The sequence below is a fragment of the Metopolophium dirhodum genome, chromosome 5, assembly GCF_019925205.1.
Source record: "Metopolophium dirhodum isolate CAU chromosome 5, ASM1992520v1, whole genome shotgun sequence".
In the NCBI taxonomy this organism is placed as follows: Eukaryota; Metazoa; Arthropoda; class Insecta; order Hemiptera; family Aphididae; genus Metopolophium; species Metopolophium dirhodum.
In genome coordinates, this window is record NC_083564.1 from 24,150,024 (window position 1) to 24,265,614 (window position 115,591).

The 115,591-nt window shown below is 30.3% G+C and overlaps 2 protein-coding genes across 15 annotated transcripts; both read left to right on the forward strand.

Annotated features, from left to right (window-relative positions):
- The first annotated feature begins 4,977 nt into the window (after nucleotides 1-4,977).
- LOC132944289 (synaptic vesicle glycoprotein 2B) lies at nucleotides 4,978-78,014 on the forward strand. 8 transcript variants are annotated; one of them, XM_061013560.1, is made up of 14 exons: nucleotides 4,978-5,050; nucleotides 71,323-71,496; nucleotides 74,006-74,065; nucleotides 74,189-74,293; nucleotides 74,855-75,016; nucleotides 75,093-75,255; nucleotides 75,323-75,444; nucleotides 75,507-75,745; nucleotides 76,376-76,545; nucleotides 76,602-76,698; nucleotides 76,769-76,937; nucleotides 77,004-77,163; nucleotides 77,264-77,391; nucleotides 77,466-78,014. In XM_061013560.1, exons 2-14 carry the CDS (start codon nucleotides 71,463-71,465, stop codon nucleotides 77,519-77,521), a joined length of 1,665 nt encoding a protein of 554 aa, XP_060869543.1. In that variant the 5' UTR covers nucleotides 4,978-5,050; nucleotides 71,323-71,462; the 3' UTR covers nucleotides 77,522-78,014. The 8 variants fall into 8 exon arrangements, with proteins under 8 accessions (XP_060869543.1, XP_060869539.1, XP_060869544.1 ...); XM_061013556.1 differs by lacking the exon at nucleotides 4,978-5,050 and adding an exon at nucleotides 49,299-49,935; XM_061013561.1 differs by lacking the exon at nucleotides 4,978-5,050 and adding an exon at nucleotides 49,299-49,516.
- A 16,978-nt stretch (nucleotides 78,015-94,992) lies between these two features.
- On the forward strand, nucleotides 94,993-111,634 carry LOC132944822 (endophilin-A). Of its 7 annotated transcripts, XM_061014336.1 has the most exons (13): nucleotides 94,993-95,073; nucleotides 95,135-95,224; nucleotides 101,087-101,173; nucleotides 103,673-103,741; nucleotides 103,828-104,178; nucleotides 104,245-104,311; nucleotides 104,392-104,492; nucleotides 104,654-104,757; nucleotides 105,550-105,644; nucleotides 106,005-106,046; nucleotides 107,329-107,433; nucleotides 108,226-108,341; nucleotides 109,729-111,634. In XM_061014336.1, the coding sequence occupies exons 3-13, from the start codon at nucleotides 101,129-101,131 to the stop codon at nucleotides 109,846-109,848; spliced, it is 1,215 nt and encodes a 404-aa protein (XP_060870319.1). In that variant the 5' UTR covers nucleotides 94,993-95,073; nucleotides 95,135-95,224; nucleotides 101,087-101,128; the 3' UTR covers nucleotides 109,849-111,634. The 7 variants fall into 7 exon arrangements, with proteins under 7 accessions (XP_060870319.1, XP_060870318.1, XP_060870323.1 ...); XM_061014335.1 differs by having other exon boundaries at nucleotides 95,008-95,224; XM_061014337.1 differs by lacking the exons at nucleotides 94,993-95,073; nucleotides 95,135-95,224 and adding an exon at nucleotides 100,116-100,781.
- The last annotated feature ends 3,957 nt before the right edge of the window (nucleotides 111,635-115,591 follow it).

Sequence of the window (115,591 nt, forward strand, 5' to 3'; positions counted from 1 at the left end):
AACTAAAAAAATTATAGCTTTAATATCCTTGATAGTATTATTTAGTGGTGTATATAGAGAAAAAAATCAAGGTTTAAGAGTGTGTCTAATTTATCTCCGTATTAAAATCTAATGTATAAAATAAGTGCAGATTTCTTTTATTTATTACATTATTGCTGCATATAAAATAAGTAAAGAATAATCCTTGTGTAAAATGTATTCAATGAAATGCATCGATTCCAATTGACTATTCAAAACCTTGGACAATTTATATGCAATAGCATACACAACATTTTTTAAAATGTAAGAAGGAGTGAAATTTATTTCGCATAAGAATGTATTTTATACATAACGACTACATTCAACATAATAATAATATTTTTATATTATATATAACCAGCTGGTATTTTGCTTCTTGGATTTTAATGCACTAAAAAAATATAAAAATAATAGGTACGTGAACTAATAATGCTAAAAAATACACAATTCTTGTTAAATTCAATACCTACCTTTTATAATTGGTTGACCCATGTTTAACTGATAAAATTGGCATTGGTATGACGATCTGGTCATCACGATAAATCTTTGACTTGTGCTACGATTTATTTTAAAATCAGAATACGTTGTACAGTATATAAAAATGAAATCTAGGTGAAATTTTATTTTTTTTTAATTTCTAGAAATGGGTCAAAAATTAAAAATGTCTGTAAAATATATGTACCTAATACCCTAAAACTTCAAAATCCAAAATATTAAAATTTCCCAAAAAAAAAAAATCAGTAGATATGCTAGCTGTAGCTTGAGAGCCATAAGTAATCACAATAAATATATTGAAATGCCCTCTTGTATGTCTGAATCTTACTAACGTGTAACATACAAAATCTAACGTTTAGAAAAATTCATTTTATCATGTTATTTTAATATTAGTGTGAATTAACCTATTTGGCGACAAGGTGGGCATTTTCCCCTGTGCGATCAGTCCTACTGTTGGTGGAATAACATTACATACTTACCTACTATAATTTATATTTTCCTTATTTTGTGGAAATATAATATTGGTGAGCACTAGAAAATAGTCACGACAGTAATAATTAATATAAGTTTTTCATAGTTTTTTAGTTCGAATATAATATAGAAGCTGATACCTACAAATTACAATAGTCCCAAATAGAGTTTGAGATTTGAGGGAGGGAGGGCTGAAGCCCTGAATAATAATATTGAATAAGCTTATAGAAAATGTAGAAAATGTTTAGGGGGATTAGCCCCTAAAGCCCCTCTATTTGCACTTATGGTACTTGCTATAAAAAATCCTAAAAACAAAATGATCACTTTTAAATTTATCCATGATCTCCGAAAAACCTTTATTATAAAACGTAATTAGTGCTAATTACCTATTTAAACATTTTCGATTTTTCAATCACGTCTTAGAAGTTGTGTTTCATATTGTAATTTATTATTGAATTTGTTCGACACCTCTAGAAAATATAAAATGTTGGCTCTGAGGTGTAGGTACCATAATTATTTAGTTCCTGCACGTCGTTTTTGCTAAAAATAAAACTGATTTTGCCTCAGACTCGTAGGTACAACTTGTTTCAAAATTAAAATAGCCTTAGTTGAATAACATTCGGAGTTCTGACATTAAAATTTGATAATAGGCCACTATCGCAGTATATATTAAAAATCACAGAGTACAATTAATTTTTCTGAACATAAGATTGCCTTGTTATACGCAGTGGCATCATTTAGGGAGGCATTTGCCTCAGTCTAGTATTTACGTGTAGAATTTGAGTGAAAATAATTTTGAAAAGCAGTGAAAAGTTTCATTAGTCTAATAAAAACTGAAATGACGCCACTGGTTATGCGTATTAAAATCAGGGCTTAAAGTGGGAAAAAATTCCAGAGAGGACTAATGTCTCCATATAGTTTTAAGCGTTCCATATATAATTTTTATGTACAATGTCAATGTCAATGTCTAATGTATAAAATCCTAATTTGTAAAAGGGGACACTTTTTAACCGCTGTCAGAGGTAGGGGGACTCGGTCCCCCTCCCCACTTTAACCCCTGTTTATCATAATACTTGAATTTAAAAGAAAATATTGTATATATTAAACAACTATTGTAAAAAGAAAAATTTAACGTTCATTAACCATGCAAAACCAGAGAGTTGAGTTCGTTACAAATTGAACAATATAAGCGATGAACAATATGAGATTGGTGAACAGTGAACACAGGATGCGAACTTGCCATAAACACACAGCGTTGAACACATGTTAAACCGCACAGGATCGACACGCAGTTTTCCATCAAGTCCAATTTATATAGGTCGCCTCGAAGAGTCGGACAGGATCTCATATTTTCGGTCCGATGATGATGGTCATAGGCGCAATTTGGGGGGTCTAGGGGAGCTTAGCCTCATAGTTTTATTTAAGCCCCCCTAAGTTTTTAAAAATATTCGTTCTTAAACCCACCTACCCACCTATTAAAAAAAAATATGCGGGCCTGTATTGATTTTATAAATTTAGCCCCCCCCCCCCAAAAATCAGTTGTCCAAATTGCACCTATGGTTGACTGTCCATTGTAATTAATCAAACTTGACATGTTAATATAATATTTTAATGACAGGAAAAAATCGTAATATCGAATGACAATAATAATATTATGTTTAAATATAACCAATCCTAAATTAATAAATTTAACATGCAATCGAATTTCATGGCAATGAAATATAACAATATACGGGCAACGCATTGTTTTTTTTTTTAAATAGTAACATACCTATTATGAATATAAAACAAAAATAATATTCTTTTAACTTATATAATTTTGCACGCTCATAAAGGTACACCCAACAGTGTTGTAGAAGAAAATAAGAACATATTATACTTATACGCTATGTGGAATAAAATTAACAAACGGCCTCAATCTTGTCAACGAATTGGAGTAAGGTACTGCATACCGTACGGGTTTCGAGTCAACCAGGGCGTATCCTGGACCCGACCCCCCCCCCTGAAATTTTTTCAATATGTCTTATTTTTAACCAAATATCAAAACCTAAATTCAATAAAATTACAATATACATGTTTTGGACCCCCCCCCCCAACAGCCATGAAAAAATTCCCGGATACAGCCTTGGAGTCAACGATAAAAGACTAGGGTTAATTTGGTTGTTTGGAAACCGACGATATAATATATAAATATCGCGTGTAAGCTAACACAACCACTAAAACGACATAACCGTTTTGAGTAAGAAAAAAAATTGTGCATCTGTTTAAAGTAAGATGGAAACAAACGCGAGTACGATGCGACGTCCTATTAAAAAAAAAGGAATGTCGGTATAATTTGGATGAGGTGGTGGTGGGGGGAGTGGAGAAAGCTCGACAAAATAATTTTTATTCGAATCGAGCTTACATAATATTAATAATTTTTACCTGTAAAATATCGGGGTCGATTTTACAATAGACCTTTTGAACAGATATATACCTCGGGCAGAGTTTGCAATCACCCAAATTTGGAAACTGTAAGTGTGCAGATAAAATTATTACCTTTAGGATTTATGAGTATTTTTCCTTAATCCGGCCCCGCGGTGAGGATTGCGGCTGTATGATTTATGTTGCTCCTACTTCAATTCAGAAAATAATATAAATTATACCTAATATGTAGGTACCCACATCAATTAAATTATAATATTATATTAGTATATTACGTAGAGTGCAAATTACAAAACGTACCTATTTGTTTAAAAATGAATATGTAAGTATTTAGATATCGGTATACTTGGTTAAAACAACTCTTTTCATTTACATACTATTTTAACTAATTTTTTTTTAAAATAATAACTTTTAGACTGTAACACTTACTAATTATCAAGGCCGGACAATGGATAATGATTAAATAAAAGTTAAAAATAACTTATTATTAAACCAGTATTTAGGAACTTAGGTACCTATAATAGTATAATAGTACTATATTGCATAATACTAACTTAAAAATACCTACAACCTACCTGGATTTTTAATTTGTACTTACGTAATCCAACGTTAACATGACCATTGGTTGTTTTATTAAATGCAGTGAAAACAGCAAATTATTATAACATTTAAATGCAAGTAGGTACTTGTGAGTTGTGTTTCAATTTTGAATGATAATTAAAAAAAACCATAAATTTGAACAAAATGTAATTCTATATTTTATAAAAACCTACTTGAAATTATTATAACTGAACTCTGAAGTAGGTGGTAAATTCTTAAATCATTCAGTAATTTACTGAGTTTAATTACTTATTTTCAAAGTAGGTATTACCTATAGATAATTATTTTGTTCAATATTAGTTATTGTAACTCTATTTAGAAGTTAGTCGGTGGATATGTATTAGGTACGAGATACCTTATTGTTTAATTTTATTAAAAAACTAAATATCGATTAGTTGAAATAATAGACTATAGGACTATCCCATTACAAACAATTACTATTGCTCATTATTCGTAGTATAACTTTGATCTACAGTCACTAATTTTATCAACTTGGATCTTATATATATATTATAATTTATCTATTTGAAAATGATAATGGACCCCACTGAGAATCACGTTTTATAATTTATACCTTTGTTGAAACTAAAGTAGGTACCTACCTACTATATAGTGGATATGTCCTATATAATATTACTATTGAGGCGTGTATAGCTATTCAAAATAAAAACAGATTATAATTAACAATCATTATCAGTTATCACATTGACTTTTGTACTTGAAACTGAAACATTGTCCTGCTATTCATTTTTATACCGAGTTAGTATTTTCGGAAAACATTGAATGATAACTACGCAATCAAACGAAGAAATATAATATAATATAATTGGACGCGTGTTATAATATAATATAATTTATATATAACGTGCACCTAGAAATGTACATAATATATTAATATATATACATGTGTATTGTACCTATACTAATTATTATTATAATTATTTTACCAGTCATCGTCACTTCAAGTTGACGAGTTCTCGACAGCAATATAATATATACACAAATTGTCGAACACCTGAAAGCACGACCGTATAGGAATTAGGTAAGTCAACTATCTGAACACAATAAGTAAGCATAGAATTATTGCCTACCTATATACCTAATTAGTAATTAGTAATTAGACTATTGTAGACTGTATAATAATTATCGTACACCTTTACTGCAGGAGCAGACATTTTTAATGTAATTTATAGATTTATTTTTATTTTTATCAGTACAGGTGAGTCGTAAGTATATAATATGAATATAGTTATAATATGTTTTTGGTTTAGAACTTAAGGTCCTAGATTGAGATTTATCCTAAATGAATTGAACTATTAAGTGTTTGTAGTAAACCAGCAATTGTGACTATATTATATCCATATACAAGATACAATCATTGACTTCATACTAGCTTTTCAGTTTTCGGATTGACTATTGTTTTCTTATTTATTTTCTGACATTTATTCTCATATCGCATGTGTATCATAATATTATGTGGCATTTTCTAGGTCAATTAGTTTATTTGTGTTTATTTTTAAACGAATAATAACATATGTTCCATTTTACTGTAATTGCAGTATTACACAATACACAAATTGCAATTAATAGTAATATTACAGTTTTAAATCAATCACGATTATTGTTTATAAAACCACACAAGGCACAACACTTAATTTGTTTATTTCTGTTTATGTACTTCAGTTACGGCCATTTTTTGTCTCCGTCTCACAAGTGCGTAACATAGCAAATTTACGCTCAGCATGTTTAGCTCCGTTAGTTTAAAAATTAGAGTGAATTATTATGAAACTTGATGGTAAGAAGATAATCTATGTTTTTATATGGGTTTTTTTTACGATGGTTCAATTTTCTAGCAAGTTATGCGTATTTATAATGCGTAGATTTTAATAATGCTCACAACTCACTTAAAAACTGAACTATCATAAAAAAAAACCCACAGACAAACACATATAATGTTCTTACCATCAAGTTTCATAATAGGTTGATTCACTCTAATTTTTAAACTAACGGAGTTAACGTGATCTGCCATTTGCTATGTTACCAACTTAATGTAAGACGGTGACAACTATGTTATCTGTGTACATCCTAATCACCACGTAACCTGTTTAAAACTGTCGGATGTTTGTTATGGAGAATATCTTGTTATAAATTACAATTACGTTTAATGAGATTTATTAATCATTATTTTAAAAATTATATTCTTATATCACAAAAAAAAAACTGGGAAGTCGCTCTGCTGTAGGTGTTGACTGTCGAGTGTACCTCGTCATTGAGTAGAGTAGGCCGCTATATAATCATGGATGTGTTAAATTTTAATTCTACGATAAATCATTGCATTCAAAAAACGATACTGAGCTGTGACGGTCTATCAGCCAATTAAAGGAATTTTATTATTTTTGACTAAAAAAAAAGTACGCACTAGATCCAATTTTCTACTGGAAACCATCCTCACAGTTGAAATTGAAAGATTTTTACTTCTTCTACCTCATATAATCCTATATTGGTATGACGTTAAACACACACATTGTAAAACCAATAATACTTAAAATTTTAAATAATATACAATTCAATTCAAGGAAAAATTTAAAATATAAATATAGGTAGAATAATATAAATAAATTAAAATGTTAAGTATTATTGTCTAATCTTTATACTTGTTACTGTTCAATTTATTGTTGTCCATGGTCAATATGGTATCCAACACATAACTAGATATTTCAAGTAAAACAACTTTAATGGGGAAAATTGTATGCATTTTTAGTGCCTTGTTAGTTTGTACAGTTAAACAATGTTTAAGTAATTGCTGCCAATATAATTATTCCGGCCAGGTGTTTTGTATTTTTTTATAATTACAAATGAATAAACTCAAGTACAACATACGTATACTTAAGGTACCAAAGGCATATTTACCTACGTAGGGAGACCGAGTCCTCACTCACTATTCGTTGTGTCTTGTGTGTAACTAAATATTTCGTTTTAAAATACATTTAGTAATAATAATTAATAATTATCAATATAAACTAAAATATTTAGATTTCTTGTGGATGTTGCAGGTAATTAATAGTAATAAACTAGTATAGTGCTGCATTTTATTTAATTACCTATGTATATTGTGCAGAACAAATTGTACCGAAATTATGCATGTATTACTAACCCACATATGGCTAAAGATTATGCGTTGATATTTATAATTTATTACTTTATTAGTAATTACCTACTAATTACTAGGTAGTTAAAATTTTTTTTTATCAGATAAACATTACATACTGTCCAAATAATTTTATAACCTTTCGATATAACTACCGAAGTGAGATACTTATAATGGTTAATAATACTATATTAGGATTTAGGATGTTTCTGAAAAGTTCCATGACTATATACACTCTATACTGCCGTACTCTGCAGCTCCATGTCTCTCCGGATCCTGTAGGTCTGCGCCGGAAAGCGGAATTCCGGAATCCTGAGTGAAATTTATTGTTTTTGATTTTTGGTATGATAATAATATGTACGCTCAAAGTTAAGACTGGAAGTCCCGTGTACAAGTTGGACCGGATTATGAATTTTTTTATGGTATAAAAAACAAAATATATGTTATCGATATTAGTCATATATAAATTACACTGGTCCAACAAAATCAAACGTACAGGCTATTAATTATTGAAGGTAGTTAAATATTGCAACAATTGATATAAATCCTGTTTAAAATATAAGATAAGAACGTGTAACTTATATGTAATTTATAACACACATATATATATGATTGTATAAAAAATACAAGCGACTGCAGAGACTAGAACGTTTGATTGTAATGCATTCCTATTTCTAATCGCTTGATATAACACATTGGCCAAAAAGTTTGCCATTCAGAATACTAAATTTTGCTTTATTTTTTGCTAAATTTTCAATATTTAGACGATGCATGGTGCAAATAGAACCGGCGTGTATTTTGGTTTTTAATTCATATTTGAGGGGAAAATGATTACTAATATAATATTTAAGATTGATATTTTGACATAAAAAGTTTAGTTTTCATAAATTCTTTACGAATAGAATTTTAGATTCTGAGCGAAGCGATGAATGTTTTAATTTTACAATAATGTGTGTGTGTGCTTTTTGTTATGTCTAAAGATACTTTTACTATAAAAAAGTAGAAAATAGTAGAAAATATACTTACTCAGTACTCTGATTAGTGAACATTAACTTCGATGGAGATTTCTGGTGGCAAACATTGGATCTAGTTGGCACTTTTGAGAGGTTAAAATTGACAATTCCCAGTATTTACTTTTTACATGTACGTACGTGTAGTTACATGTTTGCAATTTGACAACAAAAAAGCGATTTTGCGCATTTCGCTTTTCCATAAAATTAAAACAAATGCGATCAAGTGGTATTTTGTCTTACTGTATTTTCAATTTTAATAGTATAGTATTATAAATAAACTGAAACACCGTTTAGTATAATATAGTACATTGTACAGTATAGTAATAACTAATAACTAATAATACAGCCATATATATTACTATATTAGATACCTGCACATGGCACTACATAGTACATGCATTTTACTGCAGAACACAACGAAAATCTTCAAGGCTGTTGAAAGCTGGTCGTTTTTTTCGTGGATTTAGACCAATAAGCGAAGAAGGAAAATTCACCCAGTACCAAAAGCCCGATTTTAATTTTGAAAACATATTTGAATTCCTTATTCTCTTTTTTAGGTTATATACTTATATAAAAAATGGATTTTCGATTTAATTTTTTTAGTAACGTTAAAGAAAAAGTGAATAAAAAAAAAAAAATTAATTAATTTGGTATTATACTAATTAAACATATCAAAAAAATTTCCTACATAACCTAGATAGTAGGATAAGGAATTCAAATGTTTTAAAAATTAAAATCGGGCTTTTGGTACTGGGTGAATTTTTCTTCCGCTTTTTGGGACTTCCATGTTGAAACTTTTTTGATCGCAAAAGTATCGTTATTGACGTGTGACTGTGCGTATGTAGCTACATTACTGATTTTAAGAATGTTAGCCGTAGCTTATCTTTAATTACATACCGTCGCACACTAATGATCAGTCACTACACACACAGTCACACATAACTCACGATGCGTATAGAATTTGCCTAAATCCGACCCCTTAAAAATGGTTCACTTTCAACAGCCGACTAACGGTGATGTTTCGCTCTCGCTCGACGACATGCCTATCACATAAATACATAGTACCAAGTAATAAGTATACAATATTATGGTTCATAATATGATATCAAAATACAATACACACATATCAATTCATACACTGTACAGTAGGTAGGTATACCTTGATTAAATAAATAAATATTAGAATGGATGACAATCGAATGTGTTCGGTAAAATTAAAAGCAACAAGTAGATTTTGTGAGTGTCACAGACATTGAGATAACAAAAACTGGATGACGTGTGGATAAATCCTATATTATGTCATTATTATTTTGATTGTGCGATTTTCATCTAAAAACCGCGTGCAAGATTAAATATTTGCGCTCATATACATAATAAATTATTATGTATCGTGTCTTATTACCTAAATAAGTATAGTATTCATATCATTCATACTGGTGGAAATGTTTGGAATACTGGTTTAGATATTGTGTTGCATTCAAAATATTAATTTATATAAAAGTTAATATTAATAAAACATCTCGCGAGGGCTTGTGCGAAATCACTGGTATAATAAGCCCACTCAGACGTCTGAAAATAGGTACTGCTGGTGCTGGGACTTCCTCTCTCGCCTTATAAATATACTCACACCTTAGGGGCGCCTTCCCTTCTCCTATATCTCCTCAAATTCTGATACTCTGAACACCTACCCACGATATAAATACGATTCGCTGAAAAAATTTTTTTAAAAAATAGTGCTCGCACAAGACGACCCGGGAAGAACCCAACCCTCATAACCACTCTCCCCAACACTTATTTGCGTCAACAATAATTTCGTACCTACATCATTTTGCGTATTTGTGAGCACGTGGTGACGTTTTCCCGCGTATAGATCGCATCATGATCTCGTCGCCCATACTGTATTATACCTATATATTTAATGTGCCTCGATCAAAAAGCGGCGCACCGGTGGGTTATTATTATTATTATTATTGATATGTACGTGAAAAAACCTTAACTCAAAGTTCAGCGGAGCCGTTCGCGCGCCGCGAGCACAATGTATAATTGATGTTAATGAACCCTAATTTGTTATTACTCGCCGACTCGGCGGCGAGGCCTCATATCGAGCGAGCGCGGCCCGGGCAGTCTTATATATTATTATTATTTATTGCCATATGATAATAATATATATATATATATTTATAATATGATAATGTGCTCTTATGTGTGCCAGTGTGCATACCTCTACGGATAAGACATAAATCGTTGAGGATCTCAGCTGTATATTTAATATACATATATATATATTCAGTACATACATGTCGGTGATCCCGGTGAGGTATTTTTATTTCGTTGTTTTGTTTTTCATCTCAGCGATGTATTATAATATTATTGCGTGCGTTGTCGTAAATTCTGTGTCAATAGTATATACCTACCTATAATATTCTGTGCGCATGTTAAAGGCGCGGCGCCATCGAACACGAGTCACGTATTATACGCAGGTACACATCACGCGCGTATTTGCGATATATTATTAATTATTAATATTGTGTGCTGTATCGTGCACCTATATATATATATATGTATATATTATGTAGGTATTTCAACCAACCGTTCCAACCTCCCCCCCCCCCTCTACAACGAAAAACATTAGCTAATGGCCATAGTTGCCGGGCTTAAGCTCAATAAAAAAAAAAAAATATTATGTAGGTAAATCGTAAACGTAAATGTAAATACTGAACACATATTATTATACTTATCGCAAACGAAAATGACGGATATTATAATAACAAGTCGCAAGTCGCTCAAATGAACTACAGTCGCATGCAATGATATTTCGTACGTGTAATGTACTTGAACAATGGTAATACTATAATGCACCTTTACACTATAATATATATTATTTAACACCGTGTGCATCATCGCGGGCTCAAATGGTACGCCTACGTGAGTACATTTTAATACATATCCGTAAAGGGTACCGACTAATCACTATATGTCTCTCTGTCTGACTGGTATATATGATATTATAGAGGCGACAGGCGTGACGCACTGAAGTCGCGCTATACGTATAAGCCCTGTTAATCGCGTTGTCCACGCATGGCCGTGGTATATAGCCGGTATAGGGTATAGAATATGACAATATGTATTAAATCTTTTATTTACGTACAGCGTACAGGTATTTGCCTAGGTCAATTGTGTTAGAAATTGAAATGAGTAAACACCATGTACGTCGTACGTGCGCTGAACGAGTTGTGCAGGATACGCACTTGGCGACTCCGGTAAAAGGTCCATTTACCTACACGATCCCCTTAAAGAGCCTTAAATAATATTATGTACTCGAGGAACTCGATTTCGTTTTCAAAAAATGGCCTCGGAAATAGAAATTGAATAATTTATACATATAGGTACAGCAATTGAATTTAAAACATTTATAATATTATAAATGGTAAAACTGGTAAAATGTCAGTAAAAGGCAATTTGAATTTTAGTCAATAAATATTTTAAGATAAGTTACTGACAAATTTTATATTTTAATCACAATAAATTGTGATTTTATTACTGCACTTTTTTATAGAGGCAGTTTTTTCAATGTTTTGTATTGAACATATTATTATACTCTGCCAATGAAGTCTGCGCACGCTTATGGTAAATTGTATTTTATTTAAAATAACTACCTATAGTTAAAATTGTGGTAGATCTTACTATTTTTTTAAGTATTTGAAATGTATGATACAATTTAAAAAAAAACTTTTGTGTGATTAATCTCATTGACACTATAACGCACTACTACGGAGAAGTATCCGTTTTCAGTGAAGTGATGGATGAATTGATGATGATTTGAAGAGAAAACACAGGAGGAATCAGAGAACTTTTCAAGGAATCAGTATATTTTAGTTAAATATAATTTTTTTAAATCTGGAAGCAACCGAAAACGTTAAATCATGCATGTAACCGTAAACGTTTATATATCTTGAATACATTTATTTGGCTCTCTAACGATGTTCATACGTACCTAGTAATTGATTTTAAAACCATGACCATGTTAATGCTGATGAACTTTAGTTGTACCACGGCAATTCTCCTGTCAATCAACAAAACACGTGTTTGCATAATTATTTTCGATACCACGTGGCAACACGGCCACGTGCGCGCACGCTTATAATGACATATTGACATCAGCATGAATCGGTTAAAACGTGTACGAAATTAGAAATTTATTGTGCCACTTGACAAAACGAACCGAATGCCGATCATTGTTTTAATGATTTTTTTTTATCGCGTCGTGTGCATGGTACTACATATTTACATGTTAAAGTGCAAGATGTAAGCACCTACATATTATTATAAAGGTACTCAGTTAAAATTCGCACAAACGTATTCACGGTGAACTGACAACGATGAGGTATTTTAGTTTTAAAAAATGTATGAAAATCATAATTTAATCGTCAGATACACGTGTAGGAATGGCCGACAAACTGCTTTCGAAGTTTATGAGTTATGATTAAAATATATTGAAGGTCGAAATATGTTACGTAACGTAAGCATATTTTTTATTTCAAATATTTTAACTTGCAGTTAGGTACCTACAACAACCAACATAATATTATGAATATTATTCAATTGTATATTATAATAGTTAATAGGATACAAAATCTTTTTTACAGTGTTCTACCGCTATACGTCTAAATGTAAAATTATTAATGAAAACACATTTAAATGTGTTATAATAACTTTATTCTTCATCGAACATTGGGCGAATAACATCATTGATGTATTTTTGTATCGTAGACGTTTTATGAATTGAAGTTATACATAAAAATAGGTACCACAAGGGGGTAATATACCTTCACATAACAAGCTACACCTAATAAATTGCCAATCGGACTAGCGGATTTTTCATGTCTGTTTTGGATCTTGTATAGGCATATAATATAACGTATTATATAAGTTAATAGCAGTATAGGTTTATAGTCTAAACTATGAATACATAATAAATTTATACATACTTTAGGCCTCAAGATTTCACACTTTTCACCGGGTGGCCACAGCATAATATGTACCAATATAATATACACATATAATAATACACAGGTACTCTACGTCCATACGGCATCTGAAGTCTGAGTCATCTGTATTATATAGTCACGCATCACGCGCGCTGCTGCAGTAAATGATATACATAATATATGATTCGAGTCCGATAATCATTTTTGAATACAAACCAAAGGTCATCGTACGACAAGTATAAAGTTTTATTACGGTCGACGTACACAATAAGATATAACATACATAATATAATTGTCAACATTAAAAACCAGATAATTCCGGGCTCCGGCGTTAATATGTGACGTGCAGCGTACGGGACGAGGACGACAGGACATAAGAATGAATCCGTACAATATAATAGATAAATAGTTACTATTAATAAAATCTGTGCGTGCCCCATGCCCCCATACATCAAGCTGTAGCATGAAGTGTGTGCACAACATTCTATACAGCAGCGGTTCTCAACCTTTTTGTATCCACGTACCACCTACAAAGTTTGAAAATGTTCACTTGACCAAATAACCTTTTTTTTTTTATTTTCAAACATATACGTATTGTTACACGTATTGTTATTTTATGCATTTTTTTTTTTTTGTTCACAAGATATTCTCCCCGATCATTCAGAGGCTTATACATTTATACTCTCTCTAGCCCACGCGCAACATAGACAAAATGCATTTGCGCAGAATCGTTTTTTCTATGTTTTTTAAGTAATCTTAGAGTAAAATCACTCATTACAAAAAAGATAGAGAATAATATTTTTGAGGGAATGACATATCGATTTCCCTAAATATTGTTTCAAAACAATTTAAACATAATTTAAATTTACAACATTTGCTTGTTTATTTCGAAAGTCAAATACAAAGTTAAATAACAATAAAATATAAAATCGATATGTCATTCCCTCTAAAATATTATTCTCCGTCTTTTTTGTAATTGGTGGTTTTACTCTGAAATTACTTAAAAACATAGAAAAAACGATTCTGCGCAAATGCGTTTTGTCTATGTTGCGCGTGGATCAGAGAGAGAAAACAAATAGTGCGCTGACATCATCTTAATAAGGTATACTCTGATTTATAATTATCAATATTTTTATTGAATAATAGTGAGTGATCAATTATATATTTACGACTTTACAAAGAGCGTGCGGACATAAAAGTTTGAACTACGTTTAAATAGGCCGATTAAGTTAATAAAAATACCGGATATTTAAATTCCGAGTAATTCCCAACATTACAGAATATTATAGTGTTCTAGAATTATACTGTTATTTATTTTTAAGACCACCTCTTGCACAAATATTATCATCAGTCAAACGAGATACAATATATTCTCAAACCTCGGTTAATTTTCACTACATTATTTGTTTAAAGTACCTAATAAAAATGAAAATAACAATACTGTTTTTAAGTGAATATTTGCTCTATTACAGATGATCAGATGTAAATACTTTATCTATTATATATGGTATACTAAATCTGGGAGTATATTATATCATATTATAATGTTTACAATTAAAGGTTTTATCAGCAAAGATCTTACGCAAAAGAATAATCGTTGAAACAATAAATATGATACAATATAGGTAATTAAAAAAGTAGAGAAATTGTAAGAGTCGATAGAGTCTATATTATGTGATAATTATTATACTTTGGAAGTTGGAATATATATATACTTATAAAAATATATTAATTGTAAGGCACGCATTTATTTGGTAGTTTCGTAGTACAATTTATAAAAAACTGCCCTGTATAGACTCGCTACACTATCTAAACGTCTCTATAGTTACACCCTCTGGGTCCGATTTTGTCCCGAAAATGTATCGTGTCAGTCTGATTGTCTGAAGTATTATATTACTATATTATATTGTATAGTAAACCTATATATAGTGTAGTCAATGGTCATTCATCAAGACTAAGACAAATATAAATTACGATTGGATATCTACTATACGGACACCAAAATCGATTTCATACAGAAATACAAACACGTCGTCGTGAGAATAAAGAGACAAAAAATAAAACAACTGACGTGAACGTCGTGAACCGTCAAATTACAAAAGAAAAATTAAATAAAAACGAAACGGTGGATTACAACTTCGGAAGATATTACATCATACTATTCATACATATTATGTTAGTTTACTATTAGGTATATGTATCTCTATTTTCTGTATGGTCTATCGGCGATCACTTAGTGGATTAGCAATCGAGTATAATCAATCATATTCTACTTGATCGATCAGAATAAAATTTTTTATATTAATTGTTCATGTTGGACAGTTTTACCGCAACGAAGTGGAATTTATTTTTATTCGACAGCATATTATAACATTTATTCAATCTGAGAATTATAGAACAATATTATTTGGGTATTTAAATATTTTAGAAGAGTATCAAAATTGTACATAACCTTATTTAGATTAATGATCATTGATCAGTGATTATCAATCACTATCAAAATCCCTTTAAATCGCTCGAAAATGAATGTATTTATTACGAAAAAAACCTCTTACATTTATCACTTCTGCATCGCAAATATTTGTAATAATCAGCAAATAATGATCATCGTAATTATATTATCGAAAACGATCAATCGCAGCCCGAAGGAGCTCAGAAATTCGCGACTGGTCGATAAAATAAATTGATACTTCAATCAGTCAACCATTATTTTTCGCCGGCGTAATATAGCAGAAGCGTCTCAGCCAAGATTTATTTATACAAGACGAGAATAATACAAGTTACAACCATTTTTTTTGATGACATTAAAATATTATAGTCTAAAATACATAGTCCGCGGTTATGTCGAAACAAATGTATAAATCCATATGTATTTATAATAATATTGGTGAAGAATTAATTTTTCTACTAAATTAAAAAAACATTAGGTAACTGTGCAGGGATAGCAGTAGGTAATACTTAAAAACGCATATTCTCGAATTTCCGACATATAAGCATTGCCATGCCATTATGTGTATTATCAATACACATAATAAATCTAAATTAATGTTTTTTTGCTGTAATTATTCAATTCGATAATGATTTATCGTATAATATATTTTTAAACTACGTACTTTTGAACTATACGTAATTATTTCTATAGGTACGGCGTTTTTTGTACTACAGTATCTATATATCAAAAGATAATTATAATACATTCATGTATCAAAAAACACGTCATAATATTGAAATTACCTAACACAAATTCGTAGTTTATGTATAATTATTAATATTAAACTAGGTTCAATAAAAATTTAAAAGCAATTACATTTTAACAAATTTAATATGTATTGATTACTGCTGCGCAGTTAATTTATACCAATTAAATCAGAAGAAGATTATTTTTCTAACAAATCGGTTAATTAAAAGTAACAAAAACCTTCAAATACGCTGTGACAGCCTTACGTTAAAACAGTGACTGTGAAGAGAGAAACTTCAGAGTACCTATACAAATAAGTCTAAACGGGCGACTAATTTGTATAGGTAATCTTAATTAGGTAATTTTTATTTTAAATTATATCCAAACATAATTCACTGAAAGTATATTTAGTCTGTCCACCGAAATATAAATTGGTGGATAGTATTCAGGCAGTAAACTAATGTGCCAAATATTTTATCGTATTATAATATATAGCAGGACATAGAACAGTGCAAATTAATCAACGTGGTGTAAATATAATTTAAAAAAAAAATTTTAATAAAAAATAGAAGGAAATGTGACATTCGTTAAACTAATATACTAATACGTATAGGTATATATAGTGACAATAGATAGTTGTAAAATAGGTAAATAACAATAATGAACTCACGTGCAGTCTAATTATAATATTGGCATAACTCGTGTATAAAGAAAATTACTTATATAATATTTTAAAATACAATTATAGTATCAAACTGTCAAAAACTGTTCTTCATATTATATTATACACATTACATAACAAGAGTAAATTTTAACAAAATCGTAAGCTAATAATACCCTTCTAAAAAAAAAAAAAAAAAACTCGTCTGAAAGTAATATGTGTATACGTGTTTCTATTTACAGAATACATCACGGCGAGTAGATTTTTCGGTACCTTTATTCGCAGTCTCCGCTGAAGTGCAATGTCCGACAAACAAGTTAATCCTTGTGCGCACCGAACTGTGTATTATATGCAGACATACAGTGTAGCACGTGTAAAATTTCAATTTTATCGTGGGAAAAAGGAAAATCTCGTGCATTATATCATATCAAATTGAACAAATCTGTGTATAATGAGAATAATAATTGTGTTCCTCGAACTCTAATCGTCGTCAACTATTGTCCACAGATCAGACTGCGTATCTAAACGTTAAATGAAATGGAAAAAATTGTATTTTTTTTACGTTTCCCTTAGCCCACGGGTACCCGGAATTTCTCGGTTTGGCTGGCGTCAGAAAGTCTATTGCGCAGTCTATACGTGTGTAGTGTGTGTACACTTGGAATTTTTATGTTAGCACGTTATCGCAAAATATTCGGCACGTTACACTGATGGCGGCAGTGAAGAATGTATGTATTTACTACGTGAGAGTGCGAGACCGAAAAACGCACGTGGGCGAATAATATTATAATATATATTACGATATATGTACAACAGTAGTCAGTATAGATACCTATATTATACTACTATAAAATAGGGAATATTATGAAGATCCGCTGGCTTTGATTTTCCACCAAAAATGTGGGCAAAATGTTCATCTACTTCAGAACAAACTATATACGTCGTATTGTTGCGAATCGTTTAACGGAAAACTTAATATTCAGAAATGTATTCCGAGTCTCCAAACATTTGTTCATTAATTTAAAAATACATTTAATGAGAAACATTTCTAATGCAAAAAAACACACTTAAAGTCAATCTGAAAAATAAAGTTAATTGGTGAACAAAATATATAAAAAAATTGAATGACTGCAAAATATCGATTTTATAAATTGTATTAACTGTATTTTGTAAAATATGTATAAATAGTATATATTATTTGTTTATTATTATTTATTTTAAACAATTTCTGCTATTTGGTATTATCTATGCCACTAGTATCCAACACTGTTTGGCTGTGTCCATGTCACCCCGGTGGAGATCCACTGAGTTAGACCATTATTACTATTATTAACCCATTTTATTAATATTGAGAAATATACGTATACATAGTAGTTTATATTGCTAATAAGTTATTAGTTATTCCTTAGTAGTTAGTACTTACATGCTGTATAGATTGACTAGCAACACAATCGTGTTGTTTAACCATACCTAGGTATTTTAGACTTTTAAGTCTGTGTGAAATGGGAAGAAAATATTTGTAAGTTGAATATACAATAATTTTTAAACTTTTGTTGAAAAAGTTAATTTTAACAAAGTTGTATTATTAAAATGAAAATCCGTCGAATAGTTTACACTTTCTACCTATATAGACTATACCCGAAACTTATTCGGTAGTTGCGTACCAACTTGTAGCAGTGGCGTATCTACTGGGGGGGGAGGGGGGTATGGGCGTCCAATAAAATATGTATAATAAATAAATTAAACGTGTGTTGTCTGATCCATCAAGGGATCCATTGTCTGATCCATCACTTGAACATCGACTAATATTGATTTTTTTTTTAAATTTAGATGTCGGTCCTTCGAAACGATTGACTCGTCACTTTGGACACGGTATAATAGCAATAATCCTGAAAAATTTTTCATGGTCGTATTTATTGGGACGGAGAAGGGGGCTAAATAATATTAATAACTCAGATGCGTTTACCTTTATCAATAATGACGTCTTTTTTCATTTTCCGGACTCCGTAGAATGACGGTAGAAAGATGTAAAACTGTATTCTAGTCTCCACCGAATAAAACTGTATTTCGAGCAGCTGAAGAAAACTATAGTCCAATTGGCGCAGTAAACTAAAAGAGAATTTGACATGTAATCCACGGTATTATATAATCACGAAATAATAACACACGAATTTTAATGGCTTACTAGATTTTGGTGTATTGTGTTAATCATGGTGCGTCGTAATGTCGAACCTCGCATTTTAGTATACTTAACACACATTATAAACAAGCGGGGAAATCGCCGTTCACACTTGTTACCTCATACACACATGTCTGATATTATGTTTCACACTTAAATCGTACTATTGGAGTATATGTACAAAAATAACAATGTAAAAAAATTCTTTAATAAAGTATTATTCCTAAATAATTGCCGTCCATGTTTTTCGTATAAATACAATAATTGCCGACATATTGTTAAACTAATATTTAAAACATCCATTATACAGTGACGTAGGTATTATTACTCAATGATGAACCACACTAGACGCCTACTATATAGCAGACAAAGAGCGACTTAACGGGTTTTCATTTAAATTAAATATAACACGGCTATTATAGTATTATACAACATGATTTAATACTACAACAGCGGCTATCAAACTGCAATATTTTGGGGGTTTAAGTCGATAATCCATTGCCCAAGACGGAAATCAAGCAGTATATTATTATCTAGTATTCTAGTTTATATAGGTAGGTGTTCTAGTTTTATACAAGGGCCAATGGGAACAAATTAACTAACAATTTAAAGAAACCACTATGAACTTAATAACAGATATTAAATACTTTAATGTGCGAACGCTTCACTTCATTTACAGCCTACAGAGTACAGGATACATAAGTATCGTATATTTTAAACGTTGACAATAAAAAATACGCCGGCAGAATGGAATAATAGGCACGACTACTACAGAAGATACTACTCGAAGATTAATAACCTATATATACCATATTACCATAATACCATACGTATAATAATATTATGTAAGCTATAGAGGTTACCTCGTTAGATAATAGCAATATTATACTGTAGGCTTACAGGATACAACCGCCGTATTAATGAACAGTAATATAAATAAAGCCACTGAATATTATATTTATATTATAACAACTCTATTAATTTTAATTTAACCACCTAAAATATATAGTTAATTGTACTTGGTATTTTATTTTATTATTAGTTGAAGCACAATTTCGACTTTATTGAAATCATAGTCCATTAGTATTTTTTATAATATTTACTCACATTTTTCTTTTTATAAATGGCCTTGGTTGTTTTTTTAGATTTTATCCCAATACCGCATCCAAGGTGTTATAGCCGTTATAGGTATTTTGAGTTTTTCCATAGGTACTTACATTTCCGACATTCTGCCAGTACTAGTAGGTATGTGTTTAACTGCAGATATGAATTTATAGGGTCACTGCAGGTTTCGCATATTGGTAAAATAGTCTTTTGGTATTATTAGAAAACCACGCAGTGTCCTTCTGGTACATCTGATTCTTCTTTTAATACCGGATTCTCCATGATTATGTTATATATTTATGTTGGCCTGTTAATTTCATTTAGTTTAGATTTATTGCCAATGTGTTTCCCCTTGGATTTCGTCATGTTTTTTGCGTCTGTATAATATTATTATATAAGTTCTACGTTTTTATCCCTACGAGTTGTGTTAATATTATTTTGTCGATATACTCAACCAATAACTGTTTATTTTTTCCCGACCAATCGCGATTCACGACTATTCCAAACATCGAGTATTAGATTCAAATTTTCGATGTCTACTTGAAAGTCTGCGTTTAAAAAATATTTAGGTACAACTGAAAGGAGAATATAGATAATTATTATATAATGGATATGCCAAAAACATAGCGGGTAGCGTTCCCGAATAAGGAAGAGAGACGGCAGTATATACATTATTATAAAATGTACATTGTATATCTTCCGCATCCTACTCATAAAAAATAATGGTTTATCTTCCATGAATTTTATACTGTAATAGTCATTGTAATTTTGAGTGGGACAATTTGGGAGCGTTCGATAAGGAATATCAAAATATGTCCTATCCATTATATATTAATATATTATCTATGCAAGAGAAGGATACATACTGCACTAGGTAGGTAGGCATTACCAATAAATAATAATCAATATTAATTTTTCAAAGTTTCAGCTATAAAAAAAGCGGGTAAGCGCAGCGGGATGGAGTAGGTCAGTGGTGGTGGAAGTTTGTTCATCGTCCCTTCGGTCCTCGGACAGGACAAGTTCGAATTTTGTTTTATCGACATGAAAACTTCCAATAAGTCATCTACTTAATAATTTACAAGGAAAAAAATGCGATTCACGTGTGAAAAAAACTGAATCTGGCACCGCTACAGGACACTCCTTACACAAATGGTTGGTACTTGGGAAAAAATATTAAAAATAATTCCAAAAATCAAAATTTGAAGAATTTAAGGATTAAAGTGGGCGAGCATGATTGCGGTGAATCATTCTGTATATAATTATATATTGTAGCCTGCAGTAGACATGACGTCAATTATAGTTCTAAGACACGTATTACGACCAATGTAGAGTCCTTTACAAATATCAGTATACTATTAGTTATCCTCTATCTTATTATCCGTTCGACCAGGAAACGATTTGCCGAACATTCGGCCGGTTGACTATAGTATGTTGTTGATGGGCACGCGCCGTGCAAAACCGAACTTGCGGTAACATTTACATTTTCGTCACGCACATTACATTATTATTGTTATTATTATCATCATCGTCATTATTACATATTACTATTATAACCTATATGGCTATATGTAGCATAACTAAATAGACTATTGCGATTTGCGGATCACGTGCGACGTGCCCGACAATTCCGACGGTCGATGGGCAATTATTTTTTGGCGTTACTGCGTGTTGGCGCGTAATTCGACGACGTACCTATTTTATTATTTAAACCCCGTTAAATTGTCGGCTATTAAACGTAAAAACGTATAACACACTAATATCATTATGCTATAGATTTGGCACACAGTGCATGTCACAGTGTTACAGTTTTCGAGTAAAAAACATACTGTTATAATATGGAATCGTATAATATATACGTTTATGTAGTTGTAAAAAATGTATAAATCAACATAAATAATATTATATAAGTCATCAATAAATTATAAAAAAATATCATAGCGAAAAACGAGACGAAATGCGTGTTTGTGTACTAAATAGTCGAGGTCAAAATGGTATTTAGTAAAAATCCAAATACTCATCGGTTCTTTTTTATAATTCGAATATAATATTATAATATGTATTGGGAAAACAGATTAACACTGGGAGCACTGTCGATGCCTGTCGCACTGATGGTTAAGCGGGTTCCCCCTACGTGGAGTCGGGAGATTGTATGTATTTTCCTTTAAGCTAAGTGTATTTGAATGTATTTGATAATATTAGTAGAAATTGTACTTACCAACGTATACAGTTAGCTATAAAAGCGTATAAAGTTGCGATACCAAAATTCATTTATTATAAAAAATAAAATAACCAATATAAAACTATATCTATACACTCCGAATCGGAAGGTACAAATTGTTTTGTACGTTTTGTTAATATGTTTCCCCAATAGTGCGTTATTTATAAAATAATCAGTATCTATAGTTCCGTAATGGTAAGGATGTAGGATGTTTAAGATTCAAAGGGAGTAAAGCTCTTGTCAAAGGTTCTAAATTTTTATCAGCGATATCCAAAGCGTAAAAAATCTTCATGGTAAATTAAGTATATAAATTATTACAAACGTCTTCTCCTAAAGAAATCCATGTTTCGTTTTTTGATATACCTATATTACATTAATTTTTTTTAATTCGTTTTAATTGACGCAAATTGTGCCCAATTTTGCCAGCTGCTCTCAGTCGTATTAATTAATTTGTAATTTTACAAAAATCATGTTTTATTTGTCTACTTATAGCTGATCCCATCACACGGATTAAATTTAATTGACAGACTAGCTACATTTTTACGGAACGACTGTCTCGTTATGTAACAAATATTATGTGTAGTAATAGTACCATGGTTTTTTTGTTATATATTCTATTTAATTAATTAATAATTGATCTGAGATTACCGGTTGAGTACCATTGAACATTGATGACCGATTCTGACTACGATTGATACTACATTCGATTTACATTATTATAATATAATTGAATAAGATTTGAATAAGTAGGTAGTGCATTGATTATTGAATCGATGGATGTCTATGATAGACAATATATTATTGTGATCTGTAATCAATCCGTAAATGTAAATTTTAATATTTGGCTTTTAAAATTGTTGTAATGAATGTAGATTAATGTACGTTATACCATGTACAGTATACATAGTAAAATGTTTATTTCGACTGCAATTGACGAACGGTATTCTCATTACTCCACGTAAATATTTAAAATATTTGTGTTACCTAAATTTGTTTAAACATTTAGTTTTAAAGGGTATCAGAAACGTATGTTAATGCAAATAAAATCATGCAAGAACGAACACGTCATATTATGACCTTTTATACGTGTGTATTTATTGATTATTATAAATATTAAATATTATAACATTTTTCCCGTTTGTAGAATGATCCTATAATAATCTGCCTTTGTTGGATGAATACATTTAATTTTTATAATATATGTATAGACTATATAAGTACACCATAATAGTATTATATTTTCTATTGTTCGTAGGTAAAGTATAAAATATACAATATTGCTTCTGTTGCGGTTGATTAATTTTTGGTTGCTTACATTTTTCATTTTAGTTCATGATTTTTTTAGCCAATATCGGATAGTCAAATAAATACATTAGCTTAAGGTATTAATTTTTTTGTAATTTGTACTCGATTATGTCTCGATACGACAATGCCTATATAATATGGCTATAAATATATAATTATTCACTGTGGATATTTTGTACCTATATAGTGACTTGTATACACAATAAATATAAAATAATATAATATAAAGCAATACTGCTTAATTATATGTGTTATCATTTTATCACAAATTGAAATGGCTTCACATGCAAAACTTCTCATTATTTAAGACATGCACAACATATTTATTGACAAGCACATATTACTCATAAATATACAATTCATTATAATTTTAAATAATTCAAATAGTTGTATAATGATATTAATGTTAATTTTGGATAAAATATTAATAAAAATTATGCCGAACAATTCATCGGTATTTAAATACTTACCGACGGTATTTTAACAAGGACAAAACAATTTATTACAGTAATTTGTCCACATAAGTAATAGATCTACGAAGAAAAATATATGGTTAATATAAAAGATTAAAAAGTATGTGTTTACAACATTTAAACACTGTATTAAAAACCACTTGTACAATCATTTCTATTAAATGTTATTTGAGTTCATTCTCACATTAAGGTAGTGTTGCTTCAATAGAAGGACAATCCAATCTAAATGTTTACTTTAATATGTGTAATAGACGCACACCCACACACATACACGGTCACACACAGTATTATACATATACATAGATGTTACATGATATAAATTACTGATTGCATATTTGCATTAAACAATATTATGGAATTAATAATTAAATATAAACAAAGACATATATTATATATTAAAAAATAGTAATGATTCAATATGTGTATTAATTGTTGTATGCGGTTCTCAGCTAGTACCTAAATGGCTAATTGTGATTAAAAGGGTGTATTATAGGTACCCTGTAGGTAGTTAAAAATCTTGAGGAGAAGTAATGGTAACGCGGTTCCTCCTCTGGCTCTCGATAACACGTAAAAAAAAAGGTAGTTATAAATCACTTAATAATTATTGCTCAATAAGTTTTATTTTTATTTCGCTCGTACATATCAAATCATTTCGAGTAATTGTATCAATCAAATTTGTAGAAAAAAACTATAAACACAAATTATTATATAATATATTTGATAGTTTTATTTTATGTAAAATTAATTATTGTTTAAGTCAAAATAGTATAACTTTTAAAATATTATTTTGTAATAGATTTTTATAATTTATTCGAGTACAAATTTAATTTAACAATGCCTGGGTAGTATTTTTTTATTGTGTCCGCATATATATATATATATATATACCCAAAGTATGTGAAGTAAAAAGTTTACACATTTGTATAGTACTGCATATACTTTTTTAGGGAGTATTTTTATTACAAAATAAATCAACGACGCACGTCGATTTTATACATTAAGTGTTTTTTTTTTTTTTGTTAAATAATTCATTAAGGTCTTTGTTTACAATAATTAATATGCATTATGCACGACTAATAGTTATAATTATAATTATTGTGTAACATATTTTTCCAATGACATCTTTGAAGGAGGCGACAAAGCGATCACCACCTCCGCCCTAGACCTGTATTCCTTAAAGATTAAGTTTTCTTTAGTACGTTACAATTTACTTTACGCGTAAATGATGAAGTTGAATGTTGAAAATTGATAACGTTTTGTACTATAATATATACATAATACATAAAACATATTATATTTTCGCAAACTTATTAATATTTTTATAAATGATATACTATTTGAATATTTGTTGTAATATTTTCAAAATAACAATAACTAAACGGCTGTACATTTGATAGTGAATTTTTCAATCTATACGTATGGAGTCTGGAATTGCGTACAGTGGTCGATCGCGGACTCGAAAGATCGTTTCAAAAATCATTCGGTGTTTTAAATTTTAATATTTGACTATTAATAATTAATATCACCACTCCAGACTTTTCAACACAAACAACGTGTGTAGTTACTGTGTATTGTAAATGCTTGTCTGCCGGCCCTCTAGACAGAAATGCGTATATATATATTGTAGATATATAGTTTCGAGGAATGTGAACGTTTTAAAAGATTTCGCAGGAAATTGCGTAGGTGTACCCGTACCTACCGCCTACGTCAGGAGTATTACGCCCGCACAAAAGGTTTGTTTTGCGCATTCAGACGCGTACTTTTTAGTATCTCTTTTTCGGTGTATTATATACCGCACACGGACGGTTTTATCCCTCGCGCGGGTCGTATATTTTATATCATAATATTATACTCGTAGTAGGTGTACAATATCGTACGTGTCGGCAAATCAACTATATCATTATAATAACAACAACAACAACAACAACAACACGTAGATGTGGGTGGCCGCAGTGGTGTCGTGACGAATGATAATATTTATATATGACATCATATAACTATTATATCATTCGTCGTCGTAAGCCTACTTTACCGGGAATTGTTCGCACTTACAATCACAATATGACGAGTGTTGTAGAGCTCAAAATGTGATGATTGAATGATTCTCATTTCTTCCGGTGCAAAGATCCCGGACTCCGAATGTCCTCCCCCCCCCGCGACGCCAAGGGTTTCTTCCCCGCCGACGACATAATATTATATGCCTACCTACGGTGTGGCCGCACGCGAACCACCGTGGGAACTGGGCCCGCGACGCTTTCCCTTCGCGCGGATCCCGAGATTGTATAACACATATTATACCTAGGTATGTGTTATGATCCTAATACTTCTCACCGTGTGTTTTATACCAGGCACATACCTACGTTATCGATTTTTTGTATTAAAATAATATTGTATCAATGTATCCCACTATTCCCACGTCGTATAACATAATATTATTATACGCAACACAATATTTATTATTATTATATTGTACTACGGTCGCGCATACGGCGTGTTACATTTTACCGCGGCCACAAGAAACAACGCATATACATTGTTGACCATATTAATATTATATTTGTCGCAGTACGAGACAAAGGTATAAAACTTTCCGCGACGACAACCCTTATTATGATATAATGATAATTACATGTCCGATTGGAGGACGCGGAAGAGGAACGCATATTTTTGAAAAACTGTGGATGCGACGATCGTCGAACAAATGGCAATATACCTATATTATATTATTATAGTGTTTTACCGCGAACATTTTCGTTTAATCGTCGAACAAATGGCTATGTTATAATAATATAGTGGTTTTCCACGAGCATTTTCGTTCAACCATCGAACAAATAGGTATTTGCCTCAAGCATTTTCATTTTTCGCTAAGACTTATACGCTGCATATGTATTATGTATATTATAAATTTATAACGAACCCAGCAGACCGCGTCTTTAGTGTGGCGGCGCCATCGCCACCATTTGCCAATATTTATACTTAACTATAAACAAAAAAAAAAACGTTTGTATTTCTAAAATCTACTTTGAAGTTTATAGTGTCTCCTGTCAAATGAATCACCCTGTATGGTCGATAAACCCGTACGTTCGTAACACGAAATTCCAAACGTTCAGCGGTTTTAAATTATTTTTTTTGGTTAAACACACCTACTTACATAAGTGATTCGAAACGGAAAAAATGTGGAAAAAAATTGTATACAAATTTCTATGAATTCATCAATCCCGTTTGTGATGACGTAAAACGTGCCACGTCACATTATATATTATATACCTTTGAACGCATTTCGCAACACTCGTGCTTAAAAATGTAAATAGGGATATCATTATATCAACTCTCGGCTTTAAATACTAAATAACTTTAATAATATGATAAAATAATAAAAATGATAAAATACATTGACTAGAGCATATTATAATAATAATATAATACTCTGCAAATTGGTAAACAAAGTAAATATATATTTTATGTATAGGTTTAATATAATTATTGATCCCAATTCCCAACTTTACTCAAAGATCTAGAAATATAGGACCCTACCAAATTTATCAAGAGTGCAGTCACCTCGAGGATGCGCGGATAGTACCTACGTACAAAAATGAAATACGCAACTATATATTATAGTTTGATTTTAAACTTATTATAAATTATACACAATACCATATTATATTATATATAATATGTTTATGTCTTTAAGCTATGTTAATATATTATACAATTAGGGATAGAACTAATCAAAACGGAGAATAATTTGTGTGGAGAAGTTGCGTACGTACTATCAGTGCGGCATACACAGTGCCGCAGGGGGGGGGGACTAACAGATTGAAGCCCGTCCCCTCAATTTACGGTATTATTATTACTTTTTTAAAAAATATTTATCAAGTTTCAACTGTCGTCAACTATATAGTAAGCAAGGACATGAATTCATATACGTGTTACCGGATTAGCTATAGCCTGCAATAACTAATAATATTATATACCTTGAATTCATATTCGCAAAACCATAGTATTTGCAATTCGCAATTTTCTTAAAATGTTCAGTAATTTTTTGGTAAAAGTATGAACTACTTACTTGTATACTTGTATGAAAGGCCTTGTATTAAATTTTCAAGCATTACCTAGAAGTCTAACTTAGAAGTTGAAGTCGTACTAACATTTTCAGATACCTCACCTAAACGTCTGAAATGATTAGACTGGACAAAATAAAAATAAAATTGTAGTTAATTTTCAAGCCCCTCCTCTCCCACCCTCATTGAAAAATCCTGCGTACACTGCACCGCTGCGTTCTATAAACTCTTCTTCACGAGGGATGTTTTGAGTCTTTACTTCCGTTCTGCGTATAATTGCCTAATATTATTTGCAAATTGGTTGATCTTAAAAATGAGTGAATCGCGGTTAATATCCAACAATTTACATTCTTCGGACAGTAGAAAAAAATCCCTTAGAATTATAATATTGGAGAATAATCTTAATCGGGAGAGGTTTTCAAATTATTTATAATTTTATTCCTGAAGGAGGAGAATTACGCACGAAATAAATAACATTATGTAATAATATATGAAAATATAAGTTATAACTTAATAATAAGGCTTGAAATGAAAAAAAAAACTACTGAAGGGTGTGTGTATCAATGTATCGAGTTAATTTTCAAAAAGTACCCATTGATTTTAGGTAAGCACCTAATGTATATTATACATTATTATGCATCGGTCGTCTGGTACTCCGGTCGTATATAAGAATAACATCACGGTGTCCGGAGAACAAGTGCCGCCACCCCCCACCCGGGCATGGCAGATACCTACGGGTGCCCAATCAAAAATTCTGCAAAACCCAACACATACGTGTTCCTTCCCCTACCGACACTAACAACCCACAAACAAACCACTACAGCTAATGGCCATAGTTGCCGAAGCTTAAGATCGATAAAAAAAAAAAAAAAGAATAAAATGAATTATTTTAAAAAGGTGAATGATTTAAAGAATGATACAATAAGAATGTAAATACCAAATAGTAAGTTATAATATTTTTTAATGGCGATTGGGGATGCGTATCGTACATCAAATTACTATCGTAACATAATTTCCGAAACGGTAAAAATTATAGAATGTATAATAGTCATAAACGTCCATGCAGTACACCTAATTCATTCGGTAATTTATTATTGTTTTTGCAGCTAAATGAAAAAAATACTCACTGCGGTCTTAAACAAAATATACAGTTGTTTTTTTAATATTTATAATGTAATATAAGATACAGCTAAATTATTGTAAGGTCATAATGCCAAGGCACTGTCAGTAGATTATTTTTGTATGCCACAAAAAACCCTTATGAAGTCACTTAATTGTTATTTGCGATTAAATTGTTTATCTAAAACTTTCGACGTGTGATTATTAATATGTACCTACCTAATATATTTTAGTTTAAAATAAACCGGAATTTGTTTAAACTATGCTAATACATGGAATTTTTTAGACAATATTATTTTACGAATTGGCATAAAAAATAATATAAATTGTACAAGTATTAGGCACGTATGTGTTATTGAAAAATGATTTGGAAATATTTTACGGAAAACCGGTTACCACAATAACAATAAAAGTAAACATTAATATACTTCTCCAGTTATCACTATAATAAATCAAACATATTATTAATATTATTATTCAATATTATATTTATCATGTAGGTATTCGTGTCTCTTAACAGTTAACCATATAAAATATGACAACATATCTCTACCTTCATTTTTTTTCTGCTATTAAAATATTTGTAATAAATGATCCATGGTTTATACCCTCCCCCCCGCCACCTCCACAAATGTAATAATTCATCAAACTATCGTAGGTACGTCTAAAATGTATTCAATTTTAAATTATGATGGTTTTAGGTAAATTACGATATTATTTTATTTACAATTACGGTTGAAAACCGCTAGTGAGTCACGAGCATAAGAACTAAGATGTCTGCAGTGTCCTAAGGGCGGTGTAGTGTAAGCGGTGCGCGGTGTAGGACAATAACGGTATCGTTGTTTATAGGTATAGAGACGGCACAAGATCGATAATATTCTTTGCAGATAAAAAATAAGAGCAAACGATTTAGCGGGTCAATGAAACCGAACCGAAGTGATTTATAGCGTCCGCCGTTAAATGCGTACGCCACCATCGTGTGCGTTAATCGGTTTCATCCTATACCGTTTTACCCCAAACGTGGAAAGTCGGTTATAAAAAACAAAAGTTTGTCGAGAGAGTTGTTTTCCCTCCGGGATTACATTTTGCTAACGTTGTATTTAGTCGTCAGAAATCGTATTCGTATTATTTCCACGCGATATGAATAATGTAGGTACCGATGTAAGTATAAATAAAACGCATAAAATCAATTCGCCTGTGGGTATTATAATATACGAGTAAGTGAGTACGAGTGTACGTACACGAAATAATTATATACCTGCTACTTTCTTCAATACGCCGACGGTCACGTGTTTCGTTTTCAGAAAAGTCCTCTGTAATTATAATAAGTAGGTAAACACGACAATTATTACGCTACATATGTTAACATTTAATACAAAATATATACAATAATACAATTATAATAATGATCAAAGTTCTGTATAATACTTTACACCATTATTATAATACCATTGTTGCCGTCGGTTTTAGTGGACTGTATAGGTTTAAGTTTTTTTACGGAATGCTATAATTTTGTTTTTTTTTTTTATAAAAAAAAATAACTATTACTTTATTAAGTTATGCGAATTGCAATCCGGCCCGAAGGACCAATGTTGCCGTCGGTTTTAGTGGACTGTATTGGTTTAAGTTTTTTTAGTAAGATATTAAAATTACACTTTTTTTAGTTTAATAATTTATTTCTTTCGTTGAGACGGACACGGTGATACGCATATGTACATGGGCACATGGTTAAACACACACACACTTAAGCAATATAATAATTGAATGTTGGTCGAACCGATATCGGTGAAAATAAGATAATAATATATAACAATATAGATAAACGTACGAATAATAATAATAACTACATCAATGATATAATACACACGTCAACAACCATTGATTATAAACATTATAATATTTATAGTCAATGATTATACCTTAGACAGTGTTATGCCCTTATTGGTAGTTGGCGCAGTATAAATGTATAATATTATGTTCATCATGAGGACGTTTTAACAAAAATTAATTTTGTGGCGTATGATGAATGTATGATTGTATGAGGACCCGTCCCAAAATGTCATTTTAGGATTTAACATCACTACAACTTTGTATTGCTTATAATTGAATATTTCATATCAATAATAACATTGGCATACTTTTAGATCTGAAGCATTAATTATATGCCAACAAGAATCCATAATATTATGCTGATGCACCATAGTAATAATATTAATATTATATATTATACATCATAGTTTACGATATACGTGATCCAATAACCTATATGTATTTGATCGAAGGATGTTATGCTTTATGCATAAGCATAATTACTATTATATGTCTATACCTAAAATATATTATTCTCAAACTATTTGGGCTTGACTCGTATTTTCAAATAAATAAATAACATGTTTAGTTAATATTATATTCTACGAAAAAAGGACCAAATAGCTTTATATTGAGAAAGTTCTAGACTGTAGAAGTTATTTTTAGACTCGTCGTCTAATATTTAATATAAATTATTAAACTCCAGTCATGGAGAGGAATAGAGGATGTACAATGTACATATGTACATAATAATATAATACATGGTACTAAGTAGAACCTATATAGATCCACTAAATAATAACTGTTCCTCGTGTAAATTCTGTATCAGCACAAAATAATAAATTTATTTTATTTAGATGACGAAACGAAACAGTGACAGTTCACAGTTCAAAAACCCACGTGGGTATTGCAATTTTAAAACCATTTTCAATATTAAACCGGAACACTTAAGATACCTATATTATTGATATTTATGTATAAATCATATATTTTAGACGTATATAGTTATAGTACCTGTAATAGAATCATGACCCATAAGAATTATACAATATGCATTTAAATATTATGAGATTATTTAGTAGGCACAGTGTTTAGTTAGGCACATTATTTGGTGTGCACATAAATATTTTTTAATTTAAATTTAATCTGTTTTAACATATATAGAAACACATATATTATAGAAACACATTTTAGATTCTGAGCGGAGCGATGAATGTATTGATTTTACAATGATGTGTGTTTTTTGTTTTATTATTTTTATTATTTGTGTCAGTGTAAACGATAAGTCAGACCTGCTGCCCAACCCGTGGCCCGTGGAAGTATTCCAACCAGCTCGTGACCATTTTATAAAATTAGAAATTTCTTTAAGTATAAATAAAATTAAAATGTTCCTTAAAAGCTTTTAAGAATTACAAAATATCTTACAATTTTTAAGTATATTAATAGTGTATATTTTATCAAAATAAACCGGTATAATATGCGTCCCGAAGTATAAATATAAATTTCGAATGCGTTCGCAAGTTGAAAAAGGTTGGGCACGCCTACGATAAGTAGAAATGATAGTCTTCAAGATCTTGTTCGATGGGAAAGTGAAACTAATTAATGCATTGGGAAGGTAAAAATTTAAAATTCTCAGTAATTTCAAAAGCTTAGGGAAAGCAAAAAAAATTTAAGGAAAAACGGGAATTTTTACGCAAAATTGGTTTTTGACAAAATCGATTTTGGTATTTGGTGTAACTCTAAGACAAATGACTGCATAACATGCAATTTTCATTGAATGTTTATATTTGCATTTTCTATACACGATAACATTTTCAAAATATTTTGACTTTTTTAAGCTCCAGGTAAATAGGTAAATAAATTACTTTATTCACAATGATATCATCAAATATACTTAGTAATATATTATACTGACTGACCGTCTTCGCTCAGAATCGTTTTTCGTAATAATATTATATCATTGAATTCAAATTATTAACACGCCATCCATAATTGACCCACTTGTAACATACTGTACAGCAGAGTGCCACCAACTTGCTCACCTTTTTTTAAAAAAATGTACTCGTGCCAAAAATTAATTTTATGCAACTATAATATTGTTTAAGTTAGGAATCTGCAAGAATGTATTGATTTTACAGTCTGATATGTTTTCTTATTTAGTGTTTATGTATTTTCTTATTTTTGTTTTCGTAGTACCTACCGACGTACTTTTTCGGATAAAAATAACTCTCCAAAAGTTCCATACGAGTCCCAAACCCCGCCTAATTGAAGGTATAGAATAGATATTGGCCGCCGGTGAAATATATGCAATTAGGAAGCGAATTTAATTTTGAGATGACAATAAATTAATTATATGGTGATATTATTTTTGCATTCATTTTTACAACATATTATAAACAATTATTATTATTTTTTAAACATTTACTCAGCATATTATATGCACTATTACCGGTAAAACTTTATATTTTAAAGCTTACCTAGACATTTTTTTGTGGTTGAGTAACTCTATAAATATATAAAACATAAATACCTAATACATGTATACTCATAACTTATGATTTGTATAGCGGGACGAAAACTCGTGTGGCACAATCCTAATTAATTCTGATTTCATACCGATGTTGGCGGCAACTTTCCGGACGCGTCCGTCTGGCTGCGGATTCCGGCTCGGGTCTAATTTGCCGAGAAGAGCCTAACCACAACCATATTGTATTATTATTTATTGTTGGTAATTAGTATACAGCACTTGCAAGCCGGGTTAAGCCCGTTTCACAGTCACCCACATATCTTACAGCTTACATTATTTAAGACACAATGAGTGAAAAAGTTCATACGCACTACTCCGACAATGGCACCTTTCCCTGGTCGGTGGGACGCGTATGAACTTAACGACATGTAAACTGAAACGCAGGCGTATGATACCCGAGACTGTGTAACGGTCCTAACAAGCCCGGATTAAGGGGGGGGAAGGGAGGGGGTCGTCGGTCATCTGTTTTTTCCGCATTCGTCAGATTTTTGACGAAACGCTGTGGCCGTCCGTGAGGTGTATCAACATATATTATGTACTTAAATTAAAGCAATTATTACAACTCAAAAATGTACCTATATTGGTTTCATCAATTAGTTGGAAAATAATATAACTTATTACAAAAATATTGAAGGTCAACTTACTATAAACTTATTTAATGTTAATGCAAAATTTGAAGAAAAAAAATATTCCGAGGAATTAAGGTAAACTCCCGGCTTTTAAGATAAATATATTGTCTATATTATGTAACACAATAAACTAAAATTCTATACACAATTTATTTAACAACCTTTATATTTGTGCACTTAGTTTTTAATATTAACTGGCATTACTTTACTGTGAACAGAAAACCATTATTAAAATTTAAGGACGTACATTTCACCAGCCCCCCCCCCCCCAGTAAAAAAATCGTTGTTTTTTCTCCAAAATTAATTAGTGCGAATTTGTGCCATAAAGAATTTAGGACAATGGACAAATTCAAAAAACCTTGGGGGGGCTGGTGAAATGTTCGCTGGCCCCCCTAAGTGTAATTAATCGACTTTTCTGGATTTTTTTTACCAAAAATTAGTGCGCGATTAGTGTGAATTTGTATGATAAAAATGGAAATTTTTCGAGCTACCCTTAACCTCTGAAAAAACAACGATTTTGTAACTTGGGGGAGGGGGGCTGGTGAAATGTACGTGATTTAAGGGGATTGGTGGCGATTTTAGCCTAAACATACCAATGTTTTGTCCGTCATACTGATCGACCTACTCGACCTATAGTAATGCGATTATATACTTATAAAACTGATTTGGGTTCGTTATTATATCTGCTTGAAATCCCAATTTCACCCTCCCACCACCATAAATTTGGTTAGTATATTTTAAAATGTAGAAATTTTCAAACGTCTATTATTCGGAATTAAAATCAGACATTTTTAAACGTGGACTGATCGATCTCAAGTAAACATTATAATGAATTCAGATCAGTTTTCTAAAATATCATCGCATTATTAAGTTGATCGGGAGGATCAGAAGATGGACAAAAAGTACATACAAATGAGCATAATTTAATTGTTTGCTGTTCAACTGTTCAGGCACACAACACCGAGACTTGTACGTGCGTGTGCGGAAGTGTTATGCTATTTCTTTTACACACAATCACACACACTAATGATCACTTACTACGATCACATTTTCAAAAGCCGCATGCAATTTAAAATTGCCTATTAAACTCCTTAAAAACTGTTTGCCATCAATCCTCTTAACTCATAGAAATACGAAAAAAAATTTCAAAAATCGATGGGAGTTAACTGCATTTATACTACACAATATAGTAGTTATATACCTCACATTGATTTAAGAAATAACTTTTTTTTTTGGGGGGGGGGGTATGTTGCCCCGGGGCGCAAAATGTTCAAATACGGCCCTGCGTACATATACCGTAGTTTTTTCAAGTCTTCATACAAGTGTATATTGATTTTATATTTATATTACAACGATCATAGACATATACTAATATAATATGGATTGCGCGATCCCATAATATACCCTGCTGCCGTATACTGTATAGCCGGGTTAGCCAAGAGCCTACATTATTAGAAAGAGAGAGTCAATACCTGTGCATATAATATTGGGATACCTAAACTCTAAAGTGAATACTATATTTTTCTAAAAAATTTGTTATATATGATGTTGAACTTATTTATCTCTCTCGCTTATAGATAATAGGTATGTAGAAAATGGTCTTAACTTTTAAAAGTTCACTACTATATTTTTCTAACAATACCGGACCTCTCTCTCTGTTATCAATTATCAGTAAATTTCTTTAATACATACGACGCACATAGGTTACAAATATTATTCACTATTTCCTTTCAGCCTTTAGGAATAATTCTGCATAATATACATGATTACATGAGTTTTTCCTACAGTGTACGACCTACATTTAAAACTCATTTTCATTTAATGTATATGTGTCTATGATGTTTATGATTAACAAATAATATCAGTTAACATTATTTTGATTTAAAGAAAACTATTGACATACCTTCTATAATACACTATGAAAATATGGTATGATTCAGACTTGCGATGATTTTTTACGAACTTGGATTTAGAAAACGAAGACAAAGCAGCAATCAATAATTCATAATTATATTATAATACTCTTGAAAATTCTGGAAACATCAATAATTAATTTCAAATATTGTGCCTAACAAAAATGAATTCAATATTTCCAAATCTTTTTATTGTCATTAAAACACTTCCAGTATCTAATTAATTCTAACAGTCTATACTCTGTTTAGTTCCAATGCATTCGTGCAAAACGAACATTTAACTTAAATTAATTAAAACACAACTTCACTTTTCTACTTCTGAAAATCGTTATTTAGCGAAGATTTGATGAAAATCTTGTGATTTGCGAGTAAAACATAGAAATTATTAATTAACAATGAATATTATTTGCATCTAAAACTCGCACAAGTAAATGGTCACTTAGGTAGTTAGGTATATTTTAAATCTAATAATAAAATATAAATTATTATAGTAGTTAATTATAATATAATTTTAAATAATATTATAATTCAGAAATTAAGTGCATATATAATAAATATATAAAGTATTAAAAAGTAAATAAAAGACTGATATATTTTACTTACTCGTATTTGTATGTTATTTTCAAATGTTGTTAATACAGTTTGTTTTAGTAGGTGACATAAAAAATATGCTAGTTGTACGGTAAGGTAAATTTAAGAAATAGGGTGTCAAAAGTTTATCTCTTTACGACATGGCGGGTTACAATATATCCCACAATGCCGCTAGTAGTTAAGACTAGTTTATTTATGTAGAAATTACAAATAAACGTGTCGGCCGAACGAACAATCTTTCGTTCGGCGATTATGTTAAACGTATTTATTTTTTACATTTTATGTTTTCTTAAAATCAACGACTCCTCGGGCGACCATGAAGATATTACGGGCGGCGTTGACAATGTTTGAGAATTGGGGTGGGACGGGTCGCGGGTCACGGCTTTACGCTGGGAGCAGGCGGGGGTCCTTTTACACGAAACACTTTCGAAAAGACATTTACCAACATAATCGTTAAACAGAAAAATCAATAATCTCAAGAATTTAAAGTTGGTAATAATTATTTACATCGTCAATTTAGCTTTGTTTATGATCTACTCACCTAGCTAGTTATTTAATAGTAAATAGTAATGCCAACAATAATATGCGATAAAACAATTTTGTGGTTAAACTAAACTGATCGAGGGTGACAGTAGTGGCTCCTACAACTAGCAGCAGGCATACTAGTGTCATCCCGCATCCGTGCGTTGGTTGTAGTCCTTAGATAAGTTATTTTTTTTTCCAAGTATAAAATATGTCGTGTAAAAAATGTGGTCGAGACGATCACGTCAGAGCGTCATCGTCAAAGTGTCAAGAAAGACGGTTCGCCGTTAAGAGCGGCGAAGAGGACGTTTCCACATTTACCATACAAGAAAATTTTGTCCAGACGTGAAATTACTTGAACGCATCAAACGAGACGTCGCCGAGGTATCCGCTCTGGCAGTAGAGGCTTCGTTATACACAAATTTGTTACACCGCACTACCGCAGCACACAGTTTCCTCGAGATTTCACGTTCAACCCATGGCCGTATTCAGGGGGGGGGGTTTTCAGGGTTCAAACCCTCCCCGAAATGTCATCAGTCATCAAAAATATTTTTATTGAATTTCCGCGATAATTCTAAAGGCCCAGGCATATAGAACGCGGTCTTGTCGCGACGGTCTGCGTCCTGCGATACAATTGTAATTAAATACAATATACGATATAACAGCCCGTCGCGACAAACCACGTCCTGTGTTAAACATCGCGTAAATTAAAAATAGAATACAATCATAATAAATATATGACGTTATCGTATCGCCAACCGAGGGTTATAGACAGTAGACACAATTAATGAATGTTTCGTTTTCGTGTCAAGAGTAATTTCGTTATCTTTAGTATTCTTTTATTTCGTTTGTGTAACTTATCAGAAGACGTTATTCGTTGATAATTTTTAATTCTAACTTGTAGACGGACATATTATTTCTTCATTTGGATTCCTGGCGGCTGACATCACTGTACAAGGCGAAAATCAGTTAGTGTTTCTACTACTATTATAGTATTATACTATTTTCTATTATCGGAGACCGACTATTTTTATTTTATTTTTGCATTCGAGACAAGCACCGTGTTTAATGCGGTTATTATAATATTAATATCATAATAAATTATATAAATTATCCCCCCTCTTCGGGGCGTAAGATCAATAAGATTATTATTATTATTTGTTTGTGTGTTGATTTGTGGTGATATCGTTAAGTCAAAAATAATTCAAAGAGTTAATGCTGCCGAGTGCTTTTCTGTGTTAGCAGACGAAACTACAGACATTGGAAGAATTGAGCAAATGTCGGTATGCTTGCGTTATCATGATCAAGGCGATAAAAAAATTCGTGAAGACTTTTTAGAATTTACACCTGCTGTTGATCTTACTGGAAAAGGACTTGCAACTTTAATAATGAGTAGTTTGCAAAATAACGGCATTAACTGCCAGTTTCTAGTTGGTCAAGGCTACGACGGTGCCTCGGCAATGAGTGGTTATTTACATGGTGCTCAAGAATACATAAAAAAAGACTTCCCCATGGCTCTTTATGTACACTGCAGTGCTCATTCACTCAATCTTGCGTTGGCAAACGCCAGCTCATTGCCCACAATAAGGAACTGTATTAGCACCATTCAAACTGTCGGAACATTTTTTCGCTCTTCTGCTCAACGTAGTGAAGTATTGAGAATATCTATCATCGAAACTCTTCCACAGGCCAGACATAGCACGTTAGTGGCATTATGTGAAACACGCTGGGTTTACAAGCATGAAAGTGTCTTGCGGTTCAAAGAATTATATCCAGCCATTATTGTTGCATTAGAAAAATTAGAATCTTTAATAAATAAAGAAACAGCTCAAAAGTCTTGTCAGTTATTAAGTTCAATTAAAGACGCTAAATTTGTTATACCTCTCATAATAATTGAAAATATTTTTTCCTGTACGTTAACATTGTGCTAAATCGGTTTGCAAAACAGTCGAGGAGAATGATGATACTTTGAAAAATTCTGGTTTGTACTTTGTTGTAAATTTAATAAAAAAAATGTTGTTAAATACAGTATAAATAAAAATAAAAACTTATGTATTTAGTATTTAGAATAATGAGGTTTATTTATTCTTGTATTATTGGTACCTTAAGCAATGACATGGTTATATTAAATTAAAATTCATAAAAATGATGGTGTAGTTTTATATTATAATGAACCCCCCCCCAAAAATGAATCCTGGATACGGCCATGGTTCAACCATTTGTTGGATTTTTATTACCACTTTCAGGGAAAACGGCAGCGGAAAGAATGAGTTATACGTGATGAAGAATATTTCGGTTTACGGAAAAAACATGGATTGTCTGAGACCGTATATGACGGTTCGTATCGGTCGTATCTCATACAATCCATTATCCATTGCCGTACAACATGAGACCGCTATGAGAAACTGCGTGTGCGTACATTTGTACAGTCGAGTAGTACGGTATTTTTACGAAGCCTACGAATGTAAAACCCCAAATTGGATCTGCAAACTCCGTGTTTACGAAGAATTGTTTTCGCCAGACCACAGTCCACAGCACGGCTCGTAATTTAGAAATCGTTGATTTTCTACGAAAATTCAACTTACCTGAAGACTTTAGGGGATTCCGAAATTCGGAAAAGTGCTGGTGGTCGCTTGTGCCGTTCACACACCGAAAAGTGTTTCCCGTTTTCCACCCCGGAACAAGACACTTGCGGTACAACGCCATGGCTCTTTTTGAAATTTGAACTATTGCGTGTAAGTCTAAAAATCAAAAATGTAACAAAACCCGAATTCATGGAGTTTATACCATTTTACTGGTGGGCGGTGGCGGTATTTCAACCTGAACCACAAGAGATACGGCTCGGTGGATCCGGGGAGCAACGCAAACACACCGTATAAGGGACGCACGACGTTTGCCATGTCGTTCACTACAAATGGTGTGTATTGCTCTATCGCAATGAACCGATATGGTAGGGCTGACGGTATTTTAAAATTATTTTGGTAAACGGTATACCGTAAAAAACTGAACTGTTTCGGTATACCGAAACCGAAATGATGCGGTATACCTAAATACCGATATGGTGCGGTATACCGAAATAATAAATAAAATCTAACTAGTATCGATATTTTTTACTTTTATTGTTTCACATTATTTACTTTATCATATACTATAATATATAATATTGGGGGACGAGGTGGCCGAGTGGTCTAACGCGACGGATTCGGCACAGCCGGTCCGAGTTCGATCCTCGACCACCGGGCGGCATTTTTCTCCGGGCAAGTCACGGTGTCCGGAGAACAAGTGCCGCCATCCCCCACCCGGGCATGGCAGATACCTACGAGTGCCCAATCAAAATTCTGCCAAACCCAACACATACGTGTTCATTCCCCTACCAACACTAACAAACCACTACAGCTAATGGCCATAGTTGCCGAAGCTTAAGATCAATAAAAAAAAAAAAAAATATATAATATTGCCATTGATACTAGAAAACAGCACTAAAACCGTTCATTCGGTTTTTTACGGTATACCGTTTACCAAAATAATTTTAAAATACCGGTATACCGAAAATACCGTCAGCCCTAACCGTACCATATCGGTATTTATGTATACCGAATCAATTCGGTTTCGGTACACCGAAACATTTCGGTTTTTCGATATACCGAAAATTATTTTCAATACTGTCAGCCCTACGATATAGCGACAGCACCTCAACAAAATCGAAAATACCGAATAAGCCGAACAATAAAACTACGGTCGTTGAGACCTCTACAACCCGGACAAACAATCCGGAACAATATTCCTGATTTTCGAGTATAGATCCCGGTGTAGTTAATTTCGTAGGCGCGTGTTCTATGTCCAAAAATGCCGTATCGGAAATAAATGTCGTAGTGAAAACAGCAAGATTTAAACAAACAGCGTGCGCTGAACGGTCGATCCGACGCAGACGAGCGAAACTCGTTGGACACTACGAAAAATGTCTACTCGACGATCGTATATGTTTAACAAAAGCGTGACCATTTCGTCGAATTGTGCATACGATTATGACGAATCGTCACGCTACACTGAGTACCGTTTGAAACATCACGCAAAATCACAAATTGTGTTTTCAAAACAAAAATTTTTGAAACTGCTGTGGTACCGAAAAATCCGAAAACGGAAAGCCGAAGACTCGTTGGTCGGATTGCTGTTAGATTTGAATGCGGACAAGTTGCGGTGCGGAAAGATTTTGGTGTGTTTCGGCGACGGGTCACTACAGGACAATATGAGCTACGAAAATTTAAAATACGAAAAATTTAAAACCGGCAGTATGTTTGTTGCGTCGAACGTTTCATTGTAGATTTGTAGGCGAGATCGATGCGATATGATAAATGTGGACGAGTACATGTCGACGCGGTGCTGTTCACGGTGCGCAGAACCTATGCCTTTGTCTCCAAGACACACACGAGACAAGGACGGACGCCGACGACATAATCACCGATTTCAGTATTGCCAAAAATGCGAAATCCATTGGATCAGAGATGTCAACGCCGCCCGAAACATCACATATAGGTAATTGCCGAACGAGAAATTGTTCGTTCGGCCGACACGTATATTTGTATTTTTTACATAAATAAATGAGTCTTAACTACTAACGGCATGGTGGGCCATATTGTAACCCACCATGCGAGTTATGTAGAGGACAACTGGACACTGTCTAATAATCCAATTTCATAGACATAATTTTAGACTTGGGTGCCACTACGGTAGTATAGTCTATCCATATTAATAATAACTGTTATCAAAACATAATACTATGAATACCGGCGACAATACCATCACCCTTTTTATTCTATAATTAAATACAATAAATTGAGTTCACGACATTTGAGTCCAGTATGTAATAATATAACTATTCTGAGACGTACCACGTACTCATTATAATTGATATTATCCATTTGTCATAATTATTATAGTTTGATAACAATTAGTAGAAATAGATAATAAATCCAGTTATTACCAGTCTTGGTGTTCATTTTATTTTATGTATAGCTTTAATAGTATATCAGTAAACACCAATAATGTTATATATTTTACATTAAGATATTATAATATAATAGACCCGTATATTATCCATAAATATATTATACAGTATACATGAAACAATATTCGTTGAATTCGCCCAATACAAATGAGATATATTTATTATATTTTATACATTTTAATTATTGTTATGGGAATATCAATAATATATACGTAGCCACATAGGTATAGACCTTATTATTAGTATTCAGTTTCCGGTCCCCATTGTGTGCCATAATTATTATTGTTGTATTTTTTAACATTTCAATTTACGATGCTGCATAGGGGCCAGCCTTGTGAAAACAGTTCACCCCCAATGTATAGTAATATACTAATATACCTAATGTGAAATTAAAAGGTTTAGACATAGTAACTATTTATATAGTAATATACTAATAGGTACCTAAACAAATTTTCATAATTTTTCCTACTATTATTATAGTTATTTTTTTTTATAAAAAGAAATACATCCACGGCATCTATGACCATTAGATTTATTAAAACTTTATATTATTTTTATACTCTATACTGAGTACTAACTTGTAATAATAATTTGTGGTTTCTTTTAACATTTCATCGAATTTTAACTGGATTATTTAGCATTAATTTTAATTTTTAAGCTTTGGTTAGACAATGTCTTTTTTTTATATAACTCAACAACCTCAAATTAAAAATAGTACTACAAACATATTTACATACTGCACTAGACACTAGTACAGTAGTACATGTACATTGATAGGTACTCCAATATAGCTTAACTATGATTATATTAAATCTTTGTTAAATCTTTGGTCCGTTTAGAATTGTTTTTTTTAACATGGAAATTTACCATTGATTTCAAATTAATAATAATTATAATAATTAAATAATACATCAGTACATCCCAAGTATCTTGCGCTGAAGTAAACGAATTGTGATTATTATGTTAATATATTATATAACTATAAACTATTCACTTATAATTTATAAGTAGAGTACCTTTTTTATTTTTTTTTCTGAAAAAAAAACCACTAAATGGAGGCAGTACAGACTGGTATTGCCATATGGTATATGGCATTGCTTAGCCCCCATAAGTAGAGTACCTATATATGTATTATGTTTGTAACATATTCCTGATGGAAGTACACTAGTACCTATTATTATACTATTATATAAAATATTATAAGTTAGTATTTTATTTGTTTCAAGTTTAAACTTTTTTCTAGGTCATAAAATATTTCTAGCAAGAATTTCAGATTTTCTTTTTAGTCTGGGTAGAATTCCAAAAAATTGGTGCTACAATAGAACAATTTTTTTTTTTATTAGAACGATAGCATTTACATTCTGATTAGGAATAAAATAAACCATACATATAATTAAAAAATTAATTGGATAATAATATTGGAGTAACCTAATTAATTTAATGCATGTTATAAACTTATTAAGTGGTAATTTTAATTCTTGAATGTTTTTTAGACTAATTTAATTTTTTACGATTTGGAGCCTTGGAGCCTTGGAGGAACATTAGATGTGCAATTGAACAGACAATGAACATAGGTACTATATTATTATATTTAAGGTTTTATAAGAAACAAAAAATGATTTCTTGCTTAAAGAGTAAAAAAATGTCTTAGTGAGTGTATTTTTAGTAATGGGGAATTAAATAATAAATTAGGCGAGTCAATTAATAGATAAAACTTGTATTACTTTTTTAAAATAATTTCTAAAATATAGATTTGTATATTATACAAAAGTAATTACCAATAGACAATTTATAGTAATTATATTATAGTACTCGATTATGAATATTTATAATAATATATTATGATATTTAGTATAACTATTAACTATATATATTTGCGAAGACGCCTGCAGTAGGTACCTCTCCCACATTAAGTCATTATGATAATATAATATGCGTAATGCATTATGCAATACCTGCGGTTTATATCAGGCAAGTCACTAGCACCGCAGTTGTTATAATATAGTATCAAATAATGCATACCTATTACCTATATACCTAATATGGTATAAAATAACTACTATTCAAAATTTGTATGCATTTTATACACCTATTGCTGTACTTGTTTATTTATTTAAATTAGTAGTCGTTTTTAATTGAAACGATTACACGCGGTGTGTTTAGCACGAGTGCATGGGGAGGAGGGGGGAAATTACAATAAATATGACCCAGAAAAAAGTAAAAGAAAAAAATGTTTTAGTTTCGAATCGTTGATAATATGACGTGCTGCATAGGATATGTACACGTTACTAGTTACGCGGCTTATAAAGAGAACAGGATGAATAACCCAAAGAAAAGTCTGATACATAATAGCCAATCATGGACTATTATATGTGTGCGAGCGTACACGCTAGTATAAACGACTCACTCTCCCGGCCGAAGGGTTTTGTTAAATGGAGTGTGCGGGGCCCCTCCACCGTGGCCCCATCCGCGTCCGCAGATGACATCCGTCAACAATCATCTCACGCATTGTCGTCGAAAATGGATGATTACATATTATACGGAATCGCCACCGAACGATCCACGCTGTATACGAAAAACACAAAATTTTAAAGTCGGTCGAAAAATAATATACAATAATATTATAATATTATAATTTATAACTAATAATATATTATGTACGGTATACAGGGCGTTTGTCCCGCCGTGAAACACTTTCAGAACGGCCGCGTATATTATAATATTATAATATATAGGTAACACACTGCGACACGTCGCTCTACAACACTGTAATAATATTATTTAACACTCGCACGGTATAGACGTACATAGTGATAATGCTTTTCGACGGCGACTGCCGATCGTGCAGCAGGAAGGAGGTATACGTAATAGCACGCAGCGTGTGCTGTATATTATAATTTATAATAATATTATATAGGTACCGTAAAGTTCCGTTTAAATAATTTATTTTAACATATTTTTCGAAAATACTGCGGAACTGTGCGGCGAACACGTCGTATTATGAAAATGTCCACGTATGAAAATTATGTTGAAATGATTAAAATGTTGAATAAAAATCGTCTTGGTCGTATCGTTTACAGCATAGAACCGTAGAGGCAAAGATTTGCGATATAATTTTGTCCCACTATTTTGCTCCATATTGCAGTAAGGAGTACACGAGCAGCATTAAGGACTAAGGAAGTGTGGTGAACCGGAGACACCCTCCAGCTATACTCAAAACGACCCCCCACGCGTGTAAATATTGCGGGGCATTGCGCCACGACGAATTTTACCTATACACATGTCGCACTTGTGCAACACGTGTCTACGCTGCAGTTACCGATAACGTCGCGAGATCGACAAACTAATAATTTTCGTCGTAATATTATACTTTTGTCGTTATATTTTCGGCTTTCGCGTCCAGCGGCCGTCCATTCGTGAGTATATTTTCATACGCGGCGATTTACACGGTTTTCCACGAAAAATCGTCTACGCACCTGACCGAATTGGTTCGCACGCGGAGCACGCACGCGGGACTTAAATAGTGACGACAGCGGAGCGGCGGCGACCGGATGAATTGAATTCGTCGCCAAGGTCAAAAAGTGGAGAAATAAAACATTACCCTCCTCCGGCGGACACAACGCCGTACAGGCGGCTTTCCCCGCCCTACCCTCGGGGCGTTTCAATTTTAAATGTCAATAGCCCGCGAAATATAGTTTCGATATACTATACACGGCCCCAACGTCCACCGTATTATTATAATGTTGGATACTCATACTGCATCACGCTACAATACATTTATGTAAATCGCGTTTTACGGATTTCACGTTCGCGCAATACGTCATAAATTATTTGGTATTATATAATATCAGCTGCGAGTGTCATCGTTAACATTACGGGCTTGTGAAATTGAGTATGGTCTTGTAAGTTGTGACTTTCAACTTGTTACATCTGAGCATGCGGTCTTTAACTTTCAATCCGTGGACATTACTAATTTATCGATTAAAAAGTTAATACTTTTCCAAGTAATGAGTGTAAAATGAATCACTCTGTATACATAATTTATTACTGCGGTGGTGTAGTGTACAGGCCCGGATTAAGTCACTTTGGGGCTCTAGGCACTTTCTCCACGTTTTGGAGGAATATGGAGAATAAAATATTTTAAAAATTTTTCTTGAGCCTCAATTTGTTCGTTGGCTTTAAGTACAGTGCGTCAGTGCCTATAATAATATTGCCTTTGCGGTAATACGCCACTGGTAGTCGCAGGTAATCAAATCTATCGTAGCTCATAACTTACCGCTGTGGCGCTGTTTACCAAATCAAATGTAAACAAATCGTTGAAGTACACATCAAGTCCGATTATATTCCTCAGGTTACTACATGGCTTTTGTTATTTTGACAAAATATAACGTAATAGGTACGCCATTGGTTGGCATTTCAATATTTTACGAGGGGCCAAGCATCGAAAATATGACTTAAGAATTTCCAGAAATTCTACAACTGCAGGCCTGAACTGGCATTAATGCATACTTGATTTTTATAAAAACTATCTGAATAACCCTGTTTATTTTAACTATTAATTTATGCCTTTGTGTTAAACTGATAATTATAACAAATTATAATATTAGACAAAGACAGCAAATCGTGGCATGCAACGCCCTTAACTTAATTCCCTATTTTTAAATTATTATAGAAATATTCACTTGAAATCACTAAAAAAAGCATTTAAATATTGGTATAAATAATAATTGATAGAAGGGAAAAAAATACAAAATGTAATTAATGGGATTGAAAGCGGTTATTTAATTGAATGCGTGCAAATGTTGAAGTGTGATACTAGAATTTAGTTGTTTTATCTTTTCAACGTACCGATTGATCTAGTTGAGCGATAAGAATTCTGAAAATTAATTTGAATTTTTCATCAAGTATACTTGAGAGTTGAGATTGACTTTCCAACATGTTTTATAGTATCCACTTAAATCCGCAAGAAGTTATATTTTTATATTTCATTTTTTGGAGAAAACATAAAAATGTGGAAAGTCGATATCAAGTATTCAAGTAAAACTCGTGGCATATTCACTATTGTTTTCAGAATACTTTTTTTAAAAAAATAAAGAATTATATTTTATAATTATTGATTGCCTATGCTATTTTTACGTGATGTAGGTATAAAATACAATTACAACGTTGTTGACCAAAATATAACCAACATCTGTAAAAAATATAATTGCTTATTTCAGTATTTTAATGACATACTTAGAGTTTTGGTGCATAATGCATATTTTGATAGTAAGTTGGAAATAACGTAGGCACTTGGGGAAATATTTTTCGAGAGCAAAAGTAAAAATTATCAGGTTCAATATTGCGAGTTCAAGTCGTTCGAAACCAAATCCTTATGAGTTATGAATTATGATTAATACATGATTTAGATTACGACAGGCTATACAGAGTGTATAGGCTAGAGTGCAATGAGTGCATTACAAATTATATCTACTAATTTTATACAGATATTATTATTAATGATTTATGACTATGGTAATAACTAATAACTACTAGTATTAAGTAATAACTATTAACTAATATTCATGTTAAATGTATGAATTATGGTTGTAAGCAAATTTCTGCAGTGATAGCCGGCGCTTCACCAGTCACGGCTGAATTGTATTGTTTAACTGTCAAACTGATAGCTTTGATATTTTAAATCTATATTTAAATTTTAATTGTACCTATTTAATAAATGTTGTGATGTCATTATAAGTTATATAAGCTACAACTTATGAGTAATTCGATAATTAAAAAAATTAAAATACATCGATTACAAACGTTATTAGTTCATTTGTTTTATTAAATATACGTTTTTATATTACAGTTCACTCCAGTAGTCATTAAATTATTGTTTATTTCATTACAATTGATAAGGACAGTTATTTCTTTGAAGAACAAAATATTATGCCGTTTAAAATAATATAATATATTTACAAGTTTACAACAAATTAAGTGTAATATTGTTATTTATACATCAATTATAAAATATCGTGTATTCGTGTCATTATACATTTTCCAATCCTTGTGTATTAAACAATACATATGATATTATGATAGTATTATATTATTATAATATATTACCGACATTTCTATTTTTGATTTACCAAATAATTTTTTTTTAGAACTAAAATAAACATTTGTCCGCGTTATAGATGAGTAGGCCAATGTCCCATCAGTTTAATACAATGTTCATATTTTGGTGTGCTTTAAAATATTGTAGTGTGAACATAAATCGTTTTCCAACGATAACGCTTATTGAATACCATTATTGTTTATTAACAATGCTTAATAATAACATTATATATTATTTTGTATTATATTAGTATTATATCGCACCATCGCACTAAAATAAATATTATTATATCATTTGCTAGTAGTTCATGTCGAAGAACGCGTACAGTATCAAGACGCACTCGAGCTGTCCCTTTTTGGTCTTTTCTAAGCCCCTCCCTTTCGATTTTGTCGGTATGCGGCGGCAAGTCTGTAATAACAACAGTAACAACAACAACAACAACAACAACAACGACAACGCGAGATCCCGAGGGCCTGCGGCCGACGGGAGAGTGGGGGGATAAGGTCAAGACCGGTCGGCGTGAACAATTGCTGACAAATAAACATTACAAATCGATGGGGCACTGTTTATGTGCCGTTTCGGGAATACCGGGTGGCGGGCAAGAGCCAAGAGACGGAAGAAACGAAAAGAAAAAAAAAATAACGATCTACGCGGAGAAAAGAACCGGAGAAAAAAACGTGTGCACACATAATCGAAATATTTTTAATCGAAAAAATAGTGGGGAACGGTGGGCCGCGGTCGCGATACGCACAGACGTCCACAGTGCGACGTTCTCGGTTGTCCGGACACTTACACGCGCCGCCCGTTCGTGTACATCATATTATTAATGATATTGTTATTATACCGACCGTAAAATAAATCGTAGCGACCACGTTGTTGTAGAATTAATATTCAGCGCCGACATCAGCCCAGCACCGTTTGACGGACACCAACACAATCATTATTTTATTTATTATTATTTTTTTTTTCACGTAGGTACAAAATATTGTTAACATAGGTACCTCCTATATTATCGTTTATTGTAAACCGACATGTCGGTTGGTCGTCGACTAACCTAGCGGTTATCGTCGATTATTACTCCGTTGCGAGTGTTACCGTTTTTGCCAAAAATACCTCGCGAAACATTTTTGCCGCCGCGTCTCCGTCTCGAGTGTGTAGCGAGTGGTGCGCCGCTGTTCCCGTCCGTCTTGCGCGAATTGTAATAATAATATTATTGTTATTTCACTAAGTTTTGTTTATATATTATTTTTATATATTTTGTTTCGTCGACTCTTGCGCGTGCGTGCGTTCGATTGTCGTGTTTGTGTGTGGTGCACGCGAGTGTGCCGCAGCCGCCACCGACGAGGAGGAGGAGGAGGAGGAGAAGGAGAAGGACTTCGACAGTGCACTGGTAAATTTAGGAAGATAAAAAAAAATCGTAAAACATCCGTCGTGTGTTACATAACAAGTGGTCGTCGGGACTCGTCCCGTTCGGTTTTTTTTTATGGGGAAAACACCACCGGTGTGAGCCGTATAATAATATTAAACAAAACACGCCGCCAACGGCACCAACCGTGTACACGATCTGCGTCTTGTTGACGATCATCACGCGGTGTAAAAATCCGACGGCTCCTAACTCGCGTGAGTGTGTGAGTCGTAGTGTGTTTTTGTGAGACGTGTGTGCGCGCGCTCGTGTGTGATATCCAGAGTAGACGACTCGCCGTAGTCGTGGTCCAAGGACAACACATCTTATACCGCGTTCAAGGACACGATTTCCAAGGTCGTGTTTTCTCCCCAACCGAACAACAATCGTCACCACGCCACGATTGTTTATACACAATATAATATTCGTAATAAACTAATAATTAATAATCGTCAACAGCGCCGTCGTCAGCGTGCGCGAAATCACTTTACCGTTTTTTTTTTTTAAATATTTCATACTACGATAATTTTTGTTTTCGTTTTCATTCCGTTCTTATTTGACTCTCGGAACGTACGACTGGCGCACACGCCGCCACGGTTGTCTTTATCTCTGCAGCCGCTCTGACCAGCTAGAGAAATGTAGCGCTCAATAATATTGTTCTGGGTACCTACCATCAAGTAACAGCCTACAACAAGCGTTAACCTAACATTCGTGCATCACACATTATTATCATAACTTACTATTGTAACTACGACGTGCGTTTGAGGTCCACTGTGGTTTTATTTCTTTTTAACGAGACCGGCTGCTGATAAAGAGCGATTAACGATGTTCGCCGAGAATGCAATTGATAACGACGTTCGTTTTTGTGCCAGTAGCCGGTTGCCGCAGCAGTTATTCGTTACGGCCGGTCGCGTTATTTGTACTATGCCCGTGGAATATAGGTTTTACATATTAATTATTCCGCCAGTGTCTTTTTAGAAATGAACAATATTTAAAAACGCAACAGGTGTTATTTTCATATTAAGGTAGTTGTTTCCGAATCGACGAAATAATATTACATCGTGAAAAAAATACCAAGTGGAGTCTCGTTGTTTTCCAGTGTTTGATTCACGAAATATCCTCTTATTGATTATTAATTGATTAACGGACGAGGATAATTACAGTACCTATGTACAATTAATCGTGCACCTTGATACAGGATCGATTCCATTGTCTCGTCGAACGAAATTCACGGTGAGAATCCGAGTGCTAGATTTTAACCGCTAGTAATAATTATTAACACGGGCCGTTCTTACAATGTCCGGTTAAAGTTAATCAACACTTAACCGGCCGAATTCCGCCCGTAATAAAATCTGTTACCAGTCGGTTAGCGTTAACCGACACTTAACCGGACATTGTAAGAACGGCCCTAAGTTTTCTTTTGTTAGTTGTAGATTAGATTTTTTTAAATATTTTCATGATCCTGAAAGGTTAATATTTGGACAATGTTACGAGTTCATCGTGATAATCGATATGTACCTATGTGACTGTGTAATTCAAGATTTACGGTTTGTTGTCAGATGTCAACACGATAACACGTCATGTGTGCTATAACAACGCGTTGAATGAAAAAATTGTTACGCCGTAACGGTTTTATGTTGCACACTTACCACAATTAAGATTTGTTGATTTTTGCTGGCGAAATATAAATTTGTTATTGATGATTTAAACTAAATATGTATAAATTATGCTTAAATGTCCAATATTTATTATAGACTTGAGGAATAGTGGTAAATCGAAATCTTAGCCCTGCATTTTTACTTACCGCATATACTACAAATGTGTTTTAGGTATAGAAAAGATTAGATCGTATTAATTATCCTCCCTCCCCCGATTTATTCGTATATATATCGTGCAGTTTTCCTATCGAAACATAGGATATCGAAGTCCGTACTTATTATACTCGTTTGATATGAATAATGTTGTTTTTATTAATAACATTGTAGAGAGTTTAACGGGAGGTTACAATTGTTTCATTGTGATGTGAAAAAAAAATTGTTTTTTGTCAGGATGCATTACAGTAGGTATCCCTAAAATAATAATTATAAAATCGACATTTTCATTGTAAGATTCATTGCGTAGTAATAATAATATCATTATCGTCTCTTAAAAAACCAAAGCAATCGACCTACAACCCTACTTGCGATAGGTCCTTCCCGTGTCAATCGTGTGATAAAAAATCAAAATTGACATTTTTCAGACTTAAAACTCGGTCGATTTTAAAATAAATCGTACAGAAACACGATTTCTGCCGCGTAAAGTATATCATAGGTAGTGATTGTATAATGTACAATGTACGACGACGTGTGTGTGAGACCCCGGACCCACGCCATTGGAGAAGACGCGAACGAGAAGGAACCGCCGAGACGACTAATAATAATAATAATATTTACGACGCAGTTTATTATTATTTTTGTTATTGTTGTTGTTGTTGTTGTTGTTGTGCGCCGCTACGGTTCAAAATTCTTGTAATCCGACACCCTCTTCTAAACGTAATACGCAGGGACAAGAAGGTCTAAAAGGTGTGTTCACTACGATACGAGCGGAGGTGGTGTGAAACCTGCCTAACGACACTGAAAATTCGTAGCACGAAAATATTACCGATCAACATTTGACATCGACAACCGTTGATGTTACATAACATTGTACCGTTTTTCGACCGCGGTAACCCGTTTTCGTGTTTGGCGTGCACCATATAATAAACGAACCAACAAACAAACAAACAAATCCGTCGGCCCCAAACCAATTGCCGCTCGCACCTAACCTAGTCGTTAAACTCAGATATTATGTACTTATGTTCCGGTATATGATGCTGGTGATTTTTGTTTTTTTTTTTTCTTATTTGTATACCTCTATTCATAATAATTATCATATTATTATAATTTAATTGTCACGGTTAAAAAAAAAAAAAACCCATGTAAAATACAAACAATGATAACATAATATTATAATAACAGTGAATTATACCTAGGTTATCTGATTTTTTTACGTTTTGGTCAACGAGGATGTTCCGTTTTCGTACAGTGTGCACAGATTATCGATGTTTACAGCGTGGTTTTTCGTGTTCGTGCGAGCGCCACACAATACGAATACCATCGTCCTCGTCCTCGTAGGGTAAAGGTGTTTGGGCGCGTCGTCGCCGTCGTTAAATATCTGCGAGATCACGGTCAGCAATAACACTCGGAAGACTTAGGGACGCCACGCCCTCATTGTTTGTGTAAATGAGTTATTTTTAATAGTAAATATTTTCAATTAGCCGAAGCTTACTAAAATAACGTTAATTTGTAAGCCGCGGTGAGTGGTGACTGAATGGTGTTAATGCCGCTTATGTTACTTCGTTGGCAATGGGCAACAATTTATTACGTATGGTTTTCTACGTATGGTTATATTCTACAATATAAGCTAAACAATTAGCGTTATCAGTCTGAAACCGAATAATAAGTTGTATCTCACATAATATACAAAAAATATCAAGCTACATTTTCACTAGCCGCCTGACCACCATCGGATGAATATATTATTTTTAATTTTCTGCTTGCGTTCAAGTGTTTTATTCAGAATCAACGATTATTCGGTACTGCCTAATAGAGTAAAATGCACTAGTTGTTTTTAGTTTTTTTTTTAAATAATCGTGCCGAGTAGAACAAGTTGGGGGTCTGCCATTCTTTCGCTAGTTAATTTTTATATCCACCAGAATTTAAACTCTGGTGACTGACGTATCGTTTCGCGGTCTACAAGCATGAGCAGAACTAACTACACGGTGTCTTTAAATTGAGCAATTTCCATGAGCCAAGTGGGGGGGGGGGAGCTGATACGGAATGCAGTTCTTTTTCTTTTTTTAATTCTTTATTTAAGACTTGTAATTTATTAATAATTAGATCATTTTGAATAATATGAAATTAGTAGAACTAATAAAAATGTTCATAAATACAAGATCAATAAAACTGGGACAAGGCTCAGGTAGCTACCACCCCAAGCCCTGCCTATGTGAATACGTGACTATTAAGTATTTCGTTTCCAAAAGGTTTGTGTTTTTATTTATGTTTCTTGACCGTTATGTTGGTTTAACCTGAATACCAGATGGTGATACGCGTCTTCGGGGCTGGTCGCGTTTGAAATTTGATTAGTGATTAATTAACAGGTTGCGCGCCGCGGATTAACAGGTGTCTAAACTTCGCTCAAACTATATTATAATTATATTACGCGTGTGGCTGTCACTGTAAGTAGGGCCTCATCGGAGAAATACTTGTGGGGAATTATAAATTGTTGTTAACTTGTCTAGTTTTTTGGCTTTTTGTGGAACGGCTAGAAAAATCATATTGTTCCACATCAGTTATTGGATTGTTAAATTGTAGCATCATCTTCTAACAATATTTATCATAATTCATAAACCAAAATAATGTACAGTCGAAACAATATTGAATATGGTAAGCATACGCCATTTACTGTTACCATTTTAAAAATTATATAAATTTTTTACCCATCGTTCGTGGAAACGTATAAATTTGTACTTTGATGGAGGTGCATTCAATGCGAATACCTTCGCACAAGGCCTTGGTAATTTAAACATAATGTTATTTAATAACAAATTCTGCATGTCGGCAGAATCGGCGTAAATACTAAATAGGTATAGGTATCTTTCGTCATGTTTAATATTATATTCTAAAGAATTTCATTTTCAGAACTCTCGGAAATGAAAACGTCTACTATAATAACATTTTAATAATAGCATTATGTATGTTCAGGTATTATGAATATTTATATCAATGAAAGCTTATCGGTTTAAAATAATGTACCAGCTACTAGCTAGTATAAGTCCACCTCAGTCCACAATACATCATATTTTAATATTTTAAACATTCATCGTACATCCGAATTTATAACAAAATGTATCATTATATTAGTGTTGTAATTTCACAAATTCTCATGTCATTAAATATCAATTTCGTTAGGCCCAGAAAATCATTTTTTTTTATAAACTTAATAGCTTATTGTGAGGAAGTTTGGAAGTTGAGGTTGTAAATATCAGTAAATACCTTTTTTGTTTTATTTGTTTTATTCATTTAAAATGATTCATCGATTTTTGCTTCTTTGAAAGATACATTTTTCGTGATTTATTTTATGTTTATATTTGCTTATATATTATAACTAATTTAACCAACTATATGACCCTCCCCTTCTATTAAATTAATAGTTATTGTACTTTTAATATTTGTACTTTTTAGTTTTTATGGAACACGTTTTTGTATAGTTCCATATTGTTTTTTAAGTTTACAATTTAAACTACAGTTAACAGAATCTGTACCAAGAAGAACATTAAATGTGATTACCAGTGGTTACTTATAAAAAATCAACTAAAAGAATAAGAAATAGGTAATTGTTTGTTAAAATTACCAAAATGGGGGATTGACCAATCATTGTCAGAACTCAACACGATCTCGTTAAAAATGTTCATGATCACCCTAATAATTTAGTGATTAACTAGGATATTAACTCAAGTGATTTAATATTCTTTGTACATTTATTAAACAGTGTTTACATTTTCATAAATATATTTTACTTGCAGTATCTGATAAATATTTAATCATCAGTCATCAGATAAATATACATGTAAAACTTAAATTATCAAAGTTTAGTTTTATAATAAGATAACAAATATTATTTATAATGAAAAATACTAAAATTAACGGAGTTTATTAATTTGTATAAGTTTTGAACATGTATAAATTATAAACGTCTCCAAGTAAATATTATTATTCTGTTCACGCGGATTGCACTAAACAGTTAAATTAAATTAAACCAAGATAACAATTAACTAACAAACAATTAATGAGGAATTTTTCTAATTTTTGCATTAACGTCATTCGTCATTTAAATAATGAATATTTAGTCCATTGACTCTAAGAAAAAATTGTGAAATCAAATTATTTTTCCGATTTATTCAGATTTCAAATAGTTAATAGTTTATTTATTAGTACCTACCTATTTTTATACTAATACGTATTCAATTAACAAACTATTTATGTTCCATAATAATATACCTAGTGGTCCTAGAGGTTTATCAAAAAAATCTATTGAAATTACATTTGAATATGTCAGATCTTCGTGATACCATTGATTATAAATTGTATTAATCAATGGTGATACATACGATTGGTTGACAAATTACTATTTATTTAAAAGTTATTTCAATTTTAAATGTTTTAAATAATTCACATTCATATTAATTTTTTAGTGATAATTTATTGATACTTTATGTTTAGTTATATTTAATTATTATCATTATTATTTTCTCGAGTTATGAATTAGACGGTACAACTGGGCCTTGGTATATTACAATTCAATTGATTTGCTTCATCTGGTTTTTTCCCATGGAAGAAATGTATCAGTTTTACAACGGTGTTCTATTTTAAATATTTTATTGTGAATTATTTTGGTGAAAAGGTTTATTTCACTGAATAGGAATTCAGCTTTTAAATATTCCCATACAAATTAACTATGCGTTGTGACTATATATACTGTCTATATAGTGTGTATACATACAATATAAACATAACATAATATAAATATTTTGTACAGGTACTAATGATATACCTATTAAGTAAGGTTATGTAAGATATTATGTAGAACACGTTTTCCTTAGAATATTAAAATTTATATCATGATTAAAATCGTTTTACTTACTTTGAAGTTTTCCAGTGTCATATTGTAGTCCATCTTGAAGTATGTTGATGAATGATGGCTCATTTTAAATACATAATTTATTAAATATTATATTATGATTTATACCAAATAATAATGTTATTTAAGTGCATATTGTATAAAACAGTATACCTATTACATATTATATAATTCATAAACAAACTGAATAATAATGTGGTGTTCCGTAATTGCATAATTATGCAGTCGTTCAATTTTCTGTGACTCGATTGCTTACGATTTGTTGTCGTATTTTCCAAACAACTTTGACAACATTATTGGAAACGTTTATTGGAAATAACATTGAATTTTTTTTTCAAGAATCGGGAAAAAAAGTCACCGACCTTGTATTTTTTTTTGTTTTCCGGAACATTTTCAGAAATCATTAGGTTCTTTTTTTTATTGCCGAAAAAAATCTGTATTGTTTTCGTTTTTGGATATTATACCTTGGGTTTTTTGGGCGGGTCCTTGGATGTGCACGTGGTCCATTCAGTGGTAATGTAATATAATATATTATACGATCGGAAGTAATGTTTTTTTTTTCGTGACAGCCTACGTGGACGGGAAATAGATGAAGGGTAATCTACACAGCCGTTGTTTGTGTTAACTGGAAAAAACGGACGTCCTCATAATACGTACGCAATTAATGTGCATACGCTTTGTTGCTCAATTTGTGTGATTTAACATTTTAATGTGGTTTACATGACGAAACGGCACGTCTCGTTTCCAGAGTGTGATCTACATTTTATTTTATTATTCTGCCTGATCGACGGATTCCGTTCTGTCGTAAAATTTACATTATTAGACCATCGTTGGTCGATACACGGCGATTTCTGGTGGTTATCTATGTGTACCTCGCTAGGGTAGTTATTTATTAACAGTTGATAATAATTTTAAATAATTAATAAGTTTTTACCATTTTCATTGCGAAATGGTTGTATAGATGACGACTATAAATAAATTGTACCAACATTGAACACATTATTATTATGATACCGCAATGGTTTGGACATTGACCGTCAAATCTTTCGGTTTCATTTTTATTTTTGTTATATTTTCTCTAAATACAGTATATTATTATTGTGGAAATAATTATTAATAGGATATAAACTGTTTGAGATAATATTCTGTACAAATAAATAATACATACACACTAAAATGGTGAAATTGTTTTTCTCTTCTTTCTGATTATGCTCATATAAAGTCGCGTATTTGTTATTATCGCCTAGAAAATCAAGGATTTTTTTCAAGTGTTAATGGAAATAAACTATGTATTTTACTAAAGTCACAGTTAAAATTAGCATTCAACACTTAACATCGACACTGAACGTTTTCTTACTATTTTAATTTTCTTATTATCTTATTATTTAATTGTTAAATGAATATCCTAACATTCCTAACCATGTTACAATGTACCATGTTACAATGTATCACCCTCATAATAATATTATGTAGCTATATGGTAGCAATATTTTGTTCTTTCGATAACGATAAGTGTGTAGCTATTTTTAACTTGATAATCACCACGGTCCACTGTTTTTACATTTTGTCATCATAATATATTTACAATTTTTTGTCCGTTATTTTATCTAGACTCTAAATCACTTTTCTTTTAACCGATGGCGGAGACACATCGTACATCATTGGTCATTACTCATTACATTTAGTTTGCAGGTATGATATTATTTATTTTATGTTAAATATAAATAAACTGGTTAGTAATATTTGATTTAGAATATTATTTAGACATAACTATTAACAGTTAAGAGGACCTGAGGATGCCAGCACTCTTTGTTTTCTCCATCTGACCCACTCTCGTTCAACAGAACCAATCTTGTGTGTTGTTAGCTTTAATATTACAGTGAATTGGCGTATTATAAAATATAAAGTCAATAACATTATTATCTGTATTTGTACGATGGTTTTTTTTTAAATAATTCATTTGTGTACAAGTTATACGAGTATGTAAAATATTGCGATTTAAAAATGATCGTACATCGTAAATATTTTAAGTATTATAAAAAATCCAACGTAAAAACACAGATAACGTTTTTAACTTAAAGTTTGATAACAGGTCAATTCCCTCTACAATATTAAAGCTAATATCACAAGATTGGTTCTGCTGAACGCAAATTGGCTATGTTGCGCGTGGCCGCGTGGGTCGGAGACAAAAACAAATATTGTGCTAACATCCTCTTACTATCATGGCACGTGCTTATGCCTTATTGTATTGTTGAGAATAACTTTCCATAAATATATATTACAACCTATGTCCAATATATTGACTAATGCGGATTTTGACGTTTTACTTATACTATTTAAAGTGATGACCGACGAGGTTATGGAATTGGCATTATTATTTAAAACACTAAATTGTTTTGGGACAATGTGCAGTATTTCATAATATTATGCATATTAAAATATTATAATATTATTGTAATCCACTGGGAATTATAATATAAATAACTTCTGCGAATAAAGTTGTACATACTAGGTTATGGATTTTAATGTATTAATTTAAATAAAATATACATTATTTTATTTTATTAGTTTATCGATTAACAATAGGTAACCTATAACATTATGTTAATTATATTTAGTGAATACTCCTTTCATTTTAATAAATTTAACGTGTTTTTTTATACACCGATAATGAACGATAAGTTATAATTCTTTACAGTTACAACTTGCAACACACCTATGTGAAATGTTGTAATATTGTAGTGAGTTATGATTATTTTACTTGTACCTCAAAGTAAATATGATATAGTCACTTAACTTGTATTTGTCGAAGAAAAACGCTTCGCATAATGTGGGCGTTATTTTAATTTCAAAAACAATTATTGGTCTTATAATATTTCTAAATTCTAAATTCTCAAAAACATCGGTTCATATTATTCTCGTTTTATTTTTTTTTTATTCATTTTATAAGAATATCAGGAAAAAAATAGTTTTTGCATTTAGTTAGTAATCAATTTGTGTAATACTCTCGGTTTTATTATATGAATAATTTCCAGACTAATGCTATACTATTATATATTAATAGTTATTATACATATTTTATTGATATCAATCACGTGCAATCAGTGATTTTTTACTGTATAAAAGTCAATTTTCCGTTTTTCTTAGGCATTCGTTTAAGTTTTGTCTTTTTATATCTGTTATATCCTTTAATCTGTAAACTTAAGCAATTATAATAATTATATAATATGAATATAATATGATTAAGTTTTGGAATTAAAGTATTCATTTATCTAGGCTAGATAATATATCACATTTTTAACTTATCGTGCACACTATAATATTACATAATATTATGTTAGTATTTATTATTTTGAATGTTGTATTTGTTGTAGATATTAGTGTAAAATTAAATAATGTAATATTTATCTTAAATATCCGTATTGGATTAATATTTGGGTAGAGTTAAATACCAAGTAGACGATAGACTTTGGTAAGCTTCTCTCACTGCTGTACGACGTATGCCAGTGGTTCTCGACCGGGGTGACATGGACCCAGTTTAGGGGTGACACAAAATCTCCACGGCAAAAGGAAAAAAAGAAGAAAAACTTTTTTTTTTTAAAATCATATTGTTATTTATTGCCGCCACTGTCATGTAAAAATCATACCTCAAAGTTCGTATCTATATTTTTAATTTGATCATACCTTTATTATATGTTAGTCTATTTGATTTAGTATAATACATCCACCTTTATAGTTTTTTTGACGAGGAATGCAAATTAAATAATAATTCAAAAGTATTATTCGCTTATTATACGAATAAAGCATACTGTTATGTTATTACTTGCCAATTAAATCTGTATATTATACTTTTATTTACTAAGGATAAACGCCGTAAGTAAATTTTACTAATATAATAATAATAATCAAATAATAGTCGGAACAAAAGTCACATTTATATTATTTTATCTTAACATATTGACCGTTAACAACATTTAACCAATTTAAAGTTTAAAGTTTATTGAACCCAGCAATTCAAATAAAGCGTGTACTTAAAATTTTTCTGTATTTTAAAAAAAAAAAATTCTAAAGTATACTGTTAAGATTGTTTATTATTTTGATGTTCGTGTGACGTAGTGTTAGGTTCTAGTGGCTAAAGGTGACATGATTCAAAAAAGGTTGAGAACCAATGACGTATGTGGTGTCGTGGTGATGTACAAAACCACTGGTACTGTGCGTGTTTACTATTATATTTATAGGGATGAATTTATCGATTCTTTGAATTAAATGTGATGCATTATATAATAACATATTATGATACTCTTAGTATTATCGTTTCTAAGAAAAAAAAATCATTTTGACTTCAATTATAATAATATATTTTCATATTAAGTTACAATTATTTTTATCGATTCCCAGATTTGTTATCTTTTCTTGTATCGTTCGTCCATTTAATTGTAAATTGAACATGCTATTGAATATTGTCATAATTCTTATTGTCAAATAAAGATAAACCGAATGAAGTTGATTATGTTGTACGTTTATTAGTTTATTATAATAATAATATGAAAACTAAAAAAAACTTGCTTTTGTACAATTTTACATAATACTATATTGACAAACTTGGGGATATTATTGTCTATTGATTACTCTAATATCGTACCGTAGCTGCTGGGATGTTTGTAGGCTTATTCGTTTAACCATCCTCGAACCAAAAAAAAAAGTTGACGATTGTTTTTTTTAGATATAATATTACGTATTTAAGTTTGAGGCAAAGCAATATGAACTTTGTTTCTAAAATGTCCGAAATAATTAATTTCCAGACTGTCCAAGTCTTCTGTATTATAAATGATTACTTATAAGTTGTTATCGCATATTGCATTTTACCGCGTGTCCGTGTATGGATGGACTATAAATTAAACGAATATTGAACTGTATTTGGATATTCCGTGTTTAAAATCCCTTGGTCGCTGCACCGCCGCAACATCGCCCACCAGCCTGCTACCAGCTGATATTCAGATTACGGTAGCCCGGTGTATACGACGTGTCGGTACGGTTAGATTCTAGTGCCTACAATCTGGGCAACAGGAAATCTTGTTTTGTTGTCTTGTAATCAAGAGTTCAAGAGTCCAACTTGAGTTTATTAAAATGGATAAACTCATAATACGATTAAACTGTACTGTACAAAATGCAATAGAATTTAGCATAATATTAATTATGAATATCAGGAACACCAGTCGCATTATTATGTACCTACCTTTAGACTATGGTTGTAGGTGCTTGCTTATTATATTTTTATTTTTAAATAAAATAATAGAAATTTCTTTTCGTCAAATTAGATTGTAGAACAAAAATAACAGCAATTATTATGGGTTCAAACTTCTAAGACGTACAAATTGATTGCAAGCCTCGTAATATTATTATGTATCATACCCTACGGCCTACACTTACATAATATATTTTACTTCTAGTAAAATTGATTTTTTTTATTCCTCAAAGTTCGTTACAAAAATATTTAAATGAAAAAATTATTATGTATGGACATATTGCCTACAAAAAACGTCCGAATAAACACCTATAATCGACTATTATTCTAGTAATTATTTACTTCTTTATTATTGTAGTTTAGGCTTTACGAATATAGACTTGTGAATATTCTATTATAATATACAAGTAGACATTAGCCCGGATTAAGTTTTGAATACATTATCAAAATATGAAAACTGTAGGGTTGATTTTGTTTTAAATAATTTAAATGTAAAATAAAAACCCCTCTCACGTAAAAGGCAGCCACCGAGTCAATACAATCAAAAAAGGTTTACATCAATAAAATTAATGATGTACAGTGTACACATTAAAAAAAAAATTCATTATTGAAATCATAAAGTTGTATATTATTATATACGACTATCTAAGATTCTTACTAATTTTGTTATCAGTTATTACTCTGATAAAAGTTAATTAAAACAAATATTGAGTATTGAATACGAGTAAGTTACACGCATACATATTATAATGAATCTAATTCAATATTATCGCATAATTTAGATTATTCGTATTATAATATTACTAATTAGATCTGTTAACATTATATATTTATATTCATTCATCTGTGTTTTAATTATAATCGTGAAGTTTTTCATCATAATAATTCGACCGTAACAAAACATAACATTTGAACGCTCTACAATTTGATCATATCGCCAGATTATATTGTTCATTCAGGACTTCCCAGTTTTTTGTTTAAGGTAAAAACAATTAACAACCCAATTAATTACATCCGGACAATAGATTTATGTATTGATGTGTTTGTATGTGTGAACGAGTGATAATATTCATCACACAAATGATGAATATTAATGCGACATTGAGGGAACAAAGTCATCCAGCTGCGTCATTATGAAATCCTTGGGTCCGGGATCATAGTACACCTGTGTATTGAGGTTTATTTATTTTGAAATCGTACCTAAAAGTGTTAAATTGATGCTAAAAATTGTGCGCGGAATGTGTTTATTTAATGATTTCTATAGATTACAATGAATGCAAATTTTTTTTTTATTATTAAATATACTTTATAAAATAACAATGAACTATGAAACGATTTAAATGTATTTCCTTATGTCGTAATTTGTACCAAGACGGCAAGACGTACAGACAGCAAGTACAGCCATCTAAAATATGGAAATAATTAACAAAACGTTGGTAAATATAAAAATAAGTCATTATGTTTTCACTACAAGGTCGTAAACACGAGGGATAAAATCATATTTTATCAACATTTATGGACATTTACTCGAAAAGGTATTAAATTCTTTTTTTTATTTTTACAAGAAATATACAATCTATACATTCGAGCACAATAAGTATATGTGAGATTAGAATAAAAAAAAAACATTATGAGGTTGCGTGAATAAGGAGCCACCCATTAGTTTAGCATTTAGTTTAGCTCGGAAGATTAAATTCTAACCGCATATAATACTTTGTATATAGGATTCAGAATATATATATATACGAATACGAGTTTGTAGGTAATAGAAGCTTTAAAAAGAAAACGTTTTTACTACTTAATTGAGGGATTTTGTGTTTTAAGCTTATTTCCCAGTTCATATGAGTTGTCACTGCGCTTGCACGGGCAATTTGAACATCAATGGTCCAGAGCATACCTTATGCATATCTTAAAAAGTGGGTAGTGAAGAAAAGCTAGTTAGTTTAAAAATAGGAAGGATTTACGATTTTAGTTTTTACGATGGTTTAAATGTAGAAACATTCTAAACCTATACATTCTTGTTTTCATGCCTTTAAATTTTTGATAGAAATATTTTGTGTAAATCATAAAAAATAAACCACTTGATAAATGTTTTTACAATAAAAAGTATTCTAAAAACCATATTTAAAAAAAGTGAGTAAGTGGATGTCGCTCTGCTGTACAGTAGGTTAAAAGTGAATCACTGTAATGGATGATGTTAAATTTGAATTCAATGATATAATATCATTGTATAAGAAAAACGATTCTGAGCGAAAACTGTCAGTCAGTCTATGATATTACTAATAATTTGTGCCTAAAAAAAATTGTGTCTATGTATTTTTAATATTTTTCAACTGCTATTGTAACAATATATCAGGAGCCTTGTATTAAATTTTCACGCTTTTTACCAAACAAATAAAATTTTATTAATATTTATGAAGAAAAAAACTAAAAAAATTGAAAACTGACAATGTCCGTAAACAGCCCAAAAAGAGTCAAAATATTTTCAAAATTTTATGGTGTATATAAAATAAAAATATTGATATTTTCATGTATCTACAGTTATTCGTTTTTGAATAACATTAAAATAACCAAACCGCTACATGAGAAATCAAGTGAATATCCAATATTGTAAAAATATGAACTTCAAACGCTCATAAAAATGTAATTTGATTTGCTTGTAGACATTTTTTTTTTGATAAAGGTAGACAAACTTATGAGGAATCATTTATTACATTTTCAAATTTAAGATTTAAAAAGAGAAATTTTTAATGAACTCTCAACTCAAAATAATTTGTTAATTTTCGTGTTTTTCTGTATTTTATCAATATTTGAACTTTAAATGCTTACAAATAAAAACTGTGACTAAGGATTTTTAATATTTTTCAAATGTCATTGTAATCATATAGTAGGAGCCTTGTATTAATTTTTCAAGATTTTTTACCCAACAAATAAAGTTTTGTTGACATTCGTAGAAAAAAAGACTAATAAAATTGAAAATGTTCCTAAACAGTTCAAAACAAATCAAAATATTTTGATAATTTTATCGTGTATAGAAAATTCCCATTATTAACGACCAGTGAAAATTTCATGTTATACGTTCATTTGTTTTAGAGTTACACCAAAAACCAAAATCGTTTTGTGGAAAACTGATTTTGTGTAAAAATTTCCGTTTTTCCTTAATTTTTATGTTGTTTTTCCCGGTGCTTTTGAAAACTATTGGAAATTTAAAATTTCGAACTCCTCAATGCACCAACAATATTCACTTTCCCATCGAACAAGATACTGAAGTTGAAAATTGAATCATTTCGATTTTTGACTACTTATCGTGTATACAGACACGTCATTGTAAAATCAATACATTCATCGCACCGCTCAGAATCTAAAATTGGCTATTTTGAAATTTTCATAAAGAATTTAAATAAGATTAAAATTGATATTTTCAGTATTAAAAAATAATAATAAAAAAATCTTATATTATACGTGTAGCGCACGAGTCAGTTGATGAAAAAAAAAATAAATTCAAAAAAAATTGATCATAAAGTACAAAAGTTATTTTATTTGTCAGGTCTTTCTGTTAAACTTTGTATATAGAACTATTAAAATATCAAAAAGCTGGTTTCATACTTTCATACGCTGTGAACATTCTCATATAAATGATTGATTTCTTACTGATTGTCATGTTAATTTTCTACGTGTGAAACCACCAAATAGATAAGTAGTTATTTTAAATCTATAATTAAAATTTTTTTTATAGACTAATTAATTGTATTGCGATGTTTGTGATTTTTATCTGGGAATAATCCACTACCGCTATTGTAAAATGTATTTATTAGTTTTTAAACTCTTCCTTGAAACATATTATTATCTAAAAGTCTTTGGTCCGTTAAATTTACAACACGTGTAAAAACAACCCAACCCGTATAAAATGCTAATTGTGAAGAATGAAAAAACCATCGCACAATATTCTTCCATGGTTCCATAAATCAATGGTAGTGCATAGATTTTAAAATGTTATTGCAGATAATATTTTAATTATTATAACCACGCCATTGTTTACAACTACCTACAAATTTTAAAGAAAAGGAAAAAACGATTGTATTTGTTTTTGTTTGTTTATGTGCTGTCGGGGAAGTCTTGGACTGTGTTTATTTAATTATTCGACAAAGATAATTGAATTCGCACTAATGCATTTCATTTTGTATGCAATGAGACATATTATTAAATGCATTAATATTTATTAGTTTATTACTGAATAAGGATGGTATTTATGATTGAGTTTTACAGCTGTTAAAAATCAGCTATCGTCGTATAATTTGTTATTAGGTAATATTATTATTTATTACGTTTCAAAAATCAAAAAACTTCTCGAAAACATATCGTAATCAAAATTCAAATATTAAAAGTCGGTTGGGTTGAAGTGTTGAACACAATTTATTATTGTGAGTTGTGACTTGTGACCTATATAATAATAATATGTATGAATAATCTCAGTATCTATCTACTACCTATGTTATCGCACCCTTAAAAATCCGGTAATTTATTCTAAATTAGTATTTGGCTTTTGCTTTAGTTTATATAATGCATATTATTTGCATCCATAACGTTCCAATTTCCATTTAAAGTTTTACCTTTTTCAGTTGCTAGTAATATGTTTAGTAGAACTGAAGAAGTAATATTATGCATATTTAATATTATACAAAATTCATAGTCGTATAGAAGTGAGAAGAACATAGTTTTTGTTTTTCATTTTTAATGCTCAAAAAATTGCTTTTACGACATTATGTTAGTCATTAGTTTATGTACACTAGTTGGTCGCGAATATGTCAGTACCTGGCTCTCCTGTTTATAGAGTTGTAAAAACCATGTCAATTAATTTCATAGTCTTTGACTCCCAAAGAATATAGTAATAATAATATATAATATGTAAGTAAACGTATTATTTTTGGAAAAAATTTCTCAAGAACATGTTTTAATGTTACTAAATGTATTACCTAATAAATAGTGTATGCCTAAACTATTTGATAAATTACAGACTAAATAAACAGTTCAACGATTACCGCAAATAACATTTCATGTTAATTTGATTACAAATTTAACGGATTAAACAGGGAAATCAGCTTTCAGGATAAATTACTAATTACATAATCAAAGCAGCGATGGGAGGGAAGAAACAGACGTTGAAGGAATGTTCTATTTCATGTTCTATTATGAAATTACATTGATAATTATCTGGTACATATTCGTTCTTTGCTCTAATACGAATTTGTTGATAGTAATTATATATTTTATTCTTGTTCCAGACAAATGTCTATATTATGATAATCTTTATCTAAATACGTTCTTATACTATTGTCATACGACTATTAGCCCAGGTATTTGTGTAGATTCCTAAGTTCGGTTTACATTGATTTTGTACGTAAGCTACCTGATAATACATTTTCTAATGTTATTATTTATTGGAATGGGATAATAATATGAAATATTTCAGTTTATTGTTAAAATAATTATGTTTGATAAAAATTTAACTTGACTATTCACAATTATTCACATTATTACACATTAAAATATAGCAACTTTTCATTTTTATTATTTCGTAATCAAGTGTAGGTAATTCAGTTATTGTGTAGACAAAATGGGTTCGTAATAAATTACAATGTATTGGGACAATATAGAATAATATATATCATGATTTATAGCCTTTTGGTAAAATTGTAAAACGCAATACCACCATCAACCTAAAATGTCACACCAAACATGCTAATTTGATGGTATGTATTTATCTATTTTCGATTATGTTCGATAGGATGAATGGTGAATGAATGACTTGACTAGTTAATTACAGGAAATGCACAAATTACTTTTTTTTTAATTTCGTGATTGAACATTTTATAAAAATTTGTTTTGTTACACCTATTTTTTAGACAGGTTAGTTTATCCAAGTGTCTATGAAACACAAATTGCAGGAAATTTAAAACGTGTTCATGAGTAACATTTTTCGCCTATTTGTTTGGGCGTTTGATTTGCATTTGCTATTCAGGGACTATTTCATAATTTTTTTTTTTTTTTTTGAAGGTCAATCGTCTCTTTTTTTCTAACATTCTAATATTAATCGTAAATTATTAGTCTAGACTTATCAACGACTATTATTTTGTATACTTATACTCGACTTTTAGTAATTTTTATTGCAATTCAGTTCAAATTTTGTGTTGACTTTATAACAATAAATACTATGATAGTATATTAGTATAATACGTTGTCAGCTTAGTAAATAAAATGAGTAATTTTTTGTTGTATTTTGTGTAAAATTCAGCATAAATATTGAGAACGGTGCTCGGTAAGCGTCTGACGACTACTGACAAAGTGACAACTCAAACTTTAGTTGCGTAAACTTATTTATTGCTTTATTACGTGTTAATATTCTTAAATATAACCAGCCAATGTTGAATATTATATTATTACGTTCTTACAACAATATTAGAACCAACCAATTCGCAACACTATCTGAATTTATTCTATTTAAAAAAAAAAATTAAATACATTTGTATAAATAAAAAAAACAATAGGCTTAGTTGTTAAGTTTTAGACTACCTCCCAAAGTCTACATTTTTGAACCGAGCGGCAGGGGACCAGACACAAATCAGTGGTCGAATAATCGATCCCAAGAATGTTAGCAATTTAATCTGTCAACAATGTTTTTTACCCAACATTTTAGGTTTTGCGCTTACAAAATATGTATTCTGGTCAGATAGTCCGACTGCAGTTTAATTGTTGTTTAGTTTGACTATCAAATTTTGCTGCATAGATGCTGTATAAATATTTCGAATAAGTTAGTGATTAACTAACTATTCATTAATACCTTACATTCTAACATAATATAAATAACAATAAATTATTAATGTCCGTCAATTGTTCGTTCTGATGTTCTAGTTATTCTTAATACCTTCAATTTAAGTTTATTCTATTTTAAATTAGCTTACATTTTAATTAGAAGTAATTAAATGACAAAACGTTTATGAAATTAGATTTTATTAAATTTATTCTTGAAAATACACCAGTATAATATTATACGGGTTCAAAATCCAATAATATTCTGGGTTTAAAAGTGATGAATTATTTATAAATTATGTTTCTCATAACTATTTTTGTCGCTCTGTATCGTAATAATGTAAAAATACAAAGTTTACCTAGAAAGTAAACATGATATAATAAATTAAGATAAAGGACTATCTACATTTCCATATCAATTGTTCTGATTATTATGGTTAGATAATAAATACATACCATACCATTATATAAAATTTAAATATTTGTTTCATTTATTTCAGTTCCGTATTATAGAACTCAATATTGTTCGTATTAATGATGTAATATTGTGTTCTGCCGGAATTTTATTTATTCCGACGTCGATGCGAGCGCAGAAAATTATAAATTTAAAAAAAAACTATGATATTATTGTTCTTAATTCGGAATTGTATATCGAAAAATGAATAAACTAAGATAAGTATATATTTTATGGAATTATATGCTTTAAAAAAATGTATTAATTTTAAATATTTTAATAGATTATTCAAGCGTTAATAGGTGTTGGTTGTTAATAACCCAATATTTGTATTACATTTAATTATGACTCAGACAGAAGTACTGAACATGATTTCAGATGAAATTGTTCTTATGACGTTTTCATTACGTATCTATTAAATTATGGTTCTACTGACTACTATGAGAAGCTGTAGCTGTATAAGTGACAGTTTTTAAATAAATTATTAATTTTAATTATGGATATCGTCCTAAGACATAAATATATATTCATCCACTGCAAAAATTGTTCAAGCAGTGTAGTCATGCAGTTTTAAATGTTGAATTTTCTTATTATTTTTAACCATACAAAAAACGATAAGCGATAAGTAATGTTATTCGAATAATAACTAAAAAGTGTAATTTTTAACGGGCACCACGTGATGGTGTTGTGAAAACGACAACATCCTTCGTAAACATCGATTCTTCGCGTTTTATTTTTTTTATTTTGGTTCGCAGTTGCTTATTAGTTATGTTCAGCAGCCAATCCGTCGTCTTTGGCAATCGTGCAGTACACACGTACTGTAGTGTTACAATCTCGACGTCCGACGATGGCGCTTAAGTCCGCGGGCCACCGTGCAATTTCAAAATCAAATAACATCAGACCGATCCAAATCGTGTTTGCGCTTAGGAATTCGCCACACGCATAGACGGTACATTACAATATTATACACACTTCATTCGTGTGCACATCAAAATGTTAAAACATGATCGATGGTATTCGTCTGCGCTGCCTATGCAATATCATACCAATGTGCGAAATATCGTTGTTGTCGTTTTAAGTGGGTCCGTTAAAAACGATCCTCCGACCGGCAACGCGATAAATATCCGGTGTAAAACCGCATTAGCGTGTGCCATTATACGAGTAGTTATTCACACACGTGTATAATTGTGCAGTGTGTGTGTGTGTGCGCGCGCGCGTACGTGTGCGTATTTATATAATATATTATATTATATTATATTTATATTGTATGTACGCGCGAGTATGGAGTTCGATTGACAATCTCATTTTCGTACGAGGCCCGAGGCGACTGTCCATTTCAAGGTCTGCACTCTCTGCACACTCCGTCCGCTCACCGCGTTAAAAAAAAAAAATAAAATTAAAAAATAAAAAATAAATCTCGTTCCGCAGCAGCAGCTCTTCGCACAGGCAGCCTTTCATTCCACATTCTAATGAACCCGGCCGGCGGACGCGTGTCGATCCAACGCTCAGCGGCGCGTACTTGCACCTATTATTAATAATATACTACGAGCGCTCGTGTAAATAATAATAATAATAATAATAATACTGTATATAATAACAATATTATCGTGTGTGTGTATAGTATAATATAATATAAGGCGCGCACACGTGTGTGTACCGTCGCAGTCGTCGCGATCGTCGTCGTCGGAGCAGTCATCACTCGTAGTGGTATTATACCAGTTGTAGTAGTAGTAGTGTGGTGTCGGTCAACGGGCATCCAACACGGCCGTCGTGTATATTAATATTATTATTGTTGTCGTACACTCGTTGGTCGGGTCCGTCCGAACGTCGTTTCCGAGTAGGTACCTAACTTACCAACGTTCAAGTCTAAAATTCGCCGTTCCGCCCGCAAACCGTTTTCAGTATTATAAACAAATAATATTATGGCGGACGTACCCCGCCGTACGACGTACGTAATATGTTTTGATATTATAACGATTTGATGATGTTGATAATAATAATATTATGCAAACTCGATTTTGTTTAAAAAAATTATTACCATAATGATATTATGTAAAGCGAGAATTCGGCGTGCCGGCGGTCGGAAGCGCGAGTTTTCGTTCAAATATTATATTTGATCGGCGTTTTGAATTTGTGATGTGTTTTGCAGATGAAATCGACGTCGCATCCGGAATACCTCTCATCTACACGACCGGTCAGAGATAAGTTATGATACCAGTTTTATGATATCCGACAGATACAAGCACGTCCTGAGTCTCGGCCCGGTTTTCGCCGACCAATAACACTAAAATGGTGGTAGATCATAGTGGATCCAACAGTCCAGGTAAAAAAATAATTATTTACTTTTATATTGTAAAATAAATAGACAGTATAGCGAGTTTGAAAACGTTTATATTCCTCTCTTTTTTTCCTCATCAAACGTTGTTATGTACGTGACGAGATAATATAATATAATTTGACGCCGTGTTTTTTGCCCGCTTTCAAAAAATCTCATGACCGGCAACGGAATGTATAGCGTAGTAAGTCATTGGGCCGTGTCTTAACATTACGCTGTAAGTACTTACGTTTTAACGCAAACGCCTTCAAGTTAAAAAAAAAAAAACCGATGGTATACCGTACGCGGTACCTGTAGCTAAATAGTAGTAATAAGTTAGATCTGCGTATTGCGCACAAAATACAACAAGACAACCCCGCGACGATTCGCGTCCGTAAAAGATTAGCAAAATCGTCGTTTGAAATATTACTATGATGGGTACGTTGTACCCATTAATCATCGTGAACTTTGTTCTTCGCGATCCTACCGAAAACCCGATTTATTATTTTGTGATACTTATTTTGCGTGGGTAGCTCTATGTAACACTGGTGCGTTTTTACACGGGGTTCGTCTTAAGTCTGTATAGTAGGGGTACCTGCATAAATTAATTACGCGTGCTGTTTTTATTTTTTGAAATTCGGCCAACAAGAATTTCGCTGAGCGTGTTTTAATAAAATATGTATTAGGAATAACTGTGGTATTGGTATTATATAATATATTTTATACGCATAATATGACATGTGACGATTCAACGGTTGTAATGAACTCATATGTGTCATAATAGAATTTTAATTGGCGGCATAATATAGACGAGTGTAGGCACACGATATACCTTAATGTCGCCGTAAAAACTACAGACTAACCGGGTCTGTGACTATTGTGCCGCGTTTCGTTACAGTTTTCAAAATATAAAAACTAAGCATAGTGAACAAAAACCGTTATTGTTACAACGTTACCTACGCCGTTCGGAAATTATTTCGGTATTATTTCGGTGGTTGCGGGCCACCTCTAAAACCGCGTGTATATAGTCGATGTTCGTTTATTTCTCGGTCTGGACGCATAGTAGTTTCTTTCTCCTTCCTCCAAAACGCGTATTATAGTGGTAGGTACCTAATACAATATTAATATAATACTATACACCCGCCTCCCATGCGTATAATACTATAATATAATAATATAATGTTATGTCGTTTGCCCATTCATGGTTGTATTGTAATAAAGTCTCGGACCACTTGTATGGAGTCACCACCACTGCCGCCGCCGCCTCCACGTGAATCCGTGTGCTCTCGGCTCGGCTCGATCATAATCGAAAAGCGAAAAAAATAATATAATACAAACATAATAATAATATAATATGCGCACGAAAACAATGCCATTGTACGGATTCTTCTCAATCTCTCTCTCTCTCTCTCTCTCTCTATTCTTATCTCATTGCATAGTAATAATATTACTATCGCGTGTTGGCGAGCAATATTGCAGGAGTTGAAGAAAAAAAACAACCGTTTTATTATTATTTCGACGGCGATCTCGGCGGTTCACGATCGTGTCTGTTCGCGATCATCAGATTATCAGCGTACACCGAATTGATTTTTAAATGACATCGAAAATCTGTTCGTTTCTTATCGTCGATTAATAATAAAATACTGCCATGATATTAAAAAAAAAAGCGATACGACTCCGTTGGACAAATTTTAAATCTCCGACTCGCACAACCGTTGTCGTCTTTTCTCCTTATTATTTTTCTTCTTCTCGTCCCACAACAGCGGTGGCGCAACGACGTTCGTTCGAAGTATAATAATAATAATAATTATTATTATTATTGTTATAATATTGAACGGTCCGCTCGAACTTTGGTCCTGTACGCGACGTGTCGTGCAGGCTGCGGCGGCGGTCACACCGAATAAAAATCACTATCATAGACCGTATTAAACCGAATTGTAGTGCACATTATACGCGTATCGTCGTCATTATTATTATTATTATTATTATTATGTGACATACACTTCACACTATAATAATATCGTGTATAGTAGTGAAACCGGCGGCGGCGCGTCGTGGTGTCCCTCGGGCTCAACCAACTGCAGTCGTTGATGAATTCGGCCTTTGACGTGCCACGGTCGTTATTACAACGATATGGACCCTCCCAACGGCGGCGGTAAAAAAATCTACAGTCATATATTATTATGTACACACGCGTATCTATTTTCGTTTTTCTTCGCCGCGTTCTTCACACACACACACACCTGCTGCATCATCTCGAGACGACCCGCAAAACAACTCCCCCTGCAAGTCGAAATCACAGACCCCTGCTCCGAGAGAAAACCATCCGGCGAGTTTTTCCTCTTAGGCGTGTTCCGTCGTGTCTGGTAAAACAAAATATGCGCGCACCTATCGTTGTTTAACTATTTTTCAGTCACCATAACGATAATATTCCACCAAGTCGCCTATCCTATCGTCGACGGCGATTCCCAAGTCTCGACGGTTTAACGTAATACTGTATTTATTATCATTTTTCCAGACACGAAATTCAATAATGGCAGGGTAAAAAACCAAGAAACTATCGATCTCAAAATCAAAAGTAAGTAGCTAGTCCGTATCGAACGTTCGCGTTTTTGCGGCGTGATGTATAATATTGTAATGTCGCATTATTATCGCTGCGGTGTACTTAAATGTCATGTGGCGTTTTTGTCTTTGTTTTCAGGCGGGACGTTAGACAGATACGAAAAAAAATTAGACGCCGTCGAAAATGGTTCGTTTCCCCCCACCAAGGAGGTGGCAGATTTCGAACAAGCTATTGAACTCACTGGTAATTGCAAATTCTGATGTTATGTCATATTATTAATCAAACATTTTACAGGAGATCATCTATAATCTATATTTTATGTTTAGGTACATAATAATTTATATATTATGTACTTATTAGTTACTTTTATAACAGTTATAGCTGATGTGATCCATAATCGAATGTGCATGATTTTAGAACATTCAAATAAAATCACACCATAATAATATACAGTAAAGTAAAGTGATCACTGATCACGGATCAGTGATTAAAAATAAATTACAATTACAATAACTACAACCAGGTCAATCGGTAGAATTTCACCTTTAATCATTAAAAATATTAATTTGTGGTTTCTCTATTTTTTTTTCGATTTAATTTAACATTCAAATGTTGTAAAGATTTTTATAAATATAGTATATTTCTATAGACCTATATGTAGGTTAGGCCAGGTTCAACAAATTTATATAATTGATTATATTATTATATTGTTATTATTATATTTTTTTTTAATAACAATACAATTCTATTCTGTGTTTGTAACACTAATTGTCAGTTTAATTATCAGCATTTTTGTATCTTTAGGTTATGGAAAATTCCATTATTTACTGTTGGTCGTGTGTGGTTTTGTTAGCACCAGTGAGGAAATGGATGTTATATGCATGTCATTCATATTACCATCAGCCCAATGTGATCTTAAGCTAAATACGTCTTCCAAAGGATGGCTAAATTCAATTATATTCATTGGTTAGTGTGATTATATTTTAATGCCAATATTTATCATGCACTTAATGAGTGTATAATATTCAATAATATGTTCTAGGTATGATGGCTGGTGCATACATTTGGGGGTCGTTAGCTGATGCATTGGGTCGTCGTAAAGTATTAATTGTTATCAGTTTTATGAACGCCCTGTGTATTGTAGCATCCACTTTTGCACAGTCTTACGGTGTATTCATGTTCTTTAGATTTTTAAACGGAGCTGCGTAAGTGAATGTGCTGATGTAAATCAATAAATAAAATCTTTTCTAACATACTTTTTAATCATTCTAGATTGGGTGGCAGCGGCCCAGTAATATGGTCATACTTTGCCGAATTCCAGCCTAAGAACAAACGTGGTTCAATGTTGAGTTCGATGGCAGCATTTTGGACACTCGGAAATTTGTTTGTAGCATGTAAGTACATAAATTATTATTGTAATATTAATTTTAAAATTAATATTATGTAATTTATTTAGCGTTGGCATGGATCATCATACCACAAGATATTGGCTACAGGTCTCCTACGTTTTTATACAATTCTTGGAGAATATTTTTGGCCATATGCTCCATTCCTAGCGTACTTGTTGCTGTGTTCCTGTTTTTTTTACCAGAGAGTCCAAAGTTTCTATTGACCCGTAACGATCACAAAAAAGCATTAGAAGTATTCAAGCAAATATATGCTACCAATACAGGAAATGATCCAGAAATGTACCCAGTAAGTTGAATTAATTTATTATAGTGTCAGTGTGGAACCTATACAATTTTTATATCACCAAATAATTTTTATATCCAAATTTAAAAATAATAAAAGTACTAAAATATTAATGTAGCTTAAAATAGTAACGAGATATTAAATATTAAGAAAAATTAAGAGTTAAATGAGTTAAAGAATATTTCAATTTATTTTTTAAAAAAGTAACATCAAAAAAAGTCAGATCCACATCCATATCAATTGTCCTGCAATGTATTGGCTGTGATTTCTAAAACTTGTGGATCTAATTTATTTATAATTATTGAAGAATTAAAACTTAATTAAATTAATATTTGTGTAAAATTAGGTATATAGTAAATTGCGAACTCGCATACACATTTGACATTTAATTGTGGAAAAAAAATTATTTTTTCAGTTCAAATGTATTAAACATTTAGTAGAAATAAAATACTATTGAATCGAGTGTTCAAAATGAACATTTATGTCTGAATGATTTTTTATAACTACACAGCCAAACTAAACCCAACACTTTAATATAACTAAACTTTAAAATTTTACATTAAACATTTAAATCTGAAGTAAAAAAAAAATATGTTTGATGTTTAATGTATGTGTATAATTTTAAAATTATAGGTTAAATCATTGGTAACCAAGTCTAATGCTATTGAACATGACACTAAAAAAACTACTTCTTTTAAAAGTATGACTGAAGAAGTAGCTCATAATACTAAGATGATATTTATGCAGCCAATATTAAAGTACACGTGGATATCTATAGTGATCAACCTCAGTTTTCATATTGGGTATGTTACGTTTATGATTGTTTGAAAATTGAAAAAAAATTTTTTTTTATTTTTAGTTATTATGGTCTCATGATGTGGTTCCCAGAGCTATTTAATAGATTTGATGAATATGCTCGAGCCCATAATGGTAGTGAACAAGCACTCGTGTGTGAAGTATGTAGCATTGACGAGTTACTAATAAATTATTATTATAACTGTTTATTTTTATTTGTTGATTGGATAGGTGACTGAATTTGTAGTTAAAACAGGATCACACTCTCATGTGGACTTATGTTCAGACAAAATCGAAAGCGGCGTTTTCCTTGAATCATTTATTACAGTGGCAGCTGCTATTCCTAGCAATATATTTGCAGTGTTAGGAATGGACACATTGGGCAGAAAATTCTTTTTAGGTAAGTTAAAATTAACTCAATGTCTATAAATATTACATATTATTAAAAAATGTTCTGTTTATTTAGTATTCAGTACAATGGCATCTGGAATATGTGCTGTTGGCTTGTCACTTATCACTAGTAAAAGACAAAATTTAATAGTATCTGCTATTTTTAGTAGTGCTATTAGTTGCGGTAATGCTGCTTTGGATTGTTTAATCACAGAAATTTTTCCTACAAATTTAAGGTAGTATAATAATATATGATTAATGGTTATAATATAATTTGTCATTGAGATAAGAAGTTACAATGGAAAATATTTAATCATCATCTTTTAATATCGATAGAGCTACTGGAATGGCCATATCTATGGTAGCTGCCAGACTGGGAGGTATTATTGGAAATATTGTTATCGCTGCGCTGCTAGATCTCTATTGTCCATTACCTACTTACATTGTAGCTGTGCTCCTGATAGGTATGACACAATTATGCGATATTAATATTCAGAAAAAAGTAAATATTTTAAAACAATTTCTTTTTTCTATTTAGGCGGAGGGCTTTTGTGCCTATTGTTGCCTAACACCACGAGAGAACCATTAACGTGACCTATTTATGGAAAAGATTATATAATAAACAGATTTAAGTCTATCATTATTATTTTATTTTCATTTATTGACATGACATTTTGTTAGTTTTAAAGCCTTTATAGACACATAATTTGCACACTTATCTATATATATGAAAAAAAAAATTCTTTCAATATGATTGTATTAATTTGTTGTTTACTGTATAATATGTATAATATGTGTATGCTAGTACACATATGTTTGTATAGATATTTTCCAGACAAAATTTCTAATATACTATTGTTTATTTTATTTAATTATTATTATTATAATTTTTTTTTTTTACTGTGAATTTCTTGTGAATATACTGTTAACCTTAATATTTTAGATTCCGGTATTTAGTTAAGTTACTTTATAACTATAGTGTTAAAATTACATATATACAAACTAGATGCTATTCTTAATTTTTTTTTATGTTTGTTTAGTCATAATTAAAAGTTTTATGCAAACCAAATAAAAGTATAAACAGTTATTTATCTTTATAACTTTTATAAAAATGAATGTAAGTTGGATAGGGGTAAGTATAACACAAATATAATCCTGAATGGTCAAAGTCACGGTCTTAGAAGATAAGGTCGGACAACTATACATTATTAGCATTCCGCTTAGTGAGGCAAATCCATTTCAAAATTTGGCCGCTGTACTATTGAGCGCTGCCCTGCAGACTTTTTTTGATGTTATGGCATTATAGTATTATACAAGTTTAAAATAACCTTCGACCATATAAACTAGCTAGTTTATTATAAACCAACTAGTTTATATGGTCGGAGAAAATAATATAATAATATAGTCCATAAAAATAACCCCGAATGCCATATAAATATTGTTCTTAACCTCAAATGAGTCTAACCGGCAACTCGGGAAATGTTTTTGCCTCATTAAGAGGGCGCACTAGTAGACAAAATATGGCATAAAAACATTGTTTCGTAATTCCAGGAATACGGCTTATTGAAGCGTTTTACAGTATAAATACCTATTACAAAAATTGTAGAGGAGAATTTTTTCTAGAAACGTAAGAAGCCCGATTTTCGATATTCTTATTAATTAGTAAAATAATTAATTGATAAAAAGTTTAAAAAAACGTGTTAATTTACCATGCGATATTGGACGATTGGAACAAGAAGATATCAAAAATCGGGCTTCTTACGTTTCTAGAAAAAATTCTCCTCTACAATTTTTGTAATAGGTGTTTATACTGTAAAACGCTTCAATAAGCCGTATTCCTGGAATTACAAAACCATGTTTTTCGGTAAAAAAAAACATTTATTTACGCTCGTCATGTGCTGCGCCCATTATAGGCAGCGGCAGCGCTCGGTACTAGGTGTTTATACCACCACCCCGCGCGCGATAACAGCAGTACCGCACCATAGGTCAAAACGGGTTTTCTATCGCAGCCGTGCGCCCGTACATAGTTTATAAATAACCCAGATAAGAAAATGATTATTATATTATATTTCATGACAAATATTATTTAATTTTGTTCGGTTTTATATTTTCTATTCGTATCCGAATTTCGTACCTACTAATAAAAACTATACTTATGTTCTTCAAGTAATACGGCTTATTGAAGCGGTTTACAATAAAACTACCTATTATAAAAATTGTAGAGGAGAACTTTTTTAACAATCGTAAGAAATCCGATTTTTGATATCGTATTCCAATCGTCCAATATCACATGGTAAATTAACACGGTTTTTAACTTTTTATCGATTAATTATTCAACTAATGTATAAAAATATCGAAATTCGGGTTTCTTACGATTGTTAAAAAAGTTCTTCTCTACAATTTTTGTAATAGGTAGTTTTGCTGTAAACCGCTTCAATAAGCCGTATTACTTGAATTATCGAACTATTTGGGTATGATAAAAATACTAATTATTGCGATATCGGAATAATTAATAATTATATAAAAAAATATTAATATTAAATGTCATATAATAATTATATTATAATCGTTTGAATGAATAAATTATTATTACAATAATTAAAATATAAACTATGGTATCGGAGTATTTTGTAAAAAAAATTAATAAACAAAATTAATTCAAATGTTATAACATTTATTGAACGTATTGTACACAAATTACAAATATTTAATTATTACTATTTACTAACGAAATGTCATATTATAATCGTTTAAATTACTAAATAATAACATAATTATTAACTGTACAAATAACTATAAATTATTATATAAATATTAAAATATTAAATAAATTAAATATTAAATACACATAAATCATTTAAATTTCTAAGACTTATATTTAACAAATGCGTGGATACGATAAAATCTGTATTCTTAAAAAATAAAGTATAACTACCTACTATTAGTATGAAAAAATGTATAAGAGATTTAAATTTACATGTATAAATGTAATTATAAATTATAAAGTAAAGTTTAGTGTTTTGGTGGAGCAATGGGCACAGGACAATAGCCTAAATTTATATTTTCTAAAGCTGAAATATTTTTTTTTTTTTTTATACATAATTTTAGACTCGCGTATAATATTATAACAGCTATTATAATGATTAAATATTTGTTTGTATATACAAATTCATACGTCTTATTTAATAATACTCAATTTAGTAATTCATCTTGTGTATTTGACTTTGAAATGATTTTTAAAAAAGCTTCTTTGTCGAATTTTAAATTTTTTATTTCATCTAAATGAATTGGTTTTGGATAACGTTGATTAAGTGTAATATTGCAACATGAATCATTTAAAATACAAAAACATGCTTTAACTTAGATACCAGTATATACCAGTATATTGTATATCATTGTTCTTTCCCGAATAGTTTTAAATAATAATAATAGTTCAAATAAATACATGATAAGTATAGGCGAAGGAGGTAAAAATAAGGAAAAACAAAGGACAAGAAAAAAAAGGTGGGCAAGTGGGTGTCACTCTGCTGTACAGTAGGTTACAAGTGGGTCACTGTAATGGATGGTGTTAAATTTAAATTCAACAATATATTACTAAGAATATTTGATGATATTATTGTGAATAAATAAATTCACTTAGGTACCTATTGGCTATTTACATGGAACCAATTTTGTTTTAAATTTTCAATTCTTAGTTATAAAAGTTGAACTTTTAATGCTTATAATAAAAATGTGTGTCTATGTAATTTTAATATTTTTCAACTGATATTGTAAAAAATATATATCAGGAACCTTGTATTAAATTTCAAGCTTTTTAACCCAGCAAATTAAATTGTATTAACATTAAAATAAATAACCTATATATAAATAAATAAGTAAACAGCCCAAAATAAGTCAAGATATTTTAAAATATTATCAAGTATAGAAAATGCAAATACATTTAAGAGGATGTCAGCGCACCATTTGTTTTCTCTCTCTGTGCGCCAACATTCAGTGAAAATGTCATATGTATCTATAGTTGTTTGTTTTAGAATTACACCAAAAACCACTATCCTAACTTACGAGGAATCTTGAATTGAATTTTCAAATCTTAGTTTTAAAAAGAAAAGTTTTTATGAATTTCTAACTCATAATAATTTGAACCTTTTTGTAATTTTTACGAAACAAATAGTATGGTGTATAGAAAATGCTAATGTAAACATTTAGTCAAAATTTCATGTTTCTACGGTCATTTTTTTTAGAATTACATTAAAAACCTGTTTTTCTTTTGTTTTTCATGGAGCTTTTGAAAACTACTGTGAAAATTTTACTTTTAACCCCCAAAGTACCAACTAAATTTACTTTCCTGTAAGAAAAGATTAAAAGATACTGTTGAAGAAAATCTAAACAGTTTTACTGTACTAAAAGGTGAAAACAGACACAAAAAAAATAAAATAACAAAATCGCTGTAAAATCAATACATTCATCGCTCCGTTCAGAAACTAAAATGTATCTAATTTATTTGTAGTTTTGTATAATTGACAATACATATTATAATATGTCGTTTATTATTATATTTTATGTTAGTATCCTATTATTACTACTATAATTTATTGTTATGTAACTTGATTCTATCACAGTATCACTCTATCTCATTACATTATATTGATTTTTAGGCTAATGTTACAACTTTTGCCATAAGTCTGTGCATATTTTATTATTATATATTTTGTAAAAGGGCAGATGCCCATTAAATGTTAATACCAACAAAATAAATAAATAAATATTTTCGTATTGTTTTGCAAATATTTGGGGTATTTTGTTTTATTTAACCTTCTGCATTTCACGCGTCGCTATTCTTTTTGTTTCGTACATCGAACTTGGGTCGTTATCGAAGAAGTGTATTTTTTTTTATAAAATTGGATAGAATTCCGTAAGATAAAAATTCTCGTTATATAATGGCAAAAAAAATCCAGCAGAAACATTTCAAAACGAATGATAAGTTCTATATAGCAAATGTTGTATAAAATCGGTATAAAAAGGCAGCGCTTTCAAGTAAATTAAGTATAATGCAGGTATACTTAATATGTATACCACTATACCTGTAGGTGTCACCATCTTTTTCCAACAAGTGAGCTTCATTAAAAATAATGCGTATCTGCGGCGATCGACCACTATTTGTTCGGATATATCATTTATATTATTACAAATGCAGCATGATAATGAATTGTATATTATTAATTCTTAATTCAGTGGCATAGCCAGGGTGGCAGAGGGGCTACCCCCCGCATCAGCCGCATTTTTTTTATTATTGATTTTATATCAGTACGTCCATAGACTATAAATAAAAAGTATATAAATAGAAATATATTCAAATAGCTATAATATATAATATATAGTTATTAGATGAGTATTGACACTTTTATAAACACTTTTAAACTATCTTTTCATAGTAAAATAATGATAATCGTCACAGATTATATTATGTACAATAAACAAATTTATAATTTATTATTGTACATATCTGTGACAACCGTCAGCTACTCGGTAACCATTCATGCCGATTTCTACAGTGCAAGCCGTCCAAGTTGGAGATATTTTGTACTATACTGTCGTATGATTTTCACTCGCGATAGTACCGACTCCTTTTATAAAAAAATTTCCTAGGAAGAAGAAAGTTGTAGATTGGACATAATAATATCTTATATTAAAAATATTTACCCTATATTTATTAAGTTGTTAATAAATTATTATAAATAAAAAGTTCAAAGTTGTTAACTATTTTTTCATTTCAACATTTTACATTTAGTATTATACTATCTGGTCATATTATAATAAGTAGGTAGGTATACAAATTATCTTTATTTTTTTTCTATAGTGAAAAAAATACAAATTTAATTTTTATAAGCAATTTTTATTGCCCCTCCCCCTCTTTTGAAAATCCTAGCTACGCCACTGAATTATTTCACTATCATCGGAAAATTTCATATTTCTCTAAAGATCTATTGACTGGCGATCATTATACAGATATAATATTATGATTATATCTATTGATATCATAGGCACAAATAACGGGTGGCTAAGCCCCCCCCCTCCTTCACACACACACAACTTGACTGTGATATATCCCCCCAAAATAATCTGAAGATTTTACACACACATCATTTTAGGGGTTTTGTAATACCAGAAAAAGCCTCTACCTTAAGTCCGGTATTATGGACCTGAGCTTCAGAACTCCCCCAAATCTCTTAAACACCATTTGCGCCTATACCTATATCATAATATATAAGTGCACGAGTGTGTGTAACAACCGATGAGATATGAATAATCTATTTTATAGGACATTTTAGCAAAAAAAATTTTCAACTAAGCCGCAAAATGAATGATTATGTTTTCCAAAGTGTAATACACAAAAAATTACTTTTCAAACTTTGTTATTTTATAACCTAATACTATATAGGTACGTACATAACAAAAATAAAATGTACTTATATGTATGGTACTCACGTAGTCTTGCATAGTTGATAGAATCTGAAAACATTTTGAATTGAATATATTTTCATGCCACTGCCACAGACTTTTAAGTTTTTCTGCACCGTTAGTCCGAAAAATATTTCCTAAGTAAAACCTTGCGCCATCGCCATAACAATTCCACCAGAGTTGGTAAACTCTAACACAGTTATAGCATTGAATATTATTTTCTACCTATCCAGTTATGAATTTCGTCAGTACCTACCTACCTATAACATACATTCATACATTAGATATATTTTTCTTGAAATTTCATATTTTTTAAATCTAAAATGGTAAGAGTTTATTTAGTATTTACTATTTACTATTAGGTAATTTACATATTATTTTACATTCTTCTAATAATTATTAAGATATATTATGCAATGTTTTTAGAAATATAATATACCGGGTACCTAACTAACAACGAAGTTAATAATAATATTAACGCGATAATAAACTTAACCATAAACAGAGTAACTTTGATATTAAATACCATAGTAGAATATTTATACCAGGTATGTCAGTAACTATTGAACGTATTTGTATGTATCTGCAGGATAAAGGGGACTTTCACGGTAAGCCACTGCTAAAAATATTTTGTTATTATTATAATATATTTCTAATAAAATAGGTATAAATGTAAATTATAAATATTTTGTATTTTCGATTCATAACGAAAGTGTGAACAAATGTTTACAATTTTATGTTTCGGTTCGGCTGATCGTCTACCCTCTCGGTATCAATCCATTATCAGCAATTCGTATTTATAACTAGGGGGCGGATTTAATAGAAATTAATTTTTTTTCTGATTTTTTTAAGTCCAAACAAAAATTCGTTTCATAAATCAAAGAATTAGAAAATTAAATTTTGATTTAGCATTTTTTTAATTTTCAGAGAATTTTAAGCTCTTATTATTAGTGCATTAAATTGCATATAAATCCACGCCCTATTAGATTCTGTCAGCAAGAGGTTTTACAATGGTTTATTTTTTTATTATCCTGTATACAAAATTTCTACCAGAAGGAGTGGTTCGATTTCAACATATTGTATCTTATCTTTTAACAAATTAGATCAAGATGGTACTTTAGACAGGTTATTTTTCAATTTTCTCATTAGTTATTTAATGCCACGGGAAAAACCACCGACAAATTACGAAAAACCGATGCCAACAATTCACTGCAATGTCGCACACAATAATAGACACAAATTCATAAGACATAAGGTATTTTATAATTTTTACTTGTTTAATGTTTAAGAATGTATTTATATTTTGTTGTCAAGTTTTAAATCGACCTATTTCATCGTAGGTAACTAATTACTGGCGCTATTCAGCATAAGTTAAAAGTATATTTTGTAACTAAATATCTTTTTAAAAACTTGATTAATGTTATTAATGTTATTGACTTTAAATCTTTTAAATAATACTTGTAACAATTGATGAACATTTTCATTGTAATATTAGTAAAATTAATAATGAGTGATAAATAGAACATTATAGTTGCGTCACTGAATGTCTGAGACAAAAAATGTCTCAAATGAAGATATGTATTATTCCAGGACTACATTTTCACACATCACCACTACTTTGACCACGGTCTTAGAAGATAAGGTCGGACAGCTTCCCACCCTCCCGCCAATTACAATATTTCCGCTTAACGCTCCTGATAAAAGAAAATAATTTGTACCACTGTTGGTTTTGAAACGAGCGACTAAAGTAGATATCAATTTCATGTACTTTGATGTGGGATTCAAAAACTAATTTCAAACAATAATTCGAAACTCACAAAATGTAGGTACCTAATATGATCAAAGACAAACATTAACCATGATATTAGAACTTGTGTCTAAATGGAAAGTGAATTAAGGCCAATATGATCGCCGTGCATTAGATGGATGGAGTTCCTAGATACGGGAATATTCAACATAAAAGAGACAATTTTTAAAAATGTATATTGAAGATTCTCTTAATCGTTAATGAATAATGAATGACGAATATTATATAGTTTCTTATGAGTAGCATGATTAAATTAAGGAGCCGAAATCAAGATTAGGTCTGAGTGTCTGACAAAAGTAGTATATAGGAATATACACTTTTTAAACAAAATGGATTTATATAATCTTTAGTATTTTTAAAACCTAACATCTTATAAGATTTATTTATTTTAAATTAATGATTCATTTTAAAATTGATTAACTAAGTATATAAGATTACATTAGCACCAGCCACCAATTTACTAAGAAATATATATATATAACATAATATAATATGTATAATAATTGTATAATATAATATACAAATAAATAAATATAAAGATAAATAAAAAAAGTGGGTAAGTTGGATGTCGCTCTGCTGTACAGTAGGTTAAAAGTGAGTCATTGTAATGGATGATGTTAAGTTTAAACTCAATGATATAATATCATTGTATAAGAAAAACGATTCTGAGCAAAAACGCGGTCAGTCAGCCTATGATACTACTAATAATTTGTGCCAAAAAAAAATAGTGCCTATGTATTTTTAATATTTTTCAACTGCTATTGTAACAATATATAAGGAGCCTTGTATTAATTTTTCACGCTTTTTCACCAAAAAACTAAAAAATTGAAAACTGACAATGTCCGTAAACAGCCCAAAAAGAGTCAAAATATTTTCAAAATTTAATGGTGTATATAAAATAAAAATATAAACATTGATTAATATTTTCATGTATCTACAGTTATTCGTTTTTGAATAACAATAAAATAACAAAACCGCTGCATGAGAAATCAAGTGAATATCCAATATTGTAAAAATATGAACTTCAAACGCTCATAAAAATGTAATTTCCTTCGTTTAATAATATGACATACTAGACTTACCCACGGATATCTTATGTCCAATGACGAACCCCCCTCTGTGAAGCCTGCGGCCAACATCTCACCGTCAAACACATCTTGACTGAATGTAATGTTAACGACCAGGAGCGAATGGACCTCAACTTGACCGAAACCCTCGACTCAACTCTCGGACCACAACCTGATCAGAACAAAAAAACGCTTAAATTTCTTAAACTAACTAATTTAATTAACAAAATATAATTGTATCTATGAACCCTATGTATATTATCTAAATTGTTATTAAGAATTGTGAACTAATGGCCTTTGCTGCCGAGTTGTTTTTAAGATCAATAAAAAAAAAAAAAAAAAATGTAATTTGATTTGATTTGCTTGTAGACATTTTTTTTTTTTGAGAAAGGTAGACAAACTTATGAGGAATCTTTTATTACATTTTCAAATCTTAGATTTAAAAATAGAAATTTTTAATGAATTCTCAACTCAAAATAATTTGTTAATTTTCGCGTTTTTCTGTATTCTATCAAGATTTGAACTTTAAATGCTTATAAATAAAAACTGTGACTAAGGATTTATATTTATATTTTTCAAAAGTCATTGTAACAATATAGTAGGAGCCTTGTATTAAATTTTCAAGCTTTTTTACCCAACAAATAAAGTTTTATCGACATCCATAGAGAAAAAGACTATTAAAATTGGAAACTGAAAATGTTCCTAAACAGTTCAAAACAAATCAAAATATTTTTGAAATGTTATCGTGTATAGAAAATGCAAGTGTAAACAACCAGTGAAAATGTCATGTATATATGTTAATTTGTTTTAGAGTTACACCAAAAACCAAAATCGATTTTCTCAAAAACAGATTTTGCGTAAAAATTCCCGTTTTTCCTTACCTTTGACTTCCCGAATGCACCAACTAGATTCACCTTCACATCATTCTAAAATCAATAAATTCATTGCTCCGCTTAGAATCTAAAACCATATAGCACGCTACTCGATATTTTTTAATTATTAGTCATTAGTTGTTACTTATTCCCTACTTATTACTAATGTTATACAAATTAGATGACTATTTAAAAAAAATATAAATCAGACATCAGTAAAGTGGTAAAGCCGATCGTCAGTATTCGGTAGCGATGTTTGACAATTACAATAATATAAATGCTATAAAATCCTATGAATAGGAAAATTTCAATTGCAATACACTAGGTAGGTACATGATATTGTGTATTTAATGAGTTATAAATTGTTTAGCGTTTGTTTCTCTAGTCTAATCATACTACAGTTGTTTGACATGGAAATATTGTGTAATGCGTACCTACTGATAGTCCTATAACTAATTCTGTAGAATGGGATAATGTATTATCAGGTCAATGTATTTTTTCTGTACTTATAGGTAGGTATTATGCATTTTTTTTGAACTCAACTAAGTTATTTTACGGACAGAACATAAGGTTATTTTTTGCAAAGTCATAACAGAACACATTTTTGTGGAGACGTGCTAGAGGTTAAGAAATATATTATGTTATAATTATCAAAAAAATGTAAGTACAATTAAATTTTTTTTTTGGGGGGGAGTTTACTCCTTAACCCCCCCCCCCCCCTCACAGATACGGTCTTGATTTTCCGGATAGAATTAGATGCACTATAGTGTACCTTTTTTTATATAAACATAATAGGAAAATACATTTTAAAAAACTTGACAAAAAAATCTATGTTAAGTAATATTTAAAGGAAAATAAAAAAAGTGATTGGAGGATAAACCTACATCGCATTGTAAAAAAAAAAAAAAAAATAATTTTCGATTTTGTAATATGACGAATTTTACAAATTAAAATTTTTTCTAATTACCAGATGATTGTAATGAAAATTTAATAACACCACGTTACAAATAGGTACGCAACATTTTAACTTAAAATCATGCGTGACACTGACATATTTGTTTTATTGTGATAAAGTGATAAGTGTAAAGTGAATAATGTTCAAAAACAGCGTGACTCATATAGTTTTTTACCCATTCACGCTGCTTTTCGTTTTTTGTGCCTGCATGCTAAATGCTGGTGCAGTATTTCATTTCAATTTTGTTATTTATTCAAAATTAAAATTGGCGTACACAACTGTTGTAGTGTTGTCATAGACTCGTAGTATACTAGTATAGTATAGTTGTACTGTCATCGAATGTAGTACAACAAATTGTATGTATATAGGTACCTATATTTACCAATATTTTGTTGAAAAAAGAAATTCATGGACTGACAAAAATCAGATTTTAAAATATGATTGCAAAATTGATACCTATCATTCCAACCTTAATAGAACATTTGAGAAATTGGGTAATATAATAATAAACGGAAGTTCGATAACATACAAATAAAACACCATATTTTGTAAATTTGTGTATTATTTTTACATCTAAAGTATTACATTTGTATGACCCTTAATTGTGAGAACATCTACGTAAGTAGGTTACTAAAATAATAATTGTTTTTTATAACGTTGAAATTGAGAGGAGTTCATGAGTGGACCAAAGGCTTTGGCAACTCACTTCTGTCATATTTCTATCAATCCCATTTATTTCCTGATTAATGTATACGATTAAAAACGTATAAACTAATACACAAGTCGTAATTGATAAGGTAATCTTAAATATTAACTATTAATGTTTCTAATAATTAAAAATTAAAAACCAATTCAATTTTTTTTTTCAAATAAAACCAATGGAGGCATTACATCATATTATATACCTCGCGTGTCGCATGACAACTTCTATCGAATTACCGACATAAATAAATATCTTTTAATTATAGATGAACTATTTTCAGTAAGTACTTATTATTAAACTTAATTATTTTGATATTTGTCATTATTTTATTTTTTCAACAATACGGACTAAGCCCAATTTCACAGAAATATAACAATAACATAATATAACTTAAAAAGTATAATAACAACAAATAAATATATATAAAAATACTAAAAAGACAATGGATCAATATTTTCCATGCGCATTATGCATTATTCTAAAAATTAGCTGGTTTTAAAAATAATTGGTGTTGCACTTTTAGGTATAAAAAATGGATATATGTGACGAACAGAAGTTGAAAGGACTTTAAAGTTAATTAAAGACAGTAGAACAGGATAGTCAATATAGCCATCAATTAGTTGGTTGAGAAAATTACTATTAGAAACTTGCTTCATATCAGCTAAAGAACTTAAACCAAACTTGTGCATAACTGGATAATAATCATGAGGACTGCAGTGTCGTGCTAGACTTTTTTTTTTTTGGTGGGGGGGGAGGGGCACTTAAATTTTTTTCTCTAGTTTTTGCAATGCTAGAATATCTATTTATGATCTCTCTGTTCATAAAATGTTTAAAGTTTACTACACATCAACTTTTTTTTTATGGCTATTATATTCAATTTATGTTAAATTGTTAACAACTATATGGTACTTGCCTATACATTTAATAAAACAAAGTATTAACATTATTGTTAACTATAGGTTAATTTATTCATTAAAATAAGTCTATCAATATGTGTTGCAAACAAAACATTTCATTTTATGTTCAAATATTATTACAATTTAACAAAAATAAAAGACCATATTGAGGCTGTTGAAAGCTGGTAGATTTTCCGTGCATTTAGACTAATAAGCAAAAAAAAAATATACTCCCAAAAGTCCAATTTTAATTTTGAAAAAATTACCTAGTTACCTGTCAGTCTACACACACAGTCACACAGCACTCACGAGTCACAATGAATATAGAATGTTTCTTAAATCCTAACCTTTCAATATAGTTTGCTTTCAACAACTTTAACTTTTAATTGTTATCATATACAATGTATATAAAATAATATAAAACCAAATATAATATAATAAGCCAAAACAATTTTTTTTAAATAATTCGGGGAGAGGAGTACCCCCAGTGGCCGGGCCCCCCTGACTACGGATGGTGAAAAGGAGGGTTCTCATTGTTCAAAATAAAAGCGGGGAATACTTAAGGAATTTGCGTTGAACCCTATCGATTTGCTCAGTCCCATAAGAAGTAAAAGGATCCAATAAAAGAGCTCTGTATTCCAAAATGGACCTTACATTATAATTGCATTTAATAACAAAGTAAACATGTTATGTTTAGGTAGGTACTCAATATAGTATTATTATATTGAACCCTTATTCGGGCCTTTAATTAAATTCATTAATTTGCACGAAGAAACTAAAACTTCATTTTAAGTTCAAAGATGCATAATATGTAAAAGTAAAATACAATTAATTATTATATAGTAGTTTTGTAATGACATAAAATAAAGTACTTACTGTAAGAAACCAAGAAAACAATTTTAAACATACCTACACATTTTATTTTTTAAGCAATTATTGTATGCAATTAAAATTGTTTATACATAAATAGTATACCCATTTAAGTCTTAATTTTCGGAAAAACTCATTTTTTCAGGACTATATTTTTATTTTAGGTGGTAAGTATGTTTTATTGATTGAATCGAAGTGCAAAATATTTTTTTTTTAGTAGAAATTTTGAATTTTTGTTGTAAATTCTTAATTTAGATACTACCTACTTATATTTTAGTTGGATTTATACTTGTAATCTGAAATAAGGCCAAAGATACATGCAGTGTTCATTTTAATTATATTCTAATAAATTCAAATTAAATTCATCAGTATTACCATTGATGTATACTCAATGGTATTACTTATTATATAGCCATATATAGGTACACGAAAAAAATATCGTAAAATTTCTTCACAACTACTTTTTCTGTTATTTTAAAATAGAAATCGATAACCATAGATTTCAATACTTTGTACTCAGTACCTAATCAGGTATTCAGGTATAGTGTATACATAGTACTTAAACCTATAGTAGTATTTATAGTGAGAAGTCCATGTTATTCTTAATTCCTTTATAGGGTACCTAAACATAGAATAACAAAATAAAAACAAGATAAAATAAAAGCTTATTACTATATGGATGCATTAGAAATTTTGAAAACAAATTACTTTTATTTTAATAACAGACTTACGTAGTCATGTATTGATACGCCTTGATGAGCGCGGATCCCTTAGGGACTGAATCTTTTATAGCACCCTCCACATGCTACCCTTAAATAACATGGTATCCCGTGGTAAAATCCACTAATAATTGAATAATAAAATTGCTCTGCTGGAGTCATGAGTAAAAACGGGTTGGGTAAACGTACTACGTATAAACGGATATATAGGGTGATTTTTTAAGCATGCTCGCTCTATTGGAATGCTTAAATTATGCATATATTGAAATTCTGATTTTTGACATTTTTAAATACTTGAGATTTTTTGTACCACAATACAATTTTCTATTTTTCAATTAAGGACCACCTTTTTCACTTTTTATTATTCAGTAAGTATGTATTTTTTTAAGCACTTTTATGTATCTAAATCAAAATTTTAGTAAGTAGTTTTTGAGTTATATAACTTTGTGTACTAAGGATAATAGGATAATAATGTCTGTGGTTATGTGTTACGTAGCTATGTGGGCTTAGGTGATTTTAAAATGTTAGTATTTAATATTGATTTATCATCAATATAAATAATTTATAAAAATGGTCCAAGTATAATAAATACTACATCTAATATTAGGTAAATATATTTTTAATTTTTGTAAAACCATTTTTAAAGATTATTATTCAAACATTTTTAGAAACTATACTCATTACAATTAGGTACATTAACATTTTAAAGAAAATCATCCACTAAATATTTTCCAGTAAAAAAAGAGGGTTTTCATTTGAAAAATAGAAGTTAGTATCGCCAAAGGACACTTCTTATGTAGTACAAAAATATCAGAAATTTGAAAATATAGTCTTACGATATACTTGAAAATTATAAAAATCGGAATTTGAATAAATATACTATTAAATGGAAAAATGGGAGTGAACGTGTTTAAAAAATCACCCTGTATAGGTAACGGGGGCACATACTGCATTTGTCTTATTGGCACCCTCTATAATGCCATGACTTTACAGGGGTGTTGATTTTGGGGCGTTGTTGAAGTGGAAGTAAATCTGTACGACTGTAGAAGGCTGGAGGGTTGAATACTGGTCATTTTATACATTTCGAAAAGGTTAATAAATAATAAGTACATTACAACGATAATAGTAAATACGTAAGTGCTTATTTGTTTATCGAAAATATTTTATATTTGAACACAAACATGATTTTGGTTTAGTTGAAAACTAAAAAATTGTATCTATACGTCACATTATGTCTGTTGTACATTTTGGCAGCCCTATCAAAAAGTTAAAGCCAACGGCCTTGCGTCCATAAATATTTTGTGAGATGAATTTATTATTATAAAAAAAATCACAGATCATACATAATATTATTAGGTAAGTCATAAATAGAATTACGGTAAATAACTGTTTATAATGATTGTTGTATAATAAAACAAGTTTCAACGTTTCTTATCAAATAAGTTTTACCCTTTTAGTTTTTACCTAATTCCTAAATAATAGTTAATACCATATAGACTAATAAGATACCTAATAAGTAGTATTTTAACTCACGATAATCCTCATACTCATTATTCACTAATCATACGCATCATATAGATACCTACTAGAGAGTATAGTTATATAGGTAAGATAGGTTAGATGGTTAGAACATTTTTTGTAAATGAGTTATTCTTAACCGTGGAGGAATCGTGGGACTGTTTTACATTTATAAATAATCATAGATTATAATAATAGACTAGTACTTTTTTTTTTATTAAAGAAATACATTTCTAGACTTTTATAATAAATAATAATATGAGTTTAGATTTAGGATTTAAATTACATATTTTCTCAGGCATATAATGTGTATTCGTAAATTACTTTTAAGTTTTATTACTTATATCTATCGGCTAATGGCTCCATTCTTAAAAAAAAATATTTTATACGACCATCTGATGCCGATATAATAACCGGATATTTTCTTTTGGTACCTACACATAATATAGTGTGCTATGTGTTTAAATGTTTAATCTTATTAAGTCACTTAATCACCTTATACAAGAACAAAAACAACATTTTATGTATTACTTATTTTTTTTTAGTGGGTATATGACATATGTACTATATAGCTTTTTATTTAATCAATATAAATTATTAAGCTGGCAGACACGTATCTATAGCTAAGGGGTGCAAGGTGGGCTTGATCCATTCTGAAAACGCACTAGCTGCAGCCCCCAAGCCAACTTATCTTAAAATTCCTCCATCCACCCAAGTACCAAAGTACCCAACCCATTTTTAACTTACTAATAAATAATAATTATAATTCGTTTTTTTTTTACAGACAATTTTGTTGCATCTAATATTTATGTTTAATTGCAATACCATTGCTCATTGAGGATTATTATTGTTTAAAAATAATATTGTTTCACTGACACTCAAGCGATCGATAGTTCTTTGTTATTATTTGATATGTTACGGTATTGGCCATTGGTATTTGAATAGATGAATTATGACATTTAACGGTCAAACCGTTTACGACTCATCATTGATTGTTTTGTTAAAACTGAGACGCGCATCATTCGAGATTATGTTGATTTGTTAAATAATTGTCGTCGAATCGCTGAAAGACTTTCTAAAATTCTCATTAGCCAACTAATAGAAAAATAATGTTTGTATTAAAATAATAATTTGTTCTTTTATTTAGGTACTTACCTATATTATGTACATTCTGGTTTTTATTCTTATTACATGCGCAGGTTACTTTATAACTCTACATATATCTACCTACTTAATTAATTCTGTCTTTAAATTAATATTATAATTTATAAATCGAGTATTACAATTTTATACTTCGATGATAATGATAGGTACCTACTAAAGAATATTTTCTATACATTTTTTTGGTCTAACCGGGTCCCTGGGAATATATTTGGAATTATTTTCAGACCATGGGTTTGCAGAATAATTGACATTATATTATGGTTATACAGTATTTTGAATAATGTCAAACAGTTCAAAACGATAAAACTCAATGAAGAAAAAAAATTTTGTACTTCGTCTCTTTAAATTGGGAACGCTCACGATAAAACTATAGGTACCTATGTAATAAATCATAATAATAATTGAACTGAATATTATTGTAGTCATTAGTCCTTTTCGTGAAGCTTATTATTCTACAATCATCAACTATTTATATTCAAACTAATTTGTACTGCTTAATACTAATGCAGTAATTTGTTATTGGATTGCATCAAGTACCTATCATAGATACATATTACACATTATAATATTATTATAAAAAGTGCACAGGTTTTTAATTTTAATTTAATATCGTTAAAAAACGATAAACAAAGACTAGATTATTGTACCTAATCTAAATAGATTATAGACTCCTGTACTCATAATATGACGAAGTCCTGTTATAACAAATTAACAAATGTACCTATTACTATAACTATTAGTATTAATTATGATAGGGTCAATAATAAAATCGAAAACAAGTCGTATAAACTTGCTGGTTTATGAATAATTTGTTTGTTTTATTATTAACGTAAATCGTATTTAGTCACGTCTTTTTGTACAATCAAAAATTCAAAAAAAATAAAATAGTCGAAAATTAGGAAGTATGGATTATTAATTTTTGGAATTCCGTGCACTCAAGTTTAATTTATTGTGTTTTTAAACAGTTGGTAACGCTTATGCGGTATCAATTTACGTATCAGCTGCTGGTGCCTGGCTGGTCAACGAGTTTCGGTTATCAGTACCTATTACACTATTACACTATCCGGGTTAAATAATATTTTAACAATTTATTTTATAAGAAAAAAATAAATTCTGGTAATGGATTCACAATTAATTATATTGGTGAAAAAACTTTCATAATTTGTATGATTTTTAGGCTAATTCTTTGGCCATGTGGTTGATAACTTCATGAGTTAGGATGTCTTTATAGCGTCTATTCGATCGGCTCTTAAATATCAATAAAACTGTGAGTACTATTTTTCGTTGACACTAAAATATTATAATTTATAATCATTATACATAATTATTTGTTGTACAATATTCACTTACGCGTTTATACGATTAACGGTGACGTTACACGTCGATGATTTTATGAAGTTAGGTTTCTTACGGAGAAAGGGTTAAACTTAAAATGTAATTTATATATAGGTAATAATATATAAATATAATTGTTTTAAGTTCATTTATAATCCATAGAATAATGTACAATTAAATTAATAATATTAAGGTTTTCAGTTTTTTAGAGTATCATAAATTAATTATGTAGTTCGGTTTAGTAACCGAAGTCTTAAAAAAAAAAATAATATTCAAATATTATTTTTGTGTTACTTTTTAGTACTTACAAACAATCAATAGCTACTTTATTAATGTTATTAATTATACAATTACATACATTTTCTGTAACCTGTAGGCATATGGTAATTTACAATTATTATAATTGTATTAGAAAGTTTATCGAATTTACGAATTTTAAGTTATCTGATTGTTACACAATTTATTTGTTTTTGAATTAAAACAGAGTACCTAACTAAAATTATTGATTTCATTAAAAAACGTGTGTGTCGTAAATTTTACCATTTTTTTCTCAATTGTTTTTTAGTCTTACCTTACGCTTGAATACTCGTTTTAAATCACCGAATAACTCCTCCAAAGTACCAATCAGTAAATATTCTCTATCGATTGATTCAAAGTTCAGACTTAAAACTTTCGGAAAATTCCTGGTATTCTAAAAAAAAAATCAAAAAGAAATTAAAAACACGCTACCGTAATACTATTATATTCTTCTCTTCGTTCAGAATCTTTTATTAATTTCAGTAATTATATAAAAATAATCAATATTTTAAGATTATATATTAGTTATTTCCTGTTTTTTACTTATCATTTTAATTTGTATAATCATTATTTAAGAACATTGATAAATAATTATTATAATATGCCGATTAAACTCGAAAACAACTTTTTATTTTTATTTTTGTGTTTGGTATAATGTATAATGTACATGTACAATAGTATAATGTATAACTATACATTATACCAAACACAAAAATAAAAATGGAAAAAATTGTATCACCAACATTACTTAATGTATTCAGGCCCGGCTCAAGGGGTAGGCGACATAGACCCACGCCTAGGGCGGCACTTAAGTTGCACTTTAGTAAGAGGGCGGCATTTTCAAAATAATGATAATATTCTATTGTTAAGGGCGGCAAAATTTGATTAGCCTAGTTCACTATTTTCGCTTGAGCCGGTCCTGATTATGTATTTATTTATATCGTAATAACAACCATTAACAAATAATTCATTTTTAACTGTTAACTTGGTACAAATTTAAAATAAGTAAATTTAATTAATACAATTTGACGACTTTAAACTGGGCATGTAATATAAGATTCTTGATGTAGATAGTGAACTATTTCAGGTTTTCCAGTAACATTTAATCATTTAGGAATTAATATTTTGTAGACACGTACCTAATGAAAATAAAAAAAAACGTTTTCTGATAGCAATTTAATTTTTTTATGCGCTCCATTAATCATTTGGAATTTGACCACAGATTGTAGTTTAGATAGTTAATGTTTAGATTTAGTACTTAAAGAAAAGTATTCGAAAAATTACGAAACTATGGTAATAAAATATAAGCCAACTCACACGTTTTTATAAAAAGTTGACCTTTTCCCGAACTTCTCTAAAAACTGTTATTTGAACGCAATGATTTATTATTTCACTTCATTTTAAAATTAAAAATATTATATGATGTTATAATAAAACTTACTGCCCGAGAGAGCAAGAAGTGTGTCTTGGCACTTTTCTCTATTCTCTTTGTTAAGTACTTATATATTTAAGTTTAAGATGTATGCAGACTGCCTATATATATTTTAACTATTTTATTGCTATAAGCGAATATAATCTGAGCACAATTGTTGACACTAATGATATTTAAGGATTGTTTTTGGTGCAGTAACGACTACTGTTACATGTGTGGTGTACCTCAATCCTCAAAGATTATCGTAATACTCGGCTTACACTTCGAATAAATTATAATACTGTTTTATAGTTTGGTTGTAATTATTTTTTTTTCTATAATAGAGAACAACATACGTGTTAATATAATTTATGGTATAATACTATAATTTCTAGTTTTTAAGATTATTATTCTCGTTAATGTGTATTTTTTAATGAACACAATCGAATGGTACAATAGTAAAAGCGCAACGTATAATAAATTATAATTGTGTTCCTTTAAACATTAACAAATCATTTTCAGTACTTTTAATTGGAGAAATTAACGACTTCTTATTTTTCATCTTATTAGTTGCTTGATGCATTAATTTTAACTTTTAATGATTTTCTTTACGTACCTTTATTTTTGTTTTTAATTAAACATTGAGTTTTTTTGTTTATTTTTTATTTATTTAATGTTTACGATTACTTTGTATTATTAAAATCTTTGAATAAATTTCTTTTATTAATTCATCGTTTGACATAATATTACTTATTACATAATTAGATTAGCTTATATTACTATAACATATTAATAACAACGAATTGTAATTATAAAATGTATAACAAATTATCGATGATAATTCCTTCCCCCCCCCCCCCTGTGACTTTAAATTGTCGAATCATATTAGTATAGAAATCTCATCTAATACTCAACCCATAAATCCCATTCATAGGCTCAAGAGAAAATATTGCAGAAATTTGCTAACCTAAAATAATTTCACGTTGGGTTCCATCACTGGTTGGCCTCCCTTTTCATATTATTCAAAGTTAAAATATTATACATAAGTTATCAAATTTACTTATTGTACTATCAAACACAGATTGTAGATATCTAATAAAAGAAAAAACCCAAATGGCCTAATCCTCTATGGTAGTTGTAACTAAGATAATATACTTCGTAATAAACACTAATCACTATTACTGATTTAATATTGAACAAATATATTGAAATAATTCTTTTAGCTCAATTTTTGGGATTTTTTTCCGAAACCTATAGATAATAGGTATATTTCAACGAGTTAAGCACAATGGTACAATCAAAAATTGTCGGCCGGACTTAGTTCCAAGGTTATAACATTTTGAAGATTTTTCATCTACGCAGATTATTCTACGAATTTACTCGACAAAGTACATTTAAAACTTTATTAAATAGTATGTAATTCTTTATTTCCATGTATGCATGCATTTATACATGTACCGTACTTGCATTATACCAATTACAGATCACAATGGTTGGACTGAGAGGTTATTATGATAACAGGTAAAGATATAGGTAAACCAATTTTTTTTTTTTTTTTGATGGGTGGTGACTGGTGAGTGGTGATGGAGGTAAATGTTACAATCCCCCTCACACAAACATGACTAAATTACTTCACTGAGTGGTTTTACTTAGTTCACATTTTTTCTATTTTTTTTTGTTCTCTTAATTATTTTGAAAAGTACTGCGTGAATTGTTTACTTTTGATCCCCCAACTAAAACCAATTTATTATCAGAAAAAACATCATCAAAGTTGATGATTAAAGCCAGAAATTGTATGTACATTTACAAATTATAATCATTAATCACTTATTATTACTATTATTATTATACATGTAACAGAAAACTGCAGCGATGTTTTATATCACATAGATCGATTATTTATATACAACGTCTTACTGAATTTGTATTGAATAATATTTCACATTTTTTGTAGGTTATTTGTTGGCAATAAGAATAAATAGCATTAAAATTATGGATTTTTAAAAAGATTTTTGTCGTGGTTCAACTGGTTCAGAAGTTTTGTATAGGTAGCCGTTTATGTAGATTGGAAATTACTAATTGGACGCAGATGGTACAGATGATTAGTTTTCGTTGAAATTTGTTGCTATAACTTATGTAAAATAAACGTATATAAGTTAATATTTCGAAAAATGCAACGTTTTGGCTCGGTTTTTTGTGTATTTGTCTCAATATAGTTTAACTTTTTGTTTTGGACGATTTTTTTTTAAAGAAATTTAAAGTGGTTAAAAACATTAATGTATACTTGAAATTGTCATTATTTTTTGAAAGAATAATTTACTGAAAAATTGGAATACTTATTTTAACAATTAACCATATTTATTCAACATATTTAGGAGCTTATTAAGGAGTTACCTATAGAGATTACTGAAATTTCTATACAATTTTTCCCATTAGATTTTCTGAAAATTTTCTGAAACAACCATGACGTTCAGAATCGTTTTGATTGTAGTTTTAATGCAATAGTCACTTTCTAATTTACTATACACCCACTCAAGAAGTACGCCCAAAAAATATATTTCTTTATAATTTTGTTTACTCTAATACCAATCTAAGAAATCCTGTATATAATGCGTTCGTAATTTCAAAAATGGAATAATAATATTAACGGTTTTTTTCAGTTTTATATTCGAGATTAATTAATACAATTACTTAATATAGTTATTCAATTACCATAATATTGAGACATTTTAGTTTTTAAAAGATTAAAATTGTGTAATTGGACAACAAACTTAGAAAAACTAATTTATTGGCTTTGAATTGAAATCTTACAAAGCTAAATTATTTATCTTAGAAAAACGATTGTTGATAATTTGACTTCATCAGTATTGGCATGATATATTTTTGACGATAACAGAAAACAATGGGTACCTACGTGAAAATGATGAATGAAAACGTTCATGCACCGTTTTGAACTTTAGATTATGATCCCGCGACTCGTGTAGGTATATTACTGTATTAGCTATATAACATGCCGGATTCATTATATGATATTATGAATTGATCACATTACACTTATACACATACAATGATAATCCCGCGGGGACTGGAATAAATCATGAATATGTTTAGTGTTCAAATGTCAATACGCCGTGTATTCGACAATGTAATTTGATTATATTATGTGACGTTCAACATGTGGATCTCCAGTAATTATTATCGACAACTACGAGCGTACGTTGCAGTCGAGTACAACACGTATATGTTGTACTCAGTTGTAGTGTGTAGGTGTGACGTGTGTACCTTTACGCTTTAAAAAAAAAAAAAACGTGTGTTTCGCCGGTGATGTGTGGTGATATGTTTAGTAATATTATGTTTTCTCATCGAGTTTAATAAATAATAATATATACATATATTATAATCGTATGTGCAGTTACACGGGTTTCGGGTATTCTTCGTAACAACATAATTATAACTTTAAACGAACGAAAAAAAGAATAAAAAAACCCGTACACGTTTCCACGCACGTAAAACGGAGGGCCAAACAATATTATGTTATAGTGCTGGCGGTATATATATTATTATACGTGCGCGCCGTTAATATAATATTATAACGTTGGCGGCCGGGAGCTGAGCGCAAGCGCCGTTGCCGGTACGCCGCGGTGTGCGACGATGGGCGAGATGAACGGCGAAAAAAAGTCATCGAGCTTTGCAATCGCTGCGTTAGTCGCGCGCTAGTGTCACCGGAAGTCGAGTACGTACGAGACGCACCGCACACGGATCATCCCGTCGGATATTTTTGGTAAAATCAGTGCGAAATCGTTGAAAGATCGTACACATATTAATTGTCATATTATTCTGTTTTCGTTGTTTTACAATATTTACGTTTTTCAATAACGTCGATGTATAGCGTATTGTTTCAGGCATTTTTTTAAAATTCAATATCGAAGTAAAACGTCGAATTTAATTATCCATATAATATATATAATATATACCAATATCTTATTGTTCATTGATAATTTTTGAGAGTGACTTTACGCAGCTTACACTCTTCAAACATGTTGTATTTTTTTTTCTAGTAAGATTTTTCTTGTTTATTGGTTTCAGGTCGACTTTTAATACACACGAGTTGAACAAAAAGCTACCAAAATGGCGTTTGCCGGCCTCAAAAAGCAAATTAATAAAGCGAATCAGGTAAATATGATTTTATTATTATTCGATCTGTGATGTATGCAAATAAGTACGACTTTTTTTTATAAATTAAAAAGTTGATGAATAGCACATTACTCAAATATATTATGGTTTATAGTTCACAAACAATTAAACAAATGTGTGTTACTAAAAAAGTTTATAATATTTCATAATTTATTATTAATCAAAATAAAAAAACTTGGGGAGTTAATAATTTATTTTCATTATTCAGGCTACATGTAGATATATTTTTCGAATCAATTTCTTAATTGAACATTACAGAATTTAAATTATGGTTTATAAGTATTTTTTGCGGGTTTCTTTGTTGAGACGGCGCATTATATATGCAATATTAGTGCGTTCTTTTATATTTAATATTCTTATAAAATAATATTTTATTTCAACTATGTTTTTGTTTTCCGGTTACGCCCTTTTATAAATTGTGTTTTTACTTTTTTAATTGATTGTATAATAGCCAGGTTAACTTACTGTTGTATGTAAAATATGAAGGTTTTACAAAATATTTAAACGAGTTAACGAAGAACTTTTGTCGTTAACTCTTTGATTAACATATTTATTATTTATAATTATGTGTGTGTGTGTTTTTTTCAATAAAATCTTATCATGGGCTTAGCACGTGTTTGTTATATATTAAAAAATATTTAAATAAACTAATCATAACTGGAGTAGTAAGATTTAAGTAATTATTTTGTGTAATAAGGTGGGCCTATTTTAGTAGTATAATATATTTATTTATATTAATAGTGTTAAAACCTTAGAAAATTATGCTTATCTTCCGATAATACCATCATAAGAATTAAGATTCTATTATTTGTAACTTGTATAAAATTCGCTCGTAACAACGATTTTTATACTTTTATAGATATACATTTGCTCCTGTTTAAAAGTGTGTTGTAAATTAATTGACAAAAAAAAATGTTTACAGAAGAAAAAAATGGACGGTTTGGTTAGTACGAACGCTGGCCTACAAATAAATTTAATGAAATTAACTTTTTGTATTTTAATTTATATTTTGATTAATCGTCGTTTGTGTTGACACGGTATGTTGCTTTAGTAACAGCGAACACAGGAGTGTATGTATATATATATAGGAAATATCAAGATATCCGAATAAATATTATAATGATTCTCGATTTGTTTGTCATTTAAATTTGCATTATTCTTGATATCATTTAATACGCGTTCCTATACTAAAGTATACCTAATTTCCCTATTCGCGTTAGTGGAGAGAAGAAAAAGTTAAAACGAGGCCAAGGGAGTGTTGTTACATTAGTGTGCGTGCGTATACATACGTACAAGCGTGTGTGTGTGCGTCGGGTTGGGAGTCGAGAGCATTTTATTGATTAACAAAGCTCTGTATACCCGTGGCCGGCGTGGAAGTGGCGTAGTTCTGACGATATTGACGACGGTTGAGAGGGAGGGGGTTGGTCGTGCGATTCTTATCTGTTGGTATATCCTATATACATCCGTCGCCACCTCGTTATAATAATAAGGGTATTAATAAAAGACCACCGAACTGTAATGAGAAATAAGCAATAGTCACAAACCTATACATTTTTTTACCATTAATACATTATACCAACTCTACTTAAGAAGTAAATTAAATATCCCGAGATCAATATTATTATTTTTATAAACTGATCTAATATTTGTTTGCACCGTTGAATACTTTTGGTCATTTTTCGAGTATATCCGTTTAACAATAACGAGACGTATATTTTAGAAATTGGCGAATTATACTATATAAAGTGTCTACATAAAGAAAACGATTTTATGTAGAATGTAGATGTACAGATAAAAAAAGTAAATATTTGCAACGTTTAAGTAGGCAATTTGTATTAATAAAAAAAATGCTTTAAATGCTTGAATTATGAACATTATAAATAATATTATGTGTAATTACATTTTTAAATCACTATCAAATGATTTAATATACAAAAATCCTTTTAAAAATCTTATACTGCGTCAATATAGGTACGGCATAAATTTAGTTATAAAAACAATTAGTTATTAAAAATTATAAAGCTTATTTATTTGATTTCTCTTTGGGTGTTTTAGTGTATTTATAATAAATTAACTATTAACGTTTAATAAGTTAACTATGAATTAGTTATGCTCTATTATTATGCAATCTTGCTAAATAAAATAAAATAGGTATTATATTATTATTGTTTTCACATTAGATCTTTTGATTGTATATTTTATTGCTAATTAATATTATCCATATTATTGTTATAACTATAATATATTCGTACAAATAAATTATATAGTAGATAATTTAATTGGTGCTTGCCCTATAGAATAAATTAATAAGTTACGTACTTATACGTTTATATATTATTAATATATTAATAATTCCAACCGTTAATAGTTATTAGTTATGCCTAGTATATTATAGAAGTACGAACTCTTAAATATACGTGTACTTATAATATCCGTTTATTAAATATAGTAGTTTAATCTATATGTTATTATTTGCAGTACATGACTGAAAAAATAGGCGGGGTTGAAGGGACAAAGCTTGATGTAGACTTCGTGGATATGGAAAGGGTAAATGTTTATAATATAATATGTCTGTACTGGACGTATTATACTGTAAATAGGTTGGAACATTTCTGATGACCAATTTTTTTTAGAAAACTGACGTTACTTACGAGCTGGTTGAAGAACTTCAGATGAAAACCAAAGAATTCTTGCAGCCGAATCCTACGGCCAGAGCAAAAATGGCAGCCGTCAAAGGCATATCGAAACTCAGTGGTCAGGCAAAAGCGTCCACCTATCCACAGGCCGAAGGTACCCTTGGTGATTGTCTGCTCATGTATGGTAAGAAGCTGGGCGATGACAGCTTATTTGGCCAAGCACTGCAGGAGATGGGAGAAGCGCTTAAACAAATGGCTGACGTTAAGTACGCATTAGACGACAATACCAAACAAAACTTCCTTGAACCATTACATCATTTACAAACCAAAGATTTAAAAGAAGTGATGGTATGTTAGAAAAAAAGATTGGCCAATAATAATAATCATTTTATAATTTTAAATTATTTTGTTTAGCACCATAGAAAGAAACTGCAGGGAAGAAGACTAGATTACGACTGCAAACGTAGAAAACAAGCAAAAGGTGACATTTAAATTTATTATTTTTTATGTTTGTATTTCATATAGATAATAAAAAAAAAATTTGAATTTGTTTTTATTCAGGTTCGCACGTTAGTGACGAGGAACTAAAACAAGCTGAAGAAAAATTTGCAGAATCGTTGCATAGTGCTCAGATAGGAATGTTCAACTTGCTCGACAATGATGTACGTTTACAACTATTTACTTATTGAAATTATTAAATGTACATTTACTTTTTTTTTACTCTGACACGTAATTTGTTTTAAACTATAATCGGCTTTATAATAAAACGATGATATAAAAATTTAATTGAAGTATCACCTTCACGACGATCGTCGTATTTCAGATTGAACAAATATCTCAGCTAACTACATTTGCGGAAGGTCTTCTCGAGTACCATCAACAGTGTACCGAAATTCTGAAATTGGCAGTAATGGAAATTCAGGAAAAGTATGTTTAAACATTTATAAGTAGTTAAACGGTTTTAATCAGCGATTTTATTAGTTCCCAGACGTTTATCCACATTATTTGGTCCACGATATTTTGCATGTTCGCCAAATGTTATGGCTTTATAACAATAGGTAATTGAGTCCAATTATAAATTGTATGTACATTTTTACTTTTTACCACAGACATTGTATGTAAATAATTTATGTGTATCCAGATTTTATGAAATCTCTAATAAGTTCCTATTATAATATTAAGTGATTATTTCAAATAAATAATGTGTAACACAAATTCAACTTGACGGCTATTCACGTGTATACTATTTCTGTGAAAGAGAACCGCGTTATTATATAATGGGTAAAATATTTTACAATAATCTATAGTGACGTCGGCGATCCGCATCCTTGTCACATCTACCATTATGACTATATGACCATATTTTGACGTATATATGGTAAATATATTATGTACCTTCAAATTCGGAATTCGCAATATATATGTATGTGTTTCTGCCAATAAATTCAGTTATTTTTTGATTTACCCTATAGGATCTCGGCTGTAATTGATCATTTATGCAGACATTTCGTCAGCTGATTTTGTCTCTGATATTGGCATGTGATATTCGTTTCTTCTTAATTACAAAATATCTGTTGATATTTGAATAGCGTTGGTATATTTACTGCGTATATAATAAACATATAATATTATTTTTAATGGACATAATTTTTTGCGGACAAAATTTCGTGGACATGACGTCTATGGAAACCATTTTATTGACGCTTTCTGATATTATAGGCGTGATCAAGCAGCCAGTCGTCCGAAATTAGAATTTGTGCCTAAGACTTTGAACGATCTACATCCAGTGGATGTTATCGCGGACGACATCAATGGTAATTATTTGAAAATTGTAATATATATATTTTAATTAATTCATACAAATTAACGCAGTGGTCATGTAGATGTTGAGAAATGCCACTACTATAATAGTCTTTAATAAATTTAATTCTAAATATAAATTATGTATTATATTATATTATTAATATATTAAATTATAATATAAATATATATTTAAATATGTATTTAATATTTATCGCCCACGACGAGACGGATAATACGAAAATAGCGATACCTACCTATAAGTTATTGTTTTGTTGTAATTGGTTTGGGAAGTGGGATTTCGACATTTCGTAATACCGTTTTCTATGCCTTTTAGTTTCATGATAATATACATAGTATAACGGTTTTTTCAGACGAGTACGAGTTGATGGAACCACAGCTCGCACACGTCAAAGGTAAAAACCAAAATAACTAGTTTAATACCAACCATTTATATATTTATCGTTAAACCAAATACATATTATGTGATTGTTTTGTTTGAACCTAACAAATTAACATTGCATTGTTGTTTTATTAATTATTAATACGTACCTAATATAATCGTATATTTAGTTGATATATAGTTTTGTGCATATATAATAACCCTAGATATAGGTACTAAATCTTTTTTTTATTGATCATATACAACTTCGGCAGCTAAGGCAATTAGTTTAAACATATTTTTTTAATACATTTAGTTACACAAGATTACATTATAATATATATAAATATATAATATAGGTATAATAATATATATATACTGTGCAAAATGGAATAGATTTCTGCTTATAATTGTAATTAGTTAATTTGTTTATCCAATCCGGTATCTTTGACAAAGGGAATGAGGTCGTTTGAGATATATGGGGCATATAGATTTCAGTGAATGTTGTACTTTATGTTGTTAGTCTTGGTTCTTCGTATGATAAGCAGTCTGTAAAGATGTATTAATTTTACTTAAACTATTTAATATAATATAATAAACTAGATCCCGGATTTCATTAAAAATAATCAAATTGCCGTATTCTTATGCTGTAATAATGTTTACAATTTTACGTTTTTATTTAGTAGACTTTCAAATTTCAAACCCATAAATGCATACCTTAGATTAAATGTTATAAATTGAAGTAGCTTTTACACCTGTATTATGATAGAAACAACTGATATTGTAGATTTGCGTTTTTTGTAAACAATCATAGAATAAAAAGTAAAATCATGGTTAGGCAAATCCATGCATTTAATTTAATTGTTTCTAAAATTTGTTTAATTAGCATAGTACCTACCTATTTTTTTTTATTTTTTTTATTTTTTTTTTTTACGTAAATATTAGTTTATAAATTGTATCTATTAGGATGTAGATATAATGTATATATGTATATACAATCTGAATTTTTTATACTTTGGCGTTTGATAAACATTTTTAAAATATCATCAAACAAATAATTGTTTATTCGTCGAGTTATTACCGAGTTTAACCCATTAAATAAAACATTACCTTTTAAACAATAAATACTTTTTTCGGCTTATATTATGTCAGTATTGTTGAAATGTTTGTGGGTTCCAATCGTCGAAAATATATTTATATATATTGCTCTTACTTTTAAAGCTTGTATTATAGTATATTATACGTAATAATTAACAATTATTATTTATTAACCAAATTTCCTTTTATCTATATAATGCGAAATATAAACATATTAGGTAGTTCACGAGCTTCATCCCCGACTCACGCAAAGTCTAACACGCTGGAATTAACGTCCGGAGCAAACCATCACGATAACCAGCATCAACAACCACATCACAATGGTACCTATTGTTGTTATTTGTTTAAAGCATGTTGTGTTCCTTATTATTGCTAACTATTATATTAACTGCTACTTTAAAGACGCTTGTAAATATTTTAATACACTTTCACCGCCAAGTAACTTGGTAGGTAGTTACTTTTTTATACACGCACTCTTCGCAAAACGATACCGTTATTATGCGTTAACGACTGCAAATGCATTTAGGTTATTGTTGAAACGCAACTATTTCACTACTTCGTTTAAAACGATTCAATGCGAATATGTAGTAGGCATAAAAATCTTGGTAGACAATTTTTAATTAGTATTGACTTTTTATAAGCTACAAAAATAATTTAGTTTCTTGTACCTATCGGGTATTATTATTTTTATGTGCAAAAGTGTTAAAACATTATATATAATAATATCTATTATACATTGTGTGTTTAAATTCTCCGACTAGTACTATTGATCTTTAAATAAATTTCTAATCAAAAGTCGAATGCCTAAAATTCTTAAAAATGTAAGCTATTTATAACGTTTACAAATACTTACTAATACTAATTTGAACGAAATTCAGTCTGTAGAATTTTGTCCAGTTCAATACTTCAATACTTCTTTCTTGTACCTTATAATATTTATTAATGCATGGTTTTTATAAATACAAATACCTAGATTCAAATTATATTATGTTTCATTACTGCTTTGTTGATATTGTAATGAAATATTTGTCTACAAATTTTTTATTTGTTTTATTTTTAAACCTATTATAAATATCAACATGAACAGAAATTATTGTTATTTTTATTTTTTATAGCATCGCCAGTTTCTTCTCCAATTAAGTCAGTTCAACGGCAAATACCACGCAACTCGCCTTGTTGTACCGCGTTATACGATTTTGAGGCTGAGAATCCAGGAGAATTAGGATTTAAGGTATGTGACTAACTGTGGCAATTACCCAATTGTGCCCACCCAGCCCTTTCCCTTTACTCCCCGTCTTGAGCATTGAGCATTTTAGTTTTATGTCCTAATAACATTTCTACGTGTCTTCAATAGTATATAATATTATTATATTAAATACGTAGATGTTTTCTTAGTAGTGAATGCTTCCTGCGATAAAAATGTGGCTAAAGGAAAACCATTTGTATACAATAATAATTACATTGCCTTTACACAAGCGTTAATCCATCCCTGATTTCAACCTTAATTTCTTCCCCTGGATATTTTTCGCGGTTAGCTTATTATTTTTAATATAAAGATACTTGAAAATTTCACTGAATGTTTATATTAGCATTTTCTATACACGATAAAATTTTGAAAATAATTTGACACTTTTTGAGCGGTTTACGGACATTGTCAGTTTTTATTTTGTTTAGTTTTTTTTTTCTATAAATATCAATACAATTTTATTTGTTGGGTAAAAAAGCGTGAAAATTTAATGCAAGGCTCCTAATATATTATAAATTTAATATATTATTACAATAGCAGTTGAAAAATATTAAAAATACATAGCCACAATTTTTTTTTTATAAGCATTTAAAGTTCAAATTTTGACAAAATTTATCAAATGTTTAACTTTTACAGCCAAGGATTGAAAATTGAAAACAAGGCTCCACGTAAATAGGTTATACTTAAATTACTTTATTCACAATAATATCATCAAATATACTTGGTAATATCATAGGCTGACTGACCGTTTTCGCTCAGAATCGTTTTTCTTATAAATATCATTGAATTCAAATTTAAAACCATCCATTACAGTGACCCACTTGTAACCTACTGTACAGCAGAGCAACATCCACTTTGTAGTACCCACCTTTTTATTTTTGTGTCTGTCATCACCGTTCATTGCTTCGATGTTCTTCAATAGTATGTCGTTCGATGGGAAAGTGAATCTAGTTGGTAAATTCAGGAGGTAAAATTGTGTAACCTAGTGTACAAGGTACAGCACTTGCCCACCTTTTTCAATATGTATTATCAAGAAAAGTATTCAAACTGCTTAACTATACTTTATTTAGTGATATAATATATTAACATGTTCTATAATTCCATAGTCCATACTATATGGATTCTGAGTTAAACGTTTTTTCCACCCCCGGCTCTCTCGCAAACAAACTTTTACTTCGAGTACTGCCTGATATACCGCCATCACCATTCCTAGTCGCCTAATGCCTTTAACTAAAATACATATTTATTTAATAACAATTACGGACAGAGCCCAATTTATACAAAGACATGTTTTGAATATATTGGTGCATAACAAATAATTTAGGAGAAAAAACAATAATATGTAATAATAATGACGATAACGTGTTTTCAGGAGGGTGAGACTATAATACTGCTGAACAGGGTCGACGAAAACTGGTACGAGGGCAGTACTAACGGCCGTACCGGATACTTCCCAGTCACATACGTACAAGTCGTCGTGGCTCTACCTTAAGCAACGCAACTGCAATTGACGAAGACGACGACACCGAACAGACCACGACGCCAACTCCTCTACCCCCTGCGTAAGACTTGTTAAAATAAAAAAAAAGCATTATAGTAATGTTATATTATATAATGTCGCCCACAAGCGTATAAAATGTCGATACGCTTCGTATGTAGGTACCTATACACCGACGACATTGAAACATTATAATAACAATATATTTATTATGATTTGTAATAATATGATCGAAATACAAACCGATTTATTTGTGTGTGTGGGACGACTCTGTCGTCGTGTCGCTACGTAAAACTTACATTTAATCCCCTGGCAATAAATGATATAATAGAAACAGAAAAAAATTACCAATATTATAACACACGCTACTTGTTAATTCCATTCGGTTTTGTTGTTTGTAGGTGTATATTCTTCTTCTTCTAATATTACTATTACTACTACTACTATAATACTACTATTACTACTATAATTATAATTATATTTATTAATTATTAATTATTATTGTTATCATGATATTATATATTATATTATTATATTCGTTGGCCGCGTTTTAAGATAAGAATTCAATGTGCGTTTAGCCATGAAAAAAACGTTTATTCACCAAATTCAACCGTAGGCATTAGTGGATAGATAGTATTTATTTTTTTTTTTGGACTTTTGAGAATCTTATTATATTGCGTTACGTTTTAACTTTTCTCTTTGGCTCTCTTTGGCACTCTGTGCGTTTTCGACTAGATAACACACGCGAAAGGATACATGTTTTATACGTGTATTCTGTTGGTGCAAAGTTCAAGCTCAACTTGTCCTCCTGTGTTTCTCTACCGTGGTTATAGTCACCCCAATGGTATTATATCTGTGTTCCCCTAGATATTACCGATTACCAAGTAATTTATTATTATTATGCATTCATTTTTTATATACCTATATTAATCGTAATAAGTAATAACTTTATATATCATTATATATAAAAAAACAAAAAATTCTTAAAAATTCGCTTGTTACCATTTGCTAAACAAAATGTCTGTAAATAAGTTTTCTGATAAACATTAGACAATAAATATGTTAAATACTTCAAGTGAATATTAAACAAAAAAAGTTAAAAATATGATAATAATGTTATTTAATATATATATAATATGTTATCACTTATCATTATTTGTATTTCAATGTTGAGTGTGTATTTGTAGTGTAACCTACCTAGGGATAAAAAAAAGTTTAAATTAAATTATAACCTGCATAATATTATGTTTTTCCTCAACAGTTTTAATAACAAAAATTACTAATTTTTATATCACTAATTTATTTAATGGCTATGCCTCTATTCTTGTTCTCATTTAACAATAATTTAGTAATACATTTTTAGTCGAAATATGTTACTCCTTTAAAAAAAAATCTTTATCACTATAAGTTATAGAATTATCCTATATTGAGTGTTTTTGTAAGCGTTGGACGTCTTTATATAGTTATGTTATTGTATAACTCCATTATTTATGTATTAATTCCTAGATTAAATATACCTAAATAAAACTAAACTCAGACTTCGACATGTCGCCAATAATAAATGTATGTTGGATTTCAAATAGAAATATAGAATGGATGAATACATAAATAGATTTCAATAATGCGCATTGCCAGCCTTCCCATATGAGTGCTTATTTAAGTATATTTAATCTATAATTAAACAAATATAATAAAATAAAATTTTCATTTTTGTGAAAAAAAATACAAAAAAATATAAATAAATCCAAATTGACTGCATTTTTGGAAATCAAATTATAAATTGTTTTGTTGTATTCTTTATTTCATACCTTTTTATTTTTCGTTGTTCGGTATTATTTTTATTTATAGTTATTACTACTATATATTAAATTTGTAATCAACCGAACTATACTAATATGGAGGATGAAGATAGTAAATATTTTAATGATATTTAGGTAGTTTTGTAAAAATGAATTCCTAGGAAAAATTAAGTGAATCCTTAATAGTTAATAGTATTTAAATATGAAGTTAATTGAAAATTTAAATACATTTACTGGTTAATAATCATCCACAACAGAATTACTAAATCCATCATACAATTTGTATTATTCATATTAATTTATTATTTTTATGCGTTTATTACGAGTAATTTATGATACTATCACTCGACATTGTGTATTGACCAATAAAAAACCTCTGTCCATAGTTATATGCTTGCCATGTTAAGTACCACTAAATCTGTACTTCATATGTACTGTAGATGAGCCCCTAAAAACAAAATATTGGGGGAGGAGTTTCGTCTTTTATTTTAACATTTTGTCAGGGGTTTTCAGTTATCAGGATAGATATAACATAAATGGTAATCGAAAAAAAAATCCCCAGACTACAATATTACTCACAACCACATGCAACATGAACAAATATTTTTTAAACGTTAATAAGTATCTATAATTACCATTTACCACATTATTAATATTTAATTACAAATAAGTATATTATATTATATTATGTTATTAAAAAAATTATATACTATAAATAATATTTTGTTTTAAATTACGATAATATATTATGTGTAATATGCCTCGTTCCTACATTTAATAAACTATTGTTTGATAATTATTATTATTATTACCTATATTTTGTATAATATTTTTGTATACTATGTTTTTACCTTTATTATTTGACGTATCGATCATTCGAAATATTTTTATATGCTATATTTGTGAAGTTGTTAAATTAATTAAGTTGAATAGTAAATATTATTTATAATGTATAATAATATAATATAATATACGTATTTGTAATTAAATATTAATAATGTGGTAAATGGTAATTATAGATACTAATTAACGTTTAAAAAATATTTGTTCATGTTACATGTAGTTGTGAGTAATATAAATTGTAGTCTGGGGATTTTTTTTTACAGGATTTAACATAAATCATTATTGGTAGTTAAGAGGACGCTACACCCGCATGTGTTGTCTCCGTCTTACAAATTTACAACATAGCAAAAACTGTTTTGCGCTGGAAAGAACCGAGAAGGCTACATTTATAACTAAGAAACGAGATTTTCACCACATAAAAAGAAGAGCTTTGGCTGTGCAACATTGTTTTAATTTTTTTGATATCACTTATATGAAAAAAGTTCTTACTGTTTCAAAAACCATTAGTGTTTGTGTTTTTCAAACTTAAAAAACTTTTTTCATATAAATGATATCAAAAAAATAAAAACAACGTTGCACAGCCAAAGCTCTTCTTTTTATGTGGTGAAAATCTCGTTTCTTAGTTATGACTGTAGCCTTCTCGGTTCTTTCCCACGCAAAACCGTTTTTGCCATGTTATACATTTGTAAGACGGAGACAACACATGCGGGTGTAGCGTCCTCTTAAACACCAATCAAACTCTTATAGTTATATAAGAATACTTTACTTTACTTTGTATTCAATTTTTTTCAAATACTTTATAGTGCTTACTAATCAAACAAAATAACATAAAGGCTATAAAGTAACTATTTAAATTATTTATAATAGTTTTACAGTGATAAAATAACTTAAGAGGACGCTACACTGCAGATATTTTTTTATCTTCGTCTTACAAATGCGTAACTTATCAAATATACGCTCAGCAGAACGCGTTTAGCTCTGTTAGTTTAAAAATTAGAGTAAATCGACCTATTATGAAACTTGATGGTAAGTACATTATCTGTTTTTGTATTAGGGTTTTTTACGATAGTTCAATTTTTTAGTAAGTTATGCGTAGGTTTGGTTAGGTTAGGTTAGATAGCGTAAATTAAAAATGCTCATAACTCTTAAAAACTGAATTATCGTAAAAACCCACTTACGAACACAGATAATGTTATTACCATCAAGTTTCATAATAGATCGATCCACTCTAATTTTTAAACTAACGGAGCTAAACACGTTCCGCTGAGCGTAAATTTGGTATGGCATGCACTTATTGTAACACTGGGTCCTACGTGAGCGACGGTGAACCCTATTCGGACACAGCATGTTCCGGCTGCATCCGAATTAGTTCCCATACCTACCTGAAAATTGACATCCGAATTGGTTCCCGAAAATCCAAGCAACACACATCCGAATAGGTTCCCGGTATTCTAGGTTGGCGGTACACATCGGAATTGGTTACCGATGAACACTTTTGAAAAAGGTGAAATACAATCATTTAATATTATTGTAACATATTTCTCATCTTTGTAAGTTCGGCTATATAAAATGAAATAAATTGTCATTTGGATAAAAACCGTGATAAAACCGGTGTTAGATTATCGATATGGACGGATATAGACTCGTTACTTGTTAGTCGGTATCAACAGCATTCAGTAAATCACCGCAATAACCGCAGAGTATACGTATAGTGATTGTATTTGCGTTTTTGTTTGTGTTTAAAACTTCTCAAATATGGAATTTATGTACAGTGAAAAAAATAAAAACTTATCGTAGGTATTAAAAGGTTATAAATTTGGGTTTCAAAAAAAGTTGGCAGACGACATTGACCGTTGGACATGTGTGAAAAGAAATGTAAGTCGTATTTGAAAATAAATAATTTAAATACAATTGTTCGACGGCAGACGATATTGACAATCTGTGTTTATTGACGGTACCTTTAATAGTAGTCCAAAGCTTTTTTACCAACTATTTTCAATTCACGGTGTAAAAAAAACTACTATGTCCCCCTAGTTTTCTATTATTATATTACATTTTATTTTATATTTTGAATTTAAAAAAAAAAAACATTATTTTTATTATTATAATATTATTTATTATTCTACCATGACTATTTAAAAATTAAATGAAATTAACGAATTTTAAAAAAGAGATATTTAATTAAAAATAAAAGTACCTAGCTTTATGACAAAAAGCATAATAATTTTTAACCATACCTGCATAATATTATGTGGACAGTCCTAAGTCTGTATAAAATGGTTATAAAATATTAAGTGCACGAATCATACACCGATTCTCTATATTAAAATTATTATAAATTTTTATTTTTATTTAATTTATTTTATCCAAAATTCCATAATTTCTAGGTATTATTCCTAATCACAGACATTTATTATTTCTTTAACTTTGCAACCGAAATACTATTATAATATTGTAATAAACGGTTTAAAATTGAAGTTGTTTTTTACAAACATTTGTATCATTTTATAAGTCGTAACCCGTAATAGCTGAACGACCGAGAATACTATTAACTGGTTTCTTTATATTTTTAACGTAAATGATTTATAACAATTATAACTATATCTACGTTAGAAATAACAAGTTACTGAATGGATATCAGACAGAAGCCTGTTTACTTATAAGTAACTATTATAATATATAAGCATGGTAGGAACTTGCTTGCGATTGCATTTTTCAAACGCGGCGGCAAATTAACATCGTATTTTTCTCTCTATTGTCTTGTCCTCCTCAAAATTAACTTTTTGTTTATAACTGTATGGTTGAACATTTTTTTTTTGTATTTCCTTTGCTTGTCCTAAACTAACTAAAAATTATACGAGATCTACTTTAATTAATAATCAGTAACGAAAAATTGAGTAACTTGTTTGTTTAACGACACATAACTTATAGCCAGACTCCAGACGACTTTATTTAGTATTTCATGCATGTTATACATTCGAAAACTCAAGTTTAATTTTGTTTTAAATGCATATTGTATTCATTTAGAAAGAGTTAATTTGTACTTACTTATACATTGTGTTTTGAATTAATTTATCGGTGGATTTTCTAAAATG

Excerpts from the sequence above, each read along its gene's own strand:
- LOC132944289 (XM_061013560.1), top strand. The coding sequence starts at position 71,463 with ATGGTGGTAGATCATAGTGGATCCAACAGTCCAG. Across the intron at positions 74,066-74,188 it reads TATCGATCTCAAAATCAAAA|GCGGGACGTTAGACAGATAC; the intron begins GTAAGTAGCTAG and ends CTTTGTTTTCAG. Across the intron at positions 77,164-77,263 it reads ATTTTTCCTACAAATTTAAG|AGCTACTGGAATGGCCATAT; the intron begins GTAGTATAATAA and ends TAATATCGATAG.
- LOC132944822 (XM_061014336.1), top strand. The coding sequence starts at position 101,129 with ATGGCGTTTGCCGGCCTCAAAAAGCAAATTAATAAAGCGAATCAG. Across the intron at positions 104,179-104,244 it reads AAGATTTAAAAGAAGTGATG|CACCATAGAAAGAAACTGCA; the intron begins GTATGTTAGAAA and ends TATTTTGTTTAG. Across the intron at positions 105,645-106,004 it reads TATCGCGGACGACATCAATG|ACGAGTACGAGTTGATGGAA; the intron begins GTAATTATTTGA and ends CGGTTTTTTCAG.